At 39.9% G+C, this 144,179-nt stretch overlaps 3 protein-coding genes and 1 long non-coding RNA gene across 4 annotated transcripts; 3 read left to right on the top strand and 1 right to left on the bottom strand.

Annotated features, from left to right (window-relative positions):
- The first annotated feature begins 5,765 nt into the window (after positions 1-5,765).
- Positions 5,766-14,229, top strand: CUNH8orf88 (chromosome unknown C8orf88 homolog). The gene is made up of 5 exons (XM_071449431.1): positions 5,766-5,853; positions 6,674-6,750; positions 8,109-8,193; positions 11,663-11,769; positions 13,438-14,229. Exons 1-5 carry the CDS (start codon positions 5,766-5,768, stop codon positions 13,474-13,476), a joined length of 396 nt encoding a protein of 131 aa, XP_071305532.1. The 3' UTR covers positions 13,477-14,229.
- A 2,939-nt stretch (positions 14,230-17,168) lies between these two features.
- NECAB1 (N-terminal EF-hand calcium binding protein 1) lies at positions 17,169-71,988 on the bottom strand. Its single transcript, XM_071421623.1, is given in 13 exon segments — positions 17,169-17,535; positions 20,514-20,605; positions 21,620-21,697; positions 23,696-23,808; positions 25,214-25,267; positions 28,983-29,061; positions 31,812-31,923; positions 33,149-33,284; positions 43,802-43,899; positions 46,246-46,271; positions 58,472-58,580; positions 68,330-68,354; positions 71,642-71,988. Coding segments are annotated over 13 exon segments (1,059 nt in total). The 5' UTR covers positions 71,750-71,988; the 3' UTR covers positions 17,169-17,506.
- Positions 71,989-72,645: 657 nt separating this feature from the next.
- On the top strand, positions 72,646-100,372 carry LOC139587364 (uncharacterized). The gene is made up of 3 exons (XR_011678375.1): positions 72,646-73,035; positions 73,185-73,233; positions 98,007-100,372. It is a non-coding gene; the product is annotated as an uncharacterized lncRNA (long non-coding RNA).
- Positions 100,373-104,597: 4,225 nt separating this feature from the next.
- Positions 104,598-116,608, top strand: TMEM64 (transmembrane protein 64). Its single transcript, XM_071421624.1, has 3 exons — positions 104,598-105,491; positions 111,095-111,250; positions 113,940-116,608. Exons 1-3 carry the CDS (start codon positions 104,724-104,726, stop codon positions 114,132-114,134), a joined length of 1,119 nt encoding a protein of 372 aa, XP_071277725.1. The 5' UTR covers positions 104,598-104,723; the 3' UTR covers positions 114,135-116,608.
- The last annotated feature ends 27,571 nt before the right edge of the window (positions 116,609-144,179 follow it).

The following is a 144,179-nucleotide window of genomic DNA, read 5'->3' on the forward strand; positions in this document are numbered from 1 at the left end:
TTGATGTCTGCAGTTACTGAGAATATTCAGTGCATCCTGAATGCAACTTCAGTTCAGGGGCAGGAATTTACCTCTGCAATTCATCCTCAGCGATAGGGACGAACAAGGCAGACCTCCCCCAAAATAATGAATGTTTAGTTTTGATACGTATTTTATTTATAAAATAATTTTGTCTGTCATGTAGGGATTCTTTGGTACTTACACAGTGCTTTTGATCCACCTTGTTGAGATTTTTTTCTCCATATTTAAAGGAATCAGAAATTTTAAGAAAAATATTGAGAATCTGTTACAATTAATGTTACCAGAAAATTAATTTTAAAGGAAGATACAGAATCCTAATTTGAGAAGTGTGACAGTTCACAGACTTGAGAGAATTTTTGTATGTGAAGAAAATATATTTGATATTTTATATAGTATTATATGCTGATCATAAACATTCCTCTAGTTACACATAGTATGCACTAAATACAGCAATAGCTTCCCCACTTTTAATTCAACACTTTCTGTAGTCAAAAAGAACAAGATTAATACTCGTGATTAATATTCTGAATTCTCAACACCATTGAAAGATGAACCTCGATAATATATTAAGTAGCTCAATTTCAGGAACAGTCAGGGGGTAGAAGAGTTCTTGTGTTCTTTCCCCGGGCTACCCCCACAGGGCAAATCACTACTTCAGCTGAAAGTAGCCACTTCACAAAAGTACAATCAAAATAGTCAGTGTTTGCATATATATATATATATTTACGTACACATTCTTGTCTCTTGGAGTTCGTTCTGTTGACTGACTTAATAAAGCATACAGTGTTGGAAATAATGGTTTGAGAGGAGGGTTGGCTTGCTTTCTTTTTTGCTTTGTGATGAAATTATTTTGAAAGTGAGTTTAAGGAAAAAAAAAATCTCCCAAAACAGTACTGCTAAATAAATTACAATTACATATGCAAATATGATTGGATTTGGCTGCAGAACTGAGTATCAAATTACACTGAAAATGGCTTTTCAAACTCGCAGCTACAAGTGTGCCCTCAGGCTGACCCCAGAGTCCTTTCATTTCAGCACAAAGCCATTACTTTGCTGTTAAGTGCCATCCATTACAAACCTAAGATCACATGCAATTACAATTACACGCTCACTTAGATGTGCAATTGCTCATTTTTACACGTGCAATATTGATACTGTCTTTAATAAATGTTTTCTGCTTTCCTGAATCATATCTAGTACAGAGAACAAGTGTGTCACTTTCTGCAATCTACAGCCTTTAGGAGCACAATCTGTATGTTAAAGAAAATTATTTTCCAGATGACTCTGGAAAATAATAATAATACTCATTATTATTATTATTATTATTATTATTATTATTATTACTATTACTATTACTATTACTATTACTATTACTATTATTATTTCATTAAATATAAAATTAATAATTAAAACTAATAATTATTATTATTAGTTCATCAAATAGAAAAAAAGTTAGTTTTGGGATTTTTTTTTTCCTTACATATAAGCATTTTGTTCACACAAAATATTTATATTTTGCAACATATACTAAGTCTCTCTTGGCTAGACCTTCATTGGCTCTTCAAATTAATTACTGTATATATCAGGTGTTTGAGAGAACACTGGATTATCATCATTTAAGAACATAAACAATACCAACCAAAGGAAATAGAAATTTTCAGTAGTGTAATTGCCAGCACCAGACAAAGTGGGAGACAAGTGATAAGCTAATGTATTTTCCACTTCCCGCAGTGGGAGGCACGATTCTCCCCGGGCACGGGCGAGGCTGCCGAGCAGAGCAGGTTGCTGGCATCTGGCGATTGCCAGCTCACATTGCAGCGTGCGGGGTGATAACTGCTCCTGCTGGCATGGGCAGCCTCGCAAAACAATGTTCCCATCTTCCCAGCAAGCTTTCAAAATACCTGGCACACTCCTTTTTTCACCCCGTATTTTTGTTCCTGCCCCTTCTCCTTGCCTTACAACCCAGCAGCAATCCAGTTTACAGCCCCTTTGAAAAACACATGTGAGGTTTTTTACTGTTTTGTTCATCCTTAGCATATTTAAATATGCAAAAATACTGGAAGAATTCCTATTGCTACATGTGTAGGTGATACCATTTCAATATGTCAAGAAGGATAGTGTCACTCTTGTGTAAATCTGGTTTGCAGCACCTGACACGCTTCTTTCAAAAAGCACAACAGCTCTATAAAAAAAACCATACCTTTATTTTAGTTGCCCCATTGACTTTCCCATCAGTAACAGTTCTGGAGTAACAGCCAGAGACATTTAATATTTATGGGCACTTACATATTAATAATTTATAATTAGTTCTTATGTAGCTAAGGGAATGGTTGATAAGAATAGGAGAGCAACTGTTTTACATGACAATCTTGCGAGAATGGATGGTGGGTCAGAAGAAACAGGACATGTCTGAGTATAAACCAATTCACTTGGGAGAAATTACTTTTAATCAGACCTTAAACAGCAGCAAATGGGTTAGTGAGTATGCAGATTGGTGCACCAGTGTCTGTAAAGAGAAGGCTGATAGGACATCATGCATGAACAGCTCAGGAAACCAACTGGAAGATGTGTTAGGAGAGAAGACTGTAGGAGTGTGACATCTGTATATAATAGCCACTATTTCAGGGACAGCTTCATCTCTGAATACCTAAGTTAATAAAATTCAGAGACTGTAGCAAAGCAGAGCCAATATACAACAAAACAGTCTTTATAAACTAGCCAGGTAAATCTTAACAGTGGATATTAATAGTTGCTTGTTATTTGTGTGATTATGTACTTGGCATTACCTTCCTATTCTGAACTTCTGGAGTTCTTAGTAGGTGATATGAAATACATATGGTAGAAAAAAAATCAGCAAAAACTTAAGGACTTTTAATTAAAATTGCAAATTTAAGTAAGGTGAAGTCTAGCAAACTAACATCAGGGAACTTCAGTGTGCTTCTCCGGTAGTGAGCAAGGTGTGTTCATTGCTACTGTTGATTACATGTTGTCAGCAAAAAAGGAGGAAAAACTCTGAATTTCCAAACCATACAGGATGCCATCACTTCTGTAACTGAGAAGCCAGAGGCCGTTCTCTCGTCCCTCCTGCCCCATGCCATGAGGGCAGCTTTCCAATTCACGGACAGCTTTCCAAGGCCTGCAAATTGCTCATTTCTTTCTCGATGAGGTTAGCTGTAGAGGCCTCACAGTTGTGTTCTAAAGTCACTTATTTCTTCCAATTACCACTGTGAGGCCCTGACATGACTGCGTTTGTGGGACAGAGGAGGAGGACACCTTTATCCATCTCCAGTCCTCTGAGCTCTAACCCCAGAGGGAGCTGGGCAGCAGCACCTCAGCCCGCCTCTCCCGCTCCTTGGCGGGGAGGGCCTCATAGGGCGGCCCCGCTGCCCTGAATCCCCAGGGGCGGCGGGAAGCGGTGGGAAGAGGCGGGAAGCGGCGGGAAGCGGTGGGAAGTGGCGGGAAGCGGCGCCGCAGCCCCGCGGAGCCCCGGCCGTGCCCGGCCCGCGGCGCGACGTTGAACGGCCCCGCCCGGCACGCGGCCGCGGCCGAGGCGCCGCGCGAAGGCCGCCCCGCCCGGCCGCGCTGAGGGACGGAGCGGGCTCAGCGGGACCACGGCCAGCGGCATCGCGGGGCAGGGGCGCTGCCGGCGGCTGGAGGTGGGCTGGGCATCCCCCGGCCCACGGCAGGGCACGGGGGCTGGGCAGGGGGCGAGGGGCCGGGCGGCGGTGGGGGCTTTTGTTTCTTTGTGAGGTTCCCAGTGCGGTGCCATTTCGGGCGAGAGGGGACGGTCAGTTTCCGGTTACCTGTGGGGATTTTTCACGAAAATAGCGTCAAATCCCCTTCACGCATTTAGGAAAAAAGCCTTCCAAACACTTGAGATGGGCTCTTGGGAAATGGCTGCCGTCAATGTCCAGGTTATTCATATGCTAAAAAAAAATCCTGGGTTCTACAGAACTGCTTCTAGGCCCGCTTGTTGGTGCCAGAAGGCTTCCCTTCTGCTGGGCAGGTCTCCCATGGGAATGGCCCCAGAGAAGCAGTGTGGCCTTGGAAGGGACAATTCTTGGAATGCCGCCCCTACTGCAGTAGTCTCTCATGGAAGCAGTTTATTTCTCACCTATTAAAACGACTCCTTCTCCACTTTCCTTGACACTGGTCAGAAAGAACACTCTATTAATTGAGCAGGTTGGGCTAGATAACTTGTTGAGATCATTTCCAGAGTCTTCCTGGGGGAGGGTGAGGGAAGAGTGACAAAATGTGTTTTGTTGTCCCCACAAAACTTGTTTTTATTGTGAGAACACTATGAAAAAATAGAGGTATGCTGCATTCTAGAAGCTAGGCAGCCTCTTTAACAAGTTTTCCTGTTTTTAAAAAGCATGCATATCATTTGTCATCAGGGCATGAAGGAAAACTTGCCTGTTTGTTGTGGGTTTTTTTCACTCTTGTTATGCAAATGTGTATAATTACTGCATTGCTCTCTGTGGAAATTCACTGTCTAGGATAAATGTGATTTATACAAGCATTCATAATTTGGGTAAAATCAAATATGTCATCCATATGTGTAGTCTTAGTTAATTCAGTTGCAGGAATTTTCATTGCTGCTTTTGACTATAGCTTTGAAGTCTCCCTTTTTTGAGATGAGCGGGTAGGAAAATCAGAGAACCAAACGAGATTTTTTTTCCCTGCTTTAGTTAAGTTGTTCTAATTAGACAGTAACCATGAAACAGTTTCTAGATCTGGTTCCAACTTCATGTGTTGGAAAATTATTTGACTGTGTTAGAAGGGTTCAAAAACTTATAATGTAGTAAATTCTCAGATGATTTTTAGTTTTCTTCCTGTAACATAAAGACCAAGTAAAGTTGTGAATGATACTGGGTCTAACAGCCTAGCTTCTCTTTTCCTGTTTTGTACTGAAAGTGGACAATGTAGTTGTAACCCTTGCAGTTGTGATTATTTCTTGAATTTTTTTGTTATAACAGTTATTCCCTTGTCTTGTAAACTTTCTTAGAGAAAAAAAAATCAGTATCATTTATATTGTGGCAGTTGCTCTTTCTGCTATTCTTTTTCTCTAAAAATGCTGAAATTCCTTCAAATCATAAAATCTCCCAGTTGACAAGAGATGGGAATGAGAGGGATATCCATTAGGATACAGATACTACAAATGAACATTTTCCAACTGATTGCTTACTTAAAGTGTGAGATTTTTCAGCCCAGCACCACCTTCGCAGTTTTTGATGCTTCTATAGTAGCTAAACTGAGTGGGAAGATACAAAACTGTATTAACTTAACTGAAGTAGCTATTAAAAAACAGTCCTCTAAGTTTATATAGATATGTAAGGAACTCGTGTGCAGACAACAGATTGTTAAGGGGTATGCTGATGCTAATTAATTAAAAACTGGTTGAACTAAAATGTTAGAAACTCCCTTATTTCCATCATGTCCTCCATCTCCTTTCTCCAAATGTGTACATAGACATACAGGGAAAGAATCTTCTTAAGAAGAAGCTAGGGTAGCTCAATTGGAAGGAAAAATGAGAGAAGTGTCTGATTCTGTTTTCATGCAAATTTTATCCAGCATGTTCAATCATCTAAAAAAATTGATGCATCAGACCTTTCTGCTTTTTCCTGCCCAGATATAATATTGCCTTGTCAAGTGCAACTAAGAAGGAGTAGGTAGATTGCTCTTCTTGTTTAACATCCATTTGTGAAACTGAATGCTAATGATTTCAGCTGCTTTTTTGAAGTGCGATGTTTCAAAATGTTACAGAAGCAAAAAAGTTTATTGGTAAATCCCTTCAGCCAGCACGACCTGTGCATCAACTGTCTTCTAAACAAGGTGAGTAGCCTGGCTAAGGTGCAGTTCACTTTACCAAAGTTTGGGTTATGTTTCGGGAAGTTACAAGGATGTGTAAGGTGTCTTGTTTTGTTTTGTTTTTAAATTACTTCATTAAACTACAGTGAGTAAATAGCTTGCTGTGTGTTGATCTTAGCACATCATTTCTGTGATAAAATCTGAATTTAAACTGTATTAGATTTATGCAGAGCTCTTTGGTACTGATCTTCTAGCTTGGCATCTGAAATGTCGCTTCAGAAAGCTGGATCAGGCTTCTCTGTTAAATTTGGATTTCTTGGGGTGGCTGATCCTACTATTGAAAACATAAAATACACATAATTTAGCAGATTATTTGGGTTTTATTGCAAGTATTGATGCCTCAGGTACAGTACACTGCACTGCATTGTTCTTATCTAGCTTTCATACAATTTCAAAACAAAAAACCCAAAAAACTTCCAGAAAAAAATCATGCAGTATTTATGTCAGGTGTGAATATTTTGATTTAAATTTTAAATTTCTATAGATTAAAGCCTAGCTATTGCAGTACTACAGTTGTTATTGTTAAGTTAGAAAGTTTTGGTGGCCAGAAAGTCATCAGCTGTGCTGATGTGGACTGCAGCTAAGTGACATCATAAATTTTTACTTTGTATGAAATTTATGGAAGAAACGGAAAAGGGGTCCTGTGGTCATGTGGAGCTTCTGAGTTGTGAATAAATGCCTGTATAACCTCTGTGCAGCAAGGAGTGTTCTTGGGGCAAGTATCACAAAATAAAACTGTGGTGTCTATTGAAATTATTTTTTCTTAATGTTTTATGCTCACCAGCATCACCCATTGCGTTAAACATTCGAACTGAATTACCCAGCAGCACTGAAGTATGTTTGCAGAGTAAGGTTAACTGGGTGAGTATTGAGGAAATATATAATTTTTTATAAATTGGAGGTCAGCTGATCTGTTATGGAACCAAATGAAAACTGTTTCCAGCTTGGAGTGTCCTTGACTCTGAATGTTTTAAAACAGCAGTGTCAGAACTGTTGAAAAGAATTATGAGTTTCAGGAATGCCTTTCCCTGGTATTTGCATGCACTAATAGCTGAAAAATGCAGCTTAGGAATTTAAGATTCTTACAAAAATCTGTGTGGCATTTCTTTAGTCTTCATTGAATTTAAGTCAGCTCTTTTAAACGTAGAGTATTCTGTCTTCACTTATGTGTAAATAATAAAATTAGAATTTTTTTTGTTGTTAGCATGTGTACAAATTCATTTGAGACAGCAAACATCATAAAACTTTATGCTTTATTGCTAGAAGTGCTTGACTTTGGACATGGTACAGATATGTTTTTCGGACTTGAAATTGGCTATAGCTGTTTGCTGGAAAATGAAGTTTGAAGTCTTCCAAATGGAATGCTTCATGTTTCATAGCCTGAATTTGACTTTCTAAAGATTCTGATTTGAATTTTTTTCAGAGTGTTGATAGATGGGGGTTTTTGTGAGAACAAATACCTGCTCCTTAGTTTTTACTTTATTTTTTTATTATTTTAGAAGAGTTTTAGTAATCCAGTAGGTGTTCTTTATTTTGTTAAGCTTGTGCAAGCTGCTTTTGACTTTAAATTTTTTTTTAAAAAATCAAGGTCTTGGGAGCCTATCTTTGATCCAACACAGGGAAATGAACACTTAGCCTTGTCTCTTGAGCAGTAATTACTGAAGAGAACAAACTACTCCCTTTTAAATAAGCCTTTGGTCATCAGTGCTGTAATATTTAGTTTCATCAGTATTTAGCTACATGTAGCTGCACTTTGCCTTTGTTTGATATAGGTATAGCTGTATTTTTTATATATTTTTTTAATTTTTTCTTTAATGTAGCATATGGATAAGACTTTTCAATAATACTTTTAACCATCTCCTTTCTGCTAAATGAAAGAATCCAAGTCCATCCTTTGGTCTTTAAGAAAAGTTCTTCCTGCTGTTATTATTCCCAAATGTAGCAGCTTGTGGCTGCATTCTAGGTGGGATGATAGAAAAGGAAGGGTTAATTGTGTTCTTTTTAAAGACTAACAATTGAACTGTAAAGTTCTGTATAAAAATATCTCTCAAATATGTTCATCTGTATTGTCTTATTCCTTTATTGTATGTAATCAAAAGTAACATTCTACAGGTTCAAATTAAACTGTACTACAACTGTTACTTTTACCTAAGAAACATGTATCCTTGTTTTAATATGCTTAAAGGAAATAAGCTTCATAACTTTCCTTCCTATCTTAGTCATCTGAAATGACTGAAGTGAAGATCTTAACTCAAACTATGATGCTCTGTCAACCAAAGCAACATGAATCAGGAGAAAAAAAAGGTAAAATACTGCATGTGGAGCTGTGTCAGGATTTTATTTTCTGGAAAAAGGCCAACTGAACTTTGAAGTGATATGGGCTGTACTTTATTTTTTCTGATCAGCCAGTGCATTGATAGTTTGGAGAGCAGAGTGAAACTTTTCTGCTTTTCACATAGCACTCTAGAGAAAGTATAAAAATTCACCATAAGTGAGGTAAAGAACTTCCCTGGTAGAGCTGCTTGCATATAGGGATATAACTCTTAAAAAACCCCAAACAAACCCAACAAAACAAACAAACAAAAAACTGCAGCCAACCCCCTGTAAAAACAGACCCCAAACATAAAAAAATTCTTCACACTAAATCTTGAGTTTATATAGATTGCTTGTGTGTGTAGAAGTACAGATTTGAGTTGCATCCTTTAGCCTGCTGCAGGGCTCAGTTGTGGCACACAGACTACTGAATGTAAACAAGTTGAGAACTCAGCATTTTGGCTTCCTTGTCCTGCTCTTACTACAGTGGTTCTGAAATAATAGCGTTTGGGTGGTTAGATATGAATTAATTTTTTTATGATTAATCCTGGTCTATTTGTTTCTGTGTCAGTACTGTCCTTAAAGTTTGCTCCTCATGCTTTTCTCTCTGTACTGCCTGCCACTGTACTCATAGAGAAATGGTAGTTGGTAACCAAGTCAAATTTTTGCTCCTTTTTTTTTTTTTTTATTAAGGGATAATCTCAGATTTCAAATGCTTTCTCACAGTACTTCCCTGCCCTGCTTCCTACCTAATTCTTCATTTCTAAACATGTTACAGAAACTGCATCAGTGACCCAGGTTAGGTCACCAGTTCATTGAGACAATTTCATTTGTCTGTGTCTGCCTGTAATCAGGCATCCATCTGTAATTTCCAGTCCTTAAGTAATCTCTGAAGATGTAGTTTGTTCTTTTGCTATTTGTACTCAAAATTTGAAAGAATTCTATTAGATTTTAATGAGGCCTTCATATTTTTGTCAGTCTGAGGTTACCATCTCTCAGGTTCTTGAGCATTAGTTTGGTTCTGACTTGAAAATAAGTCTTCCATGTATCTTTATAAAGCTCAGGTTCATTTCTTCTATTTTTGATCTTGATAAATAGAAGAGAGCCCTGGTTTTTGGTTTCTGGTTAGATTACAGACTTGTCAAGTTCTGTCTGTTTAGTGATTTCTTTCTGATCCTTTATCATCGATTCTGCTTGTGGTGAGTAGAGATTGTTTTGTTCTACAAGATCTTAAACAGCTTCTCATCAGATCCTGATCTCTTGTATAATCCAACCCTTTGGATCGTTTTCAGTGGTTACTTGCTCTGTGATGCCTCTCTGAGTCTGCTGCACAATTCTCCCTATTGTCAAACTTTTTCTCACACTTGTTTTCAAAGGGCTTTTGTTTGTTTGCTGATAGTTGTAATCTTTTCCTTCTGAGTTACACAACTTTAGAGGTCTACTATTCAGCTACTTCTTACACATAAGTCTTTTGTTTTCTTCATTTTTTTTACTTGCACAGTAAAATTTCTTCTAGAGCTCTGTTTATGTTCAGCTGTACTTTAAGTTCCAGATAATAATTTCTATTTAATATCTCTTCAGTGGTACTGTGCTTTCAATCATCTGTCTCAGCAGTTCTTAAGTGCAGCATGGTGTTTTCATGGGCCTGCTTCTTGAGCTTTTCCAGGTCTCTCTGGATGGTATCCTTCCTTCAGGTGTGCCAACTGCACCACTCAGTTTGGTGTTACCTGCAAATTTGCTGAGGGTGCCATTGATCCCACTGTCTGTCATTGCTGAAGATACTCAATAGAATTGGTCCCAATATGGAACCCTGAGGGATACCATTCATCACTCACTGATCTACATCCAGACATGCCCACTACTCTTTGGATTATAGGATGGTGTGGGTTGTAGGGGACTAAAAAGTCATCAAGTTCTAACCCCCTGCTATGAGTGGGGGCCCCTGCCAGGAGACCATGTTACTCAAAGCCCCACCCAGCATGATGATGAGCACTCCCTGGGATGGGGTATCCATAACTTCTCTGTGCAGCCTTTTCCAGTGCCTCACCATCCTTACAGTAAAGAATTTTGTTCTCCTGTCTAACCTAAACCTACTGTCCCTCAGCTTAAGGCCATTCCCCCTTTTCCTATCACTACATGCCTCTGAAAAGTCCCTCTGTAGCCTTCTTGTAGGCCCCCATTAGGTACTGGAAGGCTGTCCCAAAGTATCCCAAGAGACTTCTCCAGGCTGAACATCTCCAACTACCCAAGCCTGTCTTCATAGGAGAGGTGTTCCAACCCTGTGATCAGCTTAGGGACTCTCCTCTGCACTTGTTCCAACATGAGATCAGATGCAGCTGTCCAACCAGTTCCTCATCCAGTGAACAGTCCCCCAATCTAATCCACATCTCTCCAATTTAGAGAGAAGGATGTTGTGGGGGATTGTGTTAAAGGCCTTACAGAAGTCATAATCTTCATAGGTTTTTAATCAAAGGGAGGTAAAAAGAAGACAGAAGTTTTCAAGTATGCTTGTATTCTTTAAACTGTTTTTTTTTCAAAGTTACCCACATGCCCTCCCTTAGGTTCACCAGTTACTGCATCATTTGTGTTCAAAGGCAGGAAAAGATTTGTGTCATTGTTGATATCAGCTTCTCTCTTTTCAACATCCCGCAGTCTGAGAAGGAAAAACTGTTGGTCATCAGGTGACAGTGTAACAATCTTGCAGGAAGCCCATTATTTCTAAAGCAATATGCTTCTTTGTCATCAAGGACCAGAGATAAGGTTTGTTCTTTGTTTGCCTAATTCCTTTCCTCTTGTTTCTGCTCTTGTTTGAGAATATCAGCTTAAATACAGACATTGCTAGATATATTGTATCCAAAGCTATGCCATAGTAGACATAGTGCTATAAACTCAAATGAGAAACCTACATGTTCTGAGCAAAGGCTCTGACACTTGTTGATCCAACATAATCCCTCAAAAGTATTTCACTGCTATTAATCTGTTTGCCATTTTACGTGCAGCAGATCTTTTCATTCCTTTTAGGTGTTGAAAGACATTTAACTTATTAGCTTCAAGAAAAGAGACACCCTATTTTTGTTATCTGTCACTTAGAAATAGGTGCCACTTTGGAGTGAGTTATAAACAGATTTCCTTGTGGGTTTCAAGACCAGTTTATGGTGTTTCTGCTAATTGGAACAAGATACAGGGAGTCTGTCTGTTGTAAGGTTGGAATCACCTTTTTTCTTCTTTTGTGTTGATTTACTGTGTCAGTTTGATGCAGGTAAAGTGAAATGCTCTATAATTTACTTCAGAATTTCCTGATGCAAGATATGACCTAAATTACTTCTGTTTTTAAAACTGATTTTTATATTCCACGTGTAGCATTTCTACTATTATATAAGTTACAAAATAATTTTTCTGAATTTCCAATCTTAATTCCTTAAACAAGAATGTTATACTTAGTGATTTTGTATATTCACAGAAAGGATCCAATACAGCAGAGATTTCCTTCTGAAGCTTTCAAATGTTTCTCTCTCTCAGAAGAAACCAGAGTTTCTTCCTGATCATCCAATTGTACTTGAAAAGCCAGTAAGTGCATTCTTTTGTGGTAAATGAAGTTATAAAATCATCATGGAAGTTTTGATAAACCATTTGACAGGAAACACCTTCAAAATGGCCTGTCAAATTGGCAAAACCTTCAAGGGCAGATTGAGCAATTCAACACAACTTTTGTATGTAACTTCTGCAGTTGATATTTGACATCTTACCCTGGGTATTACCCTATAAAGGGAAAGAGTTTTAAATTTGCTTTCAGGAAAAAATCAGGTATGTTTCCATGTTTTCAAAATAGAAGAGAACAATCTTGATAAATTTCCAGCTTGGTAAAAATCTTAATCCACTGTTTGAGTTATTCATGCATCAGCGTCCACCACAAAACCATTAATGAGCTCATTGCAGTTTGTATTATCATTATCTTTGGTCTTTGGTTTTGGGGAGAAATTAATAGAAATGAATGTGAAGGATATCCATGTGTGCTACCTTAATGTTTGTGATGAAATAATCATCAAAAACTTCATATGCTAGGAGAAAACATCTACTGGATTACATTCTGGACCCCAAGTGTGGGAAAATCTGTGTAAACATCATATCAAATTAGGCTACATAACTAGGCTGCTTTTGAGACCATTGGGATGTAGTTCTGCTAGAAATAGGATTCCTATTATGGAAAAGTATGTCCACATGGTTAGTTTGTTGGCCACATTTGGAGGTATTTTTAAACTTTAAAAATTTCTGTACTTTGAAAAAACAAAAATTAACTAATATATGACCATAATCACCTTTCCCTGATCTTACTTTTTGTATCTTTCTATTTACCCTCAAGATGAAAGCTTTGTTTGTTTGAAAATCTGCTTTCAGATTCAGAAGTCTCAACTCTTTAATTTCCTAACTTTCCCCCCTCTCCCACCACCTGGGTTTCTAAGAGTGACAAATTTTGATAATCTGTGTGCTTTCAGATGTTTACATTCCTAGGAAAAGGAGGGTCCCTATACAGAAATCAGTGAGATCACCTAGTTCAGCCAAAATTCCGGGCTATTGGTTGACCATGTCATCTGTTTTTCTGCACAGAAACCAGAGGAATTGATGAGATGCTTGTGTAAATCAAATAATTGATGCTTAAAAGTGGCAGAAGGTGTCCTACAAATAAATTTCTAATGACAGACAATCCTACAGTGTCAGTGAGCTTGTATTTTTGAGCAGGTGGTTTTCAACAGTTTGCTGCTGAACTGAGTATTCAGACAGTTCATGCCTCTAAGACTTTACTAGTTCTGAATTTTTGAAGCCACTGCTGAAGTGTGTGCCCATTTATGAAAAAAGTAAAAGTAAAAGTTGTGTTGTCAGATGAAGAAAACTTCCTAGAATGACTTGTAGAAGGAAGATACAGTTGTTACAGTCGGTGGACTGTGGACTGCATTTGTCCCAAAGGACACTGGGGTTTTTTTCAGATATGGGGATCTGGGCTACCAATACATAGCTCAGCATTCAAACAGATGTTAGTACTGTTAGTGCTTGACACCCAATAGGAAACTTTAAGTTGAAGTCTCTATGATTAATGAAAATAGAACTGTTTGCTATAATAAAAAAAAATTCAAATTGTGAAATGTATGTGGAGTGAAAAAGAGTTACAAGCAGACTGAAATGAAAACTTTAAGTGATCTGTTATAATGGAAGTAATTTGAGGGTTGGTTTGTCTCACAGGTAAAGAACAAACCTTTCATTGACATCTGCAAGAAGTGACATGTTGTTTGGAAGATCCAAAGTCTGTCACTGAGGGACCTACATTTGATGTAGGTCTTCAAGATTTTTGAAGGTACTTGGGTGCCTGCAGATGGAAGTACGACCCTGTGAAACCTATGAAAATGCCTGTTTCTTCCTGTAATTGCCTGAATGCTTTAAGAGACAAACCTTTAATTTGTAATGCCTGAAATGGCAATATGATTAAAGTGAAAATAAATAATTTTGCATATTGGTGTGGCAGAATTTTGTCATTGAATTGTTTGTGTTATGTAGCCAGATATGTTGCCTGACCATAAATTCCAAATAAATTCTTCACTTGGACTTTTTGATTGCTCCTAACTCCCTTCCTCAGAAGTAAAGATGGAACAACTACTGCCTGTGTCAAATCTCAGATGTCTTAGGGTATCTACTCCTCTAGTAGTAGAGAGATTTTTTAGTTTTTTTTTTTTGACAAAACTTGACTTGCTTCTTCTTAATTTGAAATCTTCATCTTGACACAAGATATTCTTTAATATCTTGTGGATACCCATACCTTTTTTCAAGGTATGAAGTCTCTTATTAGTAGTAATTTCACTAACAAGAGACATTTTCTCTCATCCTGCATCAGAACAGGAGATCTGCATATGCATTGTATTCCTTAAAGTTCTTTGTAAATAATTGTTCAGTGTTCTTGACTTTGAAAAGTGAAAGTAATAGGGAAAACTGAGGAACAAGACAGATTTTAATCCTATGTCTCATATGGGTAAATGGATGTACCAGTGTAGAGTTAATTCTCTCTTTTTTCCTTCAATGAGTCTGGTATCCAATACTGAAGTGGAAGGCAGTAGTTCAAGTACTTCCTGAAAGCATCCATCAGTTGACAGGCATCAATAATAAATATTTTGTATGAATATAATTAACTTATAAATGTCTATTTAGACCCATAATAATATCATTTGGGTACTGCAGGCAATTTTTTACCCTCTGTCACAAATGTTAACGAAAGCTAAATGAGGATGTGTTAAATGGCAATTGCAGTAATGCAAAAACCTGTCAAGTTGCACTGGATCGCCACTGGATTTCTTTTCCTGAATGATGCAAATAAATCTTTTTGTTGGTTAGTTTTTAATCACTGGGAGTTTCTTAGAGTGAGTCATGTGGATCTGTTTTCCCAATATGTTGGGGAATATTTCCCGACGGTTTCTGTGTGTAGCTCTCAAAACTCCTAAGTGAAACTTCTCAAACTTCTTCTTGTGTATGATTCAGTGGTTTTTTACTAGTATATATACAAAGGTGAGTAACTCTTATAAGGATATAGGACCTGCTACAACTTTTTTTACCCTTCCAGCACCTAATTGACATGAAGTTCTAAAGCAGGTGATTGTAAGAATGATTTTAATACATTTTTCCCAGTGAAAAGAAAAAATGTCACAAACCTTAGTGTAGTATGTAATTTTTAGGGTTTTTCCCTGATTCTGTGTCAGATGTCACTATTTCCTTTATTGGTAGGTCAGTAGTGACAAACCCCATGCTATATAGTAGCTTAACATCTTGGCATAGTAAAAATAGCAGCCAGATGTTGTATGTGTAGATTTACTTTGATTAAGACAAGAAACCTTTAAACTTATACTGATGTCATTTGTGAGGGTAATTTCAGTGCCCTTTTACAGATGGACAGATCTGTAGGATCTGGATCATGTCAATACAGGAAAGCCTTGGACTTCGGTGTTAAAAGCATTCACTTCCACTGAGATACTGTGAGAGAGATAAAGGTGAAATTTTTCTATACTGTGGGCACATAAATTCAGATGTGCACGTATCCCTCTCTGACATCCACATTTGTGTGGATAACCAAGGCCTCATGAACTTTATTGGCAAAGGGCTTGATTCAATTGCTTAAAGGTAGGCATCTGGTGTCATCTGAGACTCACCTGGAATTCCAGCCCGCATGCTGCATGGGCCTGGCATGAATGACAGACAAACTACAGGTAACACATGTCATCCTCAGCTGGGAGCTGGAGAACAGTTGGTGTCCTCTACAGTAACTCACGTGCACTACATTTGCCTTTCTTTAGGCAAATAACTTGCCTCAGAACTTTACAGATAAAATAGGAACTTATTGAGCTTAGACCTTGTGATTTCTGGAATACAGGACCTTACTGCAATAAAGACTTTGTAGTTGGAATTCCCCCTTTTCAATTACATATGGTAACTTTTTTGTTGAGAAAAAATAAAACTAAACAAGACGGTATTTTATTGAACATGGCATTTAAGTTTCTTTTTGGGTACTGTTTGTAAGCTTAGACTGCTAAATGGATGGAGACAGTGGTCATGTAGCATGTAGAGCTTGTTAACCTGCTGTGGAGTGTGAGGTTACAGTGGTTGCTTGCCCATTCTTGGGCTGGAGGGCACACCTCAGATGCAGGAGACAACACCATGACTTGCTAGGGAATCAGGTATTGCTACTTCCAGGTCTTACAGCATCACAGAATATCCTCAGCTAGAAGGGACTGAAAAGGATCATTGAGTCCAGCTCCTGGCCCTGGACAGGATACACTTAGACTCAAACCACGTGCCCGTGAGCATTGTCCAAATGCTGCTTGAACTCTGTCAGGCTTAGTGCTGTGACCACTGCCCTGTTCCAATGTTCCTCCACCCTCTGCATAAAGAACCTTTTCTTATTGCCTAACCTTAGTCTCCCCTCATACAACTTGATGCTGTTTCCTTGGGTCTTGTCACAGGTCACCAGAGAGAAGGGATCAGTGCCTGCTTCTTCTCCTCATGAGGAAGCTGCAGACTGCAATGAGGTCTCCCCTCAGTCTCCTCCAGGCTGGACCAAGTGACCTCAGCCACTCCTTGTATAGCTATGTCTGTAGGCCCTTCATGATCCTGATGACCCTCCTTTGGACACTCTTAAAAACCTTTATATCTCTCTTATATTTTGTGCCCAAAACTGCCCCCAGCACTCGAGGTGAGGCTGCCCCAGCTCAGAGCAGAGCAGGACAATCCCCTCCCTTGCCCTGCTGGTGAAGCTCTGCCTGATGCACCCCAGGACAGGGTTGGCACTGCTGGCTGATATTCAATCAACCAGGACCCAGACCCCTGGATGTGAGGGCAGTCTGGCTCCACCCCTGTCACCCACTGATGACCAGGTTGATTGAGCTGACCCAGCTGGCCTGGTGGGTGTCCACTTCCCCCTCAGTGCTCCATGTGCCTCCCTACCAAAGCTGCACCCTGGTTGAAGAGGGTGATCTTCCCCATGGAGATGGTGCTGTTCATCGGTCAGGGGTATACAGCAGCCCTGCCCCCTGCTAGAACCAACTTCCAAACAAGGTCAAGGTTTATGGCTATTTATGTTGTAACTGCAGTTTCTCTAATGATTTTGCAGTAACCTGCCAGAGATCTAAAGAAAATATTTTCTGAGTGATCAGGACATAGAGCTTGTGCAGTGTTCAGTCTGGGGATTACAGTGACGAGAGACAGGCAGATATGTTTCCTCTTGGGAGGGTAAGGGTGGAGTCTGTTACGAGAAGGTAGTGCTGCCTTGTCTTGTCGTGAGCAGAAAATATCCTGGGGAAGTTCTGTATTAGCACAAAGAGTTTTCCCTATGTTTATTCTTTTCATTAATGACTTACAGCTTCTCTGCAGACATGTATGAACATGTGTGTTCAGGTTCATACTTCTTTCTTTTGTAAAAGGAGACCACAGCAGCATTAAGTAATGGTTGTTTATTAATGCAGTAATAAAACTTTTCACAAATATTTAGTCATACATTCAAGACACACTTTTCTGTGACAGTTTGGACTGTCACAGAAATAATTCATCATAGTTGTCTTATTTCAGTTTTTAGAATGCATCATTTCACTGAACTAGTCACAAGAAGAAAAGGTAATAAATGCACAGTTTTCCAGATCTTAGAATGGATAAAGTGGGAAAGATCCCATCCATAATAACAAACTTTATCACATCATAATTTCACCTGTACACTGCAATATGAATGTTAGTGTAATGAAAGACAATACAACATTAACATTACTTGGAACCACAGCTTCTAGTTGTTATTGAGAACCCACCACGATGCTGAAAGAGAGCAGAGTTTATTTACTTTTTAGCATAAATTGCATTTCTTTTTTCACCTCTGGTAAAAATTCTAAATAAAATACCTATAATATATATAATTAAATGTTTGTTTGTATATGCAGCTAATACTGGTGACAAAAAATACTCAGAATACTTGGAGAGCTAAGTGGTGGGAAGGTGGCTTTATCACAATAATTATATCCCTTTTTGATAACATCCAAAGAAACATCATTGTGTCATAGGTGCAGCTGCATAGAATGAAGCGCCCTGAGAGCAAACCAAATAAATCCTCAGTCCTGTGCTGCTGTGTGTGTCAGTTTTTAACCCAAGCACTGTTTCCTGGGTGGCTGTGTTAGCTTTAATGACTTGCTCTTCTAGTGACATTATTCAAATCTATGGGTTTTTTATACAACTCTAGGAATTAGTAACTTTTTGTCCTCAAAAGTAAGAGAATTGATGGACTTGCAAAATGTCATTCCCATAAAAAATTCTGTAATCACCATATTATAGGCAGTGCTGGGGTGAAACCAATTTGTATTTCTTCCCCACAATCTCTAGCCTTTGACCTTTTGAAATGGAACCTTATGCAGAGAGGAGCCACAAGATTTATGGAGAGAGATGGGAAGGAAGGAAAGGAATTGGGACTGTATCTGAGATGCCAAGGAGTGTACGAGGCTACGTAGGTGTCACACTACACAAATTCATTAACAGAACTTATTTCTTATTTCTTATTTCTTATTTCTTATTTCTTATTTCTTATTTCTTATTTCTTATTTCTTATTTCTATATTTCTTGTATCCATAAATGTTTCCATTAATGGTTTTTGAATGAAAATTATTATTCATGAAAAAACATCATGAGAAAATAGTCAAGTCCTACCTGAATTCAGGCTATGAGCCTAGTAGTCTTTGAAACATCAGTGGATGTTTCAACCCCCAAAAATGCCAATTTACCGATTTATTTCATGAGTTATAGTGTTATAAGTGTTCAGTAGTTTCCCTTTATCTTGTTTTCTTCACCCAAATGTTCTCTAGAGTCCTTAAGTCCAGATGATCTTGTATAAAAAGGAGACATTCACTGAATGTGAACTGAATGATTCATGCCACCCTGGTAGATTGGCTGAAGCAACTGGGTGAGTTAACAGGTGTATGAGTGGTTATAATAGCTTGTGGTTCCTCTTAACTGAGGGTAAATTATTATCTTTGGGATAATACTGAATCAAATGGTCTTGAAAACTTGTCTTTCTGAATCATTCTTGGCCACAGAAGTGCATCCTTACTAATTTTAGTTAATTGGTAAAGACTTAAAGGTTGTAAACTTTGAATGAATCAGATTCAGATTACAATTTGCAATTGATTCAGTTCTTATCTACCCAGATGTGGAAAAGAAGTTTGGAAGTTTCTCAGCTAGGGTAAATTTGTTTTTAGAATAGAGCCTATCTGTGCTCTAACTGCAGACAGGTTTAGGGTTTTTTTCCTTCTGATTTTACAGCAATATCACTTTATGTGATGAAATATGTCTAAAATTCTTTAGTAAAGTGTACTGGTGGAATTGCAGCCATCATTTTTTACTTCAAGATCATTTTCTGTCTTTCAAACACAAATACGGTTTGTGTAGATCAGTTGTGGGAAGCTCTTTCCATGAAACAGAGTTCAAATCATTGCACAGATTTCTAAATTACAGGTAATGTATAATATTGTACAAAGAACTGTGAATGCATCAATTCCCACTGCCCCCCTGCCCCAGCAAGGAGTGCACAGTGAGAAATGCTGTTTCTATGGTAACTGTCTGCCAGGACAGAGTGCTGCAGACTGAAATCCTTCTTAGCAGGCAGAGCAAATGCTTTAATGAGTACTTGGAATCCAATTTCAAACACTTCCATATTTAGGCACTTAAAAATTATGTTTACATTTTATTTTATGCAAATTGCACTTTACCCATGTGTAAACTACCCTGGAACACTGCTGGATCATGTGCAGTCTCTTGGACAAAAAGAATTTTTGAAAAAGGCTCCACTGTTTCCAAATCAAGTTTCTCTTAAATCCAGCAACATCCCAGTAGATACAAGATTTACAGAGATACTTGGTTCATTAACTTCAATCTCCGAATTCTGCAGGAGTCCCTGGCATATAATTTACTGTCCACATCAGGCTCGTGAGATCTGAAGATGTCTTGTCTGGTTTCTTTTAAGGACAAATCCCAGGTACAGGACTACATTTATTTTTCTACTAAGTGAGGTTTTATTATTTTAAATTTAGCCTGTACTCAGACACATAGAAAATTAGGGCTTCATTGTAATAGATTGTGTTCTCTAAAAAAAAAAAAATTACTGTCCTCTTTCTGTAAATATGGGACTGATGCTTTCTTTCTTATCTTCATCCTGCACCTGCACTGTGTCTTTTAACTCTTATTTCTAGGAGAAAGATGTTACATGCTCATTGGTTTCTATTAAGAATAAAAATTTGGAATCTTTACCAGCCTGTTTTTTTTGGTTTTTTTTTTTTTTTTTAACATAGCAGGAAGTATGTACAACAAGTTGGTTAGTGAATATCAATTATTGGTAAATAAGGCTCCCTTCAGTTAATGTAAGTAGGAATAAATTGAAGTCCTAATCAGAAAGCATTTTTTTTCCTTGAAAATCTTAAATGGGATCTATTTTACCATTCACAAATAGTATTGTTTACTCTAAATATTTTCTTAAGTTTATTCTAAATATTTTCTTAAATAGTATGTCAGTGTTACTTCACACTATGTGAAATAAAGCACTGTGGGTCTTCTCCTTGCTGATGCATTTTATGTTTATGTGGTTAAAATAGAAATATTTGTAGTTCTTTTCTCCTCTATACTTTACCAAAGAAGATCTGAATAAGGGTGATATTATGCAGTGGTCTTGCATATGGAACACACTAATAGAACCATTCACATGTAACAAAAAAAAAAAAAAGACAAAAAAAAAGAAGTGAAAAGTTGATATTTACCAGGGACTAGCATTGTTGTGATGAGCTCTGGAGTTTCCAAGAAATCCATATTACTTCTCTGGAATGTCTTGCTGTAATTCATTTGAAGGTGGCTAAATAATTGTAAAAAATAAAAATGTAACATGTTTTTTAAAGGGGCTCAATTTTTTAAATGAGCATAAGAAATTTCACAGTTAATGCTGTATAGAGATTCTGTGCTTAAAATCTTACAGTGATAGTGGGAGAGGAGACCAGATAAGCTATGAAGTGCCTGCAGATATATGAAACCCAGGTTTTCTCTGTGCAGCTCGCTGTCAGTCTGATGCTCATCTCTTGGTTGTGACCCAGTACAGTGTTGACATGTGTTACCAGCGTTCCTGAGTCTTGGTGATAGGAAACCCAGTAAAACTGGGGTTTTGTTTGACAGGAAAGCAACAAAGCTGCAAGAGACTTCTCCATCTCCCTATGAACAAGCTCTCTCTACAGATTTAGGATCACAGGGTTGGTGTATTTCAGTGCTGTAACTAAATGTAGGTAAGGACAATCCTTTTGTCTCTACTCAACTCCTTTGTCATCTGCCTGCCAGAGGCTAGCATTCAGCTGGTAGGATGTTTAATAATTTCTATTTTGGGCCCAAAAGAGACACTCTGGAAGTCTGTTGGATGGGTTCCTGTGATGTAGATTGGGAAGTTTTGGGAGAGTTCCCCATAACTACTGATGTGTGCTACAGGCTGGCACATCTTCTGTTTCAATAATTGTGACTTTTTGTTTCTTCTTCCTTATCATGAAACTGGTGCTATTGCTGTCTTCCTGGTTTTCTGTCTCTGATGAACTAACATCCACCTGATGCTATATCTTTATGTACTTGCTTTTGGACTCTTTCTGCTTTGAATAATCACCGTTGTATTTCTGGCATTTTTATTTATGTTTCAGTACATTCAAGTCTTTAGCAACCAAAGTATTGTTCTGAAGTATTAATTGTGATGTATTTAGCAAAACATCAGTTAGCAGTATTTAAAGTAATTTGTACTCAGTCTTTCCACACAATTGATTTCTAACCTTCAAAACTTTATGCATTACCAAAAAAAAAAAGAAAAAATGAAAGCCACCACAGTCCTGACACTTACCTATTCCAGGCATTGCTGTTTTCTCAGAACTTGTAAACAATGAAGTGGAAATTACTCAGAATCTTCTGTATGGAAACACTAAGAATTTCACAATAAAACTAATTTAATGAAACAAAACAAAATTATTGGACATATACATTTTATTCCTAACTGCTTATCAGTAGGAACAAATGCAGTGACTTTTGAAAAAAAACCCCACAGAACAAAACAAGAAAACCAAACGCAATACAAACCCAATTAATAAACTTAACAAATGAGTGATCATAGTGATCACATACTTCAAATTATCTGAGCTTCTAAAAATAAAAACCCTTGTATATTTATTTTTATTACGTAATATTTTATGCAAATCATTTTTCATATTGCTCCAATAGTGTAATTTATCTAAACAAATGCTAAACAGAAAATTAATCAAACAGCTGCTCAGGGAAGATCATCTAATAAGTAGAAGTTATCCTTTTGTATGAGAGATGCATCCAAGTGTCATAGAATTTAGGTGCTTTGAAAGCAAATGGAGTAGATGAAATAATGTACATATTATAGAGTAAAAAGCTACAGAGGCTGACATCTGGTGCAGATACACTTTTAAATTAATATTTTGCCTACTACTTACTTGTTCTTAAGTTATTCAAGTAACAGTTTCTCAGGAGTGGAAAATGACCCACAGAATATCTGTTGATTCTCTACACAGCATCATCCTGCTTATTATCCTGAGCATAAAGGATAAAAGCTTTATAGTGTGTAGGGTATTTATTCACTTGGGTACTCATATTAGTGTTTAGATAAATGGCACAGAAAGTATATATACAGATTTTTCCATGTGCCCAAGTGTGATATTGCTGACCTCACTAATGATGTGTTTGAAAACTGGTCTCAGCTTATGCTTCATATTGTAGTCAGCAATGTTTTGTGATTTATCGTTTTTTTCCTGCTGTATGTGAAAGTGCATGGTAAAATGGCCAAAATATCAAAAGCTGTTGGAAAAAACAAGTCACTGTCAATTATAGCTACAGCAAAACCCATCGTTAGGTGGCATTACAGACTTAACAAATGCCTGTAGACTTGGGAAAGAAAGGAACTTTCTGCCAGCATTTGCTAACTTGCATTCTGAAGTCATGTCACCTCTCTTCCCCAACAAATCTGCAGTCACGACAGTGTTTTGCTGGATGCTCATTTTTGGGAGGAGGCTGGGAGGCTTCTTATTGGGGGCTTTTTCCATCTCTTGGCCAACAAGAGAATTTTATTTTCCTCATCAGTCTGCCTTTGCAAGTGAACCACTGCAGAAAGGTCACTCTTCCAGCTTAATTTTTCTGGTCTATGTGAACACTACTGATAAAATCCTAATTGTGATAATCTCATAGCAACAAGACTCATAAATTAGGGCTGTGATAGGCAGTCTTTGAAGCCCTTGACTAGATGGGAAGATTCTGCGTCGTGTACACATTACCAAAATATCTTTTTCATAATGGTCTATAATATGTATGATAGTAGATCTCTCTATTATGTTAAATTCAATATTAAGTACACTGGTAAGCCACTAAAATTTATTCTTAACCCAGCTCTAATGTTTTATTAATTCTAAAAGGAGCAAAGCAGAAACACATTTTCATTGAAAATTTTGCTTTTTAATTTTTCCAATTATTTATTATGAATTAAAATTTTACAGTGACAGCCTAAAGGGAAGATTCTGAAAGCTTCCAAGCAGAGAACTGGTAAACAATTGAAAAGTTGCTCCTTTTCCAGGTGAGCAAAAATGAAGGACGGCAAATGAGTTTTCCAATAATGTCAGCCTAGAAGCTTCCAGAAGTCATGAATTGATGACCTGCAGAGCTAACAAGCCTGAAAAGATTGTTTAGCATCTTTGGGATGTACAGTCATTTTGTGATAGTAGGTAAAATCTGCACATTCCCACATCTCTTTCTAGTTCTAGGTGTCTTTAAAGAAGCTTTGTCTTACACACACACACGACACACCAAGAAAGGTGTCATAGGTTCTCTCTTCATGAATAATCTGAGTTTCTAAAGAAAAAAGACTACATTTCTTCCTTCAGCCCAAGGACAATAACCCTGTATTTACTGCAAGCAGCCACCTTGAGCAGAAGCAGATTCCAGGTACTGCTTCAGGGCAAGGTGGAATTCTTCCACTTTTTCTTCTTTCACAGACATTTAGTGCTGAACAATCATTATCTGCTGATACAAAACCATGACAATATTGCTGCCACAGCTTCCTCTGAATTGTACTTTAAACTCAGAAAAGTCTAGAATGAAACAAAACCACAATCATAGAAGAAAACCCACAAAAGTTCCCTTGAGGTTTGCAGTCCCTGTTTTAGTGATCTGGAGTGGAGAAGTAGAAATGCTCAAGCATGGCTTTTGTTTCTGGGCATCAGTGTCCACTTCAGCCTGTTGTCCTAACTCTGGAGGAGAGTCTTCTCAGAAGAGGGCAAAGCAAAGGTTGGTCTTTGAGATGCTGAGTAATAAAATCAGTGTGTTTCCTTGGATGAATCTGTATGCCAGCAGGTGTGAGGTTTGGGATAATAGAATATCCCCACAACCTGCACTGGATGCATTGTTGTTTTTGTTAAGATGCTTTCATAGTTTTTCCCTTTTAGAGCCCTGCCCCTCACCTGACTGAGATGCCTAAGATAGCCCACATTAAGTGATTAAGAGAGGTCTTCCCTCCATAACTCTGCAGGAAAATGAACAGTCTTTTTAAACAGGACTATGGAAACTGTCAGCAGTGCAGAAGATCCTATCTATCCTGAATTAAAATAATTATCATTTAGTTCTTTCAAGTTGTTTATTTACTGATTAATCTATTGAAGCTTGTCAACTTTACTAATGGAACATTTAAAGCAATACTATGTGCTTCTTAATGAGTACAACTTAATTTCTCATGCAGGTTTTTTACTTGCTTCTGCCTTGATTATGAATACTGTTAAATCATGGATTATTAGCAGTCTGTGTAGCAATACTGCATAATCTCATTTAAAAAAAATCTAATCAACTCCTGTGATTAAATGATTTTTTCATGTATATTTGATTTGCATTTTCTTAAGTTCAAATGACTGAATGTTAGGTTTATGAATTTAGGAATGCTAGTTTATCAATCTTGGGACCTAAGCTTGTTTAACAGTAAATTTATTTCTGGTCACAATTTTGATTTTGTCGATTGTAATGAGCACGAGATACTCTTCCATTTTACCTCATAAGATTTCCTATAGCAGTTTGGGAGGGAGGGAGGCTGTACAACAATGGTTAAAGCATGCATTCAGCATTTGGAGCAGAGAAGCTACCACCCCATAAACATTGCTGCCAAATTTGATAAATCTTAATAATTTTTCTCCTTATGTGTGTTAAGGTTTTGGCTCACTCTGTCCTTTAAAAAGTTAATATAAAAGTTTTACTCACATATTCTAAATTTTGTTGTTGCCTTTTGCACAGTGTATCCTGCTAACTAAAATGGATTCTTATCACTGGAAAAAGTGAGGATAAAGATTTTTAAAATTATTTTTTAAAAAAAGAGACCAGGTGTGGTCTCAATGCCCAGTGCTTAAAATAAAATGTCAAAATCATTATCTTGAACAGTACTTACAGATCTTGCATTTTCTTCCAAAACTTCCTCTTCAAGTGGCTCAAGCTTTAGGTCCTTTGAGGCAATTGAGAAGAAAATAGAAATTGTAAGAAGAGTCAATAATACAGATGTATTCCACTCTTACATTTTTTACAAGCTATTCCAAAACCTAGATTCTGTTCTACCTCAAGAAGTTAAATCCCTTCTTTATTAGTTCTAAGTCAAACACAAGTTTTACATGATCCTGCATGCCTCAGTGGTTAATTCCAGCCCAGGCTGTCTTGTAAAGTTTTATTTATAGTGCTTGGCAGGTGATTTTTCATTTTAACAAATCTGCTTGTTCCCAAATGTATGTTGGATTTAATTGAGAAAAGACAGACATCCTCTCAAATTGTCTCATGGACTGTGGAGATGAGTAAGAATGGCAATTTGAAATGAACTATCAGCTACTGTTGTGCAGTCATGAAATTTTACACAGAAGAAACTTCCCTGCAGGGAATCTGTGTTTCCAAGGGGCTGTTTTCTAGCATTGAAAGAGATGTGCATGATGGTCCAAGTCAGGTCTCTGAACCTCTGTTCAGCTCTTGCTGTAAGAATGGGCTGGGCAGCAGCAAAGAGATGCATCTGTGAGTGCACCTGGTACCCAAACTGGATGTGCACTTCAGGAATCAGTGATTCACACCAACACCAACCTGTAACACACACAAAATCATTCTTTACTTGCCAGGCACATGCAGTACCTCCTAACCCAGTGCCATTATGATATTCTGAAAAATACCCATGTGCCTGAGAAAAAAAAGCAGATTGATTTGCAATAAGCAGCTGGAGCAAAACACGCTCTGTTAGTGGTGCTTCACGTCTCACTGAACACAGTTCTTGTGCAACAAAGAGAAAAATCTTCCACTCCCAGCATGGGGGAGGATTGATTAACCTCAGGTAGCAGCTGTTCTGCCAGCACAGATGCTGTACTCACTGAAAACCAACTAGAGATGTGCAGGTAGAATTCAAATGAGCAGAGCACCTCCACCAGCAGCAGGTGGCAGAGCAAGGCAGGCTCAGAAGCTGCTGTGAAGTTGAAGTCATGAAATGTGTGTGGGAAGGGAAAGACAGCCAGCTTTATTGTCAGTGCAGACACTTCAGATAAAAAAAATGAGGGGGAAAAAAAAGTGTATTCCTGAAGTGAAAGTTCACTTTCACTGCCTTTGTTTTGGTCAGGAAACATATGGAAAAAGAGAGGAAAGGAATGACTCCAGGAAGTACTGCAAAATTTCTCTAAATGTAGCAAGAAAATAATTGTTTTCTTTGCCAGTATACGTAAATAAAGCCTGGAAATAAAAATGGATGCAGCTCAGAGGCTTTAAAATGCCTTTGTGATCCTACCTCACCTCAGCTGAGAAGTGGTGGCTTCTGAAATTGCCTTTTAGAATGATTGTGCAATCCTTTCTTATAGTTTTCAGGGCAAAGTCAACAAGAGGAGTTTTAGTCTGACAGGCAGCTGGTATTTAATGCCTCTCCCAGTCAGACATGGCTGCGAGATACAAATTCAAGTAGATGCAAAATTAGACAAAGGTGAATATAGATAGATTGTCTACTGGAAAAATTAGACTTATGTAATTGCTATGTTTTATTAATCAAGTTTTATATTGACAAGGAGGTAATTATGGGAGGTTTATACCCTGCCACTGCTTCCCTTTGGCACCAAGCTCCTTTTCAGACTCAGGTTCTCTGTTATTGGTCTGTAAAAAATTTGATCATTTTATAACACCCTTGTTATAAGTTTATTTACCACAAAATGTTTGGCTGCTTTCTGTAACATTTGAACTGCATTATTGCTGAATGCCGTGTTTATTTCTTTTTAAAGTAACATTCTTTTAAATGGGTTTTTTTTGGCATCAGTCCATGTCAGGTGGCAATTGTGGCAGGGCAGTGAGCTGCTATTTCCAGAGCTGAGCGGAGAGTAAAGCCAGACTTACCTTTCATGGTGGACTTTGACATTTCAAAATCCAATTTATATCTATTCAGAAAAAGATCAAGTTGCTACTAAAATGTCCCTAATGTGGCAACTGCTGTGTAATTGCCTTTCCCATGCAGAAATGGCCTCTGGGAGGAAGTGGCTGGGCAGAGGCTCATGGGTACCCCTGGGCAGAGCTTTCTGCACTGAGCAGACCACGAGGAGCTGCAGGGCAAGAGCAGAGTGAGAAGCTGACAGAGTCATGGACAGTGCCACAAGGAATGGCCCCATTTCACAGCTGGTTAAGGAGAAGTGATGTGAGAGACTGTCAGACTGCAGGGATAACCAAAGGGAACACTGGGCTCCTTTTGGAGCAAGGCCAGCAGTGCTGGGGGTGGCCACATGCAGCTAATCAGTAATGAGGCTGAGATAACAGAAACACCAAACTGGGACCAAAAGGGAAAGGTAGTTAGGGGCATTTTTTTTCCTTTGGGAGGGAGGAAAGGTCAGTGTGCTTCTCTTGCTGAGGCCTGTGCCAAGTCACCACCATTTATTGGGGTTTTTTGTTAAAATCCTCACTTAACTATTTTCTGTGTGTGTAACTTGCTACTGAACTCAAGCTGGACTAGTGGTTGAGTAACAGGAGATGTTTTTCTGCCTTGACCCAAGGTCTGAGCCAGTGCCTGGGTAAGGGGTATGGGTCCAGCCACAAATACTAGATGACAATATTCACAGGGGAATATCCCAAGCAACTAGAAAGAAAAGAACAGGATCAGACTGTTTCATGTCCCTGTGAGTGCTGCCTGTGTGGGTGCTGGTGAAGAGACCCATGCCAATGTCTTTGAAGTGCTCTCACTGCTGCTGAGCACTGACCTGTGGGGAGGAACAGCAGCAGCTGCACTGGGACTGGAGCTCCTCCTGGGCCTGAGAGCACAACTCAAAACCTCACCTCTAGTGGACAAGGAGGAAGAAACACCCTGGGTCCCAAAATCCACTGAATTCGGCCACTCCCTTAGGGCATGTCTGAAATTGTCTGTCTGTCCTTCAATAGGGAAATTTAATGCAGAGAAAAACTCAGGAATTTATAACCTTACTTTTCCCTCTGCTGTTCTTTCTTAAAATAAAAAAGAAAAAAAGAAATCATCACATACAGATTTTAAGACAACTTTTGAACATCAGAGTAACAATCAAGTCAGAGTAATAATGAAGAATAGATATATTCTGTACTGACAGATGTGGCTCAGGATTTTACAAGCACTGGGAAGCCCTGGCATTTTTGATCAGATGGGTGATTTTTCAGACTCCTGGAGGGCTCTGCTTTGGTGTGGGAAACACAGGTGGTTTCTGGGCTCTGGGAGCTGCTGCAGCCAGCTGCCAAAAATATTTGCATCAGACTTTGGTTGAACTGTACTGACAAGCAAAGCAGTTTAATCTTTATAAATGAGTATTCTCTGATGGGAAAGGAGGAAACAAAACTTTCTACCAAGCTTTCATGTAAAAGTTTAGAGAGGAAGAGGAAAATATCAGATCCTAAAAGAGGAAGATTGTAACATGCTCCCACAAACAAGCACTACTGAATACATTAACATTCTCCAGTCATAGAATAATACAATTTTTCACATCTTTATGAAAAGTTCAATCTGTGGTAATGGGAGGGGGAAAGGGAAGAGCATGGAAAAGCAATGTCATGAATAGGAAAGACGAAGGTGAAGAAAATGTAGGCATTTAATGAGTGTTAGGTCTCTTAGGTAATGTTGCAACTGGGGCATTGAAAACATTTGTAGTTTAAGGATTAATTTACTGAAAGTGAAAGAAGAAACAGGTGAAAAACCTGCACACCTTCTTTTCCAGTCTATCAATTAGCCTCTGGAGTCTGTTTATCTGGACAACACATTGGCTGTCTTCTTCAATCCAACCTTTGAAAAAGAGAAAAGATTAACCTTTATAAAATGTTGCTAAGTTGCTGGTAGATAGTGTATTCCTGTATTTTATAAAAAAATATCCCTGCAAATTTTTTGGCTTTTCAAAGATTGTGCTGCAACTAGTTCAATGTTCATTTAGGTGGATGTGGAAGAATGGCTACGTGACAGGGGCCACGTTCTAGACCAAGAATTGGGAAGATGCAGCTAATCTGGGTCCCTGCACCTGCAAAACATTGTGTCCTTGAGCATAGCTGTAGTATGATAACAAGTAGTGAGAGAGACATGAGAAAAGAAAGATGTAACCCCTAAGGTATGAGGAAGAGCTGATATTGTAGTATAGCCAATAGATTGCTTAGCTTGCAGAATATGTATGAGCTTATTACTTGTTGTGCATAAAAGCCTGATGCTCTCTTCAATAAACAAAGCTTGCCAAACACTCATATTGAGCGTCCAAGTTTCCCTCACTGCGACAGGTGGAACTAAAGGAAAACATGATTTGAATCAATGAATTATTTTCTTTCTTTTTAAGATTCAATAGAAATCCAAGACAGAATGAAAACTACATTATAGATTAATGCCAGTGCTTTTGAAATAATGCTGGTAGCAGAAGAAAGTTCTCCATCTCCACTGCAGGGATATTCCTGTCTGTATAGTGACCTGATCATAGAATCATAGAATGGTTTGTGTTGAAAGGGACTACAAAGATCATCAGATTTCAACTCCCCTGCCACAGGCAGGGAACCTTCCACTAGGTCAGATTGCTCAGTGCCCCATCCAACCCAATCTGATGTCATATAGCAAGGCTGGAGCTAGACTATATTGTTCTAGACAGGCAAAAGCGTCTGGGCTATGAAGGTGGTGAAGGGTCTTGAGGGGAAGCCATAAAAGGAGCAGCTGAGGTCACTTGATTCGTTCAAGTTTGGAGAAGAGGAGACTGAGGGGAGACCTCATCACAGTCTGCAACTTCCTTGTGAGGGGAAGAGGAGAGACAGGTACCCATCTCCTCTCTCTAGTGAGAGTGACAAGTGACAGGGAATGGCATCCAGCTGTGTCAGGGGAGAATTAAGTTGGATATCAGGAAAAGGTTCTTCACCCAGAGGGTGTCTGGGCACTGGATCAGGCTCCCCAGAGAAGTGGTCACAGCATCAAGAGTTCAAGAAGCATTTGGACAATGCTCTCAGGCACATGGTGTGATTCTTGGGGATGACACTATACAGGGTGAGGAGTTGGACTTTGATGATCCCTATGAGTCCCTTCCAATTCAGGATATTCTGTGATTCTGTGAGTCCCTCTAATATCTCTGGAAAGTTTTGCTTTGCTAAAGTATTGTGAAAATTGTCTGCCAAATGAAAATGACAGTACTCAAGGAAACAAATATTTGCATTATTAAAGAAGTTTCTGACATCACCCATCATGTAAATGTGTAAATGAGTGGTTGCTTTAAGGAGAGAGGAAGGTTATTTATCAGAAATGGAAGATTTTTCAATAAATGCTCTTGTTATCCACATTCATCAACCTTCTCATTTCCCAGCTGAGAGTTCTTGTGTCACTTGCATATATTTTGACCAAAGAAAGAAATCCTAATGCTGAGAACATACCACAGCTGTGCTCTGTACAGGAGACAGGGTGTGGCTTTACCTGAGCAGGCACACAGGCTGAAGGAATGTTGGCCTGAGCCTTGGGTGCACACCACAGTGTTACCGTGGGCAGCTGGCAGTAAGCAGGACGACCAAGTGCCAAGACAAACACAAACCTTGTGTAGGAAAGTGGACAGCTGTCAGCTATTAGTAGAGCTGTGGAGGAAAATGTTAGCTCTTTAAGATTACACCAATACAGTGAGTGGATTTGGTAGAACTTGCATTTGTTTGGGCTCCTTCTGAATCAGGAGTGCAGCTACAAGGCTCTGTGACCTTCCCTGTTAGGAACACCAACCCACAAGAGACCAAACATCATCCTGCATCACTGCTCTCAAAGACCAGCATCATTTGGTGAGTGGCAGGGAGTGAGTCCTGAATGTGAGTGACAGAAAGGTCCTCAGCAGAGGGTTTAAAAGGAAGAGGTCAGCACATGGTCAAGAAGAGAGATAGACTCACTAGATGTTTTGTTGTTTCAGTCATCCTCATGCCTTGATTCTGGGACATGTAACTAAGCACAGAGATGTCTTCACTGCAGCTTCATGCCTAATGTCACAGCTTCCAAATAATCCCATTTACCAAAGTACTCCATCATTTTCCAAAGCAGAAATGCTGCTGCAGATTTTTTTTTGTGTGCGTTATCTTAAATGAAATATTCTTTTCTTTCTGGTTTTGTGTTTTCTTTTTCTGTTTATTATTTATTCCCCTCAGCTGAGATGTGAGTCATGGCAGAGAACTTGGTTGCATATAAGTCATGCCTTCACATTTTCATTCTGCAATGCATGAATGACTTTATATGCAACTTGGTTGCATATAAGTCATGCCTTCACATTTTCATATCTGCAAGCAATACAGATTACCTAAAAAATGTTGAATCAATCCAAAATACACACTTTGGCCCACAATTAAGTTTTTATCTTTTATAATTTCAGATCTATGGATATGCATTAATTTTCCTCAGTTTTCATTTAGTATCTTCTGTATTAAATTGAAATTGTCTTCTGCCAGTAAAGTATCTTAGTTACATGTCTAAATTAAATTCTTGAGAGGAAGATTTGTGTGTATTTTTCTGTATATATGTCTATGTGTTTAAAATGTGAAATACCATATCTGTGCTAGAATAAGGGCTATTTGGTGACAGGCTGTTGTTCCTCTGAAGCCTTCGAGCTAAGCATTTTCCTGGCCACTGAACTGAGAGCACTTCTGGTTTTGTTGGATCTTTTCCGCACAGAAACACAGGAGACTTCTTAAGAAAAAAAATGTGGGATAGCTCTTCTCTCTCTGTTCTCAAAAAGTGTGCTTTTATGTTCCCTTTTGAATTAAATAAAAAGAAATACCTGTTGAGAGCACTGAATTATTTTCTGGATTTTCACTATTAGTCATTAGTTTTGATTAGGTCATTAAAGAAGTTAAAAGAAAAAAACAAGAGGGTTAAGCTGGCATAAACCTAAATCTTTGAGGGAGACAAATTTCAAGGTCAGTATGTGTGCATACTGTGGTTCTGACCTGACCTAAGTAATCATTCAGTTTGTTCATTCACAGGAGTTTTGTAGCATCACTGCAGAGGAACTGGCATGAATAGAGGTGCACAGACACTGTGCATGCTTGGTGCACCCTCAGACTTTCAAAACCTGATTGATTCCTACAGTCAAGATGCTGGCACAAAACCAGGTATTACTCCTGTACTTCAGGGGATCTCAAACCCAACAGCAAAACAAACAAGAAAATTGCATTTCCAACAGAAAAAAGAATTACATTTCCAACAGAAAGGTCTTAAGATCTTCTTTGTCCATAAAATACAACAGTTTGTATTTTGCTTTCCCTATTGTGTTTAACATAGCATACTAAGGAAAAAATTCCATATAACCAAGTAACTTTTCAAAAATATTCTGACCTTTGATTCTACAAAACCTCATTACAGAGATCAAGCTAAAACCCTTGGAGGGATGAAGGCTACCCAGGTGATTGAGAGTTTACAGAGCTAGAAGTTAACCAAGAATATGGCCATATATTCTAGGAAGAAGCTGTGACAAGCAAAAGTCTGGCTATTTTCTTCCTTTAACATTTTTGCATCGTGCATCAAAAAAAGATAAATTATAAAGCTGGAAAAAACAAACAAAATAATCAGTCATCTTAGTAATTTCAGAGCTCTTTATATTGCAGTGGTTTGGTTTCTACATTTCATATTAAACTGTCCAGGGATTTAAAAATAAGTCAGCAGAACCTAGCAGGTACCTAAATTACTGTCCTACAGGCAGCCCCACATCAGATGCATTCAGTTTCAGGAAAACTCCTATTAGTGTGTTCCTATAGGGAATAAAAGGTGTATCCCTATTTCTCCTGTTATTCCCTCTATCAGATTTCTGGGTGAAATGTAAAGCAGCTGTGGAGTTTCACTGTGACCTCACTCCTCACCCCTTCCCTGCAGCTGAAGAGGGCTTTGCTCACCTCTCCTGCCGGCTCTGCTCCTCCGTGCTTTCCATGGCACACTCCAGGGAGCTCTGCAGGGATTGCAGCTGGTTCAGTGTCTCCTTCAAAAGAAAGTGAGTTACAAACTGCTCCAAACTGGAAGCCTCCTGATAGTCCTAAGGATTAAATGAAAAAAAACCCCAAAAGGTCAGGCTTTGCTTAATAATTTAGAAATACACGAGGGAAGGTTCAGACTTCATTCAGGAAGGAAGCAGGTTGGATGTTTCCATGTTTATAAATGTAAACCACACAAACAACCTTTGCTGATGGGCAAAAAGCCCTCTGAATTTCCAGATGTAGGCACAACTCCCACTCAAACTGAGAGGCTCAAGTACACAGTGACACAATACAGTTTCTACTCAAAAAGACCCATTTCCTTAAATCCTTAACTCCAGTTGATGGCAGCACCACATTACTTCTGAAATGTGGAAAAGCCAAAGTAAGACTGACAGCTGCAGAACTGAATTTAAAGTTTTAATGCAGATCCACTCTTGTGAAAAGATGTTTCTCAAGCCCACTGGCCTGTCTCAGACATTGATTATGGGAATGGTCTTGGAGCAGAGCACGTGCTTAAGATACTCCCCTGAAAAATCCCACCAGCAGTTGGCTGAAGGGCTGTGTGAGAGAGATTGCCTTCTGAATTTAACACTCTTTGACTGATTTTTGTTCCTTTAATTTGTTTAATTATTTTTGAAACCATATATCTGTATGTTTCACAATTTCAAATAATGTATCTAAATGTAATTTAAACTAGAGTTTGGTTATTATAAAAGTTTGCACCTATGCTTAGCAATTTGTAGTGGTTCTTTGAATAATGACATTTCCAATTTATTGTATGTATCAAAAATATTTATGCTTTTTTTTTGTGCAGATAATTTCAGAAATCAATTTTTATGCCTGTTGTCTCCCTGGCCCAATATATTTATTATAAATAAATTATTTATTTATTATAAATAAATCATATTTCCATGGCTGGGGTCAAATTTGATGTTTCTGGCAAGCCCAAATCTGCAAAAACACACTGTTCCCTTCCAACCATGCCCATTAGGTGATTCTGTGATTTGGCAGTTCTGCAGTAATACGTAGGTAATGCTTTGTGAGGGGGCCACCTTTACAATAATATGAACACCCTCTTTATTTTTTTTCTCATTAATAAATGTAACAGAATAGAAGAGACCCCTAGAGCCTCTACTTACTGTGTTGAGGTCACATCAGGAACAGAGATAGAAAATAGATCTCTTATGCTCTGAATGAATTTGTTGGCTCCTCACTCAGCTGATCTTGAAAACCATTGGGCAAAATTCCATCTAAAGCAGTTTCATAAAATATGAGGGGCCTTCAATGAGAAATTTCTTTAGTCACTGCATCTGAAGAAAGATGCTGGTCCCCCACCTCCAAGCTTTAAAGAAGACCTGTCACTTCAATGGTGTGGCCTCCTACACTATCTGAGAACCCATTTGAGTCTTTTTGGTATTCTTAAGGTATTTCATGTTCTTTCCAATGTGAATTACAGCTGAAATGCCTTTCTGATTTTTAGGCTTCTCTTAGAATTTTTCCATGTACATGTTTGCAATCAGAACACAAATAGAAGATGTTTAGAAATTTGAATGTAAAATGAAAGATGTCAGATAATAGCTTTAAAAGCATTTTGCTCTCAAATGAGAGGAATCTTTTCACAATATTTGTTATTAAGTTAGTTCTTGGTGGAAGACTTCTGCTACAGAAATCTCAGGTGTTAAACCACCCATAAATTATCAGAAGTTACTTATGTAGCCAGAAGCTTCAGGGTCTTCTACATTTACTTATTCTGTCTTCAGACTAATCAGCTGTGAGTCACTTTCCAACAAATAACTTTTCATTGATACAATTTTAAAATAGATGCTCATGAGAGATTGTCTGTCTACCTGAAGGACTCATACCAGTCTATAATAATGTTTATGGCAAACTTTCTATGATTAATCTTTTTGTGCAATAGGAAAGCTGTTATTTTATTCTTCTTCTAAACTGTCTCCATTGTAATTGATTTAAAACTTCAGTGAACCTAAGAGATCATTTCATTTCCAAAAATTTTGATTTTCTGGCAGGTTAGAACAACATGTGTGAATCTGTGTAGCATGGACAGATAATTGAAACCTTTCATTGGAAATCCAAGGTATACTTTCATTTGTTTTTCAGCTTTTGCCATTGCTCTTGGAAGTAAGTGAAGAAATCATCCCAGAACTGACTATTTCTTGTAAGTTTTTGAATTGTGTTTTAAAATTCTGGGGATTCAGAAAGTAAATGTTGCAAATATGCTGATATTGCTTCCTGATGATACTCATGGTAAATCTGATACAAGCATGCTGAATTACAACCTAAATGTAACATCAGTATTGTTTCATTTTGCAAACAGTTCAGGTGGGTTCTCACAGATATGGGGATCATATAAACATTAGCTATGTAATACTTGCTGCTGTCTGAGGCTTCTGCTTTCCAACTCCTAGAGAAAAAAATTACTCAGAAAAGCTTTCCTGCATCTTAAAGTTAGTAAGATTTTTTCATTAGAACTACTCCAAGTTTGTGCATTGCACTGGGATTTTGTGGCCGCCACTCTCTTCACAGAGAGCAGCAGGCACAATTTTCCCATAGGATTTTTCCTGAGGAAGGCAGTGAGAAGCTCAGAGAAGAAGAGAAAACCATTATTATCTCTACTTGCTGCGCCTCTGGTTTTGCACATGTGGAATGTGTTATGGAGATTGCTTACCCAAAGTGATTTGCTTATTGGACACCGGTGAAGGTTGTTTTGATTCCTTGGCCAGTTGGGTCAAAGCTGTGTCCTGGCTGTCTGCAGACAGTCACAGGCTTTTCTTTAATATCTTTTTAGTATAGTATCTATAATATTTTAGTATAGTATTCCTTAGTATAGTAACTCTTTAGTATGTAATTTAGTACAGTGTTAGTGTCATGTAGTATAGCTTAATAAAGCAATTGTTCAGCCTTCTGATTCATGGAGTCAGAGCACATTATTCCCCAGCTGGGGGATTGCCTGTTTCTACTATAGGATTTAGTCTTTTTTTCTTTATATTCCTGTCCCATAACTTCTATATTTAAGGCTTCCCTATGAAAAAGGTCCTTGTGATCTTTAGATATGTTTTAGAGTTACCTTATCAGATTTACAGAGCTATTTTTGAAGATGGGAAAGGTAGGCAGGATGCTAACATCATCTTTGGCAGGCTAGAATTATCAAAGACCCTTTCCTTACCCAAATATTAGTGCTCACAACTATTCTATGTGGAATTACTTACTTCTCTTAATGCACGTAGTTGAGCAAATAATTACAAATTATTTACTGTTTTCTTTGAGGAATTTATGAGTCAAGAATTCTGAGAATTCTGAGCTCACAGCAATGTTGGGCAGCTTCAACTCCTGCCCAGTGAAAAATAGCTACTACCTGTCTTTCTAAAGTTCTTTAAAGATCACAGAATAGGGTATTCAGGATATATAAATGATCGTAATAATTGTAATTTAAGTCATGGAGGGAAAAAGATTGTCCATTACAATTCAATTTAAACCTCAAGCCTAGATCTCAACAGTGAGGAATTAGTAGCCATGCTTTGCTTAGCCATCATTTCACCACTCTACTTCCTTTGAAAAGTACCTTATTTTGTGTTTTACTAGAGGCACACTGGTACAACATGTTTGTATCAAATTATTAAGTTTGTCTTGTGGTAGAATCAGCTTGACTGGCATGCCCGGCATTTGTGCTGCCAGTGCATCGTGCCACCAATCAGTAATGGGACCCATGGATGGTATCTGAACATAAACTAGGAAAATGTCCCATTTCTTGAATTTCATTAGCTGTTAGTTACTGTTCATTAGCATACACATTACACTGCACCACACTCTGGGCAGTCCAGATGAAATAAGTCTGTGTTAACATATTGTTCTGCTTGTTAGTTTTACTGAGTGTGAATGACTGAGGGTAATTTTCCACATTTTCCTCATCAAGAGGCAACTGTGACCTTTGCAAGCAGCAAAGATTTGTTTAATGAAACTGAAAATGCACATAATTAGTGATTTCACTGTGGAAAAGGTGACTGTGGTCTTTAAAAGTGTCTACAGGCCACCTTGAAAAGTGAAGAAGAGGTTCTTTTACAAAGGCAGAGGAGGGAGGGTTTAGGAATTTCCTAATGCAGTCCCCATCTCAGAGTTACCAAGGTTCAGCAACTCTTGATCCTCTCAGTCTTTGGTGCCAGCCTCACCCCTCTCCCCTTGACCCTGTTGCTCCATTATCAGAAGAGCAGCTCCTTGAGATGGAGAAGGAGTGGGACATTTCTTACTGATGTATTACTTAGCAATTTTCTGTTTCTTATCTATATGTCATATTAAACATAATTTCTAAAAATATTTATGCTTATCTTTACAGAAAATACCCTCAAGTCAACTGAAAAGCAGTTATCACTGAGTAGAACTCAGTAAGAAATAATCTATTCAAATTTCACTTTATCATTGAATGTCTCCTGCCCTGCTATGTTTAGATCCCAAATTAGAGGGACAATGCCCTGGGTTACAACTTTAAATGAGGATATAAAATTAGTCAGAATAACTTCACTAAAATGAAATCACCAAGATCTAATTCTTCAGACTGTAGGAAGAAATCAAAACAGCATCAGAATAAAATCATAATTTCACTAGAAGCCATATTGAGAGATGCTCAATGTATTGATGTCACACAAATGTAACTTTTACAGCATCCTCACTGTAAAAGGCAGATGTGCCCAATTATTAGATTCAACTTTGAATATGGCACAAGTTTTACAAGTTTATCCAAATATTATATTTAGCATAAATTATGTTTTTAAATTCTTTGGAACAGTGACAATTTCTACTAACCATCTGCAGTGCTGACATAGCAGCAATGAAATAAAATAGGCAACCATGGCTGATTAGAAAGAAGATTGTCACACATTTGTAATAGCACCTCTCAGAACACTCTATCACTCTCCTCTGCTGGCATTGCTGAAGGAGTAATGCACTGTTGTTGCAATAATAGGGTGCACAAAATCCATGCATGGATAAAAAGTAACTCCTATTTAAGTGCTGCTAGGTGCATCAGGTAGCTTAGAGATGAGAAACTGTTTTGGCTGTGTTTGATATTAGCAGGTAGCAGGGAAATGTGTACCACCCTTGCTCCAGGGAGAGGTTGCACTGCTACACATAAAACATCAAAGCCTCTGGTGGTTTTGATAGGTATCAAGAGGAGAATAGCTAGTTAAATGTTTATTTTTCTGCTGTGAAATAATTTCTATTTAGAGGTATGAATATTAAATTAAGGGGGTTTTTGTTTTGTTTTATCTTTATTTTTGACTAAACACATAATCTCTGCTGCTGGCAAAAATTTGAGCATTGTGTCTTTCTGACCCAGTAGGTATAAAATTCCCCAAAAAAAGATCAAAGAAGCTCCCAAGAGTTTTCATTACTCTGATAAGGAGCTAGAAGAGGAAAGGAAAGGCATGAATGTCTGGAATATCCTTGCATGACTCCTCAGAATTGCTTGCATTTTGCATTTATCTTAGTTTGACTTGACTTGCACTAACAGCCACAATCTTAAAAATAAACAAAATAGAAAGTCCAAAACATAATTTAATAATGTTCCCAGATAAAAATAGCATTTATCTGTAGGGTCCTCTCTGCCTTGTAGCAGGGTGGACCTGGTGATATATTTAGCATCATCACCAGCATTTCTCTCTTCAGTTGAGAGACAGTCAATTCAGTTACTGACTGGAACAGGCTTCTCAGGGAAGTGGTGGAGTCATCATCCTTGGAGGTATTTAAAAGATGTGCAGATGTGGCACTTGGGGACATGGCTGAGTGGTGGATTTGGCAGTGTCAAGAGGTTAATGGTTGGACTTGATGAATTTAAGGATTTTTTCCACCTTGAATGATTCTAAACCTTAATGATGCCATGATTTTTGATTGACAAAAAAAAAAAAAAGAAGTTATAAATCTAAAGGAACAAATGAACTGTTTTCCAAGTGAATGCATGAAAATTAATACTCAGGATAAACAGAGCAATACCTGTTTTTCTTGTGCAGCAGCTATTCATTGCATTAATTCTGTGAAAGGTGCATTTGTAAAAAGTGTAATTTCAAAGAGAACAAGACTATGTTCTGTGAAAAATGTTAATAAATTCTAACCTCATGGAAAAATGGGTGCCAGCCAATTTAACACAGTTTTTATGAAAACAAAAAAGCAATTTAAAACTTCATTTTTGCTCAAATATAATGTTAGTTGTGGAACACCATTGTCAACAAAGACTTATCTAACTTTCTTCCAAGATAATTTGTTTTGAGATAAAATTTACATAAATGCTACTGTTACTATTAGTCAAATATGCAAGTAAAAAAAAAATCTAGGCATTCTGGTTTATAATGGGTATCAACCCTCAAGATTGCAGTGATTTACATAATTACCATAAATGCACTATCAGTAACTAAATTTCAAGCCCTGTGTTACTCTCTCAGCTCCTATAATCTTCTCTTTTATTTTACTGGCTCCTATTTTTAGAGTAATCAAGAAATTTTCAAGTAATGATAAGGCTGCACTGACTTTTAGCTTTGGGTTTTTCTGAGTAAAGCAGAAAAATTAATGATTTCATAGAAGCAGATAATTGGACATGCTGTGTTTGTCATTGAATCCTTGGTGTTGCACACCACACCCCCCCTTTCTATGTTTTTACAAGCAACATGTAAAAAGCAGTTAGGGTTTCTTGCCCCCCAAAAGACTTGGAAGGCTATTCGAGAACTTTGTAGCTCCACTGAAGAATTGTCTTGTTTTCATCTTAAAATTAATGTTTATGTTTTGTGTATGTAAGTACTGCATTAAAACCAGGCCTAAATAAATCAGTTTTGATCACTACTGCTCAAATGCATTTTGCTAGTTCACCTAGTCTGGTCCCTTGCTCTCACAGATAGATCATTAGGTGTCTTTCATAAAAGAGCTGCAAAGGAGGGAAGAAAGTCCCTCCAAAGTAAAGAATCAGACTTTTGCAGAGTCTGAAAAAAGGAAAATTTGCAATGTTCCATCCCTCTTTTCCTCTGTTGTCTGCCATTCCTTCCCATGCAAGCCTGCTATTTTTTTGTCTCCAAAAGTAGAGCTCTACCTCAGTATTTACAGGAGTAGTGTGTGCCTCAGAGGTGATCACTGTGCACTCAGAGGTCATGACTGTGCACTCAGAGGTGATCACTGCACACTCAGAGGTGATCACTGTACTCAGAGGTGATCACTGTGCACTCAGAGGTGATCACTGCACACTCAGAGGTGATCACTGCACACTCAGAGGTGATCACTGTGCACTCAGAGGGGATCACTGCACACTCAGAGGTGATCACTGTGCACTCAGAGGTGATCACTGTGCACTCAGAGGTGATCACTGCACACTCAGAGGTGATCACTGTGCACTCAGAGGTGATCACTGTGCACTCAGAGGTGATCACTGCACACTCAGAGGTGATCACTGTGCACTCAGAGGGGATCACTGCACTCAGAGGTGATCACTGTGCACACAGAGGTGATCACTGTGCACTCAGAGGTGATCACTGTGCACTCAGAGGTGATCACTGCACACTCAGAGGTGATCACTGTGCACTCAGAGGTGATCACTGCACACTCAGAGGTGATCACTGTGCACTCAGAGGTCATCACTCTGCACTCAGAGGTGATCACTGCACACTCAGAGGTGATCACTGTGCACTCAGAGGTCACCACTGTGCACTCAGAGGTGATCACTGCGCACTCAGAAGTGATCACTGTGCACTCAGAGGTCACCACTGTGCACTCAGAGGTGATCACTGCGCACTCAGTGGTGATCACTGTGCACTCAGAGGTGATCACTGCGCACTCAGAGGTGATCACTGCGCACTCAGAAGTGATCACTGCACTCAGAGGTGATCACTGTGCACTCAGAGGTCACCACTGTGCACTCAGAAGTGATCACTGTGCACTCAGAAGTGATCACTGCACACTCAGAGGTCACCACTTTCCTTCCTGCTGTGAGGATATAGCACAAGCAAACAGTACTGGAACAGAAAGTCATCTTCTGGTTAGATGGGATTTGTATTGAAGTATATTGCTTCCAAATGCAACTCAGTCATCTGAAAGATGTTCCTGGAGAAATCTAACCCTCTGCATTTTTAGCTTCGAACCTCCCATCAAGCAATGGGGCATGAACAGTTCCTACACTCCTGAGAGCTTCCCAGGTGCAGTTTAGTTTGGTTTGGCAGGAGGGATCTGGCCCCAGAACAGTGAAAGGAAGTCAAAGCTTCTTGAACCTGCTAACACACTGGAATGTTTTCTGCCACAAATTATGATGGTTTCACTTTCAGATAGCAGAGGACTGGAAGGTTGGAGAAAACTCAGCTCAAAAAAGCTGTGCTGACAGCTCTTTCTAAACTACAGAGGGCAATAAGTACACAGAAATCATGCTGCTCTGGGTCATTGAAAACTGACTCAGCCACTGTAGATACACTGTGTGCAGGTGGGTCCCACAGTGCAGGTCTTCAATTCCAGAATTCTTTTCTATACATGAATTTTCCAACTAGCACATCACTTAGAAGAGAGTAATAAATGCTGCTAGTACTCAGTGGCTGTTCAAGGGACTCAGTGGCTGCAGTGGCAGACTGGTGACAAAAAGTTTTATGCTCCACTAGGAGAGAAAACCCAAGTCTAGCCTGGGATGCACGTCAATGGCCATTTAAAACCACATGAACCTGAGCAAGGAGCAGCTTGAGCTATGAGCTGTCTCACATCTTGTGTGTCACTGGTGAGGAACATCATTTATTATGCTATCTCAATGTGCTAACTAACTTTTGCTGCACATCCAGCTCTGATTTTAGATGGCTGAAGTCCAGATTTTAGACCACGAACTTAAGTAAAACTTGAACTACTTAAGACAGAAATTTTAATATTTGCATTCCAATGATTTATTGGGTAATGAAGTCACATAACCTATCTGTTTCCTGAGAAGTGAGTTCCTGTTGAAAACAATCCAAACTTTGAATTTAATTTCCATACAAAGATGTAGTGTCGGAGCGTATCCTTGGCAGAAAGCTCTATTTTAGAATATTTGAGAACACCTTTTTTGTTTGACTGTGTTCACACAGAGTTTCTACTAAATGGAATTAAAAGTGCTTTTCCAATTTTAGGCTTGAATCCTCAGTTAAGAAAATAAAATTCAAAGAAATTGTGGTTTGGTTATATTTTAGATGGGTTCTTCAAGTAGACATAGGCAACACTAATATTCCAGATTTTCTTATCCATATTTCTAGTCAGGCCAGTACATATCTTTTATAATCTCATTAGTCTGCAGGGACTTCTCCTAATTAACTTTCTGAAGTAATTCTTAAATGCAGTCTTTTATTTACTTCCAGTTGCTGAGATGACATCCTGCCCTTCAGCAGCAGTATTTGATACATATGGCTATTTTAAAAAAATTATGCATAGCTAAAATGAACCAATCTGTTGCTTTTTAATATCCAGCTCAACACGACAGTGAGTCAGTGCCCGTTCATTATGAGTGGAAGATGCACAGCATGAATGAACAGACATTCAGCTTCCTGGCTCAAGCTGTAAATAAATAATGTACACTTTTGGGTTTTTATTTTGGCAGGTTATGTAAAATGTATGAGTACTTTACTCCTGCAAACACCTGAATACCAAAGATAACAGCTTCACTAAAGAAGCACAGCTTTTTCCACATTGATCTCTCCACTGATTGACTGAAAAAACATCCAGGGTTTTTTGACCCCAGGGGATCTCACTGAATAATTTTGGCTGAAATTTCTGGTTTTGGTGATTAGCCTGGTGTGGATCTGTGGCTGGGTTTGGAGGATCTTGGCTCACTTCCCTCACCTTTTGAAGCTGTTCCACCTTGCACAGGACATTTAACTGTTCAGCCAGGGAAGAGGAGGGAATCACCCAATGTACTGATGCACTTTTGGTCAGCCACACTGCTGGGATGGGGTCTGAACACAGGAGCAGGTACAGCCACAGTGAACTGAGTGCCAGCTGGATTGGCTGCCTGGCATGTCCTGCAGCCCTGCCACATCCCTGGTGAGATGTGCAGGTGGACAAACCAACCTTCTTCCCCTGAGAAGCATCTCCTCCCTCCAGGCTAAAGGCCCTCTTGCTGTGCTGGTGGGCAACAGCCCTAACACCTGCTCTTGGCAGGCTCTGTGACCACTGCTTTTGTTTAAAAGGCCTCAAATGGAAATGAAATCTTGTTCTTGGCCAGGAGGTTTCCCTCAACCCACCAGATTTTTTTTTCAAATTTGGTCTATTTCCAAATGTTGGTGTTGATACTTACCCACATTTGGCAGGGGACATAGAACCCTCTTCACACAACAGTGCAAAGAACATTCTTCAGACAATTCACAAACATTTTGGCTATATCCAAACTGCAATAGATTGCAGACAGGACTTAAAAGATTTTGTATACAACCATTTTGACAAGGCTTTTCTGACTGGATTTTGCTACAAACATGCATATTTGGAAGAACTTAAATATGAATTAGTAAATTCTCATAAGAAAACTACAAGAAATATTCCAAACAAACAAAATATACAATGTAAGAAAAAATTCACAATCTTTATTTACTTTCTTTGTTTTGTCCATTGCCTTCAGTATGGTTATGTTTAAGTCTTCCAAGACAGATAGAAAATTTTCATACTCTCCTAAGTGCTTTGAAAAATAATCTAAAAGAAGAAAAAACCCCACATCACCTACAAATGACCTCAAAAATCAGTGTCTCATTAAATATCAGCTTCATCAAGTCTGAATTAAGTTACAGCATTATTGAATATCTAAATGCAAAATGAAAAGGAGTTACAATGAAAAGGATAATTTTCTTTTTAAATTTTGTATTCTTTCTCTGCAAAATCATTCCTGGCATTCTTAAAATACCAAGATCAGTATTTCAAAATATTTTATTGAAATAAGTGATCTGTCAAATTCACAAAAAATGTAAATATCATTTTACAGATGAAACAAACTTATTTTCAAAATATCTACATCTTCTTTGTAAATTGAAATTTCAGTCTAATAGTCTTCAATTGCTAGCAGCAAGTGAAGTTTTCATATGTATGTGGTGAATTTGATTATATTGATATGAAAATGAGTAATTCTGGTAGAGCCCTTAGAGGAGAGAATATCAGGTGGGGGCTGTTGTGGGGCAGGGTTGGGAGAGAGCAGCTGTTTCTCTGAGAAATGAAGAGACCATGAGTTGGCCAGATAAGCTTCTAGTCCCAGGTGCTGTGACATTTTCAAACAATTACAATGCATGCAAAATTAATTTTAATGAAAATCATGGAAATAACAAGTTGCAGGATGTCCCTGTGTAGCTTCTCAAAGCAAAGGACTTCTTTACAGAAAGAGCTGATGTAAAATCAGAGGGACTACAGCAAGAGGAGGAAACAAACCTGGGAAATGATGACCCGACTTCCCATTTGGTTGATGTGGTGAAATACAATAGAGGGAAGAACAGGAAAGAAGTAGTGTAGAAAGAAGAAAGAAAAATAAATAAATAAAATTATGTTAAAGCTTAGAGACTGTGTTAGACAAGGCATTTAAACATCAGATCACCTGGAAGAGCACAAAAATTAACATCTAAGTGGCAGACAGGAAGAACAATATTAGATAGGAGCTTTTTGAAATAATAAATAGCAACCCTTCAGGGCTTTTAAGAGGTCAGCATGAGCTCTCAGGGGAATCATGAAAACATAAGTTACCAGGAACACTGTGATGTGACCTCATATTGCTGCGAGATTGAATGAAATTATTTAGAATTAAAATGTATTATTAATTAGTACCCTGGATTTTTTTTAGCTTCATTTCTGAGATAAACTCATATAGCTCAGAAAGAGATGTATAATCACAAGCTTAAATATGGATTGAGTAAATTCAGTACCAGATTCACAGATGAGAAACACCCTAGTGGCAACATTTGAAGGATTTAAAAGGCATTTGAAGCAGCCTGTACTTAATCAAAACAGACAATAAACAGAGTCAGTGCTGGACTGACACCCCCAGGCCAGCAAGCCTGTGCAACATCAGCTGCAGTAAATCCCATGTGGAACAAAACCACCTCTCTTCCTCAGCCAGGTTTATACAATTTTGGCCAGATGCTCAACCAGCAGAAATTGTAACAGCCCAGTTCACTTCAGATAAGCCTCTTGTCACATATTTATAAGCCACAGGGTGAGGTGGTTTTTAGGGGGTTCTTGGCCATGTCACCCTGTGGATGGGTAAACAAGCTGGTATTCAACTTGACACTGTTCATCTTTTAAAGGTGTTCAACATTGCTGACCATTGGAAAACTTACCAGGCTGCCATGTTTCCCTCAGAAACTGTCTGGTGTTGACGAGTAGGATTTTTTTTTCCTGACATTTTGTGGGAGAACCTGCAAAAACATTTGTAAATTGTTTTCTGCTGCAAGAAGCACTCCTAAATCAGGTGCTGTTAGATAAGCTGGAGAGCAAACAGGGTGTTGGGGAAATGACTCACAGCTCAGAATGAGGTACAGAAATGGGTAATTGGGCCAAAATCTGGGCCTTGCAGGAGTTTTATTGCAACAAAGGATGATAGAGCTTGTCAAACTTGCTGTTCTCCCTGGCTCAAGTAGGAGGAAAGTAATGAATTTTCTTTTAGTGGGGGTATATGACAAGTGTTAAAGTGAGAAACTAACTAGAAAAGATAACTCATACTAAGGGGAAATAAAATACAAGTCATCTATCCATCCATCTATCTGTCTGTCTATCTATCTATCTATCTATCTATCTAATCTTTATGTCAGAACAGATCTTGAGTCTCAGAGAGTGTGAAATACTGATTAGGAAAAATATTTTCAAAGCAAATTCTGCACATAGGGGATGACAGAGCCTGAAAAGATTATAAGCCATCTGCATTTTCCCAGGAGTTCTCTGAGTGGAAATTATTTTCTGTTTGAGCTACAAAGATTAAACAGAAAAAAATAATCACATGGCATGTTTATTTGCACAGGGCTGCTGTAGGCAGATTTTGTTCTTCCCCAAAAAAGAACTTACCACAGAGCTCTTCTGTGTCAAGAGTGCTGGAAAGATAAGAGTATAGAAGGTTAGTGAGGTTAGTAATGTGGTTTTTTTGTTGTATTGGTAAATAGTGCAACTCAAATATTAGCCTGACTGGCACATGAAGCCCCTGCTTGGGCTGCAGCAGAAGATGCAAGTGCCTGGCTCTGGCTGGCCTTGCTCTGCTGCCTTAAGTCAGAAGGCTGCAGCCTTTCTGAAGCTGGCTGCAGGTTCAGCCTCCATTCCTGGGCCCATTCCCACTGGCACCTTCCTACTCATTGCAAGCTCACTCTCAAGTTCAGCCTTTGTGCACCACAATGCAGTCACTGCTCCTCAGGCCCTACACATTTGGCCCCGGTTCTTGCAGAAATACATCTAAACACCAGAAATTTTTGGTTTGGGGTTTCTTCCTCCACCTTTCTGCCTGTACTCCCCTTCTGTGGCTGTCATGTTGGACAGCAAGGCTCAGAGACCTTGGCCTTCCATGCTAAAGAAGAAAAAACCCAGTAACTTTCTCCTGTTTGCAATCCTTGATGTGCAATAGTGTTCTATGGGAGAGCCTTGCAGAAGGAGGACAAAACCAGACATAGCCCATGAGCACACATAATTCCTAAGACTTTCTGGCCATGCCAGACCATTTCATCACTACTAACTCTGGCAAAATTAATAATGTGAAAAATATAGATGTACTGCCATACTCCCATGCCATCATTATATAAATAGATAAATGCAGGGAAGTATTCTATTCAATTCAAACCTGTTTGCTTGAAGCAGATCTCATCTTGATCAACTTTGAAGAGATATTTTCTCTCATAAGCAAGGCTTTAATAGTTAAAATAGCTCATTACTGAAAGTTAGCACATTGCTTTTCTTCCAAGGAGGAAAAGATACAGATTATTAAAAAAACTTAAAAGCATGAATGTCCTCTTTGAATCTTGCTGAGGGGTGAATATTGAACGGCTGACTGCACTTAGTATTTTTTCACTTATCTTTTTAATGGAATTTTTAATTGACCTTTTAATAAAATGATGACACAGTACTATCTTAAAATCACTTTCTCCACTGCTGACTTCCATACATCTGGCTTTTATTTCACAAGGGAGAGAAACTGATAGAAATTGCAGGATCCTGGATTATCACAAACTTTCATACTCAGGGCTATAAAAACTTCTGAACACTTTTAATTGATAATGTAAATGAGATTTTCACACAACACTTATTAATTGAAGTTGATTCTTATCTGCGTTCAAACAGGCCAAGTGAGATGGCTGCAAATGAGGCTTTCACCTGATTTCTCCAATGACCTTGGTGGCAGGGTTAAAGGAACTCACAGTCTGTAAGAACTGGTGCTGAACTGTGAAATTCAACTCTTAGGTAAAGAAACCATGTGATGGGGAAGTGTCTGCAACCCCTCAAGGCTGTTTACCACAGATCACTATGGTATCTATGATCTAATGTGTCTGGCCAACTCTTCTGCAGTTCAGCAGCCCATTTTGGAACAGTCCAGATTTCACCTCTTAAATGCCGACTGAAACCCTGAAAGCTGGAAAATTTCCTGAGCCAAAGAGCCTTGACAGGATATGATGAGGTCAAAGGACAGGAGTTTGCTGTTATAATGCCTACTCTTTTTTCATTATCCCTGCATTTTCTGCTCCTTCATATCATCTGCCCTAATGATTTAATGTAAAAGACTTCTGCATTTCTTAATGCACAGCTTGATAACGGTGTTTAAAACAGCCTTTCACATTGTTAACCAATCAAATTCATGCTCTCTTTTCAAATTTTATATTTAAATCCCTTCTGGTCTGTGTTCTTTTGCAACATCCTCAGCCCCCTGTGAGAGTGGCTCAGAGGCTTTCAGCATCCCTGTTTTCAACATGCTGTTTGTCCCATTGACAGGAGTGGCACAGCTGCAAATGGACTACCAGTGAAAACGGAAAAGTATTCAGGTGCTGAATTCATTTTCAGTTAGAACTGGACACATGAATAACCAGAAAATATTATCCAAAACATTTTGTGCAGCAGGCCTGTGAAAAAGCACAGAAAAGACATAAAGAACATGGATTTCTGTCTAGCATACTCAGTATTTCCTTCTGTTATAAATACCCTTTGAGACTTCATTGTTCTCAGCATCCTGTTTGAAGGGGATGCTGTTCTAGGCAGGGAAGCTGTAATTTTGTCAGTCATTATTTCATTCTCTCTGAAATAATGACATGACGCTTCAAAAATGAGGTGTAAATAAACCTCAGAATTCTTTTGCTGCATACAAACAATTCTAAACTCCCTGAGAGACATTACAGAAATAATTAAAGAAGTTTGGCAAGTATTTAATAATAGGAGTGAGGTGCACACCAGAAGGCCATTTCTGTAACTCAGTACTCAGGTTTACAGCAGCACATGTTCCTCATTTCAGTGGGTACATATGCCAAGGATGCTTCTGCCTAGATCCATAAACTGGCAATGCTGAACATGTTATTAACAATATTTGCTGGATGACACATCCAGGCTCCAGCCCTCCACTCATGATAAGCAACCAAAGCATAGGGTGAGGCAAATGCATTCACATTACATCAGAATGATAATTCTCAATTTTCTTTCTGACTACTAGATGCAGTCCTTCTACCTGTCTGTGTCTAAAATGTTCTCTACCTAAAAAATATGAGCTATTTTTAAAGGACTAATACACTGAGTAGTCCTGATCACTGAAAAGTTGATCATAGCTATTGGTCAGTGACAGAAAAATTAAGCAAATTCACTTGACTGAACCATGGCAAAAGGGCTGATTTGTGGTACATCTGGAAGTGGTCCAAAATGCAGAATTGCAAAGCAGCTGTGCTGGGGGCAGCCAGGGAGGAGAGAAGTTTAAAGCTATTCCACTCATCCACTGCTGTGTGTCCATGGATCCACCGACCTTACACACTGTTCTATGGCACAAAAGGCACCTCTAGGCAGGGGAACCAGCAGAAGATCTATGCATTTTCCCTGGACCACAAGAAAAGGTGATATCTTATAGAGCATTGAGTCTGAAATATAAAGCACTTATTTTGTTGAAGAATCCAATACTATATGAAAGACTTTATGAACTAACTTAATTTAGGAAAATCATTTCCATGAATTGCAGCTGGAGAAGGATAACACTTTCTTTTAAGATCTCTCTTCATTCTCAGATATGAGAAGGATTTATCTCAAAAGCTTGAACTAACTATCTTTTCAGTCCCATTTGCATGTCTTTTTGCTAAATTTGGTTTTAGAGATGAAAGTTTGAAGCTAGTATCGCCTATTGTTTAGTAGAAGCATATAATTGGTGAGTGAAAGGAAATAACTGCAAGGGTAACTGAGTAGGAATCCATGGACAACCTCAGCCAAAAAGCTGTAAAGTCTTTGCAACAAGAAGACCTGTGTACCATCTCACTTTGTCAGCAAAATGAGGTTAACTGCTCCAACACTGCTGAGGGTGTTTTGCAGAGGAGTCTTATGAGTGCACTTCCATTTTAAGGATTTTCTGCCTCACAGCTCCTTTGCAACAGCAAACAACACCTTTTGTTCAGGTTTGTTCAAGGTATCTTACCAGTGGAGGCAAAACTGCTTCCAGTAGGATGCAGTGCTGTAAGAAGCTCAGGCGTTGGCCTCTGGTCACAGAAAAGGGAGAGGAGGAAGTGAGAGTCCCAGAAGTGGGACAAAGCTTCTGAAGCTTCTGTCCCTGGAGATACAAACTTCCTGCTGCCCTGAGGACACTGCTGCTCTCCAATCCCAGATCTGGCTGGGCTGTGCACCCTCTGGGCTCCCAAAGGCAGCAGCCAGCTTGGCTCTCTGGGCTCTCACATGGGCAGTGGGGTCAGCTCTTTTACTAGCCCACATTTTGCTTCACTCAATAATTGCCTAGTTTGATTAGCTCCAGGCTAAGTGATTACTTCAGAATCATCACCTACTGCTCTGCCTGTGGCAGGACTGAAGGAGAGAATAAAGGGGTTTTTTTCCTGACTAAGAACTCATCTGACAAAACAACCCTCCAGTTCTTTGCATTCAGCAGTGACTCAGAGGGATGCGATGACTACACAGCTGACAAGTCACCTTAATCATCCCAGCTGTAACAGCCTTTGTGTTGCTAAAAGAGGCTTAATAATGCTATTAAAACTCGTGGTATATGCTAAAATTTGTAGAACACTGTACAAGGGCTGCAGAGCTATGATTTTTTTTGCAGAGTCGGAATGACACAAACCTAAATGAGGAAATGAAATGCAGCATCACGTTGGCTCTTTTGCCACAGAGAGCAAATTTCAGAATTTTCACCCCGTAGGAGGGGATAATGTTTCAATTTCTGGTTTTGTCACAAAATGATTAAAAAAAACCAAACCAACAAAACCAAAACAACCCTGACATTCAATTATTTATTCTTAGACAAAATAAAATGTTTACTTTGATTTCTTATACTCCTTGGAAATGCACAGGAGCAGGCAATTCCAAAATGTCAGAAATCAAGTGAACAAGGCAGAAGGTCACCTTTTCTGAACAGGCATCTTCTTTTGGAAAAGGAAGGTGTGTGCCCAGTGTAAGCAAAGTCAGGTGACATGAGAAGAATACAGAAACACAGCTTGCCAGTGTAGGAGAAAATTCATACAGCCAAAGATCAACTGGAGTTGAAGCTGCCCAGAAATGTGTGAGAAAATAAAAATTTATTTTAAATACATTAATGGCAAAAGGCAGCATAGAAATAACATCACCTGTTACAGGATGTGGATGGGCACTTCACAAACAGGGACATGGACAAGGCAGAGGTGTTTAATGCATTCTTTGCCTCTATCTTCAACACAGATGATGGACCAAGGGAGTTTCAGTGCCCTGAGCTGGAGGACCATGGCTGTGAGAATGTTTGACTCCCAGTAGACCCTAAAATTGTGTGGGATCTGCTCCTTCAGCTGAATCCCTACAGATCTATGGAGCCTGGCGGGGCTCATATAAGAATCCCCAGAGCTATCTGATGTCATTGCAAAACCTCTCTAGGTGATTTTTGAGTGGTATTAAAAATCTTGTGGTTCTCTGGGAAAAATCTTGTGGTTCTCTGGGAAACCCAATTATAGAAGGGACCAGGCCTCCAAACTACACCTACCATTAAGCAACCAGCTTACTGCAGGGAAGCCAATGTTATCTACTGCAGAACTGAAATGAAGCACTTTAAGTCAGCTCCATTTAGTTAAAGGCAACTGAAAATAGTCATTACTGCTTGATTTTTTCACTGAGAGGGATTGCCAGTTGTTTCTGCAGAAAGCTGAATTTCACATTAAAAATAACCACTCACATGGAAAATTTCCAAGCAAAATTCTATTTGCAGCTTGTCTGTCTGACCAGAAGATCTGTTAGCATCAGAATTTTGTAAATCATTCTTGGTAAACTTGTTTGATCAGTTGTGAAATGCTAAAATGTATAATCAGCTCACTCTGACCAGTATCTTGCCTTTGTCTCTGTGCTTCATTTCCAAACTGATTTCTATAGCTATGGTAATGAGAAAACTGTGTTAAAGCCAATAGCTGCAATTACATGTCTTAAATATTAACAAACACACCTTTCTGATGCCAATGCTGCACCATGTGTCTGAAATTCTAATTAAATCTAAAAGAACCAGTTTTTTAAAACTGGTCAAACCCTAATATATTATTTTCCTCTTGCAAATTTGCATTCAAAAATTCCTTAAAAAAAAAAATTACTCACCTGCAATTCCCCTAATTAAAGATCCTGTCTGTATGTATATTGTTCTTAATACATTTTTTATTTTTCTTGTTTTACTTAAGAGTTAATTATTCTTTTCTTGTATTGAACTGTGAAAGATCAGCAACAGCATGAGACTGAAATATGCCTTCCAACTAAAACAAAGGGAAACCATCCATGGCAGAGATAATTAGTACACTTAGAATACCCTTAAATTGCTGAGGACTTGTCATTATGGAATTTACAAGCAGAACCTTGAAGGAAGCATTCTGGTCCATATAAACATGTCCTTTATTTTAGTTGCAGTGCCCAGCACTGAGCTCCAGGCTCAGGGGTGCCCATGGCTGCAAGGATTGCTAACCAGCCTCTCAACATCCAGTTGTCACCTCTGGGAGTTTGCTGCTAGGGCAGACGATCTCAGCATTTCTCTTTTGACCCAAGGGAGGAACTAGGGCTCTGCTAATGGAGACCTGGGCAGGTGGGAGGAAGGTTTATTCACTTTGGGGATGAGTCCCAAATGTAGATGTCCATATGGGCGCTGGCTGTCCAACCTTCCCTGCCAGGCAAAGGAGTCCCAGGGAATTCAGTGGAGTGAGAGGGTTTAACAGACCAGCTAGGAGGAGACTCAGAAGCAATTTGATATAACACAGGCATCTAGCATTGCTTCAAATGCTCTAGCATTTCTCCCATCATCCCTGTCCCAACTACTTCTGCTGTGTTACACTTTCCACCTTGGGCTGATTTTCAAGAGCAGACAACTCAAATGCCTAAAGCCTGGGCAACTGAGCTGAAGCCCATGTGAACAGTACCACATCTTAGGTGCCAGTGACTTCCCTGAGCATGAGGGAGCCTTAGACACCCTGCTGACACACAGGCATGCAAGTGTAGATGTCTCCATAGTGCCATGTGCCATCCCTCTCTATCTGCTGTGCATGCAGCATGACACACTCCCCAAATGCCCACCATAAGCTCAGTGCTGCCTGCAGCTGGCCAAGGCTCTCAGATCCTCACCAAATTCATCTGTAGTCTGTGCACAGTTTAACTTAGGCCACACACAAAGGTTTAATGGGGCCTCCCTACCTTTGGGAGGCTGCCTGTGCCCCAGGCCCTCAATAGTTCTAGCATCCCTCCTGCCTTGTAACTAGAATCCTGACTAAGGACTTTATTTTACCAATGTGTAAAGGGAGAAAAATAAGTCTGATTCCCCACAGACTCCTGTGAGTCAGTAATCAGTGAAGCATTTATTGCACTATCTCTCTGGCAGTGCTGCAGACTAAATCCCCTTGAGACCTTCTGTATATCTCCTAGTTTGTACCTTTGCCAAATATTCTCATTATCTTCTGACACCTTTTCCCAGAGGATGCCATTATGCTAAAACAATTTCCATGGAAGTCATGAGTGGGGGGAGGGTAAAGGATTAGGGTAAGAGGAAGGTTACACTTGCAATGATTTTTGTGAAGACTTATTCTCTAAACCATTAACTATGTCAAGGATTCTTGCTCTGCTGAAACACAAGCTTGTCAGAGTTCACATTAACATTAGGTAGGAGATGATTTACCAAAGAAATGAATGGTAACAGCCTTCACCCCTTAAACCACTAATTTCAAACTTTTCCTGTATGTTTCTCTCTCCATGTACAAAAAAGACCTGTGCTTCTGATACCTTTCTCTACTTTCAGTACAATTATTCATACAATAACACATATAAACAAAACAGCAGTATTTCTGCAGAGCTTCCTCAACTGTACTTCAACACTGTTTCACGTGAAGGATGTTTTGCATTCATTTAATAACAAGAATGCTCTGAGATAGCAGAGTATGTGGTACTTCAGCTCCAAAACGACTACAACCTGCAGACCATGTTCCTCATGACCCTCCTTGTCAGCACAAAGAAAGTCTTCTGGTGCCTTTGCAGCACTCTCATTTGCTCCAACAGCCTTCCCATTGCTCCCACCAGCCCTGCAGAGCCTCACTGAGCACGTGGAGCTTGGAGCTCAGACTGGGGGAGGAGAGAAGGGTGAGGAACCACACTGGGTTTCCTTCACCCTCACAAACCTCCAAAAAGGTTAACTCAGGTTTCAAATAGAGTGCATCGAGATTTTTTGAAGTGTTAGGACAAGCACTGACCAAGGTCCAAACTGACATTACAGATGTGTAACATGGATGGCATGTCAAATATATGTCAAATCAGGACAGAAAAATAAACTCTTCCTCTTGCCCCTTCCCTGCTCACAGATATGCACTTATGTTGGTCTAACTCTTACTCTGGGGGCCTGGCTCCTACTCAAGAAACTGTGGGGATCTACCTTGGCTTCCTGATAACTTTAGAAGAGCCTAAGATACTGCCCAGATGCTTAGAGTGTGTTTATATTGGAGCTACCTGCAAACAATTATGAAAAGGGGAGGAGAATCACTGTACAAACTCCAGGCTGAAGCTTAAGTCAAAGCTCTTGATTTCCTACCTGTATTTGTTTGGTTGGGGGTTTTTTCTGGGTCTTTAAGTACAGGAAACTGCAGTAGAAGAAAATGCATGCTAGGAAACAAGAACCTGGAGATGTGGCTGTAACAGCCTCGACCTGATCCCTTCTGCATCAATGCAAAGCCTTTCCTTCCACTGGCAGTGTGAGGGCATCTGAGTGTGGACCCTCCACAGCTGCTGATTTATACCATTTAATGGTATGTGATTGCCCAAAGGTTTCATGAGCTCCTGGAAAGCACAAATAGAAGAGGCTCTAAGGGGCAGTCAAATGCCTAATTGGCTTTCAGCTTCACTCTGAAGTAATAACAATACTGGAAACAGCACTTACAGGAGAATGGTTAACTGCTACTCCCCTAAAACAGTCACCTTGCAATTACATGTCAGCAACGCTCATTGTATGGCCTAATCAAAGCTTACCTTCAAGAAAGGTAAAATATCATAGCAGTACTAAAAGATGGAAAAAAATTTCCTTTTTGCGTCGATACGCTACTTCACCTAATTCGGTTGTCGTATGCATTTGTTTCTGGCTGTGTCCAAAGGAAAAAAGAAGCTAAAAAATTAGGGCAATCAATTTATACACAGTGTCTTTAATAGTAATTATTTAATATATCAAATGTCATAAAAAGGTAAGGTACATATTTTTAAATAGAAAGAAAAATAGTATACATGGAAGTACCTTCAAAAACTGCAAAATATATGTCCAAGTTATGTATTCCAAACTGAGGAAATACCCTCAGCTAATGCAAATTTTCAGTACAAGCAATGATCTGCCCTGAATTAATAACCTGTATTTTGGGGTCTAGGAGAAAATGTACATTTAAATTCATCCTGTCATAATAAACTCCTATTCAACCTATGTCTTGGAAACTTGGTGTGGCAGTAACTAATTCTTACTCATCTGTGTTTTTCCTGCTGATTAGGCACTAATTGACTCCTTTTACTCTGTAAAAAGAGAACACCTGACTGCTTCAAACACCAAGGTGCAGAGATCCTAGTCAGTCATGCATACACAACCTGAATTATTGGGAAGTTAAACCCTCTGTTATTTTCCCTGCTATCACACTGGAAATGGTAATTACTCATTTCAGCAGTCTTCCACAGTCTATCTGCTTTGTGACAAGCATGTTGCATTAGCTTGGATTGGTCTTTTTAAAAGTTAATAATCTAAATCTCACTTCAACCAGACTGACATTAGGGCCTGTGTAATAGTGGGGTTTAATACCTGCTTAATTTAGTTCCCTTAGAAGTGTTAAGCCAGTGTAAGTCATTCATGCTTTGAATCTTTTATTGGAAAATTGCTGCAGCACAGCTGAGAAGGGAATTCAAATTGCCTGAGTTTGTGGTCCATGGCTATCACCCCAAGGCCACATCTCCTTTTTCATCTTGAGGCTTTAAAGTACAAAGACTTGTGCACACAGACAGTGAGGTTTTGAATGCTGGCAGAGCTAAAGGATTTAATGCAGGTGGAAACAACCCAAAGTCTGCTCTTGTGACAAGATGGTTACAAAATCTTGAGATACTCCAAGAAATGAACAAAGGTATCATGACATGCTTCCCTAGACATCTCTCCTAGGCATGTGAAGTGTAAATCACTGCATAATCACAATGCTTATGAAGTATTCCTGGGATAGGGAGCTACAGTCTGCAATTTGTAACTAGTGAAGTGAAGCAGAGAGAAGATAAAAGATTTGCCCAGAGTTTGATAGTGTCTGCATTTTAACTGGATAAGAAAGGCAAAAATAATCTGTGCAAATCTCCTCCCACTAGGTAAAAAATTGAGCAGAGTTCTTTGCCCTCCCCTCCTGAAAACCAGCCATAAAATACTTCTGAGTTGCATAATTTTCATTTCATTCCATTGGATAATTTGGAAGTAAAAATAATCTTAAAATAGATGGTCTGGGGATTGTTTGATATGTACATGGTTCTCCTAATGCTTACATTAAAACACTTCCCAAGGTTCAATGAACATTTTGCTACTTTTCTTAGCTAGCTCATTAATTTGAGACATTTTACCATAACTTGCCCTTTTCAGGAAATGCCAGTGAGTAAAGTTTTTGCTTCATCATATCTGCTCCATGTGATTTTTATTTCTTTTGAAAGTTATGTTAGCAAGGAAATTATATTATACTGGCCAAGCTGTCTCTCTTTGCTATATCCATCTGATATTTGGCCTATGACACCTTGCTGACAGGTTTCCTCAAAAGCTTACAAAGGGGTAGAGGAAAGCTTTTAGAGTGTATTTGTCTCTGTTATATATCAAGCATGGTATAATACTTTACAGCTGCAAAGTCACCCTAAAGCCTTTCATCAGTTCAAGGCTCCATGAAAAAAACACTCAAAATCTTCTTGTTGCTGTTTTAAATCCAAGTCTCAAGTACATTTTCTTACCCAGATCTAGGTTCTCCTCCTCCTCCTGTAACAAATGTTAATCCATCAATACAGAGCACCCTTTCTTCTGGTTCAAAATGGTAATTTAGTAGCTTCTCTTAATCTTCCACCTGCTCCATTCCCTGAAATACATGAAAACTGAACTCTTCACAGCATTTACTCTGAAACTTTTGTGCCCAGATTTTTGCCAGGCTTTTTCTGGACAGTGAAAATGACCTCTCTCTCAGATGGCTGTCATGACAGTTTAATTACCTATTTTCAATTAATAGCAGCAGCATTCAACAATTGCACCAATTCTTCAGGTGTGCCTATCTACCAGGAGGAAAAACATAATGTTATCCTCACTTTTCTACATATTTTTCAGATTTATTAATATTATTGTCATTAATAATAATAATAATAATAATAATAATAATAATAATAATAATAATAATAATAATAATAACCATCATCATCAATTTATTTTTAAAACTTTACAAATAAAAAGGAGGGAAAAATAGATGGAGAATATCTGTATTTTTTCTTAGAAATCTTGCTTAGTATCAAGAATTTCTGCCCTTATCAGGATGCTTTCAGACAAATGGAGTTATGCTAAAATAAAACCACTTACACAGATATGTGGTACACATGAGGAAGTCTAAAGCTGTATGAATGGGTTTGGCTCTGAAATGAGTTTTTGACTCTGGGTCATTCATTGACCTTGGCCATAAGGGCACATTGTTAGCTCATTTTCAACTTGGTATCCACCCAATATCCTTTTCTGCCAAGCTGTTTTGCAGCTGAGCGGGCCCCAGCACTTAATGGTACATAGAACCATAGAATCATAGAATTGTTTGGGTTAGAACAGACCTCTAAAACCATCGAGACCAACTGTTAACCCAGCACTGCCAAATCCCCCAAATATCTCCAGGGTGGTGACTCCCCCTCCCTGTCTCCATCACCCCATCCCTTAATCACCTCATAAATCCTGTAGTATTTTTTATTCCCCACAAGTCCAACAGATCGAATACCATTTCTTCTGCTTACTTCAGGACATTATTTTGGTAAAAACTCTAAAATCTTGTGAACTCTACTACATTTAATTTGATTCCATTTCCCACGAAAGCTGGGGCTTGTTTCTCCCCAGAAGCAGGACTTTGCACTTCTCCTTGCTGAACTTCATGAAGTTCCTGTCAGCTTATTTCCCCTTGGCCTTGTTAAACCCAACCATAATGGGAATATCCCAAGGGACACACCAGCACAACTCTTTGCTATATATAATTGCTTCATTTATTTTATTTCCTTCTCAACATCTGCTCCAAGTATTCATCTCAGTATGACTCAGTGGAATTGAGAATTGAGGAATTCACAGTTAAGCCTGAAGGAGGCCTGAGCTCCTTTTCTTTCCATGGTGGGGGAATGCAGAAAGCATCCAATTTCCACCCTGTGTTCTCAGTACCCAAATCACATCTATTGAAATATGAACATTGAAATATGCAAATATTTCAATGAGTTTTCAAAACTCTTCACTTATACAGTTTATAGCCAAATGACACAGCCTGGCTTCCTTCAAGCACCTTTCTACATAAACTTGTTTCTTAAAATCAGGCTGAGGTCTGTTTTCCATTTGCAGGTACAGAAAGGGGCACTGGAATTGTAAGAAGGGTGCACTTACTCAGTATTGTGTGTATCAATGGTGTAAAAAAGCTCATGCAGTTCTTCTCCACTCAGAACTCCATCAGAAAAGTAAGTTTTGAATTCATTAAAGGACAGTTTTCCATCATCTGAAACAATGAAGAAATGGAAATTGACTTAATTTAATTCATGTTTTTTCTTGTTTATTTCATGCAGTAAAAGAGGAAAGTATTAAAAGCTTCTAGGTCTTTAGCTTAAATGTAGAAACTTTATATTTTAAATGCAAGGATAATAATCAGCAAACAAAAGTCAAATAAAGATACACCTTTTCCTGTTATTTAGAAGAAATCTGAAATATTAAATTGTACTTAAGTAATGATTTATCTAAATTGATTGAGCCTTTGCATGAAGCATAAAGAATGTTTTTATAGCCTAACACTTCACAACTTTTTTTGGGTAGCACTAAATGTAAGTTCACATGTTTCTTTATTTCCCACAGTAACATACTGAATCCCTCACAGGGCACAAAAAAAACCCCCAAAACTGTAGAGGATAAGACTAAGATGTTCTAAGCATCAGACTGATCTACAGTGTATTGTGACTTAATTTTATAGTGGTGAAGAACCTATTATAAAGGCACTCTCTAATTCCTGTGACTAAATGCTGTACTACAGCAGGCAGATTTGAAGAGTAGAGCTGAGAAGTTTCCTCCTTCTTTTACTTGCTATTATTTCATAATTTGACTGGAATATATGGTTTCAGATATTGTGAAGAGGTTTCAAAATTGTACAAATTAAACGTCTGTTTCAACAAAACCATTTTGAAATGTTTAATATGAAAAGACAGAGTGTAGTTGGAGATGATCATCATTAAAATCAAAATAAAATGTCAAGATCTTTAAGAGCCAGAGACCAAGATGGCACAAAACTGCAATGATTACCTAGCTGAGAATCTAAATACATTTGCCATTTGGCTCTGGTTACAGAAAAGGAATATCAAATATTGAGTGTGTTGAGCTGAGTGTTCTCACAGATAAGCTTCCTTTGGCTCTTACAGATACAATCAATTGCTTAATCAAACTACCTCTGCAGCTTTATCCTTTGCTGGGAAGGCTGATTTACATGCAAGTTATACACATACTCAAGAATACTTGTGACTGAGAATACTCAATGACTTTTGGCAACTTTCCTGAGATAAACATATGAGTTTACCCATAGAACAGCCTGGGGTATGACACAAAATACAAAAAAAGTCTGTTTCAGTCATTCAGGATCATTGGCTTTATCTCAATCCAGAAAATCACTGATCTACCAACAGACTGGGTACTTTAGCTATTTTCTTTATTTTTTTGTCATCCAAGAGCAGACATTGCCTTTTGGTTCATTGCTGTTTATTCTTAATAACATTCTGAATGTTATTGACATTGAGTGACAAATCACTGAGATTGTTTCTGGCAAAACACAAGGACTTTTTGAACCTGTTTGGTACTTACAGACTTCATAGAGTTACTTTTACCAAAAAACCAGCTCTGATTAACCAGGGCACTTCTCTGATTTTGTGTAACTGTTTTGCCAGAGCAGCTGGGGAGGGCTTCACTGCCAGCGGCCATCCTTGTGCTTCCTCAGTGCTCAGATGAAGCTCAGACCCAACGCTGAACAAGTGCTCCCTGTGCTGTTAAACTGAAGATGCATTTGCCTAGACAGTTTAGCTTTTTTCCCCCCCAAGTGTCAAGAATAGCTTTTATTTTAAAGGCTGTGTCATGTGTCCTCAGCACCACTGCCCTGGGCACACCTCAGTGCCCTTGGAGTGCCCAGATAAACGCTATCTGGTTTAAGTGCTGAGCAGAAACCTCTATTAGAGATTCTTCAATCCTTGCCACTGGCAAAGTGACAGGGGAAGGATGAGTAATGAAATAAAATTCTCTGAAGCTGTGCATCCATCAGGGAAATCAACCTTCAGCTGTATTTGCCTTGGCAATGTTATTTAAGAAGCTGTTTTTCAAGACCTGCTTGCTTTTGTCTGTCTTCTCTGACATCTTTCAAAAGAAGGGCTTCTTTATAAGCAGGCACAGTCACCTGTTCTCCTTTGTCTCCCAACTGGCAGACAAATAAATAAAATGAAAATATAAACAATAAAACGAATTCCCCCACATTGCACTTGCAAATTTAGAAACAGATTCACACAGTGGTTTACAGGAGCCTTCCTCCACAATTGCATTCTTGTTACAATTGCATTCTCACATTTATTTCAGTAACATTTACCTGTCTATTGAGTAGATGTTTTTCTGTGTAAAATATGACCAAGCGATATCCCCCAGCCAGTCGGCTGCAGAAATGCTACTATAATCTTCAGAATATTCTTTAGATAGCTGATGCCTTCAGTAGAGAACAGCATATCTGACAGAGGAAAATCACACACAGTCTCTGAGTTGAAAGGTGATTTCAGCAAGCTAAAAGGTATCGAGTGAAAAATGGACAAGGGCACAGAGGTATTTGGAGCCTGTGTGCACAAAGATAATGGCAAATAGTGAGACTACAGCCGGTGAAGGAAGTTACAGTGATGTGGAGAAGAAGGATGTCTCACAGAGATGCCAGCAAATGCTGGAGGACAATTAAACCACTTCCACTCTCTCCTATTTTGGGCATCCTGTTAGGGTTCTGAGTCTTTCTAAGTAGTTTAAGAAGAGTCTTTTCATAGCAGGAGCCACATCAGATGGAGCTCATATGGCTGATTGACAGCCCTAGCACTTATGGAACTTGGAAGAGCCACATGCAAGAGTTTTTGGCAATCATAGGGGAGAACCACTCTTGGCTAAAGCTCATGCTGGGGTTCACCTTAGAAGGATGTGATTTAGATAACTGAGCCCTCATAGCTGTCTTGGCCCAATCAGACAGTGCCAAACCTATTATTGTGGGGAGCCCCTGAAGCTGGGAATAATGTGCTCTGACTCCATGATTCAGAATGCTGAACAATTGCTTTATTAAATGATATTATATTACACTAAAATAATATTAAAACTATATTAAAGAGATACTATACTATACTACACTACAGAAAAACCTGTGACTGTCTGAGACAGCCAGAACACAGCTTTGACCCAACTGGCCAAGGAATCAAAACAACCTTCACCGGTGTCCAATAACCAAATCACTTTGGGTAAGCAATCTCCATAACATATTCCACATGTGCAACAACAGGAGCAGTGAATAGAGATAAGAATTGTTTTCTCTTCTTCTCTCTGTGTTTCTCACTGCCTTCCCAGGAAAAATCCTTGGTAAGTTGTGCCTGCTGCTCTCTGTGAAGAGAGCTGTGGCCACACCAAACCCGCCTCCAGGCTGGCAGCATGCACACGACCAGGGCAGTGAGGTTGTTTATAAGCACAGATCAATAAGAACAGATCTCTGCCCCTGTAGGCAGAATTAGCAAAGGAAGAAGAGATAACAACAAATGATATTAATAAATGGAAAAACTCCCCGTGGCAGAAAGTAGTTATTCACCAGGAAGGTACAACAGGGACTAGGAAATGACTCAAAGTGCTCAAAGTCACTTCTGCCATGGGAAAGCCAAGGGCCAAAACACAGACCCATTCAGGCCCTCGCAATTCTCAATGGGAGCTCAGTTTCTCTTGTGGGTGTTGTGACAGCCCTTTATGGATTTTTGAATCCATCTGCCTTTTTAGAACCTAAAGCCTTCAAGTGTTTCACGTGAGCCACAGAGCCTGAGTGGCTGAAGCAAACACACTGGGAAGGCAGTGTGAACGTGGGTCCTCCTCCCAGCTCACCTGCTCCTGGGGACCTGCTGTGGGACCTGTCCTTTGGAAGGCACTGACAGTCCCCACCTGCTGTAAAAGGTTTGGAACAGATTACTTGTGTGCTATTGCCCTATGCACAGAGAAAACAAGGTAGTGCAGGGGGGCACATCACAACAGACATAGATGGACTGGACCAGATGCAAAAAGATGAAACCCACGTGGTTCATTAACACATGGCACACAGGCTGGAATCGGACCAAGAAAGATCTGCCGAAATAACAAATTTCAGTGTGCCAAGGCAAGCATGCCAATAATATCCACTGGGTCCCAATCATAAGGGGGCTGCATCAGAGAAAGCACAGACGTGGATGAAAATTTAGAGAGTCTGGACAAGTGCATTAAGCTTTTATTGACTCTGATCTATATTGTATGTTGATAAAATCAGAAATAAGCATTTTGAGCCATTATTCCATCTTTTATGCTAGAAAAGCTTCACACAAGTAACCAAGTGATTCCAAGGCTAACAGGGAGAGGGTTTAGGTTATTTCTACAGAAATGTTTTTGGGGATCTGTAGCACAGACTCCAGCCATGCAGCACTTGAAGGACGCAGGGGGTGCATGGGGAATCCCACCCCAGGCTGAGCCTGGGCTCTGGAACAGGATGCAGGATGATGTCTGCAGTGGATCCAGATGGAAGCAAACAGCAACATGGTGAGAGTTCATGGGACATACTCCAAGGGTTTTGCCTTACAAATCCATTCACTGAGTAAGCTGGGAGCTTAAATCAGGGATGCTACAGTTCAGAGAATTTCTGTCCTCTGGCTTCTGTTTAGAAAATGTGCTCTGCAAAGTCATTCAGTAAATCTGTAGCTCAAACATGGCCACTTTGGGCCATTCAGACCTGGCTATTCTGGGTATCGTGGTGCACCGAGCTTCCCCAAGGGATTCCTGCACATTGCTGTTTTTCTCCAGGGAGGTCACACAGGAGTTGTGTCACCCCATCATGCTGTGACCTCTCTGGCCAGACCATATGGTGGGGAGAGCCTGTGCACTGATGCAGCTGCCACTGAGCAGAGCTTCTGGGGCAGTCTCTGGGCTAGCTGAAGACTTCATGAGATGACAGGATGTTATAGACACAGGTTAGGAGATACTGGCCTAGATACAAAATGTTGAAATCAAGGACTTTGCATTCTGTGCTTTGGTATAACTCCAAAATTTTTCTTGGGAAAAAAGTTTAACCCACTAAGTGGCAATCTTGAGAGCCTGCAGGCCAGCTCTGACAGTTCACTTTAGGGAAGCTTCCAGAGATCCCCTTCCCAAGCTGTGTTCTCTCTCAGAGGCATATTCCCTTAATCCTCAGGCACAGTATGAACTAGCACTCTGGTAAACAAACTAGAACCACTGACAAATCCCAGTCTGAGAACTGCTGCAGTGAGGCAGCTTTCACCTTGACAGAGCTCACCTACAGACACATGAGCCAGCACAGATAGTAGAAGACTCACCTGCAAAGTCAGTGTTTATTCTGAAAAGGCACTGTCAATAAATAATGAATAGGAAAACACCTATTCTGGTCTCTGCAAAGCTGACTCTGGAGTAGGCATTGCAAGATTTCCTCCTGATGATCATACAGGTGCACATCAGAAATGTTCTGGTTATTTTCTGGAAATCTTGTTGGTCACTCAAAAGCCTATGATCTGTGAATCAATCCCTTTGGTCACTGACACCAGTGAAAGGGACAGGGTGCTACTGCTGCACTCACCTTATTTTAAGGAATCCTTTATTTATGACCCACAGTTTTTATTAAGCTACTGTTAGCATGGTTTTAGAGCTGGGCTGAAATCCTCAGATTATTTTAATCAATATGCTGCATATATAATGACAGTATTTTATACAGTTTCAGAATTCCACATACAAAAGCCTGGTGTGCCTGCTCTGTATCATGAAATCAGGGGTACTGAATACGACAGAATTCAAAGATTATCTCATCTGACTATTTTTCATTTTATAGATCCTAGTTCAAATACATTAAAAAAGATATATATATTTTAGGGGGAAAAAAAGCTTTCAGTGAGTGCTTGTTTGAAATGTCACAGAAAAAAAATTAAACCAGACATAAATGCAGTGATTCTGACATTAATAAGATGCTGTTGCAAGTCTGCTGGTTGTTTGATATTCAGGTTTGTCAATCTATGGAGCTTTAGTCTTCTTTTGTTTAGTCAGTTTTTAAAATTTTCCCTCATTTGTTTGCAGTCATGCCTGAAGCATTCTGTTTACAGTGTTCCTTACGGTTCAGGCCTTTTGAGTTTTTATGAAAACGTCTGCTTCTGTGGCAGATATTACCAATGATGTTTCCAAATATCTTCCTCTTAGGAGCTTTAAGAATGTTTGAGGTATAGTTTTACTCAGTGCTTTTTCTTTACAGCTGACTTGTATCTGCAAATCAATGAAAGCACCTATATACAAACCATCTTTTCCAAACCTGTCATATTAGAGTTGCCTTCCTTAGGGCCTAGAGGCATCCAAGAGCTTGGGGGCAGGAGCTGTTAAGTTATGGCCTTTGTTAAGGCCATACTCAAATACCAATTTGAATTTTGTGGAGGAGAGAGACAGCTGAGAGCTACTCCTCCTGGGGGACAGGGCTAGGAGTCACTCCCTCCAGGTTTGACTGGATGGACACTGCAAAGTGCCAAGGGGAGTCTCAAATGCCAGAGCATGCCATGTTTCCAGAGCAGGAGAGGAGATCCAGACAGACTCTGGCAAAAGGCAAAGGCAATGGTCCTCTTCCCCAGAGGGATGGCAAGAGAAATGGCCCCCACCACGATGCCAGCAAAGGCAGGGCACTTTTCTCTAGTTATTTTGTGGTGCTCCTTGCTTTTGGTCTGTGTTGAGCCATCAGTGTCAAGGCACCTTCCCCTTGTTACTCTTGCAAGATCAAGGGTTGCATTCTCAGTAGATTATTACTTTTTTTTTTCCCCCATCTATTTGACAGTCAGACTGTTTGTGATTGGACTTCTGCAATGTAGTCTGTATTTGAAATTCCATTCCTGTGCTAAGAGGAGGGAATTCTGGCAGGAGGCAATTCTAATTGGGCACATGTCACAGCTGCATGGTCACAAGAGGCCCCTGGGTGACATTCACCAACAACTGAAATCATTTCACTTGACTGCAGGTCACTGCAAGGCTGATGGGGTGCCCCACGTCCCTCCTGGCATATCAGGGGATAAGAGAGACATTTCATGTAGACAAGCACGTGCAGGTGCTGCATTCACATATGTGTGAGGCAACCACTGTTTCTTGAGAGATGAGGGAAGTGAATTTTTTTGGGGGGAGTTAGAAAAGATTGCATTTGGCAGTTCCAGTTTCCCATTTTTTCTTCGCTCCCTCCATTGAAGGCTAGGGACAAGATTTTATTTTTCGTGAGGAATTTAATGAATTTGATTTTGGTTTAAATAGCAAAAGAAATTAAACAAATGAAGATTTTTCCTTTTAGCTGGATTTTTTTTTCCAAATTAGTTCTGTGTGAAATCCACATGCTTTCCTTTGAGCATGTGGTGTTCTATAAAGTAAACCTTACCAAAATTTCATTTTGACATACAGACCTGAAACATCTCCTTTCCAAAAAGGTCAATGTGCAGCATCTCACCTTTATGAAATTGCTTTTTTCTCCCCTCAGGATTTTCTGTTGCTTCTGTCAATATTATGACCCATATAGTTCTTTAAAATCCTTCCCTGTGCCTTGTTCTCCCTTTAAAAAAAAAATCATATGACCTTTTCATTTATGGGAGATATATGGATCAGCTCCACAAAAAGCAGAGCCATGAAATAAGAACTACAGAGAGAGTTTATGAAGCTGATCCTCTCATGGAATTTCTGCATAGCTGATATTTCCAGAAATAGGACAGTAACAGAATGATATATGCACCTGGCTGGCAAAGAAAGAAGCCATTTGTATGACTTCATTCACATGGCTGTTTGCTAAAGGACTTTCTTAATTGACCAAAAATGCCATAAATTATTGTAGCATTTTTGAGTACCAGCAGTTCAGTGGAATGTCTTGGCTCTTTTGGTCTTTCATTTTATACTGCCTTTGCAAGAATATTTATCTTTCCTTGTGGTGGAAGGCTTACCTGAAGTCCCACAGGCCACGAGTTCATAGTAAAAATGCTTATACAATACTCCTACTTATCAGCTCCATCTACTTTTTTTGATTTTTTTTCCTTGCTGTCTAGCAAGAATCTAGTAAAGTTTTTGATGATATTTTCTCTGAAGGTATTTTAATCTCACAAAATGAATGAATACAGCAGAGGAGGTTCTATTAAAAGTATACGAGAGAATTTAACAGGGCTGTGTCATAGACAGTAATGTAGTATTTGTTACTGAAAGCCAATAGTTGATTTCCTGTAGTACAGAAAGGAAACACTGAAAGTGTAAGTAGACCAGTCATTAACCAAAACCAATAATTTATGGTGACAACAGTGTAAGCATTTTCAGTAAGTGGTCACATATCCAATAACCTTGCTGAAAATGAACTTAACTTCATAGCCTTGAAACAAATCTCCCTATCAATGTGGCACAAGCCTGTGCATTGCTAGATAATCAAAGTGGAAGTCCCATGGGCAACTGATGGTTGAGCAAACACAATTAAAACCCAAAAGCTGAAATAATTTCAAATTCATGGACATTAACAGAACTGAAGTGACTGAACTTAGCCACTTTTCTGCCAATAATATGTTGTAAAGAAACCTATACAGGTAGGAATACCAGTGACCAAAATCTCTGGGGCTGATATGGTTTTGTATTGCTCTGGTTTGTCCCCAGTACTGGGAGCTGTTCCCCCTGTTTACAGTGATGTACAGTAATGAGCTGTGGGGAAACCCAAATGAGGACTGAAGTGCTCCTAAGCACCAAAGTGGATCCACCAGGGCTGGCACAGCACAAGCCCAAAGTCCAGGGCAGGGACACAAAGCTCCAGGGTCTCTTTTAGTCTCCAGGGGGTTGATGAGTTCTGCTCATGTGCTCTGACCCTCATCAATCTTCAGGGCAGATGAACACACATTATTCCAAACACCATGAGCAGGTCTGAGGGGGATGCCAGCAGAGCTGTGCTGTGGTTGACAGGTAATGAAGCTAGAGATGCACCACTGCAGGTGCAGGGAGTCCTCCTCCTCTTCCCATGCCAGCCCTCACCTTGGAATTCACCTTGCACCATCACTGCCCATGCAAACAACTGGCAAGCTAGCTGACTGAGGGAGATAACAAAGAAAACACTACCAAAAAACTCTCACAGTGGTGGATTCTGTGGCTCCTGAGCTCTCTGAAGGAGCCTACCATGGTCTTGTGCACATGAGCTGGAGCAGGAATAGCAACCAGAAGTGGGCTGTGGAGGTGAGATTTCTGTCTCAGAAACAGTACACAGTTATTCAACATACTCAGTTATACCACAAAACTGTACAGTAGCCACTTGCTGTCCAAGAGTTCTTCCTTGTAAGTTATCACTGATTTTCTCAATGGTATCCATTTGCCTTCTCTTTATTGAATGCACCCAGTATCTGTTTTCTGAGGATTGACTGGACTGGGAATTACTTGTCAGGGTTAAACCTGTCTGATCTGTGGGCTTGACACTGTTCAATGCTTCTCTTGTTAATAAAAACCTTATGACTTCTGTAGTATAAATATGTGCATTGGATTCAAGGGTTTATTCTTCCAATAACATTTTTTCCAATATTTTTTCCAATATTTTTTCCAATATTTTTTCCAATATTTTTCCAATATTTTTTCTGACACTGAAAAAATACAAAAACAAGCTGATTTCTGGATGTAGCCTATGGTGGTTTAAAAAAGATAAGATGGAGCTTCTTACAAGTATTTCAGACCTTGAGTCAGTGTCACTAGAAAACACTCACATGTACCCAAAGTGCAAATCAAACACAAATGTCAAATTGTGAAAGCATAAGATCTGTCCTTAAAGAAGGGAAGATCAGATCACAACACAACATAATATACGGCACTGAATCTGCAGGAAACATAAAATGACATGAGGGATGTCTGCTTTTCCTGTTAGGATGTTTAAAACATGACATAAAATGCTGAATTAATGATGGATTCTTTTTTCCAAAGCAAAGAGGCAAGATGTGGAAGAAATCTTACCATTCTTGTCTGCTCTTCTTAATATCTAAACAAAAAGAGAGACAGAAAGAACAGAGTCATTTTTTTCTTTTGTATGGGTTAATAACAAGCAATGTTCTTAGTACACATTAATAGTTTGGGCTCTACATCACATTTTCACAAAGCTGCATAGAATTTTAAAATTCTTAATATGTCTTCATCCATCCCTCTGAGCTTTTTTTAACTCCTCCCTTGCTGTGTGCACTGAAAACCAAGACCATAACAAGAACCAGCTTTATTTTCTAGTTTGTTTATGGATTACAACGATGATGCTCAGGCACAAAACCTGGTACCATATGGCTACCATGATACTGGACTCAGGTTTGAGAGAAGTGGCTTAAAGAAGCAGATGAATGATGGCTGGGAGGATGTGCTGAACATCTGAGATGGTGAGAAAGACTCATGGTTTGTGTGGGTGGAGGAAGCAAAGGGTAAGTCAGGAGAGGAGCTGGGTGGCACAAAGGGATCAGACTCGGTGTCACTGCAATGGGGAATCATCCAGGGAATGCTGCCACAAGTGTAGGCAAGGCAAGAAAGCAAATCTTCCAAACGTAGTTTCTATTGCTGCAGCAAATATCACTGAAGTGTTTCAAAATATGTTTTTGCACATATATTTTTGAGAGCTGACAGCAATGGAAACATTCTCTGGTCTATTAAAATGTTAGTAGCATTTAAACAGCTTCTCCAGCACATGCCATGGCTGCTCTGCTCCTGGAAGTGAAACCAGACAAGATGGATCCAAGTGCCCAGCTCTCTTGGAGCACCTTCATGATTGTTTTGTGGAGGGTGGGGTTGGCAGGGAAACCAACAGAGCTGTGACCCACATCCAGGACTTCACTGATGGTGAACTTTGCATTGAACCAAATTTACAGCACATAAAATATGAAATATACTTAGTAAGATGACACTTTCCCTCCCTATTTATCCAAATAAATGATACATTCAATTTTCAGTATAACGCTTGAACTTTTGAGGGGATATAGCAGTGGAGTTTCAATCAAATGAAATGTCCCATAACCATTGGTCAAGAGTAGCAAAAGTTTCTGTTTAAGTAATTAAAAAATTATTTAAAATAAATTATTTTATGTATTTATTATTTTTATAATTATTATTTAAAATTATTATTATTTAATTTAATTATAATTTAATTATAATTTAATTATAATTTAATTTGTTTCAATTAATTAACCCCCCCTGCCCCCAACCTTAAGCAAGTATTAAAATCCTTTAGACACTTGAGAGGGAGTTTGACAGAAGACCACAGAAGAGGTTATTTTAGCAATCATAAATCACTCTCCTTTGGTCTCTCTCTCTGGAGAGAGATTATTTATAAGAACATTTAGTGACAGAACAATGGGAAATTATTTCAAACTGAAAGAGAATAGGTTTAGATTAGATGTTTGGAAAAAAAATCTTTGCTGTATGGGCGCTGAGGCACTGGTACAGGTGGCCCAGGGAGGTTGTGGATGGCAGAGTTCGAGGCCGGGCTGGATGAAGCTCTGAGCAGCCTGGTCTAGTGGAAGGTGTCCCTGCCAATGGCAGGGCTTTAGAACTGGATGATTTTTAAGATCCCTTCCAACCATGCCATTTTATCATTCTATAATTTTATAATTCTATTCCCCAGGGGAATCAGGACCTCAGTGCCTGCCTTTTCTGTGCAGCCTTACAGCCAACCTCTTGCTGCCTGATCTAATTTAAATGTGTTTATATAGGTGGGGTACTTCACTGAGGAATAATCACACACCTACACATCCCCAAATATCTAAAATATCTGTGACATGATACACTTCTGTACTCTCGCAGCAGAAGGGCCAGTCCCTGCTTTGAAGCAGGCATGGCTTGGATTTAAGGTTTTCCTCCAGATATAAGAGGAAAATCACAGAAACAGCCTCCTCCTATTTGTGGGTTTGTGAAAGGTATCTGCTCTCCTATAAATATGAACGTGACACTGGTTTAAGAAAATGCTGAAAATTAAACAAATAATTTTATTTTGAAATCTTTTCTACTTTAGTGAAATCAAAAGTTTTCAGTTTATCAGATAATCTGACCATGTGCAATTTCCCAATCCAGTGTGTTAAGTTAAATTGGGGAGCTGGCTGCATTTAACGTTTTTTAACTCTTTCCTGACAACTTGGATTTCTCTTCTGTTTTTGTGATGTATGACTGTAATTCTCCCATTTCTTTTACAAGTGGTATCTCTGAGACAAAAGGAAAAAAAAAAACCCACAAAAATACCCAACCAAAGAAAAAAACCTGTATTTTCAATATACACTTGAATTGAAATGAAAATGGAATTGAATTGAAAAGTCAATAAAAAGTCTTATTTAAACAATTTTCTGTGGAGGCTAGAGAAATCAGGAGATGAACAGATGAGGTTCATTTGAAATAATTTGGGGAAAGGTTGGGGAAGTTGAAGTGGGCATATTAGAGAAAACATCTAGATAAAGAGTCCTTTAATACAGGCTATGCCATTTTCAGCTGATTTGTGGAATAATGCCAACACAAGAGCTGGTCTGAAGTGGATCAGAGTTGGTGGTAGAGTTGGTCTCAAGATTTGCAGGTCTCACCAAGGTCAGGGGATACTTTGAAGATCTTTGGATGGGAGTTTGCCTTGGAACAAAGAAATACTCTGTGCTGCACAAATTTAGACAAAAAAACTTTACAGCTGCACCTTGCAAGATGCCCTTGGTGACTGCCTAGCACAGCACCTCTCGGGGCTGCGTGGCCAGACGCTCATCAGGGCACCTCCCTGGGCTCACCCTCAAAGGGCTGAGGGGCTCAGGATTCTCTGCACATTGACCTTGGGCTCCTCAAATTCGTCAGGGTCTAAAGGGATGGGAAGAACCTGCATGGTTAGTGAAAAAAAACCCAAAAACTTTTATAGGGTGACAAACTTTAGTGAAAGGCACCCCCATCCCCCTGCCCCAATAAAAACAATAAAATTTGAAGTAACTTATTAGAGAGGTGCCTGTTTAGACTGTTTTCACTCATTTAGAATGGTGACAGAACCTCTTCTAGCCACCCCCAAACACACTAACCTGCTCTCCTAACACATGCAGCCATTAGAAACAAAAGGGGAAGGGGAAAGGATAAGGGGAAGGGAATGGGAAAGGGAAAGGGAATGGGAAAGGGGAGGGGGAAGATTCACGGTCTCACTGGGCTTTGCCCCCTTCCATGAGGGAGGAGATAACAGGTCAGGAAAAAAAAAAAAGAAAGAAAAGAAGAAATAAAAGGAGGGAGGGGGGAAGTATGGAGAGGAAAAAAGGCAAGAGAAAAAGGCAAAGCATAACAAACCAGGTGCCCCCTCCCCAAACACTGGCAGGTGCCCGGTGCGAAGAATGGCTTCCGTGCCCTACTCACATCGCGGAAGATGCGCAGCCCCGCTCCCCGCTCCGCCGCCATCCGCCCGCCTCAGCCGCCGCAGCGCCCGCAGAGCCCGCCCGGGGCCGGGCCGGGGGGGGCCGGGCCGGGGGGGGCCGAGCCGGGGGGGGCCGAGCCGGGGGGGGCCGAGCCGGGGTCCCTGCGGGGGCCGGGCCGGGGGAGGCCGGGCCGGGGTGCCTGCGGGGGCCGAGCCGGGGTCCCTGAGGGGGCCGAGCCGGGGGGGGCCGGGCCGGGGTGCCTGCGGGGGCCGAGCCGGGGTCCCTGCGGGGGCCGGGCCGGGGGAGGCCGGGCCGGGGTGCCTGCGGGGGCCGAGCCGGGGGGGGGCCGAGCTGGGGTCCCTGCGGAGGCCGGGCCGCGGTCCCTGCGGGGACCGGGCCGCCCCCCCCGCCCCGCCCGGCCCCGGGAGCCCGGCCCAGCGAGGGCAGGAGCCGGGGCGGCCGTGCCGTGCGGGGCACACGCTCCCGTTGCATCCCTAATTAGGGCGGGCTGTGGCGACACTTGCGTTGTCTCCATGAAGGAAACCTGGGTCTTGCGGTCTGTCAGGCCACGTTTGCACCCTCGTTTTGGCTGCCGCCCCCCTTCAGCACAGTCACTTTGGGGAGATGTTTCTCAGGAAAGCCACGAGAGTCCGTTCCGAGGATGGGCTATAAAATATAAGGTGTAAGATGAAGTCCCGGCAGTGCAGGGGTGACGGGGCGGCTCTGTGTTCCACACCGCGCTGCGGGCACCGCCAGCAGCTGCGCCCCGCAAAAGCCTCGGGCTTGATAATAAGATGATGCTTGGATAAAACATATCCCTCAAAGTGGCTCGGCCAAAAACCAGGGGCTGCAGGGACGTGTAGCGCTGGGGCTCCTGCGGGGAAGCAAGCGGGGAGCAGGGGGATGGGGCAGGAGCGGGCTCGGCGGGGTCCGGGCAGAGAGGAGGAGGGTCCGGGGCCAGGGAGAGGAAGGCAGCTCTGAGGGGAGCTCCCCGAGCTATTGCACACCCGAGCCAAGGAGTTCTCGCATGGACATCCTGTAACAGCGGCTGTGACTCTGTGCTCCCGCCACGAGCAGACGGCATCGCAATTCTACATCATGCGTTACAACAGTGGGATAGATTATATACTGCAGCTAGTGATTACTATATCAATACTATGCTTCTAAACAAATACTAGAGTGAAGTTTTTGTATTAAAATACTTTCATGGACGAAAAGCCTCGGCCGTGGTGTGACTTGAAAGTTTCTGCTTTCAACATTTCAGAGGAATGAAAACCTGAGAGATGGAAGAGAGAACCTTCCAATTGGAAAGACAAGGCATTTCACAGGGTGAGCAATTTTTATCTCAATTCATAAAGATGGCTTTAAAACAAGAGATGGAAAATCATCTCAGGCTATTTTTGCTTTTTAATAATACTGAAAAGCTTTTATTTAATCTGATTTTTATGATGGTAATATGGGAATATATTTTTTTCCAGAGAGAGGAAAGAAGAAGAAATTCCAAAAGTAGTCTCAAGAGCCGGGGGGGTGAGTAGAAATAAGAACAAGTTTCTTTAGACTATAGAGAGGCTTGGTTTTTTAACTTTTACAGCAACAACATTAATAATTTACATATTTAACTTTTTTGACTAATTTCTATCTATAAAAAGACCTTTGATGAAGACACAGTATCTTTCCTTTTTGATTAGCCTTAACATTCACCCAGAATATTTTGTTTGTCTAGAGAAATCTTCCTTCAAAATTGTAAGAAAAAATATTGTGCTGTCTTGATATTTTTAGGGTAAAAATGAAAACATAAGAATCAAAAATGTCTCATAGGACTTTTATTACATGAGAAAGTTGTGAGTAGAGTATATGTGAAACTTACTGATGATAGTTTTTGTACTGCTTTAAAATTACCTGAAGCAATACCTCAATTTTAACACCACAAGCAGAACCAGAGCTCTGAATTTTACTCAGTTTCATATTCATTCAATGATCTCCCTCTGTCTCTGAGCAAGAAGACATGAGGAGAGGGTAATGCTGCTGTGGTGCCCTGTGATGTGGGAGTACAGGTACTGCCTTAGTGGGAGGATGATGGCTTTGTGACCTGCCCAGGTGAGGTTAGCAAAGGTCAGCACTCAGTGACATGCTCCCCTCTGCAGCCACAGACCTGTGCTCCTCACCTCTTATTACAAGAAATAAAAATTGTTCCGTGTGTGTCTGAGGATAAAACCTAAAAGAGCCTGTGTTTTTCTTGCTGTGTGTCAAATCATTAAACTTTTATTCAGAAACCAGGTACTTAACTAGCATCTTTGCTCATGTGAAATGAATTGGTCAGCCAATGTGTAATGATTTTGCCCTTTAATCTGGGAAAAACAAACAAATTAAAAGCTGGCAGCAAGAGCTACCTTCCACTTACTGTGCAGTGGACTGTGATGTGCAAGAGCCATCAGTGCTGAGAGAGATAAACAGCAAAACTTCCTTTTTACTGAGGAAATGCAAGCTGTCCAAGTGTCTAATTGAGTTACTGAACCACTCCATGATTCCACTCTCTATGTGTGTGGCCTCTAACTGACAGGAAAAACACTTTGTAATGCTTATGTCAAAGTATAACCTTTCCAGCAGAAGAACAGTACTATTTGCACTTGGCTAAGGGAATGGATCTGCTTTATGGTCTTTTTTCTTTGCTGCAGGAGCTGATTGGTATGTCTCCAAAGGGCTGAGTCAGTTTATACAGAATCCCCCTTCAGCTTTCAAAACCTGTTGTTTTGTCATGGTTTGACCATCTGGTCTGGTGCTCTATAGGCCAACCCCAAACCAGCCTCTGGTTTGGGTTCTCAAATGCTGCCCCTGTGGTTGCTCCCTCCTAACTTTTCTTGGTCATAAAGTAAAAACAGAGAAAATTCAGATTTAGTATGTTTGTTGCCATGGCTTGTGGGCAGAAACAGAGGAAGGAAAAGGCCACCTTTCTTTTCCTTCCCTTTGTGTCTCACACATGCACTAATCTGACCCAAGGGAGGACACAGTATTTCTGCAGCTCGGTGTTCCTAGGAATTGGACTCTGATGATGAAAAAGTTAGTCCTCCTCTATAACATATGGTAACTGTGCCAGTGACAGCAAGGGTGGATGTACAAAATCCCAGAAGGAGTGTTGGTGTGCCTGGCAAACCATTAGGTCAGCCACCTGTACAGGAGGGTGTGGCTAGGTACAGCTCATCAGATGAAAATCACCTCAGGGTTCCTGGCTCTGGGAACCTCATCGGGATCCCTCCTGGGACAAGGCCTGAGTCTGCTCCCATGGATTTCCTGCCCTCCTCCTTTCCCTCTGGCCCATGTCCACTTGGTGGTGCAGAGGAAAACCAGACACAGGCAGTACTGGAGCCCCACAGGGCAGTTCAATGGCAGGCCAGTGCAGATAACAGGGATGAGCACCAGCAGGTGAGCCTGAATGCAGGCTCCATGGATTGGAGCTCTTTCCTAAACCACCAGGAGAATAAATAGAATGTAAAGCCATTGTGAGAAACTGATATCTTAGAGGTTAATGACTCAAAACAATCAGCCATTTGTGGAGGCAGCAGGGTGCTTTCCTGAGGCAGGGTTTGCACCCCTGGCCAAGGGGAGGAGGGAAGGTAAAGGGGCACCCAGAAGCAACTGTGGCTCATGTTGAGAAAAAGCCTGCTGTGAGACTGGATGGATAAGGCAGATATTTACTCATAAGATCTTAGAAAAAGAATTAAGTGGAGGATCAAAGCATAAGGGTCAGAAGCAAAACAATATGAAAGCACAGTGTACTTTTATTCTTTATATTTGCAACATTCCCACCAAAAAAAAAAGGTAGAAGAAAACTGCTATTGTTAGTCTGCAGCTAAAATGATTTAATGATGTCCTTGTTCTGGTCAGGACAGGGTTAATTTTTTGCAGTAGCTGGGAGGAGGCATGGCTAGGGCACTGAGGTTATTCTGAACCACCTCATGCCATTGCTGGGGAAAGTGACACTTTTTCAGGGAGAAGGGATTCCTTCATATTGAGAAAACATAGTATTTTCTATAACTGGGGCTTTTTTCTCCCATGTGAGTAGTTTCTTTTCTTATAACCTCTGTCATTAGTATTTGTTATAAATTATCAAATCGGTAGCCAAATTTATGAAAAATTTAACAAAGATTTATTAAATCGATAACAAAAAATAGAATTTTGAAAAACCACCACAGCCAAGACAGCGTCAGCCCCGGGTGCGGGCTCTGGGTGAACCAGGGTTCAACTGACAGAGTGACAGCGTGTCCCCAGTGGTTCACCCCAGTGCCTCCAGCAGCCAGCTCATACACAATTTATTCTGCCTGAGGCAGGGGTGACCACACGTTTCTTTGTGTCTCCTCACATGTAGAGCTGGCTCCATACATGTGCAGGAACAGACAAAGATGAATCTGGAGATCCAGAGGAATGTCTGAGCATCCAGGATCCAGGCAGAGGCTGTATTCACATGTAGTAGAGTGATGCTGGTTCCTGAGCACAGCAGATGTAATCATTCCAGGTGCAGGTCTGGTGAGTATCTGAGACATTCCAGCAGTCATGGTCCAGGAAGGGAGATGCTGTCTCCCCTGTGCAGATGCCAGGGAAATCATCGATGATGGCCCGGGACTGTCCCATTAATACGGTAACAGACCTGATATTATCTTAATAATATCTGTCCAGGAACTGGTTACATGAAAATAGAACTGTGTTCCCAGCCACAGTGGTCAAAGACATAACTTTGGATCTACACAATATTTCATACACACATATATATACCTATGTAGCATGAATTATCTCCTACCATATATTACAGTATTGTCACCGTTACTGCTCATTTTCTTATCTCATCTCTTTTTCCAGTAAATTGTTCTTACCTTAACCCATGACCTTTGCCTTTTGTGCTTCCAATTCTCAATGCCACTCCAGTGAATAGGGAAGGGGAAGGGAGGAAGGGCAAAGGGGAATGGGTGTGTGGTTTTGGAGAGCCTTGGAGGGGACAGTGAATTGGAAGTACTGTTTCTAAACCATGACAGATATTAATCCAAACCCAAAGAAGTTCAGTTCACAGTACCTGTCATGCTCAGGTATAAGCAATAGTCCTGAGCAGTCCATCCATCCCTGCTCTGTTCCCCCTAAGAGGGAGAATCATAAGGTTATTTGTATTCCAAAGCTTTAGTCACTCATTGTTCATCAAGCCTGGAAGAACAGTTTCCCACACAACCGAAGATGGGGAATGAGGTTCCCACAGAGAGTTAGTTCCAGTCTTAAGGGTCCTGGTCTTTAAGAGCTCAGAAGGAGCCATTGACTACAGAGTACTTTTAGGAGTCTGGTCAATTTATTCAAAGTCTTGAGTCTAGTTGGAGTGTGTAAATAACTACAGTTTCTTCCATGTGTATGTGTCCTCCTGACAAATGGCAACCTATATGTAACATATTTTGTTACTGTGGCTGTCACTGAGAAAAATGCCAAAAAGTGCCTCACCCCCAGGCCAGAAATGAGCACATACACACTTCTAATAGACAGTACAGCAATCTGGGAGAGTGTCTGAGACCTGTGACACGGAGTCATGGTTTTGACTTTGGCAAAACCTCCATGCCTGAGCTCTGCTTTGGGTGCCCAAATATTTAACTACGTGTTGGCCATTGTCCTTCCTGTTCAACTGGGATTTAATTACATGAATCCAATAAAAAGATCATGGATCTGATAAGATTATCTCAAACTCATTTCTGTAGCTGGATTTGAGATTTTTTTAAAAGAAAAACTGTATTATTCCAATACAGTTTTTTGAACTGAAGAATTTTCTCCCTACCTTTCCCAGGCTGATCCTCAGATATATAACTCCCATGAAGCAGCACCTCATGTGATGATTCCAGCTCTTTTCTTTGCTTTTCAGTTTGAAAATCCTTGTCAGTTGTTGAAATTCTGCTTTCTGAAATGACCTCCTGGCTTACACCATTTCAGTGATTTCATCTCTTGCAGCCATGCTGACAGCTCAGAACATGCAGGCAAACCCCTCTCCCCAGCCTGGCAGTGCTCACAGCCTAGTGGAACATCTCCTGCTGCTTCTTACCTCAAGGAAAGCAAAGGGCTCTTCAAGGCCTTTTTGACTGATGTTTTGATCATATTGCTACAACTGTAGATGAGACTCTGTTTTGCTTTCAGTGGATCTTTGGGGGGAGCTGAATTCATGCAGAAAGAGCAAACATGTCACCATCTATTTTAAAAAAAGGTCTCTAGCAATTTTATATAGCCAGAGAATTCAGTGCCAAGTACTGTCTGCTCTCCAGCTGTTATTGTGCTCAGTCCTAGGCTAAGGAGAATAATGCAAATAAATGTAAAAACAGGAGGGAGAGATGTGATTTTATCTGTTGTTGATCTTAACAATAATTACTAGTTAAATATTTAATATAAGAATTAATAACTGTCTACTTGAAATAAGGAATCACTTCTGCTATTCTACAGAGCCAAAAGCCTTAATCCAAACAGAGCATAATTTTGGAGAAATTTCTATCCAAATGCAACTCTGTATGAGAAACTGAAATAATTTCTGGGTATGAATGTTGAAGTTTTGGCTTGCTTCTCAACATTGTGCTTATTTGGAGAAATTCTACTTAAAATACTCCCAGAGAATTTCTACTTACAGATGGGATTTGAGATGGAGCATAACAGTAAGTGATTTGGACAGACATATCCCACTAATCCCATTATTCTGGTGCCAGACTTGTGGGCCTGGTTCAATGCCCCAGTGCTAGCCCAACTCAAAGACAAGATTTTAGGATGTGTATTCTCTACCAAAGCCAAAACACAACCATCCAAGGATACAATAAATGACAGGGACATTCTATGTGTTTCACTGTGAGAGTTTTTTTTTAACTTTCAGAGACTGATTGTACAAATCACTTACTTACTAGGATATTCCTTATAAATATTACTCCAGGCATAGCAAGAACAGTCATCGGAATTTCCCAGTTACTTACATAAGGAAGACCGTCAACCCAAATAAAACATTTTTAAGTAAAGTTGCAGATCTCACTTAAAAAAAACCACATGTTTCTGTGAGTCTCCTTACTGTCCAAGTCAGAGAACAGTTTAATGTAGCAAATTTGGAAAGGCCAGCTTTTAATTTGAATGCTAATCAGGAATTCTGATTTACTACAGAACTGAATAATAAAGTTATTATTTTTCTTCTCTTTGGATATAGATTAGATGACTAGATTTAGATCTTTCTGGAGCATATTTATCTCATCTATCTATATCTATATCTATATATCTATATCTATATCTATATCTATATCTATATATATCTATAGATACATATCACTATTTAGATGACTTTATGTTTACATTTCAATTATTCTGCCATAAAGAGACCTCCCAAAATCCCTGAAATTTGTGAAAATGATTGACAAACATGGCAGCACATAGATAGAAAGTAAATATTTTTATTGCAGGCGTTCCTAGAAATCTTAACCAGGGAATATCAGTCCGTTATGCTTGATGCTTAACAGCTGCAAGACAAATGGCAAAACTCACTGGTGAATAATATCAATCACATAATTTTTGTTTAAAAGATCCACTACAGAGATGTAATGAAATTCCTCCTCCCAGGGTGGTTTTTGATATACATCTGCTTCTCTTTACCTCAAATAATGTCCTCAGTAGTTAAGGGATAATAAAAGCAAATATCCTGCAGACAGTACTCCTATACTGTCCAGTCCCTTGGGACATGCCTTCAGATCAGTGAATCTGAAACCTATAAATCCATATCACTTACTTTATTGTATCATGGAGTGCATTCATTGCCTTGTGGTTGTGTCATAAAAAGGCTGTTTTCAAAAGGTCATCTGTATGTGACATCTAATTAGAGATTGCTCTCAAACTCCTTTGCTATTCAAAAATTTAAAATGGTTGTAAATTGAATTGTCTGTAGGGTAGACAGGCTTTGTTGGTATTAAAGAATTTTAAGAAAATTAAGCTTAAGAAAATAATCAAAAGTCATTCTATAATGATTGTACCATTTGACTGAAAAGAATCTAAACTCACAAGATTCTGTTAGATCTCAAACAAAACTGATTAGCTTGTTCAAAAATAATTTTTGCTTTCAGATATTTCATTCTAAATATCTAGGCAGTTGTTTACTGTAAATAAAAGATTTCAGCATTGTTGTTGTTTATAGGCTCAGAGAACACTGTCCTTCATGTATAAATTAGAGGTTTTTTTAATCAAAATAGGACATTTTTTGCTCCGCTCCAACTCTGAATTGATATTATCCTCTATCTTAATTTTTATTTCTAATCTGTTCATGCTGGGCTGCCTCATGCAGTTCTATATAGCTACTGCATCTGTGCCATCTTGTGGTCTGCACAAAGCTTGTAATGACTTTTACTTTGGGAATTAATCAGAAGTGCAACAGCTCGTCCTCAGCCACAGCCAAGGGGGGGATGGCTCAAATGGCACCCCCTAAACAGTGGTCCAGTTGCTCTGCTAAGGAGAGGATGCTTCACAGACAGACACATGCCCAAAACAATGTTTCAGGTCTGCAGGCTGCTGGTTGGCATGCACAGAGAGCAAGGAATGTCAGGATGTCATTGTGGTAATGTCCAGAGCTCTTTTCACCTTCAAATTGTGTTTATTTCCTACCTGGAGTTTCAATAACTCATAGCAAAAGTATATATAAGATTTTCTATAAGATCCTTCATTTTCCAATGCAGAGGATTGATAACCAACCCTCTGCCATTGCAATTCAGCTTCAGCTGTGGATCTGAATGTTGGCTGAAGTTCCTTATTGTGGGCTTGCTGCTCTTCTTGCCAGTCTTTTCCTTCTTTGCTTTTAGGAACAGGAGGAGGTGGGGCCAATAAGGGCCAGATAGATATGATTACAGTTTCAGGTATGATTACAGTTTCACTTATGACCCCAGAGCCAAGGAATTGCTTGCTCTGATGTAGGACTGGCCTTTGAATCCCAGCATTAGCATACTGCTTTGAGAGCAGTCTCTTCCATTGAGAGATGAAGTGGTTTTATTTAAATGCCATGCAATTTGGTATCCCTTTGGCTTATGTATGTCCAGCTGCAAACAAGAAGTGCCTTTTGACAACTCATGTTTTCTTTTTCCTGCTGCAGGATGGTGGGGCTCCAGGTGGCCCTTCCATATTTTTAGTAGCTGCTGTTCTAAAATTGCATATGCTTCTTTTCCCCTTCACTGAGAGACTACCCTGCTTCCTGCTAGTTATCTTTCCGTCTATTTTCCAGCTAAACATATTCATGGCCAGTTTATTTCCATGTCTTGCTGTGTCAGCTAAAAGTCCTTTTCCTTCCCTGAGGTTTGGTCTTGATAGCTTTACAGAGAATAATTGTTTCTTCTTTCAGCTTTGTTTCTGCTGAGCTAATTAAGTTAAACTTTTTAATGTTTCTCTCATTAAAAGAAGCCGTTAGCTCCTGCATCATGTCTGCTTCTGTGCACTGGTACTCATTTGCTTCTCTTTTTCAAAGTAAGGGACAAGGCTTTTATGCCACCTTCCAGAAAGGGCTCACCAGAAAAATGTCATTAATATGTCCTGACCTCTTTGCTAAAATTAGTGCAGAATCACAGAATGGGTCAAGTTGGATGGGACCACAGCTGGTCACCTGGTCCAGCCTCCCTGCTCAAGTAGGGCCATCCCAGAGCACATGGCACTGGATTGTGTCCAGATGGTTCTTGGATATCTCCAGTGAGGGAGACTCCACCACCTCTCTGGGCAATCTGTTCCAGAAAGGTGACCTGCACAGTATAGAATTTCTTCTTCAGACTCAGGTGGAACTTCCTGTGCATCATTTTTGGCCTGTTGCTTCTTGTGCCCTGGCTTGGCACTGAGAAGAGCCTGGCTTCATCCTCTTGACACCCTCCCTTTAGATACTGATAGGTATTGATGAGGTCCCTTCTCAGTTGTCTCTTCTCAAGGCCGAACAAGCCCAACTCTCTCAGCTTTTCCTCATAAGTGAGGTGCTCCCATCCCCTCATCATCTTCATCCTCTGCTGGACCTGCTCCAGGAGCTCAGACAATACTTTTGTTTCTTTGAAAATAAATTCCTGGTTCATCATCTCCTCACGTGGTCCACTTGCAGTTTGCAACACAAATCTCATTGCAGGTCCAAGGGGCAGGATCTTACAACATTTTTGATGAAAGATCATCACACTATTTTGACTCCATGCCCTAAAGTTTCCTAGATCCTCCTGAATGATATTGCAGCCTTCTGCATTGTCACCTCGTGCCAATATCAATTAAAAGTAACAAAGTAGATGAAAACTCTCTTTCTGTGTTTATTGTTTCTGCTCAGCAGAGGAACTTGCTTTCTTAATGAGTTCACAGATGACCTGGCAGTGCTGTCAATTGGACTTGAGTCCAAAAGATTTTGTGGTGTTTGTGCAGCCCTGCAAACTCTTCTGAAAGTGTCCATGCTGAAGGGAAGTGGGAGGCATCCCCTTCCCTGCACATGCTGGCTACTGAAGCCCTCCCTGGAGCACACACTTGCAGCCCAGGAGAGGATTTGCCCTGGAGGAAGGAAGGGAACTGCCTTGTAATGCAGAGTAATGCAGGTCAGGATCCAGAGCAGCTCTGTGTTCATTTGCTGTGCAGCCCTGGAGCACCTGGCAGGAAAATCCCTCAGGAACGTATTAGGTTGAGGAGGGAGTAACAGCATAAGTGCTGGTACAGAAAATGACTAACCCACCCCAAACCCACAAGAGTCTCTACTACTAACCTCCTTCCAGCATACAGAAGATTTTCAACAGAATCAGTTTGTCATCTGTCTTGTTCCAAACTTCATGCATTTTTCCATTTTTTTTTTTTGTGAGCTCCTTTACCATTTATCTAGCAGATATGGTTCCAAGTGACAGCACATTAAATGTTTTCCTGGTGTTCAGATAGATGAGATCTGCATTTCCTATTCAGATCTCTCAGCACATCAAAGAAGCTTGGTCTGGCGTGATCTACCATTGGTAAACACAAGCTGCCTTTGATGTTGTTTTCTATTAACTTATGCGAGCCAAAATGATAAGGGATGTGCAGTGTTTCTAATCAGAATTCAGAGTTCCCACGAGTCTCATTTTTTATTTTTATTTTTGTTCCCTTCACAGTTGCTTATACATTCATGAGTAGCAATGCAAGTGTAAATAAGTATACACATCATGTTCCTGAAAAGCGGGAGATCAACAGCTGAGATTGCTGAACTCCATTAACCTACAGATCAGGTGCAGCACAAAATACAGCCTTCAGAAATCCTGCTTCTCTGGAGAAGTCAGGACAGGAATAGCTCATGCAAAGGGTCCAGACCCAGGGCTCTCCCCTGCCCAGCTGGGTGGCTTGGGCACAGCCATGGGCTGTCCTCTGGCCATGGGGACAGGTGCTCTGCACTCGTGGGCCCTGCTGTGGAGTCAGAACAGCATGTGGCTCTAAGGTTTTTATTTTCAGTACCTGACTCTTGTCTTAACTTTCACGGATCTGCTATTTTTCTCTTCTCATCTGGTGCGATTTTGCTGTAAAAATCATACAAAATCCTAAAGGTTTTCACCTTTTAGCAAAATGACCCAAGCTGCTGGCACACTCTGGTTTCCCCTTTGAACACAAATCTGCCAGGAGAAAAACACTCCCCCTTCATTTTAGATTTTATTTTTTACACTACAGCCTAATACTATATAACCAAAAGCTTTAGGTAATTTTCTCCAGTCTCTCTGAATTAAAGTGCTAGAATAGTATATTTTCAGCAAACATGCCTTCTGATGGCTCTAAACCAGAATAAGTTGAATAGAATAATAATATTTGAATAATCTTTCCAACTTTCCACATTAAAGTATTTGCTCAGAACTAAAAAAATTAATTATCAAAGATATTTTTGAATAATGATTTGAGAGAAGTTTAAAAACATAAAAATAACATTGACAAATACTCTACCTTAACATGTAAAAGGGACAGAAAATACGTGTTACTTTTTTTAGAAAAGAGAGTTTATATTATTTATATTTTGGAGAATAAACATGATGCCTATATTAATTTTAACTCATTTTAAACTCATCACATTTAGATAAAAATCAAAAATGTCATATGATGAAATAGCATGAAGGTGGTTTTTATAATATTCTTCAATAACATTCTTCTTTGGTTTATTTGCATTGTCACTGCCAGTGAGTTTCTGACGTGGAACACTTCAGAAATTCTGAATCTTGCCTAACAAGTCATTAAAACTAGAGATTTAAAGCTGTGCAAAGCTAGTCTCCTATTTCCCTCTGCACGACATTCAGCAATTTTGTTTAGTCTTTAGAAAGCTGCAGTGCATGGAAAGAGGTTTACCAGTTACATCTGGTCCCCATCTTATCTTCTTTCCCTCCATTTTGTATTTCAATTCCTAAAATTCAAAGGAGGTGAACGGGTTAAATGAGAGCAGCAGAAATAAAATGCATACTTGTACAAACTCCATCGGCACAAAGAGCATTGCCCACACTAAGCCTTTCTCATGGATAAGAATTTGGGAATTAACGAGGGTTAGCAGCATTTGTTGTGTATTTGATTAAACCATGGAAGCTATTAACAGGATGATGCCCAAAGATACCTACTAATGGGCTATCAATTCTTGCAAGCCACAAATTAAAGCAGGGAAAGTGCTTAGAGAAAGAGAGAGAGACATGGGCAGTGTTTGCAGAAGCTGGCACGGTCTATTGAACACTCCTGTCTGCTGAACAGCACTCTGTGTTTAACTGCAGCATCTTTAACAACTCAAGCTGTTAGCTCTCGATTCTGTTTCTTAAGGTAGAAAGTGATTTATTTTCAGAAGAGATTACAAGGAGGTAGCTTTAATTTTGATGAGTATGAGATGAAATCCTGTGGTGGATACAATACATAAAAAATTAAAAATACGTCAGATTTAATAAATTCCCCATTTGTCTTTGATTTGTCAATATGATTATTCTTAGGCAATTCCAGTTTCTTGACTGAGGGAGGATTTAAAGTCTGAAACCTTTGTAGAAAGAATAACATTTATGGAGATGCATAGCAGATGTAATTTTCCCCTTCTATTATTATTTTTGTAAATATTCACAGGAACCCAGCTGAGGTCTCTTTTATCTCTAAGAGACAAGATCTTCATTGCCCCAGGGTCTTGGTCCAGAGTAGTCTTTCTCTTCAGTTGCCTCTACAGTCATGTTATGCCCATGGCAGCTTCCTTCCCACAAACCTTCTTGCTTTGCACCTTACAAAGCACTGGATGGTCCGTCCTGGTCCTGGCTATCCTGCCTCCCTGCTCAGCAGACATAAATGGGGAACAGGAGTCTGCCTGGGAGGTGGCATGCACTAGAGGAAAATCAGTGCTGAATTTAAGGATAGCTGGTGGATGAGTTATATAAATTCTCCCTTCCTGATTTGTAGCTCACACTCAAACAGTCTGCACTGCTCTCCTAGCTTCTTGCACGTGGCAATAAAGTGGGTATTTATGACAGAGTCTTTGACTCTCAGCATAGCCTTAATTAACAGCTAAGATTTACCAGCCTTACTTGCTTTGTGTTGCCAACAATGAGGAAGTATTTATCAGTAAACAGTATTTATCAGATGGATCTCACTTGAAAAGGAAGCAAGTTATGTGTAAGACATGTCAAAGACACTAAAGCAGCCCTTAGTAAAGGAACATTACCACAGCCCCCTGCAGCCTGGGAATAACTCATCTGCCAACTCTGTACTATCTGGAGAAGGGGCAAAAGTACATCTGCAGAAGACTGAGGACTTAGAGAGGCTGTAGCCAGATCTTGTCTCGCTGACCTGGTGAGGTTCCTGAGCTGCACAGAGTATGTGCACCCTCTTCTCCTCCCACACGGGCAATATTTGATACACAGGTGACATCTGCCCAGAATGTGCAGGTCTCCTCATTATAACCCCAGAGCACCTCAGCCCCTGCTGCTTCTTGTGCTGTCCTTTGGGAGAAAGCCACGCTGCCTGCAGTGTGCACACTGTCTAATTACACTTCCTTGCCAAAGGTCAGATTTTCATATGTGTGTTCTCAGTAATAAAAGTCTGCTAATCTCTGGCAAATAAGCCTTGATTCTCGTATTGGTATTTGTTTTACATTTTTTTCCGTCCTTCAGAACGTTTGTTGTTTTAAGAATCAACCAAAACCAGCCTGACAAATATTTGTCAGTAGTTACCTCTGACAGTCTCCTACCCACAAATCTTTTGCTTCATCTCCCTTTGGCCCTGCTGTGTCCTGCCTGTCTTGCAAGCTGAGCATATTTTTTAGTTCTTTTCTTTGTGTTCATGAAAATGGGCTTCCAGCTAAAGCAAATCTCCATCCACTTCAATTGTAAAAGCAGGCAGGGAAATTACACAACAGGTCTGCAATGCGACTCCATCCTCCCTCTAATTCCCTATTAACCTCAAGAGAACCAATTAATTTTTTTACCATACTTCAAGTACATCCATTCTTTGGAAAGCTTTTTCTTGTTAATTGAGATACTGTCTATGTATTTTTCAACTTCAGGCCTTACTCCTCCCTCCTTTTTTTTAGATAAGCTTCTTTTCCTAATCTACCCATTTCACTCTGATCACCTCTTTAAAAGCAGAAGGGCCTCATTTAGCCAGCACTCACATCCAATATGAAAAACTAGATTAAAGCTGGGGTGTGTTTAGGTTTATAGCATTTACCAGTATAGTTTGGTATCAATATTTAACCCTTAGACAGCCTTCCATCTGTAAAATACATTAAGCTGTAATGTCTGTCTTGTAATACACTTTTGTACTGACAGATGGAGTAAGAGACTCATGCCTACAAACTGTGGTAGTGGTAGTGGTAGTGGTAGTGGTAGTGGTAGTGGTGCAAGTGTCTGTCCAGCATTTGTATAATTGTGTCAGATGAACAGAGTATAGAAAACAAAGGATAAAGTTAAAAAGGTAAGAAATTTAAAAAGGTGAGAAATTTATTTTAATTTCTCCTTTGGGAAATGAAGCTTCATTAAAAACTAAACTATCTGAAAAATGCACTGCTTTTCGTGAAATTCTATGATGAAAAGAATTGAAAAGCATTTTAATAATGTCAGTGTGATTAATTTGGATCCTTTTCAGAATAAATTTTTTCATGACTGAAACTCAAACCTCTTTACTAGTTAATTATCTTAGAGCAATGCATTTCAAATTTCCTGAAACAGCATCTCCTCTAGAAACTGTCTTTTAAGAAACTATAAAAAGTTGATTTTCTTCTCATTCAGAATGAGCACAATTTTCAAGGAGTCAGAACTTCCCTACATATTATAATTGGAGTGATGTTATAACAAAAGTAATTTGAGAGTCTCAGTGGATATGATAGGAAAATTTAGAAATTAATTCCAAGGATTATGAATTAGTACCTACATGCTCCCATCACCTCTGCACATGTAAAATATTGTGGGAAAGGTAGTGCCATGTTTTTTGTTCTGTGTCTTTCCAGAAGAAAATCCAAGTGCTCTCTCACTCTTGCTGATGTCTTAATACTGATGTCAGTCTAGATCTATATTATTGTAAATGCTGATTGAACCTGACTGTGTCACCATATGTTTAATGCTGCTGACCTTCAGGCCACCTCACAGAAATGTGCTGGTGTAAAATGCTAAATATGTACCACTGGAATACATGACTGGGACACAGATCAGAGCTAGGTACTTCATTATTAATCTTACAACCCATGAGTCACTTCCATCACGTATATTGCCACCAGTGAAACCTTCTGCACCTGGAAATCTGCTGATTCTGGAAACTTTACTAGCAGGTCATGGGACAGAGTAAAACACTGGCTAGTTCTGCTGCCTATACAGTTTTAACAAATGAGGTTAAAGCTTTGCTTTGTTTCCAAAATAAGCAAATTCAAGCAAGCCTATGGAGAAGAAGGGTGTGATTAGCTGCTGATGATACTTGCACAAATTTCAGTTGTGTTAGCACATCTCCATTTACACTACAGCCACAGGTTTAGACAATTACCTTTTAATTATCAAGATGGTAACTGTTTATCCATTTTCACTATATCTCAATTAACAGTAATAATGGGAACTAAGTTTTTCTTATTGGAGATTGTCTCTCTCTTTAACTCGGTGATCCTTTCCTTCTGCTCACTTTACTGAGAATGTAACTCACATGAGGAAACAACAACATAATGGAGAATGCTACCTATGAAATTTTCCCAAGCCAGCCAAATTATTTGGTAGCTGTACTGGTTTCAAACTTATAGGTCTAAATGCAAGTTTTTGCTTTGCTTTTGTGCTTCAGAAATAGGAATCAGAGGTATCCTTGGTAGTTATGGAGCGGGTTTCCCAAATAAACTCTTTCTTCTCTTTTCCTCTTCTTCCTTCCCCCTTCCTTTCCCCAGGTTCCACTGACAAGTCCTTTGTCTACTTAGAAGATACTAGAAGAAGATTAATCTAACTAGTACTCATTAACAGCTCCATCTTTAGTTTGAAGGATGAAAGTGGTTCTTGATTGGGTAAGGAAGTGAATATGAAGAAAGATCATTGCATACAGAAGACAGGGTCTGAGGTTGGAACTGGGACAACCTCTACACCCAGGTACAAAAATGGCTGCATGTGCTGGTTTGGAAAAGTTAGCTTCAAAACTAGAGGGATTGGATTTCAATTCATCAGCAAAACCCCTTGGAGTTATGTCACTGCATTTTTGAAATACTGAAATTTAGCAGAGGATGAGTTTGGCAGCTGTAGAAACTTAAAAGAAAAGAACAAAAGAATTTATACTTCCTTGTTGTACAGACAATTTTGCCATCAAAGCAGGCAAGAGATTTTGATTCCTCTCTTCACTTTGCTTTTGTGTGTATCTTGCAGGAACTAAAGTTTATAGTCTCTCAAACTGTACATCAACACTGAAAAAAACCCCCATGGATTGGATGGTTTGGCAGAGGTTCTGAAAAAAAACATCAGTGGAAAGGAATTTGATGCTCATTTGTTGGCATAGCAGTGAATATGAACAGAATTAGGCATAGAAATATCTTCTGTGAGCAGGGAAACAGCATTAAGACGCACTGTTTCCCTCAGGACTTCATACTTAATCAGGGGCAAAATTACAGAAATATTCATTTTCTCCTTTGCTAAGGTTATGAGCAGGGTGCAGCAATCCTCACCTTGTGGCACTCTTGTGAGACATGTTCTTCCCATCATTTCTGACTAAGCAGCTTCTGGATTCTCTCCTGTTTTTGGTCTCAAAATTCTGATCTCTTGTAGGCTTCAGGTGTACTTAAAAATTATAAACACATTATAAATACATGCTGAGTATTCTGAGTATTTCTCAATAGAGAAAAGCCCACTCTCTTGTCTTTTTCTCCACGGCTTCCCTTTCCAATGCCCTCTAGCAGAAAGAATAAAGCTTAATAATTTATTTTTGGCAAGCAGCAAAGGGAACATTCCAAGTTATAACCTGAACTAATCAGATTATTTTAAGCATAAATGGCAAGAGAATCTAGATAAAACACAAGCACTTCTTTTATTGGATGGCTGTATTTGCATTGCTCTTTCTCTTAGGCTCTTCAGCTCTAAGTATTCCTGTTGCCTTTTCCTTGAGTCCCTGGTCCTCAAGCTGGCTGTTTAAAGCTATACAGGTTATAAAGAGCTATAATTTTGCTACATTATATATACTTAAAGGGGGCAAACTTGCTAAGAAGTACCTGGAGATGGGCAAAAGACAGATAGTTTTCACCAAGGTCTCACTCATGGCCAAAATCTCTGGGTAATGCAATTAGAGTTGCTAATTCCTGAGGGTTTCCCAAGAGGGAACCTGGCCTAATTCAGGAACTGACGGAGCTCCACCCGCAGAGCCAAGGGGGAGGGAGTCTCACCTGCTGCAGTGTGTGCATCCATCCAACTGCCTGCCTGAAACCAGCACAGAGCTGGTCCCATGCAGGGTACTGGAGTCTGTGCAATTTGCACTTCTTTCTCTGGAGTTATTTGCATTTTCCTTCTCCTGAGCTAAGGGAAATCACAATGGACATAATTTCAGTGGTCTCAGAAGAGACTCCCACTCCCACGTCGCTGGGCAGTGAGAGTTCCATAAAGGATGAGTATTTGACAGGATCCTGGGCTCATACTGTATCTAATACAGATAAAACCAACAGTTTATTATAAAGGGAAAAGATTAATAATATGCTCTCTAGGAAAATCTGATTGTCATGCTGGTATTCTGAACATGAGACAAGGACAGACAATATACATTATTACGGGGTCATGATGGCACTAAGCAGATTAGTTTCACTTTGAATCTCTTCTAAAAGATACGTGGCATCTTTAGATTGACTGGCTTGTAACATTTTTAAAGGAGCCTTACTGCATGCTGAAGAGAGCTGCCAAAGAGATGTCCTTCAAATATATCTTTTGATTTTTGTCCAGTTGTTAAACAAGTGGTTTTCCAGAAGCTGGCTGTGTTGGCTGCCTAATAAATGCTCAGGAAGTAAAAAAAAAGAAGAAGAATTTTCTGTTTTATTGTTAACCTTTCTCATTCCTTAATTAAAATCTTAATAATGATACAGTCCTTATTTTCTTTAATTTTTTTTTTTATAATTTTTTTGGTTACCTAGGTTGAAAAGTGATGTCTGAAGTAAGCACCAGGAATGATCCCTTTGTGGCAGCTCCCCTTTCCTGAAGCTGCATAAGCTGTACAGGCTCTCTTGCACATACTAGTTTTGGTCTCTTCTGCACTTAAACAGGACTGTTTCAGTTCTGCAGAAACAGAACTGTTTCACTTCAGAAGCCTGATAAGATTATTTCCTTTACACAGAGTTCTTCTGTCTTAAAGTCATGTTCATTCTTTCAATTTTGAATTGTGCTGCTGCAGAAATATAGAAAATAAAAAATAACCACTGTGGTAGCAACATTACCTGTGCTAGTACAGTGTATGTTTAAGTTTAATTCCAAAAAATCTGAAAATGGAGGATCATGTTTATGTGATAATCCATATCTTAAAGGAGAGTGCTTAATGCTGTACTGGCCATATATGCCAACAATGAGGAAGAGCCAAAAAATTTACCCATGTCCTGAGTTCCCCTAAAAGCAAAGGTGTGTTAGAGACAGGCTGCTTGGCTTCCCTCAGTGTGGTTCTCCTCTCCCCTCTCCTATTCCCTTGCTATGGTTTCCTCTTGCTTGAGCTCTGAGAAAGAAGAAATCTCTTGGCTGTGTGGTTTGTCCCCCCAGTTGACCAATTTTCCCTTCTTTTGCCCTCATGCTAAGGGCAGAGATGCTGTTGCAGACACAGTGGAGATCTCTTGCAGATCTGTGCGCTGCATCTGCAAGTATTTGCCACCAGCAGAGCAATTCCATCATTCTCCCCCAGGACAGACAGGCACAGCAGACCCTGTGGCCATACTGATCATTTCCCTCCTGTTGTGCTGCTTTGAAATCACAGCTTCCCTCTTCAACTTTGCTTCCAAACCACAGAGATGGTTACAGTCTGTGGGAGGGCAGGAAACATGGGGAAATATTCTGGGGCTTTTTTACATGTACTTTGTTCTGAACTAAATGTTGGCATGAAGAGGACCAGTTCAGCCTCCACTCAGGTGTGCTATAGACCCACCACCACCAGCCACAGGTGACCTAGTCTAGACTCGTCTTAACAAACTACTTTAAACCAGCTGGTTTTATGTTAACAAAAGGAAATACACACTACGTATGTGAATCTACTTTCTTAGGAGTTCTGGGTGAACTGTGAATCCCACAGCTGTTTCCAGGGGTGGCAAGCACAGCCTTTTCACATTCCCAAAGAAAGGAGAGCTTCCTGTGCTCTGAAAATAACCTCATCAAAATTTTGCACATCAAAGCATATCATAAAGATACTGGGTGCTTTTGTTAAAAAAAAAAAAGGAAAAACAGAACACTTCTCTTTAAAGCTCTCCTTTTGCTGAAGTTTCTCTCTCCTGTGTGCTTCCTTGGGACCTTTCATTATTTCCCACCATCAATCAATCATACTCCCCAGTGAATCAGCTCATCCACTCATCTTCACCTCCCTGCAATTTCCCAATGAGGTTAGAAACAGCAAATTGCTGTAATGTTAAGTAATAAACCCCAACCTTTTTATGACTTGGCTGTTGCTTATTTTTCTCTAGTGGATACCAATAAAATAGAAAGAGCTCCCTTGAGCAGCACATCTGAGAAGCTGGAATGCTTTTAAGTGTGACAGGTTAGAAGAGGTCTTTAGAGACAATCTCTGGTACTCTCTAAAATTAACTCCTTGGGGAAATCCTAAATAATTCTGCATAATTAGAAACCTTGTAATTGGATGCAGAAGAGTTACAACTACTTTATTACCTCTGTTGAAGCAGCCTTCTGTTACACTGAAGGCTATGTAAGCCTGACTGCTTCTGTATCTCCTATTCTGCACATGCAAAATCTCTGATGCCAAGGAGGATAATTTCTTCTATAGCTACTGTAATGTCCTATTGAATCAGATCAAGTTTTCAGCTATGTAACTACTTGTTGTATAGAATTTTATTAATCTCCCTCCTCCAGTTTGTTACCTGTTTAGAGAAATAATTCCTAATGATGGGATAATACCCTGAAGGAAGAGGCAGGGAGGGGAGACAGGTAACATGGCCCTTAACCTTCTCCTGGTCCATCCTTCTTTAGCCTCTTCCAGCATGCACATGGATTCAGACACAGTGTGTGAAGCCCCACACACAACACAGTCCCCAGATCTAGATAAGGGTTGGATCCAGCCCTGTTTGTGTTTGCTGTCCACAAACATGATGATCACGGTATATGTACTGAGCCAGAAAATATATTGTGAGAAATGTGTAGCAGAGAAATGAGGAAGAAGTGTATTCAAAGTAGAAATATATTCCAGATAAATATTTTCTATATGTTGTCTGAAAGATACAAATTGTAAATAAAGTCCTCTGAGAACATGAAGAACATATATGGGAGTAGTCATCATGGACTTGCCAAAGGAAAATCCTGCCTGAGCAACTCCATTACCTTGAATAGACTCAATTTATAATTTCTGAAATAAAGTAATAACAACAAAGATGGGAAAGGGCTGCTTAAACTTAAATAAGTAAAGTGGTATTAAAAAATCAAGACAATAAAAAAAATGCTTTGTGGATTCCAAATGTCAGTGCAATTAATTGTTCCTTAATTTGGTGTGGCTCTAAAGGTAAGTTTAAAAAAGCTTCCTCATATCTCTTGAGAAGTGTCCTGGGTTAAGGTCAGTCCCCACTGGGATTGACTTTATCACTACAAACTAAGTTTGTCATCAGATGTCTTAATTCTGAAGCAATCTTCAAAGGTATTGCCTAAGAAATGTAATCTGCCTTCTGCCCAGCAAATGGAGGAGTGGAGGAGTAGTGACCAGTGAAATAACATGAGGCATGAAGGGCCGAAAGTTTAAAGTGCATGGCAACTTTTAAAGAAAGGGGCAACTAGGAAACAATAGGGTGAAATCATAAAGACTAAAGGTGTTACAGAGACCCAAGATACACAATCTTTGCTCTCAACAGAAACTCAACACCTCACATGCAGTTTTCTTGCCAGTTTTCTGATTTCTTTAAAGAACTGCTTCATTAGACTCTTCATGAGATATTTCAGAAAGAAAGAAAGAAAGAAAGAAAGAAAGAACAATAGCTACTGCAAAACAAATCAACCACAAAAACATGAAAACCCCAAATAACTTTTTAATGCTATGGATTCAAATAAGAAAGATGTGATCCTTTTTTACACTTGTCAACCTCTGTTAGCATAATAACTACGCATAAATGAGAAAAGTAGTTTGTATTTGTAACACAGTTTTCCCTGGAATTAGGCCAATAAATTACATTGCTCATAGTTTAAGCTCATCTGGAAATTAGGCACCATGCAGCTGCTCACTCAAAGCCCCTTCTCTCCCCCCAGCCCAGTGGAATGGGGAGGAGAATCAAAGTAAAACTTGCAGGTGGCAATAAGAACAGTTTAATAATCAAAACCAAAGTAAAACACAGTAATAGTGGTAAATTATAGTAATCATGGCAATAAAAAGGGAAGAACAAATGATGCACAGTACAATTGCTCATCATCCACTGATGTCAGATCCCCCTTCTTGATCCCCCTGACTGGTCCCCCCTTCTGTGTAACTCCCCCAGTTCATATACTGGGCATGATGTTCTCTGGTGTGGAATATCCCTTTGGCCAGTTCAAGTCACTTGGCTATACTCCTTCCCATTTTCTTTTGCATACCTCCTGTCTGGCAGATCATAAGACAAAAAAAACCCCAAAAACCAAAAAATCCCAACCCAACCAACCAAAAAAAACCCCCTCACAAACCAACACTAAACACTTCCTCCCCCAAAAACCCCACCAAACAAACAAACAAACTAACATAAACCCCACCAAACAAACAAACAAACAAACAAACCACAAAATCCCAAACCAAAACCCCATTAACTAAATCAAAGTCCTCGACTTAGATAAACACAATTTAGCAAGAACCAAAACATCAGTGTGTTATCAACACCATTCTCATTCCAAATCCAAAGCACAGCACGGTAACAGCTTCTGAAAAGAAATTAATTCTATCCCAGCTAAAACCAGGACAGTTACCTATATTAAACCGAGTCTTCACAGTTTGGGATCTCTGCACGTTGCATGTCAGTGCTCCTCAGGGCAGTACAGGTCCTTAGGGACAGCAGGTGCAGTTTGTCCATGGATTCAGTCTAGAGGTAATTTATGTCTCCGTCATTACTGCTGTGCATGTCTATCCTTTGAGGAGATCTTTCTAGATCTAGATGAAGGAAATTCCTAACATCTGATTTTGTGGGGCCATAAAGGCTTCTTCTGGAATCCAGCAGTTCTCTTTTGGCACCTTAGGTCAAGGTATGTGATACAGAAAAAGTCTGTAGCTTCACAGGTCAAGGAAAAAGGCACCATATCTTTTTTCTTACGATTGCAATGAGTCATTGTGGAATGGAAAGGGTCATACAGAGGTGCTATGGTCATGCCAGAGTCTTACTCCAGCCATGTTAATTCCTACAGAGCATATAGTGTGTCAGAGACTATCATCTAAGTCCCTATATTGGGTGCACTTGGTTGCTTTCTGTACTGAAGGATAACATTAGCATCACACACTGTAACTACTTGCTCAAGTTATTAAGTATCACACACAGTCAACTCCAAATGATTTTTGTCTTTTTATCTAGTCAAATCATTATTTTATGGAAATTTTTGTGCACTGTATAGGGGGTGAGGTAGAACTTACACTTTAAAATGCATGAATTTCATAGCAAACCTTTTCAATATTTTTGTATGTGAGACTAATCTGGAAGATCTTGATGCCTAAAGAAGAAAATTAGGAATACTTCATATTAAGGCAAATTTTTGCTGGAGTGATGTGGAGTTTCATTCAAAATTCATTAAAAATTGTGCATAATAGCTCTTCAATATTTCCTTCGCTCTTAAATGATTCCTCTATTATTTGACAAATATCAATAACACACATAAAGAAGAATTAAACTAAATTTAAAAAAAATCTTATTCAGTTATCCAGTTTCCAGTAAGGAATATTATGGTGGTGCTGCTGTAGGGACAGAATGGCATCTCAGCTGGTCCTGGATTAGTACTGGTGCTTGCTGCCCATCTGACAGTAAAGTGATAAAGCAGCAACAGCTGATGAGGGGCATGAAGAAGGTAATTTGAAGAGATCTGCATGCCTGAAGCAACTGGTGTAACTGCTTGATAATACACACCTGCTACTCCATGGCCATAGGCAGAATGCCAGGAAGAAGGCAGAGGAGGAAAGGAAACAGGGGTGAACCTCCCACTGTTATTGACTGGAAACAGAATAAAGGATGATAAGTGTTACCACTGGGACCATACAGAATGACAAAGCTAACAGTTTTCTAAACATGGAGCAGTATAAGGTGTTTATATATTCAAAAATGTTTCATGAAGGAACACAAACAACACTGAAAGAGTGATTTCAGAATATGCTAATAAAATTGAGAAAAATAGGAAGAAAATTTTGGGAACTCTTTCTGTTGCACAAACTTACTTTAAAAAATAATCTTTACATCTTTTAAGATTAAAAAAAAAGTACCCACAAAAGTAGAAATATGCATAATAGGAAAAGAAATATCTGTTTTTTTATCCCAGTTTTGGTACTAGTTTCCCATATTTAACCCTTTTATTTGTGATCACAAGAAGTGTGAAGAAAGCAAACATTGTTCAGAGGTTTTACAAAGCTAACTAGTTCAATGTTGTAGAAAGCTTTTATTGTGCTCTTTCAATGAAGAAGAAATTCTCTGGTCAAGTCAGGACTTCTACAAATGATATCAAGCTCCCCAAGATTTGAGTGGCTCAAGATTTGAATCAAACTTTGCAATTTGTTTTTTGGTTGTTTCCCAGTAGCTCTAGCTGGATGGTTATGATTAAGCAATTGCATTGCGAATGTTGTATGCTTGGCTAATCTTTTAAGAAAAAAGGAAGACAATCCCAAGATGAATGGGCTGTCTGGATGAGAGCCACCAGGAGTGAAGTCAGCAGAACTCAGCAGTAACTGGGGGAAAGGCAATTCTGGCAGTGACAGATTGTGACCATTGACTCACTGACCACCTACTTAAAGCAGACCCCAGACTCAACTGGAGGGAAGAACTGCACATGCAGACTAATTAGCATGAGGAGCAAGAGATACAACTAATAGGAATTTGAGTACTAATTAGTAAAATAAATATGTATTTTGTAACCAGTGAGTGCTGATGCCTTTGTTTGTTAAAATGCATAGACTTGATAATCAGGGAGCCCGCCTTTTGTGGGTTATCTCCCTACTCTGTGCAAACCCGAATAAAAAACTGAAATACCTCAACTTGGTGTGTGAATTGGTGCTGCATATCAGGGAATGAGCAGCACAACACAATGGTTCACATCAACATTTCTGTTATTGTGGGAGCAATAATGGGGAATGACTCCATTTTGAGACTGAGAACTTCTTCCTGGGCTTTGATATACTGCTGATGTGTTTATTTTCTAAAGCAACACCTGGGTTTGCAGACTGCCTGTTTTGCCTGATGACTTGGAAAGCACTCTAGAGCAGATTCATTCAAAGGGACTATATGCTTGATTTACAGTACACATATTTTATAAAGGCAATTTTAAGTGCTTCAAGGGACAGCTGGAGGCAATATATCCAACACAAAATGCTTATACAGTGTTTTGAGAATGGAAAGTACACAAGAGCCAGACAGTTGAAAAAAAAATATTGTGCCCAGTGAAAACTGGTAAAATTGAAATTGTTATAATAAAGATTAAGAAGCAATGGTATAGGTGGCTCAAGCCTCCAAACAAACAAACATTCAGAAACAAACTCTAAATCCAGGTAAAGAACTGAAGAAGGGATGAGCTATAGAGCTTATCCATGGAAATTTCTGTATGCCTTCAGGTTTTGTGAATGTCTTTGCCTGAAAATGTCTACCAGTGACATGTCTACCTTTCCTGTGTGTTTAATAATGTTGTATGCAACTATTTACAACATTCTTTTGGGGTTTATTGGCTGTAGAGAGAACAGTTTTGATGACAGTACCGTCAAAGAGGGCAGACCAATATATCTACTTACATGACTAACATCTATGTGCTGCTAAGTCTTTGAAAGATCAAGTTTGGAAACCTCCTTCTGATGTTATCTAATGATATCATTTGAACCAGGTTTACTAAATAACTTCATTTTAAACACATGCTTTTGAGTATCAATATATGAGCATTTTAAGTCAGTCTCAAAGTCAATAAACAGTTTCAACACATCTAAATATTTTTCAACACAGCTATTTTGTCTCTGTTGAACAGCTAAGAGGTACCATTTGGAAATATTTGTTTTCAAAAGTCCAAAATACCATGCACCTGGACTCCTACTTGCCTAAGCTGTGTGCCCTATAATAGAGATCTGCTCTCTACACAGGCCTTATATTTAGCAAACACCCTAATCTTAATTACTGTGTGCAAGGCTGTCTCTTCCAGCATCACAGGTTCCTTCTTCCTGTTATGGAAAAGCTGCCCTCGAGTGCAGGAAAGGGTGCACAGGGGTTGCCGTGAATAGAATAGGTTTGGGGTCAGAGGGAGCAGGCTCCTTCATGCACAGACCTAGTCCCTCTACCCTGTTTCTCATCCTTCTTCTGTATAACTCCACTCAAGTAGGACTAGAAAGCATTTTTATGTTTACAGCATCTCTTGTGACTGGAGGAGAGGAGGAACAGGACCAAAAAGAACACATAGCCCTTTTTCATGTGATTCCCTATCAAGACTAACATCCTTTAAGTCCTTTCAGCCCTCTCCATCTCATCTGATCATTCATTTATTTGTATTCTACGTCTCTCTCCCCAGATGCTTGATACTGAGCACCTCTTACAAGTTCCTGTGTGCCCACCAAGCCTGCTGAGGACTACTGAATGCTTCAAAAGAAAGACAGGACACTCCAAGCCTTGGGCAAAATCTTTGCTGCAAATTTAATGGATGCCTGTTATTGCAACTACATTGTGTTCCCAATCTCAGCTGCTGGAGTAGGGGTGCAGACACCAGAGCCTAGAAAAAACAGACAAGAAGTGGAGTTTCCAGTTCACAGTCTTGGCACGTAGGAGGTGAGACCATTAAGAAGAGACTTTTCCAAGCCCAGTCATAATCTACATCTCCTTTAAACTACACGGTAGAGAAGAGCCAGGCTGTCTACTGAACTCTGATTTTGGAGGCTTCTAGTTAAAATGCTCTTTTGCCTGGGGCTAGGGTCATAAAAGTCAGAATGGGAGGCAAATTAGGCTTAAAATCATGTTTTCACCAGTGTTTAATAAAAAATGTGAATGTTCTCTCAGAGGATGTTTGTAACTCATCAGTTAGCCTAGCTTGAAACTATGAATAATAAATAATTTAGTAGATATGCTACAACAAGGATTATAAACATGCAAAGTGATATAAACAGTGCCTTATAGAGGGAAACACTCAGATGAGCTCTGCCTTTGATTTTGGAAGCTGGGATTTTTTTTTTAATCCTCATGCTTCTACAAAGGCATAAACCCCTGCTATGTTCAATGCCTGCCAGTACCATAATGTGGTTTCTTAAATAAAGAAATAACAACAAAGATGAAGAAGGACTGCTGAAGCTTTGCTCAGTAAAAACCAATTATAAACCAAGAAACCACAAAGAAATTAATCCATAAGCTTTTTTTTTTCTTCTGATCTAAGACGGCTGTAACTGATGGCCTGATTTATACCCTCAAACTTGAATACATGTTTGTTTGTCCAAGCTACAAACTTGATTGTCTGCTTCAGAGCTGACTTGAAGCTAACCTTAAAGCTGCTTAATAAAGCTTAATAGTAAAACTCAGTCAAATATTACTGTGTTATTAAAACAGTCTCTGCATCTTGGGTTATCCTTTCATGCTAAATACTTTTACAAAATCACTGAACCAAAAATATTAGGTGAAACTGATCTCCAATCCATAACCTGCAAGGACTGTACCCTTGCTGTGGAAAAAGTGAAAATGCAGGCTACTTTTCTGTGCTTTGCAGTTTACTGAAATACACTTTAAAAGCAAATATATGAAAGAGATAGATATATCTTTTACATATGGGATTGCAGATGTATCAAAGGGAATGCCATAACTTGTTGAAGAATATCAAACTATATTAAAAGACACAGATGTGTGGGAACTGATGAAAACATGACATTAAGGATGTGCTAGCATTTCCATTTACTTACAGCCCTCCCATTAAAAGTGCCCTGAGCATGGTATATTTTTAGCTACAGTTCCTCTTTTAGTCACTTCAAAGTGGAGGAGAATCTGGGTGTAAACAGCCTCAATAAACTACTTCACCAAGAGAATTTCCTGTTCCTCATCTATGCTTTTCTCACTGTATTTTGTTTCATGATACCCAAAATTCCTTTTGAAAATACACTTTCTAGATCTTAGTGCTCCCAAGAATTGCCTCAAGCATTCTCTTGCATGAAAATGAGGATTCCTAGTTTGTGGTCCTGGTAGAAGTAAGTAATTACTTGGCTAACATTTTGAGGTGCATCTAATGATTGCACTATGCAATTAAGGAGGACACAATTAATTTAATACTTGGACTTTTTCCATAGCATGCCATTTCCTAGGGCAACCAATGTTAGTCTAATCCTCAAGAGGAATTTTGCAACTTCCAAACTTCAGGCTATTCTGCATTACACCAATAGCCCCTGACTAAGGCATTTTTTGGGCAACAAAGCAGTAATTTCAGGGAATGAAAAACCGGCAGAAGTTTTTTCTCCCAACCAAAGGATGTCCTTGTCCAAGGAAGAATTCCTTGTGAGTCTTTCAGATTAATTAGCTTAATTTTTCCATTGCTGCAACAGGTGAAGGCAACTGTAGATAGATCAAGTATGCAGCGGTATTTTTGCCTTATGTATATGGAAAGGTTTCTCATTTCCTCTTTCTGGTCTAGGACACTCTAATGAATATCAAAAATCCTCACTTCCACTGAAATGGACTTTTTTTTGATGTGTCACTATTTACATAGTAAGTCATACTAGAGTGATGCCTCAGAATTTTCTCTTCAATGTAAATATTTCAGCACATTGTTTACTGTATTTAATTTTTATTCATGCCTTACATAGAGTTGTAATCAAATTGGCTTGAAATGTTTCTTGTAAAATCGTTGTATAAACCATATTTCTTAAGTAGAAGCATATATGAAAATAAACAGATTCATTTTCTGAATTATGAGTTTATGATAGTATAACAAATCCTTCAATATTTTTAACATGATTATATGACACTTATGTGGGAAACTGGGATTATATATCAAGTAATAAAGTTTCTGTAGACACCTAATAAATCAAGCTGCAAAATAACACAATCTGGATTCTCACCCCAGGACTTAAAATCTTTCAGGGATAAATAAGGTTTATGCTATTTAATTTTTTTATGTTTGTATATTTTATATGAAGATTTTTTCTAAACTAGGTAGCTCCTGGTGAAAGTAACACAAAATTTGTTATCTATCTTGATTGATATTGGTCCAAAAAATTATAATATTAGATGATCCCAAGCTGCAAATAGTGCCCTTTCTCTTCTTACATCTCCTGTTCTGATGCAGTAACTTTTCATGGGGAGCTATCACTTTTCACGGGGAATTCAAGCAATGTCATAAAATGCTACATGATACCTTGTTTTCCGTCAGCACAACTGTCATTCACTTTGACAAAACTGTGAATGCACGTGTATTTGAAACACAACAATCCAAATCAGTGGGGCCCAAACAATGGCTTGCAGACCTAACTTGGTCCACCAGAATAATTTCTCTGGTCATCACTTGCTCCTTGCTAATACTGTCCCCCACATCTTTGCAACTCATACTCTGTTTAACAGCAAAAAGTGTATTCCCTGCATGAGTTTACATCCCCCTTCCTTCAAGTGGATGTAAAGGAATCTATAGCAAGGAAGACTGCAGGCCAGATGGAGGCACTTTCAGTGAGCCTGCTGTGGCCTAAGAAACATTACTACTGACATAGATAGATAAACATAGATTAGTCAAGGCTGCACTTCCCACCAAAGGATCTTCACAGTAATGCTGGCAGACTAACAGGCATTTAGAAGTACACTAGCGTTATGGTTCTTAATATCATTTTCTTAAAAAAATCCTGCTTCTCCCTCCCAAAGAGCAATGCAGAAATAACTATGGCAAGTTTTCAGGAGCTTCAGAATTAATTTAGGTCCTGATTTGTGGTTTAATGTATCCTGCTTCCCATCTTCAGCATCCCTATTCACTATGGACCAGTTGCATGGACCTAAATGAGTCATGCCTTTCATTTCAAATTGACTCACATGTTTAGTTGGGTGTGTTTGCATGATAATAGCCCTTCAAATAAAAAATGAGACAGAAGAATCATAGTTTCAAAACACAAAATAGCATTTCTCAGTTGCTTGTGCCAGGACAAGGAAATATCCTCAGCCTACAATGCCGGCCTGGAAAAAACACTTCTCTGGCAAAAAATTCTTTAATATCCACTACCATCTATATAATTGTGAGAGCATCTTTCTACAGAAACACCTTTTCTTGAAGCAGAACACTACTCCAGCTGTTACCCTGTGCCTCTCAGGTTCTACATGTATTCATTGAGAAAGACCAAAATTAAATATTAAGATAGGTAAGAAAACAGCTCACATGATAGATGAGATAATGAAAATCTAAGTCATTAGATCTATCTAAGCAAGTATAGGAGCAGTATTAGTTCATGTAATGCAATAATTTAAACCCATATGAACTAAACCTATAATTCTTATTCCTGTTACTTCAAATAATTTCAAAAAGTAACAGCTGTGCTTTTTAAAAGAACAGGTTAGACAGCATTTGCTGCAAATTATTCACTAAATCAACTATCTACTTGGGGAAAAAGGAAAAACAAACAAAAAGCCGTATCTTTTTTTGAGAACAAAGTGTTTGTCCAGGAACTGTGTGCTCAAGAGCTTGCCTAGTTTTTTAAGTGTAGTGATTGGAAAGATAACTGCTTTTCCCTACACATCTTGCCTTGCTTGTAACATTGCAACTGCATCATCCATGGTACAGGAATATCCTATGATTCACTGACTAGTAAGTCTGAAAGGCAGACCATTCTGTCCGGCATTTTGTCGAGCAATGTGCCAATTTGGCACATTTCCAAGGGTGTGTGAGGTTGTTGCTTTTCCCTTCAGATGGTAAGAGCATGCTGGGAAGGTTCAGAAGAGCCAGCTGACACTGCCTCTCATCTCTGTAGCTGTATCCTCTGTGCATGAGGGAGCAGCTACCAGCTCCACCCAAGTCTTGCTGAATTCCTGTGGCCTCACTTGGATGTTTATCCAAAGATGCTCCATGACCATGGTCTGTGTCACTCAAAATCGGACTATTTGTTGCCTTTCCTTCCTGAGCTATTGCTCCAGGGAACAGAGGAATGCCAGGATTAGCTATTTTTGGGAGCCCAGATGATGGATAAGGTCAAGGAGATTCAGCCTGTATATTCCTAGGGACTGGAAAAGCATATCCACTAACCAGTTGTTTTTTTTTTTATAGGTTAGAGTGTAATATCAAAACTGTCACTTAGATAGACCATTATGTTCTTCATACTCTCTTGTGGCCACTTTTCAAGTACATTTGCTGTAATTATAAATACAGAACCCTGTAGCTTTTAGAGTGACAGCCAGAAATTCATTCCAGCTCAGAGTATAAGGTTCTGCACTTTAAGTATAGCAATGGAGGGGCAGTGAAAAGCTGTAACTCTGTTAGACACTTCCACACAGTCTTTTTCCTGTTTTATGAAAGTATAATATATTGAATAAAAATATACACAAGCTGAATCCACATCAAAGACATATGTGCTCTTAGTATAAAACCAGAAATTAGTATTTTGTCTTCCTGTTCACCTGACCTTCCAGCTGCCCCATTTGCTGAAATGCCTTACTGAATGTGCAAGCACGCCCATCATCCTTTACAAGCTCTAGTGCAGGGTTATGTTGACATTATTATTATTATTACAATTCCGGATGTACGCCCTGCCTGTGTTTGCATGCGAGCAAAGAGTGAAGACAAAATCAAATGCTCTCACTCAGATAAAGGTAACAGCAAGCAAGCAGGTTATGCTGGAGACATTTATCTGCAATTTCCCTGCTGTACAGAGGTTTTATTCTGCTCTTGGCTCTCAAAGACATCTGTCATTTTCTTAGGCTGATTTGCTGGATTGCCCAGATTATATTGTTTCTACCACTGTATTTTGCAAGTACTGCATAATTGCAGTACTCAAAGATATTCTTAATTTTGATATCTGTTTGTTTGTTTCCAGTCAGCCTTTAACGTTTACAACCTACACGTATTCTCGTTTAATACACGCTTGCAAATTTCCCAGCAGGGGAGTATAACTCCACTGGAGCACGTTGTATATATAAGCGTTGTAAAGAAAACAAACCCTTTCTGCACCTTGCCATTAGTAACACCAGAGCAAAAGCGACCTACGAAGCCATCGAGCCTCAGCGAGGCTCCCGAGAAAACACCCCTCTAAATGGAGCCCTCACTCCATGTCCAGGCTGTTTCTTTCTTTCTGGCAATGCCTCAAACCTCAACCTCAAACCGTGCCAAAGTGGGTCCGAGCCTTCGGGCATGTGAGCCGCGCTGACCTGGCGCGGAGGTGCCGCGGAGCCCGGGCGCACCGGCTGTCGCCCCTCGGCTCAAAGCCCGCTCGCTGGTCCGGGAAGGCTCGTTCCACTGACAGAGACGGGCAAGCCGGGGTGCCTGCGGTACAAAGCCCTCACGTAAGAGAGGGAGACGTGTCAAGGGAGCGCAAGAGTACCAGTACAGTCAGCGATGCTTGAACCCCGCGCTCCCCTGACGGAAAACAGCCCGCTTTCCATCACGGCTCCCTCCAAACCCTGCGGGTCACGGCTCTGCCAGGAATGCGGGCTGCTGGCACCGGGGCCGAGGGGAGGGTGTGCGGCCAGGGGCGGCCCGGGCGAGGCGGGCGGCGGGGCCCCGCTGGGGCACACCCGGCCGCCGGGGCGCTCCCGGGGCGGGGCGGGAGGCGGAGCCTTGGAGCCGCGGCCGAGCCCCGCAGCGGGGCCGGGCGCTGCTGCCGCCGGAGCTTCGCTTGGCCTCCTCCCCCGGGCTTGCCACATCGGCACCGCCGTTCCGAGAGGGCGCTTCCCGGAGCGGAGCGGGAGCCCAGCGCGGGGAGATGGAGCCGCGGTGCTGCCGCCGCCGCCGCCCCCCGGGACTCGCGCTCCGCCAGGGCCGCTGCTGGGACGGAGAGAGCGGCCCCGCCGCCGTCTAACGCCGCAGCCCCGGCGGCGCGGCCGAGGCGGGAGGCGGCGCGGAGGCCTCCTCGGCCCCTCCGCCCGCCGGGCGGCGGCGAAGCGCGGCCCCCTCCTCCCCGCCCTCCCCGCCGCCGCTTCCCCGCCCCCGCCCGGCCCTTGGCCGGGCTCGGCAGCCGGGCCATGGCGGGGCGATGAGGGAACGGCCGCCCCTGCCCGCAGGCTGCGTGGGGAGGCGGGGAGCGAAGGGGCTGCGCGGCTCGGCGGCGCTGGAGCCGGGCGGCGGGGCGGGGGGATGCTGGGCGCGGGGGCCGCGGCGCTGCAGCTCCTCTCCCGGGCCGTGAAGCAGGCGGCGGCGCAGGGCGCCCGGCAGGACCTGGGCCGCTGGCTGTCCCGAGCCGCCGGGACGGCAGCGGGAGGCGGCGGCAGCGGAAACACCATCGGCTTCGTCCCGGCGGAGGCGGCGGGGGCCGGCGGGCTGCTGCTGGGGCCCTGCGCGGACCAGGACGGGCTGCCGCCCGCGGAGCTGCTGCTCTGCCAGCTGCCCGAGCCGGGCGGCGGCGGGCATGGGCTGGCCGAGGCCCGGGGCTGGCGCTGCTCCTGCTGCCTGCTGGGCACCTGCTGGTGCAAGAGCTGCCTCAGCCTGTGCGTCCTGGCCGCCGTCTGCTTCGCCTCGCTGGCCCTGGTGCGCCAGTACCTGCGGGACCTGCTGCTCTGGGCCGAGAGCCTGGACAGCCTGGCCGGCGTGCTGCTCTTCACCGTGGGCTTCATCGTCGTGTCCTTCCCATGCGGCTGGGGCTACATCCTGCTCAACGTGGCCGCGGGCTACCTCTACGGCTTCGTGCTGGGCATGGGGCTGATGGTGTTCGGCGTCCTCGTCGGCACCTTTGTCGCCCACGTGGCCTGCAGGCGGCTGTTGGCCCGCTGGGCACGGGCCAGGATCCAGGGCAGCGGGACGCTCAGTGCCATCGTCCGTGTCGTGGAGGGCGGCAGCGGCCTCAAGGTGGTGTTTCTGTCGCGGCTGACGCTGATCCCCTTCGGGCTGCAGAACGCCGTCTTCGCGGTGAGTCCCTGCCTGGGCTGTGCGGCCAAGGAAGACAGGTGCTGGAAGGATGTCTTTCGGTACAGTGGCTACTCTTAGTGGTAGAGGTTGTCTCCTTTTCTGGGAACAAGCCGTGATTTCTCTCTCTTTTAACAACAGTAAAAACAACCCTCTCTGCCTGCTCTTCTGTGTATGCAGAGGGACACAGGCAGATTTTGAGATGCCTTGCTCATTGGCGTTGTGTTAGAGTTGGTCTCTTGTCCTTCAAAACCATATCCTGGTGTTAGAATCACCAAGCTGCCGCATAGCAAAATCTGTGGAGAGCTCAACAGTTATGATGTGTCTCTGCTTTTAAAGTGATCCACTTTAAAACATGGCAAGAGTCGAGGAAACCTCTTGCCAGGTCTTCCTAAACGACTTAATATACGTAATCATATTGGAAAAAAAGAAGTAGACAGATTAAAATTCTTTCTAGGTGTGGTTGGTGTTTGTACCACGCATCTGGCAAATCCATACAGGATGTTGTGTCCATGCACACAAGATAGGTTGCAGGTTTTGGGCAGAGCAGCATGTAGCCTCGGACCTGAAAAGGGACTGTATTCTGGAGTGGCACTGAAAGTTAGTGTAAACTTGAGTCTGGAAAAGGGTTAGTCTTGCTTTTCTTTCTACTTTTAGGTGAAGATTTGTACATTCATTTGGTCTCTGATCATCTTAAAGTAAAAAAGTAAAGAACATGGATGGTGGTTTTTTGAGTATTTTGCTGCTGATTACAATTTCAGACCCTCCTTTCTTCCTGAGTACTTTGTTTGAAGGATCTGGTTTTGGCTGTGTTATGCCTCAGTTGTATCTACTAACTTGGTGACATCAAAACAAAGCAAACCGGATTGTGAAATACTTCAAATGTTATCAGTAATTTGTATATTCTTTAATACAAGTGACTATCTAAACACGTTTTGGTCTGCCACTTTTTTATAGCCCACTCTATCTGCAGTCCTGATCCTGTACCCTTCCAAAGCATTTGCTTAATTTTGACAGAATCATGTAGCTGCAATTAGTAGGTCACCAAATACCAAATTTGTTTTTTAAGTAAAATTTAATCCATTCAATTTTGGGGTGTAACATCCACACCAAATATTTTAAATTGCTGTATATAAAAATGTGTGAACTGGAGCATTCATCTCCAGAGCTGTAATCTCTATCCATAAGAACTGTAGCAACTTGTAATTTCTTTTTAAAAAGTCCTTAACCATTTTCTTGTTAAGAATGAGAAACTGAACAGCTAAACCTTTGCTATTTTATTTGTTAACCTATATTTCTGCAGGCTTATATTACCTATATTACTGAAGGAGCTTAGACCTGTCCAGCTGGGAGAGCAGAGTCCCTTCTGGACCCCAAGGTCCAGGTGCAGATGAAGCTTCTGCTGTGCTGTGACCCTCCTAAAGTGGGGAGAGCTGTTGTGCTCTCGTTGTTTACAGTTTTGGGAAGTCACTTGCAGTAGTCAGCAGATGATACAGAGTAGTATTGGATCTAAACAACAGACCAGAGAACTACCAAGTTTAAATTATTTCCTTCCTGGCATAACCCTTCTGTTGGAAACACAATTCAGCAGAGTATTCAGGCCAGTTCAATTTTAAAATGATGCTGTAAATCATTGTGGTTTGTATTCTCCATATTCTGCAGGCTAAATAATTTTCTTTCCAAGTGGATGGTTTCAGTGTTAAAATAATAGATAGGAAATGAGATGAAACCAGATGCTTGAGTTATGCTAAGTAACTTGGATTTTTTGGCTAATTTTAGTTTGGTTATGTTTATTACTCCTGATTTACTGCTTTATAGCATAGTCAAATAATGCACAGTGTATACTCAATTTTTCACTCAGAACATTTAATATGAGCTACTAGATCACTGAAAAGTGATGCATACAAATCTGGGAATTTAAGACATTTTCTCATTTTGAGTCAAATTTAAGTTACGTAAAAAATACAGTTTTCTGCCTACACAGACCAAGCTGTCATTCCCTTGAAATCTCACTTATTTGACAACTTAACGCTCGTTTTAAGTTTAAAATGCATTTCCCCATGCTAGCAACTTCAGCAATGAATTTTAAAAGAATTAATTTTTAAACAACAGTGAACTTAAGAAAAAGTACATATCTTTAACTTTCCAGTGGTCTGGTCTATGCATGTTTTCTGTGTGGATATTTTAAAGTAAACTGGAGATACCGAGAATACTTAAATGAGAGAGAAGGAAGGAAGTGACACGTGAGATTTAGGGAAAGGCATAACCTTGATGTGAGCAGGGTCATCTGCAGGGCTGGGATTAAATGATTTCTACAAGCACTTGTTTGGTGGCATATACCATCTGCTGAGGGCTTTCGGGAGGTTGACTTGTAGGGGGTGTAGAGAAAGATGGAAGAGCTTCTTAGGATTTGATTAGTGAGGGAATCATATCAATTGAAACAGCACAAGGAGAAAATTAACACAAATTCCTTAGTGTCTCACCAGCCCGACATGAACATCTTGCTTCTTAAAAGGTCGTTCTGCTGGTAGAGGGGTGAGGTAACGCATTTGCTTGCCTTTCTGGAATATAGCACTTGTTAACTGAAAGTATGTTTGTATTTCTCTTTTAAGTTTTGTTTAATTGTAACTCCTGATGCCAGAGTGGCCTGGGCTGCTGGGGTGGGTTTGAAAGTATGTTTGCCCATGCACAGCTCTCTCACCTTGCCAGCTCTGGAGTGTTTTGAAGGCAGGTGTGTAAGGAGGCCTGGTATGCAGGTTATCATCTCCTTCCCACGAGTTTGTTCTTGGAGTGAGATTTGTGCAGCCTGGTTATTTGCAGTGCCAGATGTAGGTTAGATGGGATTTCATACTTCCCCTCTCCTCTTTAAGGGGAATAGTACTTGAAAGAAATAATCTGATTTAAAAAATCTGAGTGTTCAAGTGGTTTCAGGAACCTCTGGGTTCAGAAATGCATACCATGAAGTCAGAGTCGAAGAAATGGTACCTGCTTTGCAAGAACATGCACACTACTTCCTCTGCTTGTTGGAAAGTTCACAGCTGTTTTTTGTTTTTTTTTCTATTACTGGGATTTTTTTTAGGGGGTGGTGTTGGCTATTTTTTGGGGGGGGCAGGAAGAGGTGTCTCTGGGGGTTTTTGTTTTGGACTTTTTTTTTTGAGGAAAAAAAGCACCAGTTATCCTTTGCCCTTGGTCACTAAGCCTACCTGATCTGAAACACAGGAATTTGTAAAGTGAGGGAAGAGAGATTGTGCTGCAATTCTTAAAGGCATTGCAGCCCCCAGCAAAGTCTTGACAGAAGCATTTATTCCTTGAAAGTGCTGAACCAAAGTTGTCAGCTGCAAAGAATGCACAAGAGTTCCATGGGACAAAGTCCATCCAAGGCTTAATGAGGGTGTGTGGGGGGATTCTGACTATTGTTATCAGTGTAATTAGGTAGTTCTTAATTGTATTTGAATACAATTTAAATGTGTTTCTGTTTTGGCCCATAACACAATTACATCCATCCTTACTTTGGGATTTCAGTGTTAATTTTTGCTGGCTTGAGCTTTCACCAGAAACAGAGCTCTGGTAGGCTCTGTTTGGCAGCCTGGCCATGCAGATACCAGTTTGGCAGTTCATAGAACAAGTAAAGTTTCTAGAAAGAAAAGTATGGAAAGCTGTAAGTTTTAGTGATGATTTCTCAAGTTTCTTAGGCAGGGATGCTGCCCACTTCCTGTGCATTCTGGGGAAAGGGATACAACTGTAGCTCTAAACCTACAGTTCAGTTAAAAGGACATGTCAAAAATTTTTTCACCTTCTCCTTAGCTTTCATTGCAGTGGAAAGCACAAGCTGCAATTAAGTGTATCCACTGGGGCATTCTCCCCTTCATTTGGAAGCAGTCTCTCTCATGACTCAGGAGGTCCAGTTGTTTCGGGACTCATCCAGGTGTGCAGCCATGTTGCTCTGCAACTGAAGTGTCCTTAATACATCTACAGAAATGAGAGAGGTGCCAAGAGTGTTAAAGCAATCTTTGGGAACTTTCCCAGCTCCATTAGATGTAGTGATAGTGTCCTACTTAGCAAATCTTTCCTCTGCTTAGTATTTCAGAAACTTTTAATAGCAGCTCCTTCATTCCCTTGGCAATATGGGAACTTTGGACTATGCATTCTTATTACGTGGCCCAGATTACAACAATGCTTAAAAAAGTCTTTTGAAAGTATTGGTCAAATGTGAAGTTCTGACATAATTATGTAATCCTTTTTCATTTTAAATCTAAATTAATCTTATCTAGAGAAGGAAATATAATATTTGTGGTGCTGGTATATATTTCAGTCTGTGGGAAGTATAATATGCAGTGTGAAGTTTGGAAATGGCTTATTGGATCTTGTTCCAGTGAATTATTTTTAATCTTTATGCTTCATTGCATTCTGCTCCTCCATTGCCCTTCCTCCCAAAAACTTTCCACTGATGGTAGTTAGAGCTCTGAGAATTCAGCACTGTGACTTTCACGGTAACTGAAGTTTATTTTAAGAATAGCATGATGAAATGAGTAACGTTGCTGCTATTCTTTGGTCTTCAACACTGTACAAAACTAGCAAGGTCAATAATTTCCATGTAGGCTCTCAGTGTTAGAGCTGTTCTTAATTAGATCTCTGTTATTATCAACTGAATTAATCTGGAAATTTTTTGGACTGCTTGTTTTCAAAATCATTGTTTTCATACTCATTTTTAATCCAGTTTCCTCTTTTCTTTTTTCTTGTGTAAATATCTTTTGATCTCATGACACTTGCCTTTAATATTTCCTGATGGCTGCTGATGCTAATTTAGCTGGTACTGTGTACTTTGTTCCTGTGTAAGCTTCTATGTCCACCTATTGACACAGAACAGAAACCTCACAGCAAAGAGAAGAAGATACCAAAGTATTTCTTAGTGTTTTCTCCAGATAAATTAATAAAACCTATAGCTATGCATACTATTTGTTCACTAATTGAAGTGAGATGCAAAATACCTTTGGTAGACAATCTTAATGATACTCCTGTATATCAGTATAGATGTAGATGGGTATTGCTCATAGGGATCACTGAAAGACGTGTATCTTAGTAAGCTCATAACTTGCTCTGCGTAGACAAATTGTATCTGCCATTCTGTTCACCTGGATCATATTTAAAACAGTGACATTTTGAGCAATTACCTCTTGTATTATTTGCCATACGCATAAATGCAAGATAGATAGATTTTTGTGTTAGACTTTCACATTCGATAAAATCATTTCTTCTCACAATTCAATTCTCATAAATCCAAATCTACCTGTTCACCAGGTAGAAATAAATATCTTCAGTGAACAGGGTATTTGCACCCCTAGTTACTGACTGTTGCACAGAGATGTTGCATAATGTAAGGTGAAATCAAACCTAGTAACTTTAAAAAGGCCAGATGAAAACTAGATACATACTGTACCATTCTGTTATCTTCCCCTGTGCATGAATCAAAGTTTCAGTGAAGGAATGTAGAATATTCTTTAATGTTTTTGCAGGGATGGTTGTGGGAAGTGGTAGTCTGGTTGGTTGTACACATAGATTGTGTTGAAGCTGCTTTTGATTTCTTACTCTTTTTTTTTTAAACTCAGATTACAGATCTATCGCTACCCAACTACCTGATGGCTTCTTCACTTGGGCTGCTTCCTACTCAGCTCCTGAACTCGTACTTGGGCACTACCTTACGCACCATGGAGGACGTGATTGCAGAACAAAGTGTTAGTGGCTATTTTGTATTCGGTTTACAGGTCAGTTAAAATAACTGCTTTCAAGGACCTTGGTAACAGTGCTGTCTGTCTCTCTGTGATTTCTGTTGATTGCTAGATACCCAGAAAAATGAGTTCCCAGTGTACTGATTTCTTTATATTTAGTTTTATGCTCTGGGAAAAGTGTAATTCTCTCACACCTCACCATAACACAAAGCAGAACTTACTCAGTGTTCTCTTTTTCTGATACAGTTTTCAGTAAGTTTTCTTCTCTTGCTGTCCTAGGGTGACTTTATGATGCTTGTATCCCCAGTATTCTGTTCTATTTATGCTGGATATTAAGTTCTGCACATTTAAGACTGATTCTGAGAGCAAAGTGGGGGGGAAGGAAGGGCACAGTTTGTTTTTAGAGGCTGCACTTGCTCCCCGCAATTCTCTCTCATGGATTGTGTTGTCTGCAGCCCAGACAGCAGGAAAGAGCTCTCCTTTGCTTTTAGTTAGTTTTTTTTTAGCTAGCTGAGGCAGAGAACTTCCTCAGATTATGGCTTTTCTTTTTCTTGGAACTGATTGGTCCTGTTCTGGACTGAAAATTCAGAAAAACACTTGCCTTCTAGGGTAACCTGCTGAATTTTAGACTTGTCAATCACCCCTACACAAAAGCATATGTGTGTGTAGACCCAGGACTTTGCACTGTTCACCGTTAGCACTCAGCATACCCATGTTGCGTAAATATTAACGATATTAAAAATGCTGTAGAGTACAATTTCCCTAATGCCTAAATCAGAATATCCTAATTTTACAAGTGAGCAAATTAATGAGAAGTATATCAAGTACCTTTACATGACCTTAGCTCTTGAAATAATTTATCAGTAAATTTTGGGTATAAGCCTTAAGTGTGAGACCATTATGAGCATAGAGGTTATGGGTATTTCTGAATTATCTTATCTATTAAAACCTCCTCTGATGGTGACAGTACTTCAGGCTGTGTTTGACTAACAATTACCATGGTTTGCAGGCTTTCAGTAGGTACTGCAGTAATTTCAGTTTCTCAGTTTTTACAGTCATAAAGCTGATGTTTAACAATGCTAACATAGAAAACTAAGTCTAGGACCATTTTAGACATACCTTCCTCCCTTGCCCCGAAATTTGTGCACTCTTAAATAGAACTATTTCTACTGAATAGAAATAGAAGCTATAGAATTTATAGCTTTCATGAAACATGGTTAAAATGCCTTTGTAAGTGTGGCGTAGATAGTCTTGATAAATCAAAGAGAAAATAAATGATTTCTTGATCAGCTGTTATTTTAGTCATGAAATGTTATTTCAGGGTAGTAGTTTTTAGTGGGCTTTTCCTTTTTTTTCCCATTTATATATATTTTTTTTTTTAATTGACATTGACTCTCCTTTGCAGATTATATAGGTTGTAACATAAATGTTGCTCAGGTAAGTGGTAGCTGGGTAGCCTGAATGTTTTAAAAGGAGTGCTGACCTCTTTGAGACCAGTCCTTGGGACGTGACTGAATAACTGAAGGGGAGGCCTTTAGTAGAGAAATTATTTACATTCTCCCACTGTCTCTCAGGCTTCTGCTAAGTGCTTTGCCTGGGTGAGCTTTGATGGGACTTTGATTTAGTAAATAGCTCTGAAAATCCTTCACATTTCATGGTTGTCTATGTATATAAATATATTTTAAAAATTATTTATCTAGGGAAGTAGGTTACTGGTAGCAATATTTCTAAACCAAAGCAAATTTAAATATTTGGGTAAGCTTCTAGAATAGAAATTTTCCTATCTGTTCAAAAATCAGTGTGTATAATATTGTTGTGAATATTATATTAGCCAGCTTTTGAAATGTATAGCATAAATTGATGAGGAACGTCATTTAAACCCCAAGGGTAGTCAAGCACTGGAGCACAGTGCCCAAAGAAGTGGTGAAATCTCTATTCTTTTACAGTTTTCAAGCCCTGATTGGACAAAAGTTCTGTTCTGATCTTACAGCCAGCCCTGCTCTGAGCAGCTGCTTGGGCTAGAGACTGCCAGGGTGTCATGCAGCTGCAGTTGTCCTGTGCTCATACTTGTCAGTTGTCTTAGTGATATTCCAGCACTGTCTGCCATGCTGACAGGTGCTTTAAGCAATAGTACTCAATGTTAAAGAAAGCAGCCCTACAGTTAGTAATGAAGTTCAGGTTTTAGACTCAGAACTCTAGGTTCTGTTGTAAGTAATATAACTTCTTTGCCTTTTTGAAAGGAAGCTGCAGATTCCAGCTAGTTAATGTTCTTTTAAAAGGCAGAGGAACTTGCTTCTTTCAAAGGGATTCTCACTAGGAGACACCTTGCTTTTTATTTGAAGATTTTATGTTTGTTTTTTTTCCTAAGGAGGATCTCAGCTAAAAACTTGACTGGTACTGTATTGAAGAGAGAAGGTGCAAGGATTGCTTTATAACATGTATAAGGAGTTCAACAGAAAGAAAGAAACTTATCTTTTCAATGTATATAAATATTTTAAGCTCTGTGTGATGTCTATGTCCTAATATGCTGGTTACATTGTTACATATGCACGTTTAGAGCTACTCATGGGCTAAGTTCATCTCCCTTCCAGTGTCTTGCATGTGAAGCTTTGAGTCAACACATGCCTTCATGAATCTTGACATTGACAACTTTTTGTTTCAATCAGATCAGTTGTATTCATTCCCACAGCCTGTGGAGCCTACAACACTCTTGTTTTATTTGCAGATTGTCATAAGCATAGGACTCTCCTTTTATGTCGTTCACCGGGCTCAAGTGGAACTCAATGCAGCAATTGTAGCGTGTGAAATGGAAATGAAGACATCACTTGTTAAAGACACTCAGCCAAGCATCAATGGCTCAACCACATACTGCAACAAGAGGACAGTAGCATTCTCTGGAGGGGGTGTCAATATTGTGTGATTTCAAGTGTTAATGACTAAGTAAGGTTTTGTGAACCTGAGCTAGAAATATCTTGAACCTTGCCTAGAAATATCTATGGACAATTGAAATGGATTTTTAAAAAATTACAAGTGATTACAGGTTGTACTGTGGCACAAACCAACTGACCAGCTCTTTAATTGCACATGGGGTGACTTCTAGCAACATAAGGAAGATGGCAAAGTAACTTAAGATGTAAATGCAAATTTGGCTGCACCTTTGGTCATTTATTATGCCTGTCATGGCCTGTAATCTGCACTTTAAGTAGTTTTTTTTTCCTTTGCTCCTATAAACTGAGAAATGCTTCTATAAACAAAAAAGTAGCACAGAGGTAAATATTTTTCTGCTTAGCATTATTTATAAGGCTAAATAATTATATACAGTAGAATTTTATTACTGATAAAGGTGAATGAGAAAGTATACAATTCAATGTGTGTTATTCTTGAATGTGCTTTTGCTTAGGAATTGCTTCCAGAACTTGGAGTGTATTATTTAGCTAATGATGGGACCATTTGGCTTTTTCTTCATTTTTTTTTATTTAAAAAAATAGAACCCTGTATAAAGTTTTGGTTGAATGTATTTTTCTAAGTCATTACAAATGTTGCAGAGCCATGCAAATGTATTCATACAAGCTTAAATCCTACATTGTGGGACTGAAGTGCTCTTAAATTACATTTTAAGTTACACTGTGTAATATGCAAAGTACAAGGGAAAATACAGAAGTTGGATTGCAATGACTATTTGAATGACACTTAATTGGTTTTGCCACCTTGGTGATTGTAACAAAGGGCTGTTCCACATTAGTCCTATATATGATATTTTTAATTGTTTAAAGGATGAAGTTTTTCAGCTCACATGACTGCATATTGTAAGGCTTCTAGAACAGGGAGTTAAATCTCTGCTCTAAACAGAATGGTGGGATATTAGCAGTACTAATTTTACAAGAAGGTGGCCTTTATTTTGTAAGTGAATCCCCTCTCCCTTTAAAAAGCTTTAAAAATTCACTTTGGTTGGCACATCTTTTGTACTAGTTTTACATTTTTTAAAAGATGCAATCTATTACAAATTTCATTAGAGTGAAGAAATGAAAACTAGAGGTTCTCCTTGGAAAAAAGAAATAATCCAGTAATGGAGAGGACAGCAATGTCTCTGAGACTCAGGAATTCTGACTCCACTTTTGCAAGACAACACTATATTGGATACTGCTCCTTTTACGCCTGCTGTGGACTGTTTTTCACTGCATTAAATAGACTGGATAACCTGGTAGTAACTTGTGTGTGTGTCTAAAAGAAAAACAACAATAATGCCTGAACACAATGTTCTGTATGCGTGAGTTTCATGTAGATATACATACCAATGTTCAATGGCTCAAACACATGCAAGTCATCTGATACAAAAATAGAGTATGGCTTCTTTTGTAGTTATTTTGTGAGAGTTTTTAAGGATGCTTTCAGTCTTCAAAATTTTGTGTTATTTCCTAACTGTATGACTGTGCCTCCTTTTCGTAAGGTTGGTTGTAGGGTCCAAGCATTTTTGTCTTAAGAACAGTGGGTCTTCAAGGCCATTGGGAAGCAGAGATACGAGAGCCTCTGACAGCCTTACCGAGAGGACGTGCAGCACTCGTGTGACCGAACATCTGCACAGTCCTTCGTAGCGGGAGTTCCGTTTTGTTCCTCAAATACGTGTCCTTTGCAGATTGCTGTTCTTGGGTCCTGCGGCCTAAAGAACTGAGCTAGTCCAGTGAAAGCAACAAAGTTCAGATTGTCTCCTTTCTGTTGTTTAGGGGCTTGGTTTTGGTTTCTCTTTTGGTTGGGTTTTGTTTTTGGGTTTTTTTGTTTGTTTTTGTTGTTTTTTTTCTTGTTTGTTTGTTTTTTGTTTTGGTTTCATTTGGTTTTGGGTTTAGTTTTGATTGGTTGGTTTTTGAAAAGGCAATCTGTATCTACCTGGAAGTGTTCATTTACACATCTCTGCCTCTGACAGCTCCTATGTGAAAACAAGAGAGCCAGATAACTTTTTGATGGCGTTATTTGTCATCATAGTATAATTGAGTCTTTTCTTAATTAAAGGTGTTTTTTTTGTTTGTTTCTTGTGAAGAACAGTCCTTCAGTGAACTGATCTGAACTTTGCTCTATCTTGCCAAATGAACAATAGTGTTTTGAAGAGGGTAGCTCTTTCTTTGCATTTTGTAACTAACTTAAGGTTGCGTTGATTATTTGAAACATTTCCCAAATACGTATTTTGAAGTGCTTTTATTTCCATGACATTTTGTAACCAGAGTAACTTCACTATGTGAACACTTTTGTAGTATGGAATTAGTTCTTAAGACTTTTGCATTTTGCTTGATACTTGTAATATTTGTGTACAAGTTAATGGGAAATGTGCATTAAAAGGAACTTTTCTGTACCATGCCAATCATAATTTTATACAATAAATTCACTTAAATTTCTTTAAAGGAATATGTATTAAATGTTTAAATTGCTATGACGTAGTTGGAAAGAAGGTGCAGTGAAGTCTCATCTTTATGCAGCCATACAAAGATAATTGTCTGCATCAAAGGAGAAACAAGTTAGAATTTAAGGATTAATTTCTTGGGTGGGGAGTTACTGACAAGGGAAATAGACTCAATTTTTATTTTCATTTAAATAAATACATGCTTAATTCTATTAGGTACTTTAAAGGTTTGGTATTTGCAGCTGCTTTTTTAATAGAAGAATAAGCATACATGTGCTTATGAGAAACATACTACAAAACTGCAAGAGGATTGACATTTCTGAACATAATAGTAGCAAAAGTGATGTAATTATTTTTTTAAGATGGGCTCCCTACCTAGTCTAGTTAAAACCCACAAAGGTATGAATCTAGTTTAAACAGTATGTGGCAAGTCACCTTCAAGAATATTTTCTGGGTTGTCATGATGGTGACATTTCTGCTTTTTGTATATGAAAGATACCTAAAGGGCAGGTCATAAAGAAAGACTCTCAGCTGCATGGCACCAGTTTTTCTTCTGCCTTGTGGTAAGTGCAATTGTGCAGTAAAATTTAACTCTAGACTAAGCATCTGTGAGAAAATCCTTTTTTTTAGTCCCAGAGCTTTATATACTATTCTCATACTGATTTTTGCACAACAACTTGGGCAAGCATTGCTGAGGCCAAGTTTGAAAAATGGAAAGCTGCTCTTACATTGTGTGTGGCTTTTGTCCCATACTGGATCCTTTGTGTTCATTTTCAGCTTTCCACTGGAGGCTGATACAGTTTGGGTTTTGACTGACTGAGATAACTGGAGTCATCAATTGTCTTGCAAATAATCTAGGATAAGATGCTTAAGATGAAATATAAGAGTTCCCATTCACACTGTGGTCATTTTTAATGGTGCAAGTAAAGAACTTGGGTAGCTCTGTGACAGGCTTTCTCACAGTAATTCAAAGCTGGCACTAGTCCTGTCTGTGTAATGATGGTTTGGGCATGAGGGGATACAAATCGATTGCAGAAGTGGAGCTGATGCAAATTCTGGCTGTGCTGTGCAAAGCAGCTTGTCTCTGTGCTCTCCAGTCCTGCAGAATTAGTGATGTGCCTGGCAGCACAGGGGCAATGAGTCTAACAAATTCTCTCTTCAGGCACATTAGCATTTGTCTTGCACTACCCTGCTGTATTGATTTTTAATTTATATTAATTTATTAGTGATAAGTAGCAAGAAGCTGAGTCTGCGGTGTCAATCCTGTCCCTTTCCCACTACAATATATTATCCTGGTGTATTGCTAAACTTAAAATTACATTTTAATGAAGTCCTAAGTTCATTAGTGTAAGTTAAGTCCTCCTTGCTAGCCAAGTGACTAATATGTAGTTGGTTGGCTCTGGATTCTCAATTCATTTGGGAAGTTAGCTGGGCCTGATTTGCTGTTGTGAGGGTGAAAAGTCCTCTAACTTTCCTTCTAATTATTTAGAGCTTCAGATGCATTGCTAAGGAAATTGACAGAACAGGCTTAATGTACTGGAGGTTTTGCTTTTAGAGCAAAAGTCATTAGCAAGATAGTGGAAGGGTTTGTTCTGCCTGATTCTGAGACTTGAATATTAGGTGCCATCCTTTTTGGAAGACAGTGTTTCCAAGATGTAGCCCACATAAGCTTATGTCAGTCGAGGTAATAAAGGACTGTAAAACTTGGATATTCAGTTAGTGTGATGAGTCTTTTTACATCATGCAATCTCCAGCCCAGCACAGTTTGGCACTGGTGACTGTAGTGCATTGCTTCCCATCCCTCCTCTGCAGGAGGAGGAATTTAGAGAGCTACAAGTTGTTCAAGCTGAAGGGGAAGTTATCATCTGGGCACAGTGGACACTGTTTGAAGAGTTAGATTAACCATAATGTTGCCAGACCTTTGAATACACCTACATGCCTTGGTTTTGTAATTGCCACATCCTTTGGCAAATTCTGCTTCTTACCAGCTGGGGTAGCCTGGCCTAGGAGCAGGTCAGCATTTTCTCTTCTAGAGAATTCTAGCATGCTTTGACTTTTAGACCTCTTAACTTCTGAAATAATCTTCTGCTGACTTTTCTGTAAATTAGAAAGGCTTAGTTTGTCCTAATAACAGGGTAAGATCACCTGGGATACAAATCTGTGTACCAAGTGGTGTTCCTGCCTGTGTGTGAGCTCCCTTTGCTGAATGTGAGGTGTTTCCCTCTGTTCCCTGTAAGCTGCAACTGTTTCCCTTAAAGTCTGTAGGTGGGTGGGTGGGTGGGAGGAAGGACGGAAAGGCCTGTGGTGATGAACTGTTCTAATACCAAATTTTCACTGTGCTTTAGAAACTTGATTGCTTAAGATCACAAATATTCTCCATTTAATGTGAGAAATGGTAGGTGGTGAGGGGAATAGACTAATGAATTCTCTGATTTTTGTGAGGGAGTAGGAATTTGCTTGAATAGATTATGAAGTACCCAGATGATAGAGGGTTGTTTTCGGTTGGACTTTTGGGGGTGGAGAGGGATGGGGGTGGTACTACTGGAAGTAAATAACACTGAAATGGCAACAGTATGAAGCTTTAAACCTTGACTTTTTTGACTGTTCCAGGTGTCTTTTACAGTTATGGGGGACAGAGCCTCAGAAGAAGCTGGGGTAAACACTCTAAGAGTGTTTCTCGGATTCTGGAGAGCTGCTGGATGCACACCTCTGCCTCCAGGACCTGCTTTTTTAATTTGAGCTAGAGAGGTGCAAACCAGAAGTAATGGCTAGATCTCATTAAAAGTGGAACATTTATTGCTGCCCTTTTGATGTCTTATGCAGCAGCAGCACATGGCAGATGGTTTGCCTGCCTGAAAGGCTTCCTTTTTGCCTTGCTCTGCTTTGCCTGGCACAGGTGGTGGCTGGGGGAGGAAGAGCTGTGCACTTGCCATTTGCTTTTCCACCAGCTGGGGAGGCAGAGATTGCTGAGCTGAAGCCAGAGGTTGCTCTGTCTTTCATCCCCAAACCCCTACGAGTAACTTCCTTTCCCTGTGATCTAAAAAAAAAAAGTTACAAAACCAAACCAAAATAAATGATAATTTAAAAAAGCCCCCAAACACTGCCACCCAAGAAAGCTTCAGAACTGGTAAAATTCATACCAGTAAATTAATATTCTATATATTCTCCCATGGATGCATATTGAGGTACAAAATTATGCTTTTTCTGTTCAGACAGCTGTAGTAATCTCTTCCACTTTCAGCAGCTCCTGTGTGAGGTTCTGCAGTCAGTGAGCTTTGAGGGACCAGTGCTGTGGTAGCTGTGCAGGGATTTCCTTGCAGCTGACACTGGACAGAATCACTGATTTCCACCCATTCTCTCGTGGTGCTGAATTTCAGGGTTTCACAGCTGTGGAAACCATAGCCATATGCAGCTCCAAGGTCATATAGATTGGTGCTTTACAAGCATTTTGTGTTGTATTTGTGTTGTGTTCTGTGGGAAGGCTGCAGTGGTTGGAACACGATGTGTGTCTTTCCAGGTCTTAGGCAGAGCACAGTTGATTTTTGTGCAGTGAGTTGAAATGTATTTCTCTGACTCTAGCATGACTCTTTCCCCCTGCCCCCAGGGCAGCCACAGCAGTTTCTCAGATGTTGTATGGTTATCATTTGGTTTGCAGGCAAATAGAGGACTCTGCTATGTATACATGCTGGTCCATCATTAAGCAGGTTTTTTTTTGGTGGTTGTCTCCTTTCAGCTGAGGAATCTATCCATCTTTTTTCCACCTACTTCGCTCAGTCTAATGACAGACATTCGTCTTGTAATGGATGCTTCCTTTAATTAATTTGGGTATGGTAGTGTTCTTTCAAACAAGCTTGGAGGTGGGAAAATGGCAGGGTCTGGAGAAATAACTCTGGACTCTTCAGAGCCCTGGCATTTGCAATGGAGAAAAGTCTTGTAGTAATGAGTTTCAAAAATGTTTCCATAAAGAAGCATTTTGAGAATTTAAAATTTAGAGGAGGAAGGGGAAAGTTGCAATTAGTGAAAAGAATATTAGTATACTTAGCAAGAGGTAAAAACCCTGGCAGCTATAATTAGAGGACTTTATTCTCTCCTTTTCAGTGAGTCATTGAAGAAAGAATGGATTAAATGTATTTTTTAATCCTTTTTACTTGTTAAAACCTGAATAGGAAAAGGAAGGGGAGTCACAGGAGAATGTATTAACAATGCAGAAAATGCAGACTTGTACAGATTACTGAATACTAACCTTGAGACAAGGCAGATACTTGCTTTTTTAAGTGGCAGGTATGTTGGTACGAGTCTACTTTTCTTCATTATATCTGCTCTGATAAACAGAGGTTAAAAAGTAACCATGTAGTGAAGCATGGGTAGATTTGTATCACATGTATTATATTCTCTTGGGGAAAAGTCCTTGAGTATTCAGTCTTTGGAGTTATTGCAGAGCAGAAGTATCTGGTGGTGTTCTCTTCCTATGCTCCACATTGTATATGAGCCACTGCAGTGTCTCAGAATTGGCCAAATGTGTAGCTGTGATAATGTGGCATAAGCCTTAGCAAATAATCCCTCCCCCTTAGCAGCAACTCTAACCAGCTTAGAACTTGATAAAGGAGATGCACCTGCACTTTCTGGTAATGGATATCATTGGCCATAATGATATTTACAATGTTTGAGGTACCTCTGATGGAAGCCCTTTACAGGTGCACTGTGTGATTACATTTACCTAAATAAGAGATGAGTTTTCTCCTAAAAAAAAAACAAAACCAAAACCCAAACAAAACAAAACTACCTCTTATTTTCCCCTATATTTAAGAATTAACATAAGCAAGCTGGGAACTTCTGCCTTGAACAAATGAGATCATTTTGACCAGCTGAAGCTCCAGAAGAGCAGTTTGCTTCCAGGTTTTAGCATTATAGAGTAATGAAGATTGGAAAGAATATCTAGTCTAGCCCTTGCTGAGTTAGATCTGCTCTCCTGAGGGCAATATATGGTTGAGGCTTAAATATCTCCAAGGGTGGAGGATCCAGAGGCCTGGGTGACCTGGTCCAATCTTTGACCAACCTTATGGTGAAAGAATTTTTCCTCATACTTTCTTGTGGTTGCAGTTTGCGTCCATTGCTTCTGTTACTGAACACTTCTGGGAAGATTATAACTCTGTCTTCTCTTCCTGCCCATTAGGTAGTCAAAGACAGCAACTGAGTGGAAGCTGGGGGCTACAACTCCCTCAGAGGCACTTCTGCTATGGAGGAGCCCAGCAGGAATGAGCAGGAGATGCTGGTGAGAGGCTGGTGCTGGGGGCTTGGGTACTGCAACAAGGAAAGAGAACAGAGGTGCAAAAGGTCATGTTCTTACATTCAGCCCTGCAGGTCGAAGAAATGCACAATTCCTTGGATTTGTTGTTTCTCTGTGATTGAAATGATATGCATGCACTTGAATATTTATGTTGCAAAAGAGTTATTTGTGCATGAAAATCACTGATGAGGAGAAAGGCATCTCCAAACACTGACCTGGCTAAGTTATAGCTGGAGAACAAAGAGAATATGACATGCCAATGACATCTCAGACTAATTTTGTTTTATTCTGCTGCTGAATATGCATTTTTGCCATTTCATGCAGTAGCTTCTTAGACACATCCTCAAAACTTGTATTTTTGAATTGTTGCATTTAAATGCTTAAATTATCTATATCGTATATGGTTTGATTCCAAGTTTTTCTCTTAAATACCATGGTAATTATTAAAGTGTACTTTTCAAAGTGTCAGATTAAAGTAATATTGGTAAAAATGATACCAGCATATCAGCTCTTCAGAGCAGAGTGTTTTTCTTCCTAGAGGTATCTGCAATAATGACAATTAAGACAAATGTCCAAACACTTGCAAATAAATGTTTTAAGTACAGTGAAATTACTGTGAGTCATTTTCAGATTCATGCTGCCTTGGCAACTGTTTTATTTTTCCTATTTTGTACTGGTAGTGGGTATTTAACTGTAGCAGGGCAACAGTCAATGCTGTCAATACAAGAGAAGGAACTAATTTGTCTGAATTTCTCAAAGAAGTCCTGTTATGTATAACAAGTATTAGATACCCAGAAAACAGTTTCTCTAAAGTAGCTTTGTGCCTAAAAGATGCCTGAAGCCATGTGCTAAGGGTCTCCAAAGCATTTCAGCACCAATTCCACTGAACACTTCTGATGTTTTCCAGTGTTTTTAAGGGGCCTTTTGTGACCTGCTGCATCTGTATTACTCAGTCCAGAGTTTGGAGAGGCACAAGAGGATCAGAATGGGAGTGCTGTGGTGTCTTCTGCAAAGCAGCAATTCCCTGATCCTGATTCCCACTGATTTCTGAACTTGTCAGCTTTAGGGGATCTTCACTTGTGGTGAATCAAGATACTGTGATAAATGTGTCATGCCTCTTGGAGAGGTACAGTCTCTTGTTAAGTTGCCTCAGGCATGCTTCCCTCTGGTTTGGACAAAGGAATTAGAATTTTATCTACTTTTCTTGAAATCTTGCTGAACCCTAGTCTACCTAGATGTCATCTAAATGCAGACTGCAGAACAAGCTCAGAGGTACATTAAAATAAATCACAAATGAAGGCTGTGGCTGTATTGAAATATTAGACAGTGAACCAGACCTGCTCCCTACCATCACCTTAAATTCCTCAACTTAAATCATGTGTAGGTTGTTAGCTGGAGCTGCAATGCAATTCAAAGCAAAAGCACTGCTTGCCATATATGGTTTCACTTTGCTCTAGAGATCCCTCAGCATATGTCTGAGATGATCCTGAAGAAAGTAGTGCTGACACATTTTGCTTGTACTCTTTGTACTACATACAGGAAGAGAGAGGAGGCATGGAACAAAGAGGTCAGGAAACTGGTTGCTCTCATATATATATATATTATATATATATATATATATATATATATATATGTATACACATACATATAGATATATATATACACACATATATGACTATATATATTCATATATATATTCATGTGTATACATATATGACTGCAGATTAAATAGGCTCACAGCTTTGTGATCTCAGGCACACAGACATTCTGGACTTCAGAGTCCATTTGTTCTTAATCTGAACAAAGTACCTCAGCAATAGTGCAGTTTCAATCTATAAAACAATTTTGCACACAGGGTTTAGTGGGACGCTGTGTCTGTGTGCTTGCAGGTCAAAAACCACTTCTCAAAATCTCATGCTTGCAAAACCAGCCTAAAAGTCTGGTCTCAGAGAGTCATTTTGTGAAGTTAACTCTGAGATGCTGCACTAGTTCATTGCAGGGAGGAACGCCAAGAAGCCATGCTGCTAATTCAGAAGTCTTCTGCTTGCACGAATATTCTTCTGCTGCCATTTGGAAAGGATGAAATTTTGCAATAAAAAATTAGTATCAATAAGGAAGGTTTATTATCTTGTGTCAATATTATTACAATATTAACTTCTCATTGATTCCAAGAACTCTGTGTTATATTTAGATTTGTGTCCTCTGATGTATACTTAACAGTTTCAGGATTTAATAATAAATTAAAATACAGATGGCACCCACACTGGAACTAGATGGATTATCTCATTGTAGGATACTGGAACTGGAGAAGATAAAAGCAAAACTAGTTGTATTTTATAATTTCAGTATAATTTAATCTTATATAAATTTAAGGTTTTATACCAGTATGTTCATACATATGCATTAAATATGCATAATCATATGCATTAAATCTCTAGCTCTTACTTAAGTAATCTCCAACTTTCTTAAAGGCTTAAGAATATACTTAGATGAAAAAATCAGTATGCTAAATATTTCAGACTGGAGGGATGAGAGAGAACTCCCCCACTGTATCTGACATCCTCCCCTTGCTCTGGTTAACCAAAAAAAACCCCTAATTTTCCAAGTGTATTCATGTGTTAACGGGTTTTAGATTTCAAAATTCTGATAGAATGCAGAAAAACTGCTTAAAAGTTTCCCTTTTCAGTCATCTTCATAGGTGGCAAATAAAATCACATATTTAGTCAATATTAATAATTAATAAAAAAGAGTAATAAAAATAGTCCTCTGTCACTGCCTTCATCTATCCTCTCCTTTGAATACATGGAGAAAATTCCAGGTAACATTTCTGGAAAATTTTAAAGTCTCACTTAAAAATAATTGAGGTCTGAACTCAGCAGAGAGGTCTGTATAGCAAGGTAAGTTCCTGCATTGTCACAGAGCAATGGCTAAATAAAGTAGTGCAGTATCCCCCAAAGAAAAGTCTTTTCTTAAATGGTACATTAAATTAAACATTTTTACTCATTTTACTATTAGAATAATATTCACTGGAGAAGACTACTTACAAAATTATAAAAATATATGGTGTTACATTGTAGTTTACAGAAAGTAAACTCTGTCAATCTCTTGAAGAACAGTATGTTATAGTCTAGATCAGAATAAATAAAAGAAAAATGTTCACTGAAAATATAAGGAAGTTTTTAGGTGGCATGGAAGCAGACAGGCGGCTTTTTGTACAGCACTTATTTTGAACATCTTTCTCTTTCCCCTTTTCCTATTCTCAAAATGGATTCTTTGTATTGGCAAGGTCAATATCTGGTTTTACGTGTGGGTTTTTTGTTGGTTTTGGTTTTTTTTTTTTTTTGGTTTTTTTTTGGGTTTTTTTTTTTTTTTTTGGGGTTTTTTTTTGTTTTTTAAGGGATAATGATTTCTGAGGGTTAGGAATCTTTAAAAACTCCCATGACAGCAAGAGTTGTTCCCATCTCTTCAGTGGAGCTTCTTCTCCTCTGGCAGTTTGTTTTCCTTTTGTAATGCTGTTTGCCTGGCTTTTTACTTGAAGCAGGAGAAAAGGCAAAGATCTGGTCTGCTGCCACATGCACATTTGTCTGTAACAAGAAAACAACCTGATTCAAGACTGACAGTGGGGGTTTATTAAAGTGGTGGCTTTGGGATAGAAAACTGCTTTATATTTTATCTGTATTCGTTATATTAGCTTGACCTATTTGTGTGCACATCAGTAATCATTTCTCTTTAGAATTAAAAAGAAAACTCTGTGTCTTGTTAGGAGCTTCCTTATATTGATAACCGAGTTTGCTACTTAACAGGAGAGATTGATTAGTGTGCTCAGGATGAAGAGTTAGAGTACACAGTTTGTAGTCTCCCTGACTGCCTCTACCCAAAGAGGGATTTGTGCAGGAAAATAAATAATTATTGACCTTGTGGTCTGTGGCATATGAAAGAGAGAGAGAGAAAGAAAGAGGAAGGAAGGAAGGAAGGAAGGAAGGAAGGAAGGAAGGAAGGAAGGAAGGAAGGAAGGAAGGAAGGAAGGAAGGGTGGGTTGTGAATGGCAGGGTGGGGGCACAGGGAGAGAGTGACAGGGGTTAGGTGGAAACATATCACCTTTCCAGGGGTCCTAATGACAGCTCACAGCTTCCCTCCATCTGGTTTTCTTGGTGCTGAGTCCCTCACCAAAAAGTATGGAATCTCAGGGGTTAATGTACGTTTTGGCCAGGTGGGAATGCCCACCTGCCTCCTCTGCGGAGGGCAAGTTTGACACTATCCCTTGCAACACTGTGGATCCATTGCAGGGCTCTGGTGCAGGGTCTGGGGACCCCTTTGGGGGAGTCTTGGATGGGCCATGATGTCCCTCTGTCCTTGATGTGGAGGCAGCTTGTCCCGGGGTGAAGGGGCCCCAGAGCTGAGCTCTGCACAGAGCAGAGGGTGGGTGTTCACTGCCTCTGAGCAGAGGCTTTTCCACCACACACCCAAAACCTCTCCTCCTCCCGCCAGGGTCTGTTCCAGCCTGGCAGCTCATAGCCCTGGGGCTCTGGTCTCACCCGAAGGTGCTGAGCTTGATTCCTCTGAGAATGTGTTCTTCTTCCCCAGCCCAGACCTGAGGCATTTTGTTCTCTTCAGAGTTCAGGGCCTCAGTCAGGGCCAATTCAGTGTGTGGTGGTCTTCTCTGCAGCTTTTATACAGCTTTGCTGTAATAAACAATGTCCTTCATGAAGATGTTTAAATTATAACATTCAGTCTCTGAGACAGTCCCATGGTAATTCTTATGATAAAGCCACACTCAGATACTCTTTTTAATTTTTTAAAATGCTGACTAATTCTTTATGTCTGAAAAGGTCTTACTGCTCAGGGTGCTTCAAAAATTCACATTCCCACAAAATTAAGATGGGTTTATCTACAAGAAAGGAGGCCCATCCTTCTGGGGAAAGAAGGGTGGACCCACAATAAATGCTGTGCTGAAGAAAGCAAATCTGAGGTTGAGTCTCTCGTGTTTTGGGAGAAGTGTCTCTCAGTTTTTGTTCCTCATCTATAAATAGAGAGTATTTCTGTTCTCTTGTGCACTTGTGCTGTGTGCTTGTGGCAGTGTGGTCTTGTTCACAGCGTGAACATCTACAGACCCACTTTGGAGGGATTCTGTAGCTGTGGGAGGACTCCAGGCACTGTATGAATTATGAAAAATAATAACAGGTACACAGAGATCTCTAGATGACAGGGATTTGGTGATTTTCAATTCCTTAGAATATATAGAAGAAAACTCTGGAGAATAAGGATTATATTTATGTTTTATTCCTTCAGTGTGCAAGGAACCTTCTCTGTTTTTAAGGAAAGCATTAATGCTAGATATTAACCTATGACAAAATGACTTGTAACAGCAGGGATCTAAACTCACATAAAAGGATGGGAGAATGCTTGTTTAGTCCAGCATGACTGTGATTTGGTCTCTGTGTTTGTACATAGAATGTAATCACTGGCCTACAGTTCTGCAGCACTGCAATCCTGCAGAAATATGGTATTTGTACTGCCTCAGGAAGGAGATACCAGCTCTAAATGTGTGCTATGAAATATTCAGCACGCCTTGCTACTGCAGGGAGTTTGAAAGGCTCACTGCTAACGCTGGGGTTACAGTGCCTCGTTTGATTTTGCACTCAATACGGTTTGTGCCAGATGAGGACGCCACATGGACAGCTGATGTCTGTCAGGAGTGGCTTGGGGACCTAGAGTGCTGAGTAAAGGTAATTGAAAGAGTAATTAGATTCTAATTAGTAGCTGTTAAGGCATCTGCTTTCTCTAGCTTGTTTTTCCTTGCAGTATTGTGCAGTCTTCCTGTGTGACAACCCAAAACCAGATTTAATAAGTGCTGTGTGATTCAGATGATGAAGCTTCACAGTTCCACGTTTTGTTGACTTTTTGCAAACAAAAGTATTTTGAGTTTTGGCTGTAACACAAAACCCACATAATGAACAGTGTCAGCCATGTGTACAGCAGAATGCACATCGATGGTACTAACACCTCTCACATTGTTTTAAATAGTCACAGGAATATGAAGGGAAAATGCAAACAGCTGTCCCAGCCTGCCTGGTTTCCTGCTGTCAAAGCTCATGGTGTGTGCTCTGTGGCACAAGGTACATTTCCTGCTGTAAAAGCTCACAGTGTGTGCTCTCTGGTACTCTCTGCAGGCCTAGCTCAGTACTATCTCTCTGGCCCTTTTCTGACCTTTCTGCACATGCCATGGTACTAATTGTTCCTATAAGATGCTGGTTGGTTTCAAATATCTCTGGACTTAATGCAGGTGAAGCAACCACTGTGGGAGGTCAGATCCACAGTTACAGTATTACCTGGGCATGTTGTGTACAGACACTGCAAACTCCAGTGCCTGAAGAAACAGGGTCTCTTTGTGCTTATAGATGAGAAATTTCTTATGTAAAACGCATACCCTTCATAAAGCCAGGAATATTTTTGTTTTCCAAATGTCTGAAACTGCTTGAGGTACCTGAAACTTCCAGTGCTCACACTGATCAGGATTTTCAGTCTATTTGTCTACTTTTCTGGCTGCAGGTTAGGAGCTTTAGCTTAGTACTAGTTAAACAGAGCTGTGCTTAGAAAGGGTGTGCCTAACCTTCTATTGTTTCTGGGCAGTATGAAGCATGGTCTAGGGTCTGACTGGTTGCCCTGGGCTCAGCTGGGCACTGCAGTGACCCTCCAGAACATCGCTCTGGTTGAGCTCACCTAACTTTAATTGTCTGGTTGTTTTGGTTCCCAGCAGAGTCCCAGCAGTGGAAATTCAAGTACAGTTCATCTGATCATAGGAAAGATGTTTCCTTGAGGAGGTAATGAGGCAGTCCCTGACCTGTTCTTGCTGTTCCTGCCTAGCTCCCTCCTCTCTGCAGGACTGTGGAAGGATCCTATGGTGACTTGGCCCAGATGTGTGCTAGACATAACTCACACCTGATTCAGTGAATCCCATAATTTGCTGTCTGGAGCTTTGAGATCTGTAGAGTAAACTTTTTAATCATCATCAAAGACATGAGATCCTGTTTCTGGGCTCACCTGCTGAAAACACAGAGTAAATGTGCCACTAGAAATGGAACCAGTCCTGTCTCCTCTTTAATCTGACTGATTCAAACTAATTTCCACCTACATTCCTGAACCCTGTCTTTTCTGCCAATAGCTTTCAGCAATCTGAAAGACAAGGTTAGACTGCCATCATCATAAGCAGGAACTCTTTGATGTTCTAGGTAAATACATTGTGCTGTTTATGTTTCACTAGTCTCCTCTAAATAGAACCAATGTCTCCAACAGAGCAAGCTGTCCTGAAACTTTACTAAGCAGATATACTGCTTGGCAGTTTATGCAATCTCATAGACACAGATTTCCTAGTCACTCAGGATAGAAATTACCAGGAATTAAGCACATATGGAAAAAAAGCTCTCACATGTAAAAAGGAGAGTAGGAATAATACAATAATTTAACAACAACAACAACAGCAACAAAAAAGTATTTTTCTAAGCATTTTTAAGAAGATTGTAATGCCTTCCTTCCATGTGATAAATACAAAATTTCTGTTTTGGTCATTAGGAGACTTAATTTTCTTCTTCTATTTCCACAAATACAGCCTAATCCGTTGCCTTTTAGCTGCAGTGACAAAATCAATGTTGTAGCTAAATATATGGTTTGCCAAGAAGTTGTTCTTGCAGGAGAAAACATTTTGTAGATTCTCTTGGGTCTCTTCCATCACTTGGACTGCTTATCAGTTCATATGCTCCTGTTGTTTATCAACTGCTTTTAAATCTCTGCAGGTCACATTCTTGTAATAATTTCAGCTTCAGCTACCCATAACTTGCAATATTTGGCTATGTTGGTATTCACAAAATAAACGTGTCTGGGAATATTCTCCAACACTGAGACCAACTAGCACAGAATAGCCCTTGTCCAACTGTTACACTAGTTTAATCTCCAAAAAAGGGATGATTGCATCCAATCTGCCTGCAGGGAATAATCATGGTAGGACCTAACTTCTGAGATGTGCCTGTAAATTGTTTGTGAAGGTGCTAGTTGGTCCAAGTCAAAATAATGCTTGCAACTTTCCTAATGTTTAAACATTCAAAAGATTGAATTCCATCAGATTGAAATTTTTCTTGATGCTGTTTAATAATTGCCAGTAGACATATAACTTTTATCACCGTGAGTTTTGTTGGGTTTTTACTCAAACTACAGCACTTTTTCTTTCCACTAGCAAGGTGGTATCTAGATTTTGCCTGGATTTTGTTGGTTTTTGTTTTTTTTAAAACTCAGCCATATATTGGATACTTTTTTGGATAGTATTGTGAGAGCCTTTCCCAGCTCTCATCTGGGAATATTTCTGACTTTAGGCTGTTTTTGTTTGTTCTTGGTTTTGTTTTTGTGGTTTTGTTTGGGGTTTTTTTTGTGGTGTTTGCTTCTTTGTTTTGTTCTGCTTTTGTTTGGTTTGGTTTGGATTTTTTGTTTGTTTGGGTGGGGTTTTTTGGTTTTGTTTTGTTAGTTGTTGGGTTTTTTGTTTTACTTGTCTGATTTTTTTTTGTTTGTTTCTTTTTTAAGGTCACTTTTAGTACTTCTGATTCAAAGTGATGTAGGTCAAACCAATATCATGCCTTTTCATTATCTTTTTTTTAACATATGTGACTTATGTTTGTGGCTTTGAAAAGCATAAGATAATTTTCACTGTGGATTAAAACAATATATAGAGATACATATAGATATACATGTATATGTAAACAATATATATAACAATATAAAACAATATATATATAGATATATATATATCAGAATATATATATATTTCTATATATATATTTCTGATATATTTCTATATATCAGAACCTAATTTCAAACTCATGATGCTTACTCTCTGAAAAACCTTACACATTAATAATTTAAACACTGTAGGAATCCAGTGTCCTGATTTGTCCATTTCACATGTTCTCCATGTCAGTAATTTAACTTTTTTCTCAAGTTTAGTTTTTAAGTATGTATTGGTATTTCACTTCAGGATACAGCTCTAAAATTGTCTTTTTTCTGTTCAGCTCTTGTGAGTCTCCAGCCAGTAGAGCTTCACTGCTTGCATTCTCCAGTCAGCATGATTTCAGCAAGGCTGTTACAGCCCTGTTAGGATAAATGTCGAAGATTTTCTTGCAGGAAGCAGCAAAACAAAGTACTGTTTTCCCCTCACATAGAAGTTGCAGAATGCAGTGAGGTCTCCTCCGAGTCTTGTCTTCTCCAGGCTGAACAGACCAAAAGACCCTCAGCTGCTCTTCATTCAGCCTCCCCTCAAGGCCATCTTTATTCCCTCCTTTGGACACTCTAGTAACTTAATGTCTTTCTTATATTGTGTTGACCAAAACTACACACAGTATTCAAGATGAGTTTAAAGGTGTGAGTTCAGATAAGGGCAGACGAAGAGGTAAAGCTAAAGTTATGCCCAAAAGCAAAGCAAAGCAAGGAATTCATTTCCCACTTCCATGGGCCCTCAGATGTTCATCCATCCCCAGGAGCACAGGGCTCCATCGTGCGCAACGGTGACTTGGGAAGACAAACACACAACATCCCATATGGTATGGGATATCCCTTTGGCCAGTCAGGCTCAGTGGAACTGTCTGTGTCCTCTCTCAGACTTGTGCCCACCACCAGCCTACTTGCTGTCAGGGCAGCATGAGAAGCAGAAAAACCTCAGCACTGTGTAAGCACCACTCAGCCACAGGCAAAGCACTGGTGTGCTGCCAACACTGCTGTTACCACAAATCCAAAACATAGCCCCAAGACCAGCTGGTTTTCCATCCCAGGGAAACCAAACCCAGTAAAATATTTCTTAATATTCTGCACAGGTAATAGCATGAATGCTCATGATGCATTCTATACATTCGCAGTAATGCAGAGCAAAGATTGTTCAAGTGAGTTTTTAGCTCTGCCTATGGATCAAGGCATTCTGGTGTTACACAGTTTTCTCAATGCCATAATGTAAGGGTCACCCTCTAGGGAACAAATAAGGATAGGGAGTATGACATTTTCTTTATGACATCTTCTTTATGACATCTTCTTTTATTACCTCTTAGAATAACCATTTGAAAGTCTAAACCAAGGAGGTCCAAGAGGAAACCATGGTAGATTTAAGCAGGCAGGGAATTAGGCAGTGACAAATATATTTGTATCTATGAAAGTCAGGCAAATTAGGAGAAAGAAGTTTTCATATCTGGACACTGGATTGATTTTTGGAGTGAGGTCTAAGTCAAAACTCTAACTTTTTTCATGTAGTGATTTGGACAGACACTGCTTCTGTCAAACTTGGAATATATGGTTGATATATTTCTGCCTGGACATTTTCAGAGTAGTGAGTTTCAATTTTTTGATTTTCAGACTGAGAACTTATGGATCATTATGTAGTAAATTTAAACCCATTTGCCTTCTCTTAATTAAAGGTCATGCATTTTTTAGATTAGTTCTTGGATGTCACAGAGTCAAAAACATTGTTCCAGCTCATTGCCTTCTGGTGCCTCTGGAATCAGGGTGTTAGTATAGATGTCTTTTTTCTCTGATCACTCTGGTCCAGTTTCTTTAAACTAGGGACTGTGCAAGTTTTAAAAGCACTTCCAGTCTATAAAAGAACATTTTAGGTTCTTATAAATTTTCTCCATGGTTTTGGGGAGAGTGATCAATTTAGGACACCAAGATAAACAGGAAACCCAAAAGGTTCTCTTCTCATCTTCTGTAGTTAGTCTTTGGGGAGGGGAGGTGTCTAAAACAGTAGTATGATTTAAGAGTACTTTTAATTTTGCTTTTACTCATAAGAACAAAAATTCTTTTCTTTCTTGACCTCCAGGGGGAACATGCTGACTTGGAGCTGTATTGCACTTGGTTTTGTCTCATCTCTGTATCAAAGCCTGAGAGAACAGCAAGATGAGCACTGGGAAGGATTCCCATTGTGCAATTTCATTCTACACAGAACTAAATTGACTAATCAGTGCAACAAGGTGCTTGACCTTAAACATATTGCAAATATTTGCAGGATCAGAATCTAATATAGATTTCTGGAATGCATTCTTTGATTAAAGGGTGGAAAACAACAAGTAAAGCAAAAGACTACCTGCCTCTAAAGATTGCTTTTTAAAATAATTCATGTCTCCACTGATTTATGTTTATGCAAGTATTTATGTTGCTGCATTCCCTTCTCTGCTGCAAGAATAAATATGGGCAGTGTTTAAATGCTTCAAACCAACCACTGATATCTTCCCTGATAGAATAACTGCATCCCTGAGAACAGTTTGTGCTGTCTATGTATTTTGTGGAATTAAAGCTTAAAGTTATTTTCTAAATATCAATCTCCACAAAACGGAAAAATAGACCTAAAATGAGCAGAGAATTAGGACAGATAGGAAACTGTCAATATGATTTATGTTGTTGATTTTGTCATGTCCACTGCACTTGCCATTGTTTCAAAACTTTAATGTACATTTCTTGTTACCTGAAAGACATACTAAATTAAATTTATCAGTGTAAATGTTTCATAAGCAAAATTTCAAGGTTTGCTTTCCAAGTAGTTTCACAGTCCAGTGAGTTGCAGAACATTTACAATGAATGGCTCTTAACACTGATGCTGCAGAAATGTGCTGAAGCAATACCTGGTTGACATTTGTATGAATTGTATTCCTATTCATTTTTCCAGGTTGAGTTACCTGCTGTCATCTCAAAGAAATATGGGAAAATGGGAGCTGTGTAGTGAGAAACACATCTTCTTACCTTTGCAATCAAGCTCTTTCAGTGATCTACAAAAATGACAAGCTGAAAGTCACTCTTTCGCAATCCATGTAGGATGATACAAATTGACAGTCATTAGAGAAATAATATTACAGCTGGGGTGTAAAACTGAGTAATGTTTTGCTTAATTGTTACATTTTTTCTGACCTGCCTGGTAGGACGCATGCAATTCTAAATTAAATCTCACCAGGGAAGAAATCTTCAGCTTAGTTTTGGATATCTCTTTAATTCTGTTCAGATGCGTTGCATGATCATCTCTGGCAGAGAAAATCTCAGAAGTTCATCTCAAAGGTGGTTCTTGTGCTGAAAGAGCTCAGACACTTCAAACTACCAGGGAATAAAGGAACTAAGCTAGATGACCTCCTAAAATTCTTCCCTCTTTATTTTCCAACTGTCTATTAATGATTAATAATTTCTTCAAGACGCAAATTATTGTCAAGCAAATAATTTTCCTTTCAATTCTCCAAAAAGTCTTGTCCTTTTTTTGTCTTACAGAATAGTATTATTTTCTTTATAATGTGCTCTTTTCTAAAATTGTTTTCTGCTTTAATTTTTTTTTCCCCAAGGGTCCTATATACTTCCTTTTTCAGGTTTTTCTCTTTTCTTCTACTGCAATTCATTTTGCATTGCCTATAGTGCTGTTGGCTGTATAAATACTGTGATATTTTTGCTGACTGCCAGGAGAGAAGCCAGTAGGAAAATGAAAAAGGGCAGAAGTGAAAAGGTAGCTTTGTGCTTTCTATGACCTTATCTTCATATTTTTGCTAACAAAATAAATTACTTTTTCAGAAATAAAATATTCCACATACCATTAAAAATGAGCTTACTGACTCTGTGGAAGAATTTTTACTTTGCCCAGCTGCTGGAGTTTAGCTACTATTGTTATGCAGATGAATATTCACAGTTTATGAGGTAGGACCAGGAGATTTGTCAAGGAAATGTGGGGAACATAATAAAATTCTAAATGCCAAGATGAATGTGTTTTGCTCTCCCATTCTTTAACCCCTATGAATAATATTTCAAAATTGTTATAGCAAGGTTTATCTATTTCACCCCATTTTGACCTTGAGTTCTTTATATGGTCAAATAGTGTTCTTGGATAAGATTTTCATCTCTACTTCTTTAGCCCTTAAAGATGCATAAAACAAAACAACAAACAAAAAGCATGAAGGAGCTCCAGAAACCTTTGTTCCAGCTCTAAAGGGGGGAGAGGGAGGTGTTTTCCCTAATGTGAGCACTACAGAGGGCAGCTTTGTAGCTCGTCTCCCAGGTATCCCCTTGCAAGCCCTGGTGTCTGCAGAGAGGCAGGTGGCACAGCACAGCTCCCAGGGCTCTCTGCCTTCTGGGTTATACTTGCTGTGTCTATTTGTAGGTAATTTAACCCCATGCCTGTGAGAACTGAAATAGCAGCAGCTGCTCTAACTTTTCCACATGAACAGAGTGTGATCAAAAGTTATATTTGTCATCCCTAAACTAGTCTGGGGAATGCCAAGATTACAGTGTTGAATATTCATCCCACATGTATATATATAGTTATGAGTACTGGAGAATATGAGTGGAAGCATTACATCTGGAGACTTGGATATTTGGATGCAGATTAGGCTGGTTTTGGAGGGAATATGCAATTGCACAATGTTATTATAACAATGCTTGCTAGAGAAACGGCCTCATTTCATCCCCAAAAAAGGCCATCATCATTCCCTCAGAATGACTCAGTGTTACCTCAGACACAAAGGTGCTGGTGAAGGTAAAATACTGTAGACTTCTCTCCAAAGTGAACAGCTGGTAGGGACATAAGAACTTCTATGTATTTCAGCTTGGCTCCTCTTCCAGATTGCATTTTGGAAAGATTTGCCCCTCTCTTTACTAACATCAGGAGAAGACCAGCCTCCTGGAGCAGGCAGCAGGTTCTGAGTTACCTCAAGCTGAGTAGTGCCAAGGCTCCCTCTCACTTGCATTGTCATTATCCATCAGCCTGGCAGAAGGACTGTGGGGCCCTTGGCACCGCTGGCCTGTGCAGCAGTCTAAGTACTGCGCAGTAATTTTCCTGCTGGCAGAACAGAACTCAGCCACTGACTGCAGAGTTTAGAGGTCTACACAAAGTAACTTTGGAGAGAGAAGCCAGGAGGTACTGAGCATCAGCAGTCAGCCAGGACAGCATGTCCTGGTCATCACCTCTCACACAGGCACAGATAGACTGCTGTTGTGATGGTCACCAAATCTTTGCATAGCTTATCCTGGAAGCATTAGTGTTGAAACTGGCTTTTTTTGCCACAAAGGACAAAGCAAGAGATGTGCCCAAAACCCACACAGAGATCTGCAGACCTGTTCTGTGCTGGTGTGAGGAGTGCTCTAGGAGCACCCTGAGGCTGAGAAGCACCCGGTGACAGCATCTCTGCCGTTGTATCATTGAAACTGCTGCTCTAAGCAGCTATAATCAGAAATAAAATAGGTCACTGTATATCACAGGGAAACCATAACCATCATTGCTCAAATTGCTGGGTATGTTTCTCTTCACTGATTGCATTCTGCTTGCAGAAATTCCCCTTGCAGCTGTCACTAGATAGGATCCCTTGCATCATGACACATAATGCTGTGTAAACTTAGTCCCTGGAAATGACTGCTGTGACTGTCTTAGCTGAGTGACTTGACAATGAAAATAAAAGAAAGCCAAAAACTCCATTAGCACAACAAAGGAAAATGCTCAGCAAATGCTATTATACAACTGCACTCATGTATGCATATTAGAACTCTCATAAATTATTCTTTATGTCAAATACTATAACAGAAATGATCCCAGCAACAAGAAAAGCTACACTTGCAGTAATTCTTATAGAGTGTCTGGGAAATGGTGTTTTCACAAAATCAATAATTTCCATCCTTATTTCCTTAATATGCATGAGAAGTTTTGCACGTTATCTGTGTTATACTCCACGTACCAGAGATGCCATGGTAGTAAAAGTTAGTAGGACACTGATGCTGCCCCAGGCTGTGTTCCTCTGTACTGCTGTGCATGTCTTGCTCAGTTTATTCAAGTGTGCAGTATGGTGGGCTCATTCACTGGGTTTGATTTTGAATTATTTGTAGTACATTATTCAGTCTTTCAGCCAAAAAAAATATCTGAATAAATCAGAAGAGTTGATTTCTCTAAGAGAGAGTTGGTTTCTTGCAGATCTGTATATGCAATGATAGACCAGTTTTACCATGTAGTTTTACCTGACATACATAAGCCTAGGACTTCAGCAGTTTTTATTGTTTGCCCATGGTTTGTGGCCTCCACATTCCCTTTAAATTCATCTTCTCTCAGTGAATATGAATAAAAAGTCATATATCACAGTATTCCTTCAAATGTGCATCTTCTCTTCTTCTTGAGCTTCAAGTGAACGTCGCTGCAGGGAGTAACCACTTTGTCAGCAAGTCTTCTGGCTTTACATCTTGTGGGCATCTGGTACAACTCTCTTTGGTTGTCCAGATTTCAGACTGTGCAAATATTGCTCTCCCTCTCTGCCTTTCAGTGTGCTAGGTCTCAAATGTGGGTTGTACTCAAACCAAGGGGGTCCACAGAGGAGCAAAGATGCACCTGTAGACTGTGGAGGACCCCACGCCACAGCAGGTGGATTCCTGAAGGTGGCTGTGGCCCTGTGGGAAGCCTGTGCTGGAAAAGGCTTCTGGCAGGATCTGTGGACCCCTTGAGAGAGGAGTCCATGTAGAGCAGGTTTGCTGGCAGGACTTGTGATCCCACAGGACCCATGCTTGGAGCAGGCTGTTCTTGAGGGACTACACACCATGGAAAGGGACCCACATGGGGGCAGTTTATGAAGAACTGTAGCCTGTAGGAAGGACTCATAGTGGAGAAGTTTGTGGGGGACCTGTCTCCCATTGGAGAGACCTCATACTGGAGCAGGAAAAGGAGTCCTCTCCCTGAGGAGGAACCAGTGGCAAAACCAAAATGTGATGAACTGACTGTAACACCCATTCCCTCTCTCCCTGCGCTGTTGGTAGGGAGCAAGTAAAGAATTGGGAATAAAGTTTAGCCCAGGAAAGATGAAGGGATATGGGGAAGGTCTTTTAAGATCTGTTTTACTTCTCATTATCATATTCTGATTTTGATTAGTAAAAAATTACACCAATTTCCCTAAGTCAGGTGTGTTCTGCCCATGACAGTAACTGGTGAGTGATCTCTCCCTGCCCTTTTCTCCACTCACAAACCTTTTGTTATGTATTCTCTTCCCTGTCCATCTGAGGAGGGCAGTGATAGAGTAGCTTGGTGGGCACCCAGCAATCCAGCAAGGGTCAAACCACCCCACAAACTAAAGCAATATGAAGTAATGTGGGGGTTGAAACAACAAAGTCATCATGCATCAGCCTCAGGGAAGAGTGCCAACAAAACCACATTTAAACATGGTTCCAGAAACAAGCACCTTAAACTTCCTATTAACACAGAACAGAAAAATAACACAGAGCCAGCAGAAAACCAAATAAGACTTAGACAGCAGGTCAGAGAGTAGGAATACCATTGTTCAAGCAGTTGCAGAGAAACAGAGAGTGATGCCAGTATCAAAAAGTTTGGTGTTTTCCTCCACAAAGGTCAAATGGTTTTTGTTCCTTGATCACTTTACTGGGAAGTGTTGATGATATGCTGTAGACCTAAGGCAGTTTTGATTTGAGTTTTTGTTTTGGTTTGGTTTTGTTTTTCTCAGTGGAATTTTAGCTACAGTGGGAGTTGTGCCACTGATTAAATAAAGTTTATGTGTATTATCTCACAGAACAGCATATCTCTGGAGTAAAGGATAAATTGCAACAAAGATAATCTGTGACCTCCAAAAGCAAAAAGAAAGCTAATGTGTATTTCAGACAGCACTAATTGCATGTGAAATAGGAGCTTCACATTTCAGCTTGAATTCAGAATGTTCAGGTGACTTTTTGTCTGTGTTATCCCTCAAGATAAAAATCAAAATATCTGTGTGTTTTTAATTTGGCTGAAGGTCGGAAGTGTTTTGCAGTTCCAGCAGTAAGCATGTGTTGGTGTAAAAGGAAAGAAGCTCATGCTGCTTGCTAAGCTCACCAGGAGGGCTTGGACTGTAGGGGGTTGAAGCAGCTCACTGATGCCACCGAGCTGAGGCTGGTTTCCTGACAGATATTTAAAAATTTCAGTAAAATGGAAAGAAAAATTCCCTTCAAACTATTTTCTCAATCATGGACCATGCCTACAGGAAATTGTTTTCCAGTTCTTTAGAAGAAATTAAGAACAATGTCAAAATTGTAGACATTTTTATTGCTCTCCAGAGCTTTCAGACTAATTTGGGATTTGTTGTTTTTTTTTTCCTTTGGGAGAGGGGGAGATTGTGTTAGTTACAAGAATATATTTCCTGAATATCATTCACCCCATGATTCACAGCCAGTTACACTGTGATTGTGCAGCATGTTACATGCTGGGAATTGTTCAGGGTATTTTACTGTCCCAGGGCAGTCTGGGCAGTAAGTGTTGAAGGCTGGCCTTGGGGCTGGGTCAGCATCTACTCTTGCAGAGGATTAGCTCTTCTTTCTTTGAAGGTTTGACCAAAAACTCCTGGATGCTGTGGTGGAAACTTTACATTGTCTTTTCAGGTATACATTTTTTTGGAAAAGGCCTGTACACTCAAAATCACCTTCTACCTTCAGCAAAACTGGCTTTTTCACTCAGTAGCTACAAATTTCCCATTATACTTCCTTCCCTTTACTGACTCTTCCTTGGATTTAGGTAGCTGGTAATCATCTATTAATTGATCCAATCAACTCAATGAAGGGGATTGTTGTATGTGGTGGAGGACAAGGACAAGTTTGGAAATGCTGCTGTTTGTACCCCTACTGTTTGTAGTGTTTAGATACTCATGGGAATGCCCTGAGTCAGGTGATGAAGCTGTGGCTTGCCAGCACAGCTCTGCAGGACCCCATTGAGGAGGATCTCAGCTCCTTCCATTCCTACATGGAATGCATTTTAAAGAATTTCCTGAGTCTCCTGCCCCAACTCTTGATCAATAATTCCTACACTCAGCAGTACTAAATGCTCTCAGATAATGCCAGGGTTGAGGGTGGATATTCTGCCATGCCTTGGCCTAAAGCCAGGCTATGTTCAGTCCAGAACACTGGCTCTAGATCAGACTGTTTGTGAGTGGTTTGTGCTGAGTGGATCTCTTTGGGATCTGTTTGAGGGTTAGCTCTATGTGTCCAGATATGTAGTATTTTCTCTTTAGTTGTTTGATTGGAAGTTTCAGAGAGGATGAGGGAATTCTGCTAAACAAGTTAGGGTCATTACTGCTGATATCTTGAAGGAAGTTTGTTAGATCATCCTAATACAGAGCCAGGGATGAATGGTAACTCATTTCTGATCATAAAGGGAATAAGGGCAGAAGACTAAATGAAGAAATGACTGATTTTGGTGAGAAAACTTTGTACTGAGCTTACCAGGGGCTAACTGCCATGGAAAGTTCCAAAGTATGAGCAATGGTGGGATGGCAGCAGATGTAAAACATTTTACCAGCCTGAGTAGCATTGAGTTGCTCTGCTCTGGAGGCTGCAGAGCTTCCCATTTCTGAGTTATTTTATTGGACAAGGTTATACATGGATACACAGCAATTATAACCCACCTCAGCTGGAGCAGGGATAGTCCAGGAGATTTAAAATAACTTTCTAGGGAATGTTTTTTCTTCATCTGTAGCAGCTGCCTGGACAGTTTGTGTGATTTATTTTCAATCATACCTTCTGAATTTGAGGTTTTATGAAAGTTATGAGGGCTTTTTCATCAGGGTCCTAAACAATTTTTGGCCTTGTTTGTTTGTTTTGGTCTGGTTTTTGTTTTGTTTTATTTTGTTTGTTTTATTTTAAGTTTTGTTTGGTTGGTTTTGGTTTTTTGTTTTTGTTTGCTTTGGGTGGGGGTTTTTTTTGGGTTTTTTGTAGGTTTGGTTTTTTGGGGGGTGCTGGTTTTGGTTTTGTTTTTTTAAATCTACACTGTTCATTAAAGTGATGTACTTAGTGGCTTGGTGTAGTGGTTTAACCCCAGCTGGCAATGAAGCTCACTCCCTTTCCACTGGTGGGATGGGGAAAGAATTCCAAGACTAAAATGAGAAAAATTCTGGGCTGAGGTAAAGGCAGTCTAACAGGTGAAGTAAAAGCCACACATGAAAGCAAAGCAAAACAGGGAATTTGTTCACCATTTTCATGGGCAGGCAGAAGTTGTCAGCCATCTCCAGTGGAGCAGGGCTCCATTGCACACAGCAGTGAATTGGGAAGACAAATGGCTTTGGTCATTTGTCCCATCTATGTCCCCTCCAACTCTTTGTGCACCCCCTGCCTCCTCACTGCCCAGGCAGTGTGAGAAACAGAAAATTCCCTGCTGCTGTGTAAGCACTTCTCAGAAATAACAAAAACATCCATGCATTGTCAACTCTATTTTCACCACAAATCAAAACCACAGCCCTGTAGTTGTTACTGTGAATAAAATTAACTCTATCTTAGCCAAAACCAGCACCCTCAGGAGTACAGATCAGTGCTGTGTGAATTCATTTTCATGCTGGCAATGCATTTACACAGCAAACTGGCATCCGTCAGTAGGGGGATCAGGGTCATGCAAACTCCACATAGTCTAGCACTAAAGAAGCAGATGAGAAAAGAGGCTGCTGCCTCTTTATGTGGCATGAAAGGTTTCAACTTCAAGGCTGGAATAGAAGTTGAGGAGTTGTTACCTTATACAGATGAAGTTGTACAGCTGTTAAGTGCTACAAAAGTAAAAAAACCCCATTGTTTCTGTGCTTAGTTATTGGGATTTAAGGGTGTGTGCTCAAATACCTCCCTGTGGAAGAGGAGAGAGAGGCTGGTGCATACCCACTACACACCAGCCTCTGGTACAGAGCTGGGAGCTGTCTGGTTATGCACCCAGACACTGAAAGAGTTTTGGGGTTCTGCAGCCTAAGCAGAAAGAAGAGCAAACTTCCCTCATTTTCCCATCTTGTGCTGTATGGAGTCTGCTAAACTGAGTAATCTGATGTGGCATAGCTGATACAGCTGACTTAATATAGCAGTGGGGGGCAAGGTGAGCCATTTTCTTCACAGCTTGGAATTGAATGAGTCTAGGACAAAGCAGGAAAAGTCCAACACTGAAATTGTTCTTTTTTCTTCATGTAAAGTGCTAATGTTACCAATGTAATAAGTTTAACTGTTGGTTTCCCAGCTGTTTTATATTATACAGCATTGGCTCTGAAGTAAAAGAAGCAAAACCAGTCATTGTATCACTTTTTATATGTGCACTAATCATTCTTATTCAGCCTAATAGCAATTTTATAATTGCAAGCCCTTGAAACCTGATCTTTATATAGCAGCATGCATTTTTATAGTGATAGAATGTCCAAATTGTAAAACTGAGTCATTATTTCAAAATTAAATGTACACTTAGTGAGCAGTACCTCAAATTGGCACACGATGGCAGAATGATGACATTTTAAAGCAAATATCCTGAAGCACATTGTTGGTAGTCATAGAAACTAGTTTGAAATGTAGTCTTTAAGTATGTTTTGCAGAGGCAAATATTTTTTATTTTGCATTTTAAGGTGCAGGTGATATTACCTTTTCTTTTTTAGTTAGTCTTGAAATCAGCTACATATTTCAGGTCAGAAATTCTATTTGATGGAGAAAAAAGCAGTTAAGAACATAATATGTGGAGTTATTGTCACAAGCCCTTCAAAACATTCAATGAAAATCCTTGAATATTTTGTTGTGCTTGGTTTTTTGTTTCTTTGTTTGGGGTTTTGGTTTTTGGGGGAGTTTTTTGTTTGGTTTTTGTTTCTTGGGGGTTTTTTCAGGTCCTTCTTTCCAGGAAGATTTATCCTCCTTATATTGCAGCAAACCTTTGCTTCTTCACATGAAACCAGACAGCCTGAGTTCCTCATCAGTGAAGAGGAGTTGGAAGTAGTGGTGAGAAATATTTTTCATTTGCTCCTACTGAAACTATTTTATGCATCCAAAATTGCTGAAATTATTATGAAGAATCTTTGGTGTTTCTGAGTATCCAGATAGTGACAAATTATTTTCAGAAATGAGTTCTTGAAACAGTCCAAGGAGTTGATGAAAGTCTTTATATCATGATGTTTGGTTTTCTGATATTTGATTTTGTTGCATTAACATATCTATTTGGCAGAAAAATAATCCAGATACTCTATTATTGCAGCACAGAGTCAAAAAAACCACCAATTAATTTTGCTTTGGCTCAAAACCAGTGGCAGGTTCTTCAGTGGAACCCAGGTGTCCATCTGCATTTATTCTGGTAGAGAATGGTTTGGGACTGAGATGTCACAGCTCCAGAGAAGCTGAAGCTATTGAGGAAGGATTCAGTGTCACAGGATACATTCATCAACACAAGGGAAAAATGTTTTGAGTAAGCTTAAAAATATGTGGTAAATTCAGACACTTAATGATGTTGAAACATCTCATGATCTCAGGTTGCTCCAAAGCACACACTTCTAATGTTTTCACTTGGGATGACTGGAAAGCATTTAAGAGCTGCCCCTCATCATCTGATATTGATGATTCTGCTCTTTCAGAAACCTGAAAATCTACATTTCTCACTACATTTCAGAATGCTTTGTTTCCCATTCTGTTTGAGAGGGGGAAAAAAGGAAGATTCTGAGTGAAATTCTTAGATATATCCTCCCCTCCATTTCCCTTTGCCCAGTTGCACTTGTCTTCACATGTAGGAGTGTTACAGCAAATATTTATACAGAGACAGATTATCCTTTCCCACATGGCATGTTGACACTGCTTTTAACAAACCCACACATTTTCTGAAGATTTATTTTGAGATTAAAATGTTATGATTTTGGGTATAACTCTAACAAAAGAAGAAAAGCAAATGAAAAATAAACCAAAACCAACCCAACCAGTGTGTACAGGATAGCTAGAGCGGAATGAAGCATCTTGCTCTTTAATGGAAATCTTCAGCTCTGTGAATTCAAAACAAGATGTAACAGCTTCACAGTAAAATTGTTTTGAGGTTTGTTTTGAAGTTTGCTATTGCCATCATACATATGCATTAAACATTTTTGTTATTCAGATAGTAATTTGCATCAACACCAAGGCTTTATCTCAAATGCTCATGAAGAAGGCTGTTCTTATGTTGGGTCAACTGGAAATTATTCTCCTTTACTGTAGGGCTTTTCATTAATTAAATGCAAAGAATCTGTTTGACTGCTAATGCCTGTTATACTTCAGATGCAAAAAACCCAACATTTTTCTTATGAGAGTCAGTAAGAAATTGAAAAAAATGTTGGGTTTTGTTTCTATGTTATTTATATGTTTTAGGGATTTTTTTTTGTTACTTCTGTTCCACTTTCTGACTGCCTCTCTGGTTTTGCTAACTGAAGCAGAAGCTCTAGAGTGGCCACTTTCTGACCTTGATTGTATTAGTATAAGAATTCAGATGGAAAACTATATGACAATCAGGTAACAGTTGGTCCAGGCATTTGAAATGGATACCAGCCATG

The sequence above is a fragment of the Agelaius tricolor genome, unplaced genomic scaffold (genome assembly GCF_023055355.1).
Source record: "Agelaius tricolor isolate 1412-34295 unplaced genomic scaffold, bAgeTri1.0.p SCAF_2, whole genome shotgun sequence".
Taxonomy (NCBI): domain Eukaryota; kingdom Metazoa; phylum Chordata; class Aves; order Passeriformes; family Icteridae; genus Agelaius; species Agelaius tricolor.

Excerpts from the sequence above, each read along its gene's own strand:
- CUNH8orf88 (XM_071449431.1), top strand. The coding sequence starts at position 5,766 with ATGTTTCAAAATGTTACAGAAGCAAAAAAGTTTATTGGTAAATCCCTT. Across the intron at positions 5,854-6,673 it reads TCAACTGTCTTCTAAACAAG|CATCACCCATTGCGTTAAAC; the intron begins GTGAGTAGCCTG and ends TATGCTCACCAG. Across the intron at positions 6,751-8,108 it reads TGCAGAGTAAGGTTAACTGG|TCATCTGAAATGACTGAAGT; the intron begins GTGAGTATTGAG and ends TTCCTATCTTAG.
- TMEM64 (XM_071421624.1), top strand. The coding sequence starts at position 104,724 with ATGCTGGGCGCGGGGGCCGCGGCGCTGCAGCTCCTCTCCCGGGCCGTG. Across the intron at positions 105,492-111,094 it reads TGCAGAACGCCGTCTTCGCG|ATTACAGATCTATCGCTACC; the intron begins GTGAGTCCCTGC and ends TTTTAAACTCAG. Across the intron at positions 111,251-113,939 it reads ATTTTGTATTCGGTTTACAG|ATTGTCATAAGCATAGGACT; the intron begins GTCAGTTAAAAT and ends TTTTATTTGCAG.